The sequence below is a fragment of the Chionomys nivalis genome, chromosome 10, assembly GCF_950005125.1.
Source record: "Chionomys nivalis chromosome 10, mChiNiv1.1, whole genome shotgun sequence".
Taxonomy (NCBI): domain Eukaryota; kingdom Metazoa; phylum Chordata; class Mammalia; order Rodentia; family Cricetidae; genus Chionomys; species Chionomys nivalis.
Window position 1 is genome coordinate 22,606,858 of NC_080095.1, and position 142,846 is coordinate 22,749,703.

General features: G+C 49.3%; 2 protein-coding genes and 1 non-coding gene across 3 annotated transcripts; 2 read left to right on the plus strand and 1 right to left on the minus strand.

Annotated features, from left to right (window-relative positions):
• Positions 1 to 129: 129 nt before the first annotated feature.
• Glrx5 (glutaredoxin 5) lies at positions 130 to 8,545 on the minus strand. Its single transcript, XM_057782754.1, has 2 exons — positions 8,192 to 8,545; positions 130 to 718 (listed from the first exon to the last, which is right to left on the minus strand). The coding sequence occupies exons 1-2, from the start codon at positions 8,475 to 8,477 to the stop codon at positions 543 to 545; spliced, it is 462 nt and encodes a 153-aa protein (XP_057638737.1). The 5' UTR covers positions 8,478 to 8,545; the 3' UTR covers positions 130 to 542.
• A 1,320-nt stretch (positions 8,546 to 9,865) lies between these two features.
• Positions 9,866 to 10,141, plus strand: LOC130883224 (small Cajal body-specific RNA 13). Its single transcript, XR_009057921.1, has one exon. It is a non-coding gene; the product is annotated as a small Cajal body-specific RNA 13 (non-coding RNA).
• A 20,183-nt stretch (positions 10,142 to 30,324) lies between these two features.
• On the plus strand, positions 30,325 to 111,636 carry Syne3 (spectrin repeat containing nuclear envelope family member 3). Its single transcript, XM_057783276.1, has 18 exons — positions 30,325 to 30,388; positions 63,782 to 63,939; positions 69,653 to 69,825; positions 70,788 to 71,097; positions 76,033 to 76,194; positions 78,122 to 78,469; positions 80,766 to 80,899; positions 82,289 to 82,463; positions 86,391 to 86,573; positions 88,437 to 88,580; positions 89,677 to 89,811; positions 93,617 to 93,778; positions 93,907 to 94,079; positions 94,539 to 94,668; positions 96,683 to 96,841; positions 101,124 to 101,273; positions 102,370 to 102,408; positions 108,000 to 111,636. Exons 2-18 carry the CDS (start codon positions 63,796 to 63,798, stop codon positions 108,207 to 108,209), a joined length of 2,931 nt encoding a protein of 976 aa, XP_057639259.1. The 5' UTR covers positions 30,325 to 30,388; positions 63,782 to 63,795; the 3' UTR covers positions 108,210 to 111,636.
• The last annotated feature ends 31,210 nt before the right edge of the window (positions 111,637 to 142,846 follow it).

Sequence of the window (142,846 nt, forward strand, 5' to 3'; positions counted from 1 at the left end):
CTGGGCTGTAGAAAAAGAAAGACAGGGGGGAGGGAGTGAGAAGCAGAGGGCAGTAGAGAGAAAAGGAAAAAAAAAGGAAGAAAACACAAAGAATCGGCGGCTGCTGGGCTAATTATCACACACACATGGTCTGTGCTGGCAATTTATTTAGAAAACAACAACACTCCAGCCATCACTTTTTCTTCTCTGTTCATCATTTCCCTTACAGAAGAAGTTACAAAAACACCAGGGGGGTTGCCATCTTTACAACCCAACCCACTTAGAGCATCAGGAATGACTCCTGACCAGGCAGAAAATAAAACACAATAAAAGAACCAATTTGGGTTCCAGCAACACCGGATTACAATGCTGGTTTACAGAGCAGTGGTTATAAGGAAGTTCACCACACGGTATTCTGAGCCAAAGACCAATAAAACGGCCTGCCTGCCTGCCAGCCAGGAGGCCCAGCGCAAGCAGCCACAGCAAAAGGACCGACTCGGTAAGGCTTTTCTGGCAGCGAATGTGGTGGGGAGGGCGCTCTGCTCGGCGAGGACCCGGAGTCCTCACTTTGAGTCTTCATTCTTCTCATCTATCAGGGCAGAGCGAATCCCCAGCTTTTTCAGTTCCTCCACCAGGTCCCCATTCTGGTGCATCTGCAGAAGGATGTCACAGCCCCCCACAAACTCGCCATTGAGGTACACTTGCGGGATGGTAGGCCAGTTGGAATAGTCTTTAATACCTGTGGAGAGATGCAGATGCGTCACTAAACAATCAGGGGGTGACTCTTCCACCACAGGCGCCACCCCCCACTCCAACAGAAATCCAGACTCTCCCTGGGCCCCACCCCACTCCTGGACAGCAGTGAGTTTCAAAGGGACAGCACATCACGTGACAGGTCATGTGTTCCCTCAGCTTCTCTTTCAACCTTCAGCCCCTGAGGTTTCCGTGAGATTCAGGGAAGGCCCTTGGTAAAACACTGACGTACCAGCCAGGGAACGGAACTGCCGAGCCGAGGCAAAGCTGTAATCATCCACACAGGTCATGCTTTCGGAAACGTCACAGCTTCATGTCCAAATGTGCCGTGAAATGTGGATCCAGATGAGGGTACTGGCTGCCTGGGGGACCCCACTGCTGACCTACACTTAAGATGCTAAGTGGATGTTATTTTTGAAGAGGTACAGAAAACCTTGGGCCTAAGGCTGTAATTCCTAAGCCCCATGTTCTCAGCTCCTTGGATAGGCTCTACAGAAGGGTGACAGACATAGGTATACGGCCATGGTGATTGTGACTAGTATTAGATGTCGTTGTGTATGTGTGTGTGCACTTGCACACACATGCACATAAAACAAATTAACAGAAAGTTTTTGAAGGGCTGAGAATATAGCTCAGCAGCAGAGCATTTGGTTAGCATGAGTGAGAGCCCCTAAGTTCAATTCAGCAACAAATTAACAAAGACATAAATACTATTGCCAGTGTTTTTAAATGGCCAAAACGACCATACAAATACACAAAGTGAGTGAGCAGGTGCTTCCAAAAAAATATAATAGCACACACATCTAAAAACCAGTCACACAGTGGGGTTTTTATGCAGACAAACTTGTTCTTACTACCTTATCATTCAACAATGGCTTTCCAAACAAAATTACAAATTTGAGCCACGTGGTGGTGGCACACACCTTTAATCCCAGCACTTGGGAGGCAGAGACAGGTGGATATCTGTGAGCTCAAGGCCAGTCTGGTCTACAGAATGAGTTCCAGGATAGCCATGGGCGTTAAACAGAGAAACCCTGTCTTGAAAAAAAAATTACCAATTTGAGTTACAACCCAACAGTCTCAGGAGACAATATATTTTCCTTTTAAAACGTACTGTCTTTCTCTGAAAAGTACTGAGTTTGCTGAAATAGCAGAGCTGGAGGGAGCCCGAGTCACAGCTTTTATCTTGCTTCTCCAGACGGCGGGCGTGGTGGCCCACACTTGTAAAGCCAGCACTCAGCTAAAGCTGGCCTGGACTTCACAGAGAGGTCCTCTCAGGAAGAAGGGGAAGGGACTACAGTTGAGGTAAATCCTACCAGCCTTCACAGTATCAAGTACCTAGCACACTAAACTACCTGCTGAGTCCAAGGTGTTCGTCATACTGATATGGGGTGCCATGAACCCTAAACAGCTACTCAGTACATGGGTCGTGGATTTGTTTTTGCTTGCATTTTAAACTTGACCCTCAAGTACAAACAGCCTATTGGTCAGCTGTGAATCTTTTACCTTTACGACTGAGGGTGGGGTGTGGGAATGAAGAACGATTTAAATACAGGTTCCGTCTAAGCCTCCTGACTAGACCTTTCCTCCACAGGGAACACTGACTACCTTTGCAAGGGCTCACTGCTTTGGAACATATCAAAATGAAATACATTTGCTGCCTGAGGACCACCCCAAACTATACTGGACTCGAAACAGTGTCATTGTTTTTTGCTGTTGCTGGGCGGTGGTGGCGCATGCCTTTAATCCCAGCACTCGGGAGGCAGAGGCAGGTGGATCTCTGTGAGTTCAAGACCAGCCTGGTCTACAAGAGCTAGTTCCAGGACAGGCTCCAAAACCACAGAGAAACCCTGTCTCTAAAAACCAAAAAAAAAAAAAAAAAAAAAAAAAAAAAAAAACCTTTGCTGAGAAAGAATGGATTGTTTTCCCATAGCTGCTCTTTATTTATTTCCAAAGGAGGTGGGGCTTGTTTGGCTTACAGTGCCCTCCCATACAGTCCACGAGGGCAGGGACATCATGGTGGAAGAAGTGGGAGGCTGGTCGGCCATGTGGTAGTATAGCACCTCCCTTCACCCAGCTCTGGGCTAGACCCACGTGAGAAGCTCCGCGCTGAGGGCTGTGTTATGGGGTCCTCCACCAGAGAGCCCATCGCTTAGCTGCCAATAAGTGGCTCAGACCAGACACTGCCACAGTTCTACTCTGCCCACTGTCTTGCCTCGTGTCTGACATTTCAAGAACTTTGCCTCAAGGACAAATGACAGCATCTTGGCAGAACTCAGGGTGCCACACGCTGACAGGTCACTGGGATTACTTTTTGCTGATGTTGCTTGCTGGGAGGTTTTTTGTTTTCTTTTAGCCCAATCTGGCCTGGAACTCCATATGTGGCCCAAGCGAGCCTCACACTTGCAGTTACTCCTGCCTTAGCCTCCAGAGCGCTCTATCTGCAGGTGTGAGCCACAAGCCGGGCTTTCATGAGCTTCAATAGTTAGGAGATATCGGATTCTTCTTATGGAGTAAAGTGGGAAACTTCTAGTAACAAAAACCATGGCCTATACCTTAAACACTAAAATGAACAATAAAGGCTTTTTTACTTCCCACTTAGTTTCCAAAAACTGCAATATTTAGTGACAGTCAAGCAGGAGCTCCTGAAAACTAGAAAATCAGACCACAAACAGGTTGTAGTGTGAATCATGTTGTCAACAACAGTGATCAAACTCATACCAAGTGCTGAAGTCACCCTAAACAGAGACACTAGCATGGGGCTGAGAAGCTATGGACTCAGGCCACATACCACCACTCCAGCAAACCAAAGACCAGACAGACAAGCAATCAACACTCCCAGGCTGAGGAGATGGCTCGGTTCCCAAGGTGCCACCCTGCATCATGAGGATGTGAGTTTAAGCCCCCAGAACCCACGTAAAAGAGCTGGGCATCACAGCACATCTGTAATCTCCCAGCTCTGGGGGCAGAGCTAGCTAAGAGGGCCACTGGTGTGTTCAGTAAGAGACCCTGCCTCAGACACCAGACATAGACTTCTGGTGTCCACACCCTTCGGTACTGAACCCACACACATCAATCCAGAAAAAATACAATTGAGAAAAGATATGTAAAATCCCCCTGCCCTGTGCATTTTCAATGGTGCTTTCCACACTGAAGCACTTCAGCAATGGCACTGTGGTTTCCCTGGCTCCCGGATGAAGTTCACAGCAGAACTCCAGGTGTGGCCACAGACCAGGCTCTGGGACCTTGGGCTAGGTGTGTCAGTCACGTCCTAGGGTTACATTTCCTTCATGGAAACCCAGAGCCTCAGGAGAAGAGAGCAAATGCTGGGAGCAGAGCGGACAAGGCTCAGGCACACGGGTGGGCAGAGTGGCTCGCTGGCCTCTAGGTACAGACCCCCTGCCCAGTCCACTTCCTCAGCTGCAGAGCGGAGCTCCGCTGCTTCACAGATTTCCTGAGAAGACCAAAGAGCATGTATGGTGAAATGACTTGCTTCCTGGCACTGAGGCTATGGATTATGAATATGCGTGTACCACATCCATAAGCAGAACCACAAGGATGTTCTGCTCTGTGTGTCACAGAAGTGCTTTTCTGGGCAACACGGTAAACAGAAAGCATGGGTCAAAGAACACAGGAATGATACAAGCTGGGTAGTCCACACAGTAACAGGAAAGTAGCATCTGGTATCTTCCATAAATAATCCTATTTGACCACTACAGATGTATGATAAAATTATCCTTGTTTGGCAGATGACATTAGGCTTCAGGGAGTCTAAGTAACTCTCCCAAAGTCACAGAGTTAGCATGTGGTGGAGGATCCAGGGCAACATCTAGGTTTCTGAAGTCTAAAGCCAGTCTCTGAACCCATGGACCCTCCCCACAGTCTCTTGATCACTGCACACGCATGTACAGTACCTGGGACCGCTGGTATCAGTGTACACAGACAGTATTGACCAAACGTGTTTCTGGTATTTAGCCATGTCAAGTGCACCAGGATCTGGTTTGCTTTAAGCACAGTATAGTTTTACCCTCCAGCACTGAACTCCCATCCGCTCATCCAGTCTGCTAACAGACCAGGACTGCATTTGTGGGTTCATCCCCACAAGCCATGCTGTCATTAACATGTTACACATGTATCCTGTTCTACATGGCTCCTCTAGATCTGGGGGAGCAGGCCGGTATCAGGTTAAACCTCTTCCTGGATTTGCAAATATAGTTTTATTGAATCCAACTTGCTCACTGAGTATACAGCATCCAAGTCTACTTTCAGCCTCCAACAACAGAGCAACAAACAAAATGGGGACCCAGGAGCCCACCGACCTCCTGGCCCTTCACAGAGGAAGTCTGTCTCCACTCCAGACTACCTCTCTGGGAGGAGGGAAACAGCTCTGTTCACCTCCAATACACTGTTACAATGTTCCCCAGAGCAGTAAGTGCCTGACTACTGCCTTGAATGCTCAGACACTGCTTCATACACATTTACAGGCTGCGGGAAGAGGCCTGGGAGAAGGGTGAGGAAGAAAGGGAAGTTCCCAGGTGGGGCACAGTGAGATTCTGAGATTCTAATAAACATGACAGCCAGTGAGAAAACTATGGGAGACAACAGTCTGCAGAGAGACTCGAAATGTCCCAGCACCAAGACATCGCATGTCCAAAGTGACAGCTAGGCCAGCTACTCTGACGGTGTTATGGAATGTACACACGTATGGCGATGTCACATAGGCTTATGCGTCGAAAAGTTTACTAGTTATAAGGACAAACAAAAACAGGGTAAGAGTTACGCATTCATCGACATTCACTTCCTACTCTGGCAGGCAGTAAGGAACACATGGGGACGACACAGGACTGCCAACGTACTCAGAGGAGTCTGCTCTGGGACTGTAACAATAGCCACAGAAAGCCTGCTGGCTCGGGTGGCATTCCCAGCCACAGGCTATTGCCTAAGGGTGAAATGCTGTGTACAGACAGGCCAACAGCAACAAGCCCAAGGAACCACGCCACACTGTGCCCTGGGTTCCTCAAAAACCCTGTGGCAGTGGCCTGTGACCCCAGGTAATAAATGCGAGGATCAGGGCCTTCTGTAAAATTCTGGCACAAGGAAAAAGGAAGGGCTGATGCTGCAAAGGCCCCACGCTGCAGTATGACAGGTAGGAGGGCCCCTCCTTGCCTGGCAAAGCAAGGATGAGCCCTGCCTCCCTGCCCCTTGGCAAACTCAGGGTGTAGACAACACCTTGAAGAGTCTCCACAGGGTAAAGGCCTAACCTGGCTAAGAAAGGCCCCACTGGGGGAGCACACGCACATCGCTCTCACAGTCCAAAGGCAGCCCTTCTCTTAGCCACATGTTTAACACATGGTTAATTATTTTGATGACACACTTATTAACCAAATTAACAAGCCAATAAAATCAACAGTCAAGAAACGTAAGAGTTGTGGCTGGGCATGGCAGCTCACACCCGAAATTTAAGCACTTGAACGGCAGCAGGATCAATCCGTGTTCTGGGGAAGCCTCATCTATACAATGAGTTCTAGGCCAGCTTGGCTCACCTGTCTCGGTAAGAATAATAAGAAAAAGGAAGGGTTAAATTCTTCTCTCGTTTGATCACCTAATAAGACAGATCAGAGGCCAGACATGTGAGATGGAGGATAGCAAACCTCCTGCTTTTAGTGCTCATATTAGCTGTATTCTGTTTTTGTTTTTTTGGGTTTTTTTGGTGTTTTTTTTTTTTTTTTTTTTTTTTTGGTTTTTCGAGACAGGGTTTTTCTGTGGTTTTGGAGCCTGTCCTGGAACTAGCTCTTGTAGACCAGGCTGGTCTCGAACTCACAGAGATGCGCCTGCCTCTGCCTCCCGAGTGCTGGGATTAAAGGCGTGCGCCAACACCACTAGCTGTATTCTGTTACAGCTTGCCTGCAGTTATACTACAGAGAGGAACATAAATTCTAAACCAAAGACCCCGGACTTAATATTAAGCAAGATACCCACAATGCAACTGTCTGCTAGGAGTCATACTTGCAGGGCAACTGTGGTAGGTCCCAGTTCAGACTGCACAGTGGGAGCTTATCTTCCTCAGCAGGGAGCCACCTCTGACTCAAAACTACAGCTTGCCCTGGGCCAGATAACCGGGGCTTCACAAACAGCTCGTGTCAGCTGAGGAAAGCACTGGGTTCTGAGCAGAATGCGTGGCTTGCCATTACTCCTGGCAACGTTAACTTGTCTTCCTCCTTCGGCTTTATCCTAGAGTGCGGTCCATCAATACCATCACGGAGAGCAAATGTAGGGCCAGCTACTTTAGACAACATAGAGAAAAGTACTTTGGAAACCATCAAATTTGAAAACAAAGTAACTGCCACTAGTGAGTTTCTTCTGTGCCAGATAGGATGATAATAAGTACAGTGTATAAGGGGATGGGGAAGTTCCCATGATGCAAGGCAGTTCTGGCCTTGAACTGGTGATCCTCCTGCCTCAGGCTCCAGAGTGCTGGGGTTACAAGTGCTGAATTACGACACCGAGCTATATTTCTTATTTTTTCTCGTTTCCTTGTGGACTCTGCCAGTTTTGGTGCCATAATCTTCACTTTCCCGAGAAGGAAAAGCTGACGGACCACAGAAGATTCCAAGCCAAATCTGCTCTCCACAGCCCAGCCTGCCCCGTCAAGCAGGACGGACACATGAAGAATGACTATAGGCAGGAATTTCAAACCTTGAACACTCCGTGCTAACACAGAAATGTCTCATTTCAGTAGTGACCAAACAGAGCACTAGTTCAGGAAGATGGGGCGGAGGTGGGGGTTGGGGGAGTTGTTACTCCGGCCCTGGAACTAGGGAGCAGGCTTCCCCGATTCCAGCACGCAGGAGGACCCAGTTTCTCTGCCTCGGGGTCAGTGAGTGAAAAGTCACAGGTCTGGCTGTTCTGTACAAAGGAGTTTGTTAATCAGGTTGGGGTCTGAAGTCATTGTGGCTTCCTCTTCCCGCTGAGCCTTTCCCAAGCCCCAGTCTCACACAATGCTACGATATCTAAAAACCAAAGTTCGTGCCTTTCTCCCCAAATTGGATCCCAACGTGAGTCCAGCTGGACTATGGCGCAACCCTCTGTGCAGCAAGAAGACAGTCCCGGACACCCGGGGCCTTAAATATGAGAGGCCAGCCTTTGACCTCAAGCACACGAGGGCAAGCCTGAACCCTCTCCCCCCCCCCACCCGTCCCCCACAGTACCAGTGCCTCACCTATCAAGTAGGCCGCTGGTTTCCAAGACCCTCAAAGTACCCCTAGTGTGCCAAGTCGCGGGTACTCGCTGCGAGCCCCGCTCAGCAAGCTACTGCCGAGCTGACCCGCTGGGGGGTCATGCTACCGATCACCCTCCTCCGACGCAGCCCGAGACAGCTCTCCCCGAGGTGAGGGCGAGGCGAAGCCCCGCTCCTCTCGAGATCTACTCAACCCACGCCGCCGGATCCCACGGGCCTGACCTTGCCGCAGCTCCGGGTCGTCCAGCACGTTGTAGGCCGCGTAGTCGCGGACGCCGTGCAGTCGCAGGATCTGCACCACGGCGTTGCTGAAGCCGCACTGGGGCTGCTCGGGCGTCCCCTTGAGGAACACCACCACCTTGTCCTTCTTCACCAGCGCGTCCAGCTGCTCCGCCTGGCCGCCCGAGCTCGCCGCCCGCACGCCGATCCCTGGCAGGCGGCCGCCGCCGACCGCGCCGCGCCCCCAGCGCAGCAGAGCCGCCGCCGCCCGGCTCACGGACGCGCTCATGCCCGCTCGCTACCCACCGCCTCTGCGGCCAACCCGGGGCAGACGGTGGCCCAGGTGCCCGACCGGCCCCCCGGAGGCGCTCATTGGACAGATTCCGAGATAAGCCTCGTGATTGGACAATACTGGCTCGATTCCACCAATCATATCGCCTACATCGTGACGGTGGCCCCTCCCTGGAAGCCGCGTCCTACAGGCTAGCTAGTGAGCGTGGACGGCCGCTTTGCGTGTTGATTGGACGAACTGGACGTCCATCAGGGTCACACAGAAGGCCTGAAGGGCAACGAGCGCAGGAAGTCGACTTTCCTCACGAGGGCGGTCGAGGCCTGCCGGGATACCCTAGGACGGCCGGACCGGCGCTGGGCGTGGCTTCTGACGCCCGCGGCACGCCGGGAAGGAGTTACTTCCAGACGCAGGTTCCGGTTCCGTTGGCGGCGGCCGATTGTTAAGGTAACGCGGCCGGTAGTCCTGCGATGGCAAGGAGCAGAGCAGTTGAGGGCAGAGGTGAGCCTCGAACCTGGAGTGTCCGGCCCTGCTCGAGACTCCGGTCTCGAACTCCGCTTCATGTCCTGGCCAGCTTGGGGCTCCAGCCTCGGACCCGCGGTGCACGTGGACGGCCAAGCCGTGCCCTGCTTCGCGTGGGATTCCTTCTCTAGAAAGATTTTTTTAGCATGAAAATGTAATTACTATGTGTACGTATGATGTACGTGCATGCACCTGCCACAGCGTGTGCGAGTCAGGTCCCTACTTCGCCTTTTACGAGGGGTCCAGGGACGAGAACTCGGGCTTGCCGGGTAAGTGCCGTTACCTGCTGAGCCACCTCCCTGTGTTTGTAGAATGTGAAGTGCTGGGGCGGGGGAGGGGCGATCGGCGGCTTCGGGGCCTGCGCGACCCTTCTGTCCGCATACCCACTTCTACCAGGGTTAGGAAGGTTTATTGGCCCGAACTAGAAAATTGATGTGTTGTTCCTGTGGTCTTTGCCTGCAAAGTGCCGCCGCCCTGGAGGCTGAGACAGGAGGATCTGTTGAACTCAAGAGTTCCAAACCAGCCCGGGCCATATAGCAAGATCAGTAGTAGATCGCTTTCCTAGTGTAAGCGGCATCGTGAGTTCCATCCCCAGCACATGCCCACAAATAATAAAGAATGTTCTGCCGGTGATTTCCCGAGCAGGTGATGCCGGCCACTGGGTGGAGTTCTCGCACAAATGTAGCCGCACTTCTGCTAATGTTACCGAAGAAGCCTGGGAAGGCCCATTGCTTTCACTGCTCTCCTCCGTATATACTGCTTGACATGTACTTGCCCCCTAGGAGAGCTCAGCACATGGTCGGTGCTCTTAGTTGGTAGCACATGGGTCGGGATCCTGGCCAGCAGGACTCGGTGGCATGCTCCCTGATCTGTAGTCTTGGATCTGCGCTGGGTTGGTGGTACCCTAGGGCATACCAGACTTGCAGAAAAAGCATACTCCGGAGGACCCCGAGGCATGCCTGCTTGAGAACCAGCGGTTTCATGTGCAATTCTCCTCTGATAGGTCCTGAATACTGTTGCCACGGTGACAATGGCTGTGCTGTGCCATTGTCGATCCAACAACAGTAAGAGAAGCTTTGCAGACGGGATATAGTTTGACAGACTAAGTGGTTTCTGTTAGACACTTAAGTACTGCTACAAAACCTTGAGCCACTAAGAATGTTGCTGGAGGTAACCTGGTTGTGTCTGGGGAGTAAAATATAAAAGCAGGAAGTCCACACAAGTGAGCCATGAAGTCCACTAAATCATGACTCAGCAGGAAACATGAGCCATGTAAACTATGAAGACAGATGTGTACAGTGCCTATGTCTTCCTTATCAGTCATTGTTGTGGATGCTTGCTCTTTTTCTAATGGCAAACCCAAAATTAAAATCTCTTTATTTTGCAGACGCTGTGATCCCAGGCAGCACACAAGGACATAGACAAGAAATGCTGGAAGGCGCAGTTGCTCTGAAAGTCAGTCTGTGCCCTCAGCAGCAGAGTCTGTTAAATTGCCTCCAGAATTGGCAAGCTTTTATTCATGCTTGCATTGCCGTAAGTAGTTGTACTTTAAAACATAAAATAAATAAAGACTGGCAGATTTGCTCGTGGGAAGCTGTGTGTATTGCCTACTCTGTCGTAGACAGCCCCAGAAGTGTGTTTTCCTGGTGATTGTAAATGCAGTCAGGTTGACAGGAAAGATGGAACCCTCACACAGACCTAGTATACAGTAGCCTTAGGAAATGGTTTAAGCTGTCAGATAGCTAATACAGCTGTCACGTGACAAAGTAAGCAAGTGGGCCGAGTGCTGAGCCCATTTTCAGAAATGCAGCTCAGCTGGGTGTAGCGGCACGTGCCCTTGATCCAGCGCTTGAGAGGCGTAGGCACAGAGATCTCAGAATCAAGGCCAGTTCAGTCTACACAGTGAGTTCCAGTCCAGCCAAGGCAACAGAATAAGACTGTCTTTAAAAACAGAGAGAGAGTTAACACTTTGGTTTGCTGTTGTTTTAGGTAAAATGAAAGTGGAAAAAATACTTTTTTTTTTTTTCAAGACAAGGTTTCTCTGTGTAATTTTGGAGCCTGTCCTGGAACTTGCTCCAAACTCATAGAGATCCACCTGCCTCTGCCTCCCGAGTGCTAGGATTAAAGATGTGCACCACCACTACTCAGCAAAAGTGCACTGCTTGGGTCTGGACCCTTAATGGGGAAGGGGGGTGGAAGTTTTCTTTGAAGAGTCCTAGGATTTGGATAAAAAAACATAATTAGATCCCAGCACTCGGGAGGCAGAGGCAGGCGGATCTCTGTGAGTTCGAGACCAGCCTGGTCTACAAAGGGAGTTCCAGGACAGGCTCTAAAGATAACAGAGAAACGCTGTCTACAAAAAACAAAAACATAATTAGACCCCAAAGTACATCCTGGGAACACGTCTACTCAGACATCCTGACAGTCTCCTCCCTGCATACGGATGAGGCTTTGCTATATTTAGTAAAATCCTCCTTTCCACCCACCTCCCCAAAGCACCATGAAGCCAATGAAAACTGATCAGTCTCCCTGTATCTCAGCCCCAAATCAGCCACTTGGAGATTCCACAACTGAGTGTGCTGCGGGCACTGTCCCCTTTCCTTCTTTTTTTTTTTTTTTTTTTTAAATATTTATTTATTTATTATGTATACAATATTCTGTCAGCATGTATGTCTGCAGGCCAGAAGAGGGCACCAGACTTCATTACAGATGGTTGTGAGCCACCATGTGGTTGCCGGGAATTGAACTCAGGACCTTTGGAAGAGCAAGCAATGCTCTTAACCACTGAGCCATCTCTCCAGCCCTCCCCTTTCCTTCTTTTACACCTAGTGCCACCACCTTGTGTCCTTCACAGTAGCCATCTCTTACAGGAGAGATGGCCCTGAGGTTAGAACAGAACCCACATTGTGCCCCACAACTGTCTGTAACTGTGGCTCCCTCTTCTGGTGTCTTGGTACTGTGAGGATGTGGTACACAGACATGCATGCAGCATCCTCTTCTGGTGTCTTGGTACTGTGAGGATGTGGTACACAGACATGCATGCAGGCAAAACACTCAAACACATTAAACAAAAACTTAGAAGGGGTTGGGGGGTGGGGCGGTCCTGACCCTGTTGCCCTAAGAGAAAAGTGGCTGCTTGGGTTACAGGAGTGGAGCCACAAACATTTCTGCACTAAAGATCACTCTTGGAACTTAGAACCCCACAAATTGAGCTGAAACCTGACCCATCCCTGTGAGACACGGTCTCCCCAAATCTTCCATTAACCTGATGTCCTGACAAAGGCTAAAACAGTGTGTGGAAACGCAGGCAGAGCCAGCGCTCCCAGGACATTTTCCTTCATCCCCAAAGTAAAACTAGAAATGCCCTTTGGGTTTGACTTCCTTTATCTCCAGCAAGGTAGGTGGTCTTTAGTTTGGCTTAGTTTTTGTTACAGGTCTTGACACAGCCTAGCCATCAGAGCCTAGTCTGGCCTGAAATCTGAGATCCTCCTGCCTTAGAAGTGCTAGGGTTATGTGTGTTTACCATGCCCCTCAGGAGCTGCTTTAATAAATACTTCTCTGACCTTGGGGTTGGCCTATTCCCTACATCATAACAGGACTACCTGGTGCACAGGTTTTCCTTGCCTTGTCTGCACCCAGGTTACAGCATAGAGATAGATGGTGTGCTACTGTGTGTCAGGTCTGTCTCGGATAGGCCGTGGAGCTGTGCATTATGAAGAACCCGAGTGCTGTCCTGGGATTTGTAGTGTGGGGGTATGGTCCTGGGTTCTAGTCCTAAGCACACTTTAGTTTTCCCACGCTTCTGTTTTCTCTCCTTGTGTCTTTGGAGGCTGTTGCTGTGATGACCACTGAAGGTTGTGTATATTTCAAGCTTTGAGTATTGTACAGTTGTAAGGTGATCTGCTGTGTTCCCCAGCTGTGTTCCCCTGCTCCCAAACAGTTGCCTCAATGTGTTTCTGCCACATATGTATATATTGTAATTTTTGTGTACACAAGTCTGTTGGAACCTTACTCAGCCTAGGATGCAAGGTGTGGCCGTGTGTGCCTGTCATCCCAGCACTCAGGACTGAGGCCAGAGGATTCAAGCTGAAGCTGGCCCTTTGGAAACGGGGGTGCAGGCAATAAGATTTTGTTACTTTTATATTCCTGCTGAATTAGAGCAGTCCCAGAAAGTCCTGCAGAATCCTAAGTGATCTCTGCGGACCTGGAAACTCATGCATACTGCATTTATAGGTTTGATTTTAGTTTTTTAGGCAGTCTCTGTAGCCTGGGTTGGGTTTGAATTTGCAGTAACTTTACTGTTTCTGCCTTCAAGTGCCAGGATGGTTATAGGTGTGTGCCATCACACTAATGAAAAATCCAAACCATGGCTTTTCACCTCTATAAAAGGATGCTCCTGTCCCCTTTGTCCTCATGCTGCTTCTTATACCAAGGATGGAACGCCTCGGCTAGGTGCCTTTACTTTATGGACTTTTTTATTTTTTGAGACTGGGTTTCACACTGACCTTGAGCTCACAGTCTTCCTGTCCAGCCTCATAAGTGCAGGGTTACAGGTGTGAACCACACCCAGCCAGTATGTCTTTAAAGTTGCACTGCTGGACTTTGTTTTATTGAGAAATTTACTATATACCAAGTCTAAAAGAAAGCACAGGATAGGTTTCCTGTAAAGTTAAGAATTAAATAGTGGGCTGGCAAGATGGATCAATGGGTAAAAGGCCTGCAACAGAGCTTGGTGACCAGAGTTGAATCACCAGGTCCTCCACGTGGTAGGAGTGAACCTACTCCCCCCAATTGTCTTTTCCTCTGCTGCCTGTTTACTCTGCAGAGCTGTTTGGTTCAGTTTTTGACAGAAGGTAGTTTCTGTCATGCATGCTACCTCCCAGGGACTTGTGAGGGGCTACCTAGACCCCAACATAATAAGCAAGGAACCAGTCAGTGTCATGAGGCCCACAGCTCCTCTGATAATCACGACTGGCCACAAGAACACTAAGGTGCCTTGGGCTCCTGCTGCGTCAGAATCTCATCCTGCACTTCCCAAACCTTTGAGGCTTGATAATTTATTTCATGCCTTCAAAACATTACTAACATGAGAGTCCACTGCACACAAGATCCCCCTAGCTAAGAGAGAAGTCACCCCAGGGTCGAGCCAGGATGGTCACTGTTAGAAATGGGGAAAGAAAGCCGGGTGGTGGCGCACGCCTTTAATCCCAGCACTCGGGAGGCAGAGGCAGGCGGATCTCTGGGAATTCGAGGCCAGCCTGGTCTACAAGAGCTAGTTCCAGGACAGGCTCCAAAGCCACAGAGAAACCCTGTCTCAAAAAAAAACAAAAAAAAAAAAAAAAAGAGAGAAAGAAATGGGGAAAGATAACTTTTCATTCTTCTTTTCAGAAGAAAATTGGGAAAAGGGTTTTAAATTGTTTTTGAAGTATGGCCCAGTAAGATACCAAATTCTGGGTTAGAGAGATGGCTCGGCAGTTAAGACCACTCACTGCTCTTCCAAATGACCCGGGTTCATTTCCCAGCACCCACATGGCAGTTCACAACTCTCTAGGGGATCTGGCAGCCTCACACAAACATACATGCAGGCAAAACCCCAATGTGCATTAAAAAAAAAAAAAAACCAAAATCCCAGAGGGTTTTAGTGAAAAATTATTAATCTTTTTTTAATGTAAAATAGGAAGATTTTTTGTATAGGCCTCACTGGCAAAATTGGGTAATTTTATTGTCTTGAGGTGAAGAAGTTGACATTTGTGGGGGCCTTCCCTAGGTGAACTGAGACCTGGTCTTCTATAACCTTTTCCACGAAGCCTTGGTTTTTCGAGTTCCACCCTGACACTCCCATCCACCCATGCATCTGTCTTCACGTTATCATAGCTGCAGCCCCGTGATAATTAATGTGTGTGCTAGGCCATCTAGGGAAGCCAGTAAGACCCTGTTGCCATCCAGTGCTCCATCACACCCTGCCTTGGAACTGAGCTATAACTCATTGTGATCCTCCTGCCTCAGTACTGGTATTAAAGGTGTGCAGTATTACTCATGGCTCTTATAAGGTTCTCCTGAAGAAATTGTTGCCTGGGGCGGGGGAAGACTTCAGAATCTCTTTGTTTTGAGCTTTTTTGGGGGGGGGGGGCGGAGCAGGGCATTTTAGTGAGTCTGTCTTACCCTCCAAGGCCAGCAGGGGGCATAGTCCGTCACCCTTTCAGAAGCTGGAGCATCACCAAGGGAGTCTGGGAATCAGTGGAATGGCCCAGACCTGCGCTTCTCCCCTAGAGCCTATGCTAGATAGGGCATTAGGAGGAAACCCACACTCTCAAGCCCCAAACACCGCACGGTCTTGTAATGAGACATGCAAGAATGTCACTAAGAACTGACAGGAGCGGGGTTGAGGGGACATGACATAGAAAGCCCAGAGGGTAGTACTGAGGCTGCAACTCAAAAGGGCCTCCATGTGAGAGGGAGGAAAATTCCAGAAAGAGGAAACAACCAGGGTAGGGGTATAGACCTCAGAGTACTCTGGGGGAAGGCATGCACTTTTCTTAAGAGATGTAAAATGTACTGGTTGCTCTGTGTGTGTGTGTGTGTGTGTGTGTGTGTGTGTGTGTGTGTGTGTGTGTGTGTGTGTGATGGGAGCTTTACACAGAAGGAACGATCCCAGGAAGCCTCTGGCTACCCAGTTAGGAGAGCGCACAGTAGGAACTCGGAGCCTTGACTGGAGGCAACTGAACCCACAGAGCAATCAGTCAGGTGACTGTAGTAAGGTGGACCCATTCTGGTCTCAGGCGGTGTGGCGGTGCCCATGGGAGAAGAGCTAAAACCCTGGAGCATGGAAGGCCGCTGCTGGGTGATTGATTGGTCGGCTGTAGGAGGTTCTGCTTAGCCATTCGGGCTCCTTGCTGATTGGGGGAGCATGGGAGGAGAACAAGCCATCACAAGAGAGACCATAGATTACTTTAGGACTTTGGTTCTCAGGCACCTAAGAAATGTCTACACCATCAGGCTACAACTTAGATGAGATTGTTTCCATGATAGGCAATCTACAATAAAACTACTCTTATTGTAGTACCAGTAACAGGTAGGTGTGGGCCTGGAGAAAGGCCAGACGAGAGAAGAACCTTGAATCTGTGTGGTTGCAGAGGGACGGCCACGAAGAAGAGTGAAAAGGAGGAAGGAGAGAAGGACAGTGATGGAAAATGTCCAAGCCATAGAGAGGCCAGGTGAAGGCCCAGGCTTCCTGCTTTGGGCAGTGAGGGAAGTGTGGGGGGGAGTTGATTCCTGTCCACAGGTGCCAGTCGCTTTTTCTGGAGCTTTGGAAAAAGTTGAGGGAAATTTACCACCGGATTTCTACCTGTGAGTGGCCCCTGTGTGTGAGTCTGGGTTCTAGGCCATCTGCAGAGCTTGTGAAGTAAGCAGAGGGCCCAGCCGTTTCCCCCACATATGTCTATAACGAGCAAGCATTTGCATGAGATTAAAAAAATTGCTTCAGCTACAGAAGCTGGTAGCTGACCTTTTTGCATGGTGCTTGCAAGACCTTCTGTTTGTCTCCACTGGCTTTTTTTTTTTTTTTTTTTTTTTTTTGGTTTTTCGAGACAGGGTTTCTCTGTGGTTTTGGAGCCTGTCCTGGAACTAGCTCTGTAGACCAGGCTGGTCTCGAACTCAGAGATCCGCCTGCCTCTGCCTCCCAAGTGCTGGGATTAAAGGCGTGCGCCACCACCGCCCGGCTCCACTGGCTTTTTAAAAAGATTTATTATGTATACAATGTTCCTCCTGCATGTACTCCTCTATGCCAGAAGAGGGCACCAAACCCCATTACAGATGGTTATGAGCCATCGTGGGAAATGAACTCAGGACCTCTGGAAGAACAGCCAGTGTTCTTAACCTCTGAGCCATCTCTCTAGCCCTCTCCACTGACTTTCTACAGGGCTTGATTCTGCTTGCTGACCGTGGCTTTTCACGAAATCGGGAAGTGTATTGAGTAGTACTTGCTGTTTTTCTCTGTGTACACACTCTACCATCAAAGAGGAAATTTAGAATCGACGGTCTTGGGCATTTGCAGTTGTGAGGGCTTGTAGCAATTACTTGGAAAGCACGTTATCTGTCTGGGTCAGGTGCCAATCAACAGCAACAAGATTCTCAGGTTTCCTGGAATTAGGCTATTATGGCGAAACTTGGTCTCCACTATTTAGGAAGGGCCCCTTAACCTCAAGGATTGTGATCGAGAGGAGGTGGGAGAGATGACTGAGTGGGAAAATTGCTAGCTTGTGCTAGCCACAAGAGCATGAGGTCCTGAGTTCAATACTCAGCAGTCACGTAAAATGCTGGACACAGCCATGTGCGTATCTGATTCTGGTGCTGGGGACGCACAGACAGAAGGGTTCCTAGAGCTTGCTGCTCAGCAGACAAGCCAATCGATGAGCTCCAGATTCAATGAGAGACCCTGCCGCAAAAAGTAAGATGGAAAGTGATTGAGGGCCGGGCGGTGGTGGCGCACGCCTTTAATCCCAGCACTTGGGAGGCAGAGGCAGGCGGATCTCTGTGAGTTCGAGACCAGCCTGGTCTACAGAGCTAGTTCCAGGACAGGCTCCAAAACCACAGAGAAACCCTGTCTCGAAAAACCAAAAAAAAAAAAAAAAAAGTGATTGAGGAAGACATACAGTGTTGACCTTTGGCCTCCACATGCATGTGCTTGTAAACACATGTGAGTATACCACAAACACACACACAGACACAGCGAGAAGAGACAGACAAACTGCCATAAAAAATAAGTTTTCCCCTTTAAATTCTGTTTTAATTCTTTGACAGTTTTACACATAATGTATTTTGGTCATTGTTGAGTGAGTGCTTCACCCCACAGGGCACCAGTGAGGGCCAAAGCACAATTCCCCCAAAGGATGCTCTAGGGAACCAATGAGTTCCTGGGTTTACTTAACAAGCACGGCTAGCTAAGGGGTTCTTTATAGGACTGACCCCAAGCAACCACAGCATTGTAAAGTATCACCCCAGCATGGATGACAGCTTCCCCATATCTGCCTACGTGGAGTCTTCCCCACCCCTCCAACTAACCTTCCTTCCACACTGCATTTACGCTCGACTCCCAAGAATGGCACACAGCTGGCAGGGAGGTATAGCGAAGAGTGACTAGAATTCTTCCCGGTCCCGCCTCCTAGCCGGGAACATTGCTAGCCACCCACCCCTACACACACGCCTTTGAGGGACTCTCATAAGCAGTCACAGCTACTCTGATGAAGATGGCAAGGGCTCTTGTGTGTTGTGCTGGGAGAACAACATCCTACAAGTCCCTTTCAGCCCTCACATAGACCTATCTGACCCAGATCCCAAATGCAGGCCTCCCTAATGGCGGAGTACCTGTTTATCTCTGGACGCATAGAAGCGGCACAAATGCCCGCCTGAGCTCTGCTATCCTGGCTTGGATGCCAAGGCCACGCCTCTGGGAGTCAGCCAGGGCTGGGCTCCTGGGCCTCCCTCAGCTTCCTGGGCACCCCGCCTATCATACAGCTTCTAATATTATCACAGTCAGTAAACAGAGGGAACACTCCAACGACTTTGAAAACTGTGTCTCCCGGGAGCAGACACCAAAACCCTCCTCCTTTTCCCAACTACTAGAAACACTTGCTCGCTGGGAGCCTCTTCCTGAGATGGTGTCTGTGCCAAGGTTCTGAGCCGGCATTCTGTTTATTATTGCAGGTCACACTCGGGTAGATCTTATAATTCATGGCATGTTTCTGCCATCATATTCTGCATGATCCCCCTGACAACTGTCACTGGGAAGACAGCAAGAACTGGTGTCTCCTTTCATGGCTGTTTGGGGCCTGGAAGATAAGACATCAGGCCCTGCTTAGCTTGCTGGGGGTGTCAGGCCCAGAGAGGAACCTAGGCAGGAGGCTTTGATCCTGGGAGGCTTTTTTTTTTTTTTTTTTTTTTTTTTTTTGCTCTGCCAATCACCCCGGGGCTGGAAACATTGCTATTATGAAGGCTGCACGTGGATTTCAAAAGAAAAAAGGACAAGCCGACAGGCCAGGTTGGCAGTACGGTGCTGTTTAAATATGAATGACGAGGCTTGGAGGGTGGGCGACCTTCAGCGCTGTGAAAGTTTTGCGTGTTTAGCCACTAAGGAGAAAGCAGAGCAGGACGTGACTTTTCCCGGTATGCAGCAGTTCCGAGAAAACAAATCCACATTCATTACGTGCAGCGGGTTCCAAGGCCTTGCGTGCCCCGCGATATCAGCCCCAAAGCTGTTTTCTTGAGGCACAGGCAGATAATCCAACAGGACCGGAGGATCTGAGTTTGCACATGCGCAGATGAGTGGTGAGCCTGACTGGTGCTCTCGGGCAGCAGATCCATCAAATGATTTCTGTGTTACCAAAGATAGTACTGTTTCTTTACCGTGGATTTTATTTTATTGATAACCTTGACCAAGAACAAACGTGAACATTTTGGGCGCTGTGTGGAATATACCCTAAGAAACCGATTGGAATTTACTCATGATCCAGAAAATGGTTCTCTGCTCTGGCTACCACCAGAATTCGAATCACTAGGAGGTTGGTTAGATGGCACAATCGGCAAAGGTGCCTGCCACACAAGCCTGGCGACCTGAGTTCAGTCCCTAAACCACACATAAAGGTGGAAGGAGGTTATAGCTGACCCCATAATGTCTCTCTGGTTACTCCTACACCCCTACACCGCCCCTGCCCTATACACACAGTATGCCCAGAGACACTAACTAAAAACAAACAGAACATTAGGGCTGGAGAGATGCCTCTGCAGTTAACACTTGCTCTTGCAGAAGACCTGGGTTTGGTTCCCAGCATCCACATGGCAGCTTAGTACCCTCATAGTTCCCAGGGATTCAATATCCTCTTCTGACCTTTGTGAGCACCGGGCTTACAAGTGGTGCAGGCATGCATGCAGACAGAACACTTTCAATTAATTAAATTATTTTCTTTAGAGAATTAAAGTGATTAAGAGTATGGACTGCAGGGGCTGGGGCAATCGCTCTGTGGGTAAAGCACTTGCTGCACAAGCTTGAAAGCCTGAGTTCGGATGCCCAGCAACTGTGTCAAAAATGCCTGTCATCACATGTGCACCTGAAGCCCCATGCCAGGGAGTGGAGACGGCAGATGCTGGGCCATGCTAACCAGTTACTCTAGCAGAAACGGCAAGTTCCAGATTCTGGTGTATAGACCCTGTTGCAATGAAATAAAACAAAGTGAAAAAATGTCTGAGGAGGAACGATATCCCGACATTGACCTCCAGCTTACACACACACACACACACACACACACACACACACACGGGGAGGGGAGCACCTGCTATTGTTTATCTGATGAGGCACATGATAGCTGGGTGATGATGGGCAAGGGATCATTTCTCCCTCACTTGTAAAGTGAGATGGCAATCAAGGCTTCCAAGAAGAGCAATGATACAGGCAAAGGGTCAGAATGTTGCTTGCCTCGTGGTAAGCCCTTAATAAATGCAAAATATCTTTAGTAGTCAGTCTCCACCGTCCAAGATTACTCCACAGCCCTCAATCTCCACAGGGCCTTCCCTCAGACACTCAGGGCTTCTCCTGCTTCTTCTGTCTCTAGGTTCCTCCAGGACGTCATGATGAAGCATGGCCTGGCATTTGCTGCGTTTTTCAGTGCCCCGTGTGCCCCGGTGTTGCTACCCCCACACACTGCAGGAACATGTAATTTGCTTTTATTGGATTTTCACAACTCAGACCTTGGTCCAGAGCAGTTACTGGCACGCAAACATTCCCCTCCCCTGCCCCCGCCACCATGCAGGCACCCAGAGTCCGTACACAGGAGGAATAATTAGGAAGAACAGAGTGGGTGGGGTTGCCTCGGGGGATCGGGCAACTGAAGAGGTGAAGGCGCATGTGCAGAGCGTGTAGGGCAGCTTCACAAGAGAGCGCTGATCCAGGAGTAACCAGAGTTCTCCCATAAGGAGATGATTAAACCAGCAGCATACCATGGACCAGGACTCAGCAAGAGAAACATGTTAACTCTCCACTTAAATCAGAGTGGAACAAGCCAACCCTAAAAGGTTACATTCTGTATGCGTCTGAAACATGGTTTCATTATGTAGCCCAGGCTGGCCTTGAGTTCCAAACCCTCCTGCTTGATCCTCCAGAGTGCTGAGGTTGCAGGCTTAAACCGCTGTACCCAGAGGATCTGAGGTATGGATATCTAACGACAAACAAACACGCTACACAAATAAGAATGGGTTGATGCTTCCAGCATTTAAAAGTTGCAGATCGGACAGGCTGGCAGCTCGCTGAGACAGAATGTTTGTCTTTTGGTTTCTGAGTCAGTGTCCTCCCTGCGACACCTATCATTGTTCTGCAAGATGCTGGCAGCCGCGGAATGAGGAGAGGGGGGCCTCTATGAAACTTCTTGTAACTACTTGTAAATTCACAATTATCTCGAAGTAAAACACATAATTAACACATTTAACGGAAGCCCATGGAAGCAGAGAGCGCAGCTCTGGCTGCTCTCCAGGAGACACACAGGAAGCCTCTTCCAGAAGGCTTTCGGTTTTCAGAATCAAGTTTATCAACCATATGCTAGCATTTTTTTTTTTAACTTGGAACTTAGCAGTAGCGATGTCTAGTCATAGTGAGTTGTGCTTTGGTCTAACACAGTGGTTCTCAACCTTCCTAATGTTGCTACCCTTTAATAGAGTTCCTCATGTTGTGAAGACCCCCCCATAAAATTATTTTCATTGCTACTTTATATCTATGATCTTGCCACTCGTATGAATCATAATCTGGATATCTGAAATGTGACCCACATGTTTGAGAAGCACTGCTCTAACAAGATCAAGATCCTCACTTTTTAAATTTTGACTTTATGTACAGGTGTTCCCTATGTATATATGTCTGAACGCCACATGCATTCCTGGTGCCCAGGAAGGCCAAAAGTGAACATCAGATCGCCTGGAACTGGAGTTAGCTGTGGTCATGAGCCACCATCTGGGTGCTAGTAGAACCCAGGTACTCTGGAAGAGCAGCCAGTGCTCTTTGTGTAGCTTTGGCTGTCCTGGAACTTGCTCTGTAGACCAGGCTGGCCTAGAACTCAGAGACCTTCCTGCCTCTGCCTCCTGAGTGTTGGGATTAAAGGTGTGTGCCATCACTGTTGGGCTGCAGCTTTTAACCAGTGAGCCATCTCTCCAGCCCCAAGATTTTCATACTTTTTAATTGTTTTAAAAAAGAATTTATTTTTACTTTCTGTGCATTGCTTTTCCTGCATGTATATCTATCTGTATGAGGGTGTCAGAGACCCTGGAACTGGAGTTACAGGCAGTTGTCAGTTGCTCTGTGGGTACTGGGAATTGAACCCGGGTCCCCTAGGAGAACAGCCAGTGCTCTTAACGGATGAATCATCTCTCCAGCCCCCTCACAATTTTTTTGTTTTTTCTTTTTTTAATTTTTATTAATATTTATTGAGCTTTACATTTTTCTCTGCTCTCCTCCCTGCCTTTCCCCTCCTCCTTCAATCCTTCCCCAAGGTCCCCATTCTCCCAATTTACTCAGGAGTTCTTGTCTTTTTATACTTTCTACTTCCCATGTAGATTAGATCTATATAAGTCTCTCTTAGTGTCTGCATTGTTGTCTAAGTTCTCTGGGATTGTGGTTTGTAGGCTGGCTTTCTTTGATTTATGTTTAAAAACCACCTATGAGTGAGTACATGTGATAATTGTCTTTCTGTGTCTGGGTTACCTCACTCGAAATAATGTTTTCTAGCTCCATCCATTTTCCTGCAAAATTCAAGTTGTCATTATTTTCTCTGCTGTGTAGTACTCCATTGTGTAAATGTACCACATTTTTCTTATCCATTCTTCGATTGAGGGGCATTTAGGTTGTTTCCAGGTTCTGGCTATGATAAACAAAGCTGCTATGAACAGAGTTGAGCACATGTCCTTGTGGCACGATTGGGCGTGCTTTGGATATCTACCCAAAAGTGGTATTACTGGGTCTTGAGGAAGGTTGTTTCCTAATTTTCTGAGAAATCACCACACTGACATCCAAAGGGATTGTACCAGCTTGCATTCCCACCAGCAATGCAGAAGTGCTCCCTTTACCCCACATCATCTCCAGCATAAGTTGTCATCAGTGTTTTTGATGTTGGTCATTCTGACAGGTGTAAGATGGAATCTCAGAGTTGTTTTGATTTGCATTCCTCTGATGACTATGACTAAAGATGTTGAACATTTCCTTAAGTGTCTTTTAGCCATTTTAGATTCCTCTGTTGAGAGTTCTCTGTTTAGGTCTGTACTCCATTTTTTTTATTGGATTATGTGATCTTTTGGTGTCCAATTTCTTGAGTTCTTTGTATATTTTGGAGATCAAACCTCTGTCTGATGCCCTCTCACAATTTTTTAAGTTGTAGAAATAATCTGGAGATGGTCTTTTCCACTTTCCTTATGTCACAGACTGGAAAACTCAGAAGTGTTGGGATAATCTTTTTGTACATCGTGTGAAGATGTGTTTCTGTCCTTCCTCATTACTTAAGACACCTTCTGGTTGGTTTAATAAAGAACTAAATGGCCAATAGTTAGGCAAGAGAGAATAGGTAGGACTTCTGGGGAGAGAGAAGAACTCTGGGAAAAAATCGGAGGTATGGGAGATTCACCAGCTGAGGAAGTTGGTCATATGGTAATGAAGGAGAGGTAATGAGTCACATGACATAACGTAAATTTATAGAGATGGGTTAATTTAAGTTTTAAGAGCTAGTTGGGAACAAATCTAAGCTAAAACCAAGCTTTCATAATTAATAAAAAGTCTCTGTGTCATTATCTGAGAGCTAGTGATATAAAGAAAGACCAGGTATACAGAAGTGGAGAGCAAGAGGGTAGAGCCAGGAGTTGGGGTGGGGGGATGAATCAGAACAAAATGTAAATATATATAACGTGCTTATTATGTATAATATATATATAGAGAGAGAGAGAGAGAAAAGAAGGTGTTACAATGAAACCCATTCTTTATATTCTAACTAAACATATTATTTTATTTTGAGACAGGTGGGCCTCATACTCACTGTGTAGCAAAGGATGATCGTGAATTTCTTATTCTCCTGCTTCCAACTTCCAACACAGGCATGCTGGACACAGGCATGTTGCACACAGGCACGTGTCACTCTGCCTGTTTTCTCCAGCGCCGGGCATCTGACCCACGGCATCACAGATGCTAGGTGAGTGCTCTGCCAACTGAGCTACATACTAAAAAGTTAATAAACAAAACAACAAACAAAACTTGTTCTAGTTTGCTTCTGTTGCTGTGATAAACACCAGGACCAAACGTAACTTGGGGAGGAAAGGGTTTCTTTGGCTGACACTTCCAGGTAGGGCCTGTCCCTGAGAGAAGTCAGGCCAGGAACTCACAAAAGAGCAGAGGCAGGGACCACTGAGGAGCACTGCTTGCTTACTGCCTTGTTCACAGTGGCTCCTGCTCAGCCAGATTTCATGAGACAGCCCAGGACCACCTGCCTGGGAATGGCACCACCCACAGTGCCATCACCATCAAGAAGATGCCCACAGACCAATTTGATGAGGGCAATCTCTCAACTGAGATTCCCTGAGATTATTCTGGGATGTGTCAAGTTGATGGCTGAGGCTAACTAGGAGGGGGAAAATTATCTTTTTAAATTGCCAAGAATAGTGGTAATACCACCACTTGGGAGACTGAGGCAGGTGGATTGTCACAAATTCCAGACTAGCTTGGGCTGCATGGAAGGTACCAAGATAGCCCGGGTTACATAGTAGCAGACAACCAACTAACTGGCAACCAGACAGGCAAACACATGAATATTTTTTTAAAAAAGACCAAAAGTCTAAAGTGGCATAGCTAGAACCCAGTCCTGCGTAGCCCTGAGCTGTGTGCTCGCTATTTAAAATCAAGGCAAGGGCTAGGGGTGTGGCTCAGTTAGTGGGGTGCTTGGATAGCAAGCAGGAGGCCCTAGGTTTGATCCCCAGCACTGCAGAACAAACACAAAACCAGAGACTAAAACAAAACAAACAAAGCCAAAACCACAGTAAAACAAAAGCCAGGCAAGTCAGGGTGCCTAGAAAAACATTGCTATTCTAGTTCCACAGGGTTCTGGGCTGAGAGGTAGCTCTGAGAGACAGCTGCCCACAGAGGGGCAATTTACCCAAAGAATTGAACCTACCAGGGCAGTGGGTTCCAGCAGGACCCCAGTGGGCAGTACAAAGTAAGATCTGGAAAACTGGAAGACAGAAACAGAGCTATTAAAAGAATCGGTACTGGGTGGTGGTGAAGAACACCTTTAATCCCAGCACACGGGAGGGAGAGGCAGGCGGGTCTCTGAGAGTTCAAGGTCAACCGAGTCTTTAGAGCAAGTTCCAGGACAGTCAGGGCTTACAGAGAGAAACCCTGTCTCGAAAAACAAAACAAAACAAAACAAATCGCTGAGAGTATAGTAAAGATAAGAACCAGAGAAGGACTTCTCCACTGGTGTTCCCCAGAAATGGTGTAATCCCAGCACTCGGGAGGCAGAGGCAGGCGGATCTCTGTGAGTTTGAGACCAGCCTGGTCTACAAGAGCTAGTTCCAGGACAGGCTCCAAAACCACAGAGAAACCCTGTCTCGAAAAACCAAAAAAAAAAAAAAAAAAAAAAAAAAAAAAAAAAAAAAAGGAGAGAGAGAGACAGGAGATAGGACAACACTTACCCTCCTGGGACTTCCGGGCAGGGTACCTCTTTCCTCTCCTTGCCTCTGTTTACCCATTCATACAAAGGGGCTCTGTAAGCTAGGAAAGCCGTGTCTCCTTAGCCCTTCTTTCCGTGGAGGCTGAACACATAAACAAATACACCTACAGAATGGAGGAGTGGCTGAGGAGGCTTGGCTAAGCAGCTGCCGGTGTGGAGTGGGTTCTCTGAGTGGGTTCCGGCTTCCCCGTGAGTGCTGGTGGAGACAAGCCACAGAGAAAGGGGTGGGAACAGTGGGAACTTCACTTTTTGGGGAGACATTTTTTTTTTTTTTTTTTTTTTTTTGCCTTGCACAAACAGCTCAACATCGAGTGAGTCAGAATTTCCGAAAGGCATAATTTTAGTGCCCTTCTTGCGGTTGCCTCTGAAAGGGAGGCCTCGGGCGGGGTTTCCTGTGCTCAATTCCAGAGATGACAGAGGGGCTCTCCCACAGCCGTTTGCCAGAATTTTCTTTCCAGATACCTTTCTCTTTCTTTCTTTCTTTCTTTCTTTCTTTCTTTCTTTCTTTCTTTCTTTCTTTCTTTCTTTCTTTCTTTTTCTTCTTCTTCTTCTTCTTCTTCTTCTTCTTCTTCTTCTTCTTCTTCTTCTTCTTCTTCTTCTTCTTCTTCTTCTTCTTCTTCTTCTTCTAAACTTTGTAGCAGCAGTTAATGCCTTCCTAGTTGCGAATTCTCTCCACACTTGCACAGTGTCCTCAGGGTTTCTTGGAAGGGCTGCTTCGAAGTAGAAAGGGATCACTGAAGAAAACAAGGGCCTAGATTAGAGAGATGGCTCTGTGGGATAGGGATTTGCTGCAGACTGTGAGTTCGATTCCCGGGACCCACGTGGTAAAAAGAACAACCAATTTTCACAAGTTGTCCTCTGACTTCCACGTGCTCACTGTAGCATTGACCCCTCCTTCTCCTTCAGTTAAATAAAGGAATGCAATTTAAAAACTATTTGGAGATAGCTCAGTGGTTAGGAGCACTGACTGCTCTTACAAAGGACCTGGGTTCAATTCCCAGCACCCACATGGCAGCTCACAACTGTCTGTAAACCCCCCCCCCCAAGATCTGACACCCTTACACAGACATACATGCAGGCAAAACACCAAGGCACACAAAATAAAAATAAATAAATTATAATATAAAAAAAAACTATTTTTGCCGGGCGGTGGTGGCGCACGCCTTTAATCCCAGCACTTGGGAGGCAGAGGCAGGCGGATCTCTGTGAGTTCGAGACCAGCCTGGTCTACAAGAGCTAGTTCCAGGATAGGCTCCAAAACCACAGAGAAACCCTGTCTCGAAAAACCAAAAAAAAAAAAAAAAAACTATTTTTATTTTATTTTTACTGGAGCTGAGTATTAAGTTGGCAGCGTAGCACCCAGCCCTTTGCATCCATCCCAGACCCCTGGCCTGGGAGTTGCAATACTCTGGACTCCAAATCCCAGCATGCCAAATCCTGATACCCTTTGGAGGGGGGGTGTCAGGACCACTCCCACAGGGTATTTAAGTGAGCTCCCAGGGGAGAAACACATGGTTTTGGGTTTGCATGGGTTCCCTGCTGTCCTGTCTCCCTGCCATGCCCTTTGCCACCCAAGAGCATCATTCTTAATAAAACGATGGGCATTTTGATTTGGTTTGATTTGACCTAGTTGGATTTCTTGCACCAGTGGAGCTGCCCTTTTCTTATTACTTTTACTTATCACTGAGGATGGAACTCAGGGCCATATGCATGCTAGGCAATGCTTGACCACTGAGCTAAGTTCCCAACCCTAAAAATATTAAAAAAAAAAAAAAAAAAAAAAAAGCTGTAGTATGGGGGTAGCCCAGTGGGTTCCACCCAGAACCACATACCAATAAACACAAACACCAATGCATAGTGAAGTCCTGGTTTGGATGGATGTACACAGCAGCCTTGTGAAAAGCACCAAGTCCTGTAAAGATGATTGCACGAACAGCCAACCTATCAGTACATATGCAATGCTTTGCGTGTGTGTCTGTGGTGTGTGCCTGTATGTTTGCATAGAGGCCGTTGTCTACTAAGTATCCTCCTCTATTGTACTCTGTCTTTTTTTTTGAGGCAAGGTTTCTCGCTGCACCTGGACCTTGCTTCAGCTAGACTGGCTGGACCGAGAACTCCTACAGTGTCCCTGCTCCCACCTTAACAGGTGTGCCAACACACTGGGCTTTTTACGTGAGTGTTGGTGATGCACACTCAGGCTTCACGCTCGCGCAGCAAGTACTTACTCACTGAGCAATCTCCCCAGCACTCTAATATTTGATGGCATGCTGCAGTTTTTATTTTATCATTTTTAAGTGTTTTCTCCTGTGCGATGTCATTGCCACCCCCCTCTAGAATTCTAAAGAGTTACCTGGCTCACTCAGCTAAGAAACAACAGAAAGGCAAGGGTGGGAGCTTGAGTGTCTACCGCTCTGAAAGTCTTAGCCATGGTAGGGACCGCTGTGAACCCCTCTCCACATCCCCAGAGACTAGCATATGGTTGACCTCCGGAGATGTTTGATGAAAGACGCTAATAATCCTATGCCAGAGACCCTAGCCACCATAACAGACTCAGAACTATAATGCAACAGCTCCTGCCAAGGAGTCCTCAGGACACCAGGCATAAAACCATACAAATGTCTTAGATCTTTTTTAACAGAAGAGGAAACCAAGGCTGAGTCATCAGCTGAGGGTTGTGAATTGAGGTGATTTGGCACCACAGTCCCGTTCCCCTCCCCCCAAGATAGAGTTTCTCTGGGTAGCCCTGGCTGTCCTGGAACTCTCTATTTAGACCAAGCTGTCCTTGAACTCAGAGATCTGCCTGCCTCTGCTAGGATTAAAGTCAAGCAGCTCCTAGCTAACTGCCTTAGGCCAGCTTTCAAAGCAGGTCTGGCCAATGGCTCCAGGGTTCATAGCAGCGGCAGAGCCAGTAGCTTTACCCCATCACAAAGTACCCGACCCCTCTACACCTTGCTGTCCCTTTCAGATAAAGCTAATTACACTTCTCTCAACTACGGGGATGCTCTTTGTAAGGGTTTAACAAGGATGCTGGTTGAAAGCTTTCTGAAGGGCAGAAGCCTTAGCTAAAGGTGAGAATTAAAGTAACTTAGTCATAGCCTGCTTGGCTGCGGTAGCCCCCGGGGCACACAGCAACACCTCGATGGGCTCAGGACCAGAGGTGCTAGACCAGGGGAGGCCCTTTGTGTGGATCTTCTCAGAGTAATTGTGACTTAATGAATGGGCTGAGCCTCTGCACCCAGCTTCAAACTGGGTCCACAGCAGAGTTAATCCCCGAGCTTTACCTAACGCCTGTCTCTTCCCCATCCCGGAACAGAACACACACACACACCACACTCACTCTCTCTCACACACACTTTCACACACTCTCATACACATTCTCTCTCACACTCTCATTTGCTCACACACACACTCATACACAAACACACTCTCACACACGCACTTTCTCAAACAACACATTCTCATACACACTCTCTTTTACACACACACACACACACACACACACACTGGTCCTGTTTGACTTTAATCTCTTAGGACAGTGATTTTTACACTGACTTATTCTGCCAGCTCTGCTAAGACATCAAGGAGGGGAACACTGTGAATGTCCTTGGGCCTGTATTAGAGGCTCTGTTGACTCTATAAGTGGACTGGTCACGCCTGTACCGTGAAGACAGAGGCTCACGTGGTACTAGTTTTTCATGTTGTGATCTCCTTGGCAGCAGGCTCTCCTTTCAGAAGGGACTCAAGACTCAATCAGGAGGAGGATCTGTGACTGCCTGGAAGAGATAACTCCGGAGCCCCAGGGTGTTTTGTCTTTTTTTTTTTTTTTTAAATGAGGTCTGAGGGGAAGAGGGACCGGAAGGGGACCGACTAAGTGCAAACCCTAGGAGCCTGGCAGGTGGAGGAGCCTGGCTCCAGGCAATTGCAAGTGCAAAGGCCCAGGGGCAGAGAAGTCTAAGACTTTCTTTTCAGAAGCAAGGGGTGGAGTCTGAAACAGGGATTGACCAATGGTGTGGGAGGGTGCTGAGCAGGGGCTGGGTCAACAAAGAAAGGAGATGGATATTCTTGGGTCTTGGATTTAGTGGGAGGTTCACTGTTGGGTGGCTAGTGGGCTGGGGAGTGGGAAGAAATGGGTAGAGTACCTTCTATTAGGTTGACTGAGGGCTCTCGTTTTATTTTTGTATTTGGTGACCTTGTCTGTGTTCCCTGCTCTGCTTTGTGAGGGCAATACCTGCCATTCTCTGATGCCCTCCCCAAGTCTGGACAGGTAGAAGAATTACCTCCGCAGACCTGTCTCCTCCTGGGTGGTCCCCACAATTCTCTGGAATGGGCTGGAACAGGTGAAGAAAATCCCAGTACAGATTGGTAGACCCTCTAGGCATGGACACAGTATTCCCACCCTCTTGTGCTTTAGGTTTGTGACTTGTAGCGGTGAGGTTCGTCCTCAGCCTTGGTTCCCCTTCTGCTGTGTGGCGGGGCTCCGGGCGGGGCTCCGGGCGGGTCCCTAAGGGGGCGGGGCCGTCCTGGTGTCTCCCGCTCCGCCCCGGCCCGGCCCGGCCCCGCCCCACCCTGGAGCCACCCGGGACGCAGGGCGCAGGAGGGACTCGGCCCAGCAGCCCGTCGCGCCGCGCTCCGCACGCTCAGGGCACGGTGAGTGCCGTCAGGGAGGCGGGAGGCCGCGCCGGGTCGGGAAGGGTCGCGTCCGGGTCCCCAGTGCACCCCTGTCCTGACGCGTCCTGGGAGATTGGCGCCGCGGGAAGTCTGGGGACCCCAGGAGGAGCGCGGGGGCGGCGGCCAGCGTGACAGCTGCGGGCGGGCGGGGCTTCGGTTCAAATGCAACCGCTTCTCCCACTGCGAAATCCCGGCACCCTAGAGACTCGGCGGCAAAAGCCGCAGTGCCTGGGGTAGCGCGTCCTGGGGGCCAGGTGTCTTCCCTCTTTGCCTCTAGAGGCCGGAGAACTTGCTAATGCGCACTCACGTCCCCAGGGCCCCGGAAAGTCCCATTCTGGGGACCACGAGCTCTACCAGGAGAGCCTGAGAGCGCACAGAGAGGAAGGGACGTCCTACCCGGTGCGCTTCGTTTCCTTTCCTTCAGCTACCTACCTCGGCACAGTCTCGCTGATCCCCCTCCTACATCTCTAAAGGGGGGAACTAGATGTTGGCTTCATTTGAAATCGATATGGAGCGCGATCCGAGGCCGGGTGTCTCACACAGCCTGGCTGACCCCTGCTTCAAAGCTGTTCCAAGGGTGGTAACATTTAATCTCTGGCTCTGGGACACTTTCCCTGTGTCTTAGAGACCTGCTTCATCTCTGTAAGGATGGCTTCTTTCTATAATGAGTAGGCAAAGTGTGCTTGTGGGGTGGCTTTAGTGCCACGGAGGGCACACGTCGTACCTCATGGGTGGGAAAAAGCGACTTCTTGGCGGGGAACTGTGCGTCACATCGGCTCTGTAACCGAAATGGACAGCCCCTTTCATCTACCCAGAAAAGAAGAAACACGTTGAGAAAGGGGGCGTGACCTGCTCAAGGCGGCACAACCAGGATCCACGTTGCACGGGAACTTGGCTCTATCAAAGGGCTTAGCTTTGCCTCTTGCTGGGGGGAATGGGGGGAGAGGGAGGGAGAGCCGACAGCTCACAGAGGTCAGGAGCTAGGCTAGGAGGCAGGAAGGTGCATCTTTGCCAAAGGACTGTTTTGCTGGCTTTCCTATGAACTGTGCTTTCGACCGACACTCTAACACACGTGGGCTGGCATATTCCCTCTGGCCTGCTGACAGTTACAGCTGAGCCAAGCTGCTCCCCGGGTGCCAGAGAGGCCCCTCTGGGGGTGGCTGTGTAGGAATGTAGCAGGAGGCCTTATTTCTGGAGTCACTGAGGGAGGGATGAGAACCCAGGATCATTTATCCCCCTCAGTCCTGAAAAGATCTCAGGGTGTGGCAGAGTTGTTCTGTCTCCTTGGGAACAACTGTTTACCCTCCTTGGGGGCTTTGCATGCTTTGGAGTGACTATGGACCCAGCCCTGCCTGGACAGCCCCTTTGCCTAATGATACAGAGACCCGTGGTTGTTGCAGGATCCTGGTGTGGCCACTCTGGAAGGCATGACTGGGCAGGGGGACCATTGCCTCCAAAGGTCCCTGGAGTCTGTAAGCCCAGAGGCCTCTGGTCTCCTGTGTCATCTTGCTGTAAGGGATGGGGGTGACCAAATCAGATTGTCACTTTGGCCTCACCTAAGTATATGGCCTTAGGCTGGTTATTTCACTTGTCAGTTTCAGAAAAGGGGGCACCCCAGCTCCCCACAGTCCCTTTGTCATGAGGCATTATGAGCAGTAGGCGAGATATTCACAGTGTTTCCTGGGGTGTGGATGGATGTAGCAAAGGTGAGTGCTTCTGTGGTTCGGGGTGTGTGTGTGTGGGTGGCTGATCAGGGTACCTGAGGGCTCTGCTATGCCTCTTTCCTCTTTGTCTTAATTTCCCCAAATCTGTCTGAATCACTCCCCTGGGGTCCTCCCACTATTGGAAGCTTGTCCTTGATCCTGGGAGGAGGGAGATCAGAGAGAGTCTATAGGGCATTCAGGTGTGGCTGTGGAGTTTTAGGATTAATGTATCTTGTTGTTTACTTCCTGTATCCCTGGCGAGAGGCAAGGATGCCATTACCGGCAACTACAGATAGGGGACCGATAGTGCTATTCCCTGGCTGTGTCCCAGGGTTTGGACTCCAGACCTTTGCCTCGCCGGTCGTGTTTGAATTCTAGACCTTTGACTCGATGTTGTTCATTACTTTACACATCCTATATTGGACAGTCCAAGGACAATGTTGTATGCTAGCCACTGGAAAAACTGCAGATCAGGCAGGTCCCAGTCATCATCAAGACATTGATGGGAAGAAATGAAAAAATGGATTGTGACCACCCCCACCCCCTTGTAACACCAATATGTTTTAGTGCCAAGACAGGACCCAGGAGGAACAGATTTCTGTAAGGGATATGACACCTCCCAACCTCAGGATTCTTAACTTTGGGTTTCGTAACCATTCCTGAGACTGTGCAACTCGGAATCAGATGGGGACAGGTCTCCAAATCCGGAGCCCTGATTTCATCTCTAAGGTGATGCCACCCACTTCCGGTTGCTGAGAAGATAAGTCAGGGCGATGCTTGGGGGAACCTACCAGAGGCAGTAGTCCAGGTCCATACTCTTGCTTGTCTTTCTACTGCCTTTATGACTTAGTGTCGCTGGAACCACACTATGCCTGGTGTCCAAACTGCAGACTCCTAAGCATCTTCTTAACCGGAAATCACATACCACCATGGTGTGACAAGGAGCAGGACTAGCAGAATGTTGGCCCTTAGGAAAGAATTCATTTTTCAATCATTTGCTAAGCATTTGTATAGGTTCTAATTTGTATAGCATTTGTGTTCATCCTAATTTACACATGAAGCTTTTTTTTTTTTTAAAGAGAGAGGGTCTCTTATAAACTAGGGTGCCCTGGAGTAGATAGATAGCTAAGGAGGACCTTGAACTCCTGTCTCTACCTCCCCTTGCTAGAATTACAGGTGTGTGTTACTCCTGAATGCCATGCAAGTACCCCTGCCAATTGAGCTACATTCTTGGACCAAGTTTATTTTGAGACAGCGTCTTGATATGTAGATGGAGCAGACCTAGAACTCCCGATCCCCCTGCTGCAGCTCTACAGTGCTGGGGTGGTAGACATGCCTTGCCACATCAGTGTAAGGAGGTGTATAAAAGAAAAAAGGGCAAGCGGTGTTAATATAAACCATTGTGGCTGTGTGGGGGACAACGTGAGAGATGAGCCTGTTCCCTCCTCTGTTCTTTTTCTTTAACCCAGTGCAGGCCTTGTGTGTATATATATTAAAAAAGTATATAGAGCATTTATTACAGTGTCTGCTGTATGTAAATGCACATGCATGATGTGACCCACATATGAAAGAACAACTTTCAGGACGTGGTTCTTTCCTTCCACCATGTGGGGCTGGGATTTTCATATTCCATCATTACTAATAGGAGCTTTACTCTTCGTTCCATCAAATCTTACATAGTATAAAAAACTGAAAGATAATAAGCATGTTCCAAGTCTTTTAGAAAATCATTCACTGGACTCAAATGTTCATCTGGCTGAGTTTAAAAGAACAAACAATCCCTTGTGTGACACGAGTTCCCTTTATTGCGGGGACATAGTCTCCCTCTCCATTTGTCCTGCAACACCTGGCAGTGGCACAGCTGGGAATCTCAAAATAAAAACAGAATGTCTTAAAGTTCTGGCCTAATGATTTACGTTTCCAAATCACGAATCGTGACATTTTTGAGCTGGGAGGGACCTCAGGTCATCTGGTTCAGGTTGCTGGTTTAACAACCCAGAGAAGTGCCCTGGCCAAGGTCAACATAGGACACGAATGTACATAAGGAGGACAGTGCACGATGGCTAGCCACACCTGTGTGTGACTCTCATAGGGATACCACCTGTCACGCTAGCCTGTCGCCCTGGGACTGCAGCCGCCTCCTGAGGGCAGGCAGGGAGGCACAGGTGTCCGGTCTGAGATGACATTGATTTGACTGAAGATGTCGGGGGAGCCACAGCGTGCAAGGTGACTCCTGAGCAGAAACCTCACCGAAGGCGGTACATGAGCTTGGCTGAGAGACCTGTTTCTGAATCCACTAAGGCAGCTGCTCTTTCTCCTCCTATTTGATAATTCATTCCCAGACTGCACAGTGCTCTGGGAATGGTCAGTCCTGGTTTGTTGTTGCTGGGGAAACAGGTTCACAGAGGTGGGCGATTTCCTCCAAATCCCGCTGCAGGTGAGGGTAGGGCAAGAGAACCCGCAGCGAGATCTGGAAAGATGGCTGTTTTGTTTTCTCATGTGCTGGGCTGTGAACACATTGTTTTCGCTGCCAAGAAGCAGAAAGTCTAGCCAGCCCAGCCTGGCAGGCCACAGGGAAGTGGCCTTGTAGAAGACAGATGGGCGGGGTCCTTGTGGCTGTCATACTGCAGGACTCCCTGAGCTGACAGCTCCTGCCTGACCACACTGCGCCATGCACAGAACACGCTGTCTTCAGGACAGAGGCGGGGTGCACCCGAGGTCTGCTTGGTTTTGTCCCAGTGTATCTGGGGCACCCTCAGATTCCTAGCAACCTTCTCTGTTCCCACTGGAAGGCGTTCTTCCTGCCTGCCCGCTGGAGAGGTACCTGTGTGCTTATGTTTCCTCCGTACCTTATGCATAAGGTATTAATGCCCTTGTGTTTTGAACACAGGAGGTCAGGTCAGAGAGGGAGAGAGAGAGAGAGAGAGAGAGAGAGAGAGAATATGTCTGGAATGTAGGGGCCAGACATCAACCTGGGAAGTTGTTCCTTAGGAGCTGGCCACCTTGGTTTTTAGACAGGGTGTTTCACTGACCTGAAGTTGGCCTGGCTGGCCAAGAAGCCCGAGCATTCTTTCTGTCTCTGCCTCCTCCCAGGGTTCTTCCTGACTGCTGCACACCCAGCACTGGGGTTAACAAGTGTGTGCCACCAAACATCTCTTGGAAAATGTGGGTTTCAGGGATCAAATTCAGGTCATCATGCCAGCAAAGCAAGCAATTTACTAATGAAGTCAGCCTCCCAGCCTGACTGGCTCAAGTCTTCTGGTCCTTAGGGACAGCAATGGACCTCCTGACTCCCACCCCATGCGCGCCCTCTCACACACACCTTCCCTAGTACTCTGCGCCATTGCTGATGGTGGTGTGACGTCATGGCCACATGAAGATGGGCAGGTTGATTTACTGGGTTAGGCTCCAGCCACCAGCACCGAGCTGGGAGTGGTGGGGCTCCAATTAAGCCTCAGGTTTTATGTAAGCTCTGAAATGGCCGAACCCCTCCCAAGAAACATTTACTAGAATAATACCATAGGCTGACTCACTGAGTCTGCCTCTCTCCTCCTTGATGGGAGGAGCTAACATTTGACCTTCGCCATTCTCAGCTGCCTGCATTTAAGGTGGGAGGCTCTACTTAGCTCTCTGAGGAGTTTGCTCACTTGGAAGCCTAGCAATATGTGTTTGGGGACCTGAGATTTGCCTCTGCAGTGTGCCACCCACCCAGAAAGGAATAGATTTCTTAGGCATCTCTCCCTTTCCCTGAGTGTTGGCTCTGCCCTTCCTGCCCCCGGGGCTGCTTTTGGGTCCCACGTTCATTCTGACCACCTGTGGCAAGCAATTCTGCCAACTGCCCTTCTGCTATTCCTCCATCACGTGGTAGGCATTGCCTCCTAGAAGATTCCACCGGATTATGATTTCTGTTTTCTGTTCTTTTGTACATTGTTATTGATATTTAATCAATGGCTTCCAGAACTCAAGTCTGGCTTCCCACCTGCCTGTTGCGCATTCATCTTCCCAGCTCACTGTTAGCCCAGAGAGAGGCAGTTATTCTTATGACTTAGACCAAAGGCTTTCCAGTCTAAATCAGATCTGACAAATGCTAGGGAAACACATGCTCTGGGCTGGGGAATGAAGTGGGAGGGGCAGACCCTAGTGTTTCCAGGCTCCTCAGAACCTTAGTGAACCTTGGAGGGAAGATGTAAGATAAGCCGTGACACCTGTCTTCATCCCTCACGACCCTTGTCACTCGGGGTCTGTCTGCTGTCTGCGCTGGGAGCTTTGAAGGTCAGCACTGGAACTTTGACAGTGTCTTGATCTCACTGGTGGGGCACACCCAACTCCTCTCCTTTGCTGGGAGCCCCCACCCCTGCCTTTCCATTTGGGTCTCAGAGCCTGGTTCTGGTCCCGGAGAGAGCTCTCTGCCCACACAGTAGCCTTCCGGCACTCACCAGCAGGGTCTGTCTTATCACTGGGTCTCTGTCATCTCAGAACTGAGCACTGTTTGATGTTTGAAATGGGAGCTCTGGCCCTGCAGCTGTGTCTATTGTCCATCTCCCGTTACAGGAACTTGAGTGACACAGGGCAGGGACAGACACCAGCCAGCTTTGCTACTCTGTATATAGTTTCCCTCTGGCATCTCCAGAGGGTTGGTTCCAGGAACCCTGAGGATACTGGTTGAGTTGTTACAGTATCCCTGTGGGAACAACTTAAAGAAGGGAGGGTTTATCTTGGCTGGGGGTTGGAGGGTACAGTTTGTTATTGGCAGGGAAGGCGTGGCATGCTTGGCTTGCCTTCTCCCTTTTCCCTTTTAATTCAGCTCAGAACCCTAGTCCGTGAGTGCTGCTGCCCATCCTTAGGGGTCTTCCTCCTCAGGTAAACCTTTTTGGGAACACCTTTCTAGCCACACCCAGAGGTTCGTTGCCATAGTGATTCTATATCCAGTCATGTGGACAATGAGGAGTAACTATAACAAACACCAGACACAGTTGTGAGCTGCCATTTGGGTGCTGGGAATTGAACCTGTGTCCTTTGGAAGCAGCCAGTGCTCTTAACTGCTGAGCCATCTGTCCAGCCTGCCCCCCTCCTTTTCTTTTTAGTGTGCTTCTGTTTGCTCTTAGACAGGGTCTCTATCTAAAAGCCAAACTTGTCTAGAACTTGAAATTCTCCTGCCTCAGCCTTCAAGTGCTAGAATTACAGGCAAGCAGCACTTATTCCCAGTTCTTAATATAGAGCTCAGGCTGACCTGGAACTCACTGGAATCCTCCTGCCTCAGTTTCCCTAGGGCTGGGATTGTAGCATGAGCCATCATACCGGCTCTCATGCTCTTGAAACTTTCTCTGGGTTACTTACACTCCCAACCCAAGGGAGATGCCCTGTGACTCGTTCCTAGACTGTGTATTTAGGGAAGAATAAAAAGTAAATCCACTCTGGACAGATGCAAGTGTTTTCTGTCTGTCTGGTTGCATCCTTGACTGTAGACTGAATGACTGACTATGCCTGCGGATTGCAGTGATGGACGGGCTGGGTCACGTAGGAGATTTCCTGCCCTGTCTGCCATGACAGCCGGCCTCTCGCGGGCACTTGCTGCGGGCCAGCATTCCACACAGTGTTCTTTACCGCTTCTCCTCATCCCACGGCACTTCAGAGAGGTGTGCTGACACCATCCCTGCTGGACAGAGGGTTAAATAACCGCCCTTGTCATCGTCGGGTGCCAACAGAGTTAGGGGTTGAATAGAGGTGCCCAGATCCAGGCATCACAGTTTGTGAAAGTGGAGGGCAAACCTACCTAGACTTCAGCCTTCCAGCCGGGCAGCTCCTCTGGAGCTCCAGGGCCTCTTCGACACCAAGCCAGTCCTCAGAGGAAATCCTTTCCCCCAAGACCATGCATGGGCCCAGGAATGCCACAGGTCCCCCAGAGCAAGAGCCCCACCCTGGAGCACCCTCCCTGGCCCTTCCCCCCTTTCCCCAGAACTCCACTCGCAACTTGATTAGCTATTGAGACTTGCTGACCACAGACTGGAGGTTGTAGGTTGCACGTGAGCCCTTTGAACTTGCCAGGTTAAATGGCCGGTGGTTCACTTAGCACCAGGCAGCCAGCCTGATTGTGTAATTTGCTTGCTTGTCTCTATTTATGGACTTCAAACTCCAACTTTTCTTGGAAATGATTTTAAGGAATAAGGAATGGATTCCATTTTTTTTTTTTTCTGGTGGCTTCTCTTATTTCTGCTGCTTCTCTCTGGGTAAAACCGCCCAGATGCCCAGGCTGGTTACTGCTGAGCAAAGTTTTGGCTTCAGTAAAGAGGACCGAGGAAGGCCCTATGAGTTCCTGTGTCTGTCACCCACAGGAAGCAGCAAGGTTAGTCATGAAGCTCCTAGCAGGAGCTGGCTGTGGTCTGGAAGCCAGAGAGACACGTGTTTGTGGCTGGGATCTGGGCTCTTCCGCCCTGTAACCCACATACCCTGGACAACTGCATTCCATTGATGTACTTGACCTTGGCTGAGACGAAATGGGTAGCAAGATGCCAGGGACACGTCCCTGCTCCGTGGGAACAGTTTGATGGGTAAGAAGGGTGCTCTAAACATAGGCCACCCCAGCTGGTGAGAACCTGGAGGGAGGAAGCTCAGAGCTGGGCAGGCCAGAAAGCCTTTAAGCCACATACGTGTGCGAGCACATGCGCGTGCACACACACACACACACACACACACACGCTCATGCGTATATACCATAATGTACAGGGGACAGCTGAGGAAACCTTGGAGTTTCTACCGTATGGATCCTGAGAATGGAACTCAGGTGGTTAAGCTTGGTGGCAGGCCCCCTTCCTTACCTGCAGAAGTCATCTAGCTGATGAGCAAGGTCTTTTCATCTTACCCAAGAGCAGTCTCGCTGAGCCTTAACTCCCTCTTTTAGGGAGAGTGGGGGAGGGAGGGGCCCCTTTTATCATCTTAATGGGTCTGTGTGGTGAACCGTCCCACCCCAAGGAGTCAGGGTGTGTTTGGTCACCCCACAGAGCAAAGTATTTCTTACATAATTTCTCTAGGCAAAGGTCAGTTCCATTTTCTATTGGCTTCTTTCTATTCCTGGGCCTGAGGTATGGTGTGACAGACCTGCCAGCACCCTGATAGTCTCTCAGTTTCAGTATATCTTGGCCCTCTCATAACCTTCTTGTACAGGGCTAACTCACCTGTCCAAGGAGCTGGCCACGCCTTCCCTGATCTCTGAGCATCCATCCTCCTGGGGTACTCCTCCCCTTTTCCTGGGTGCTCCCAGGTGGGGAGGACAGGCTGCAGGAAACCGAGCAGTTTTGTCTCCTCCACCCAGGACACCTGTGCGGAGTTGAGCTGGCACAGTTGCTGGTGACTCTGCCCTCGGCTCGGGTGACAGGATGCAAGCTACAAACCCCAATTGCGGTTGCCGTTTTCTCTTGCGGAGTTAACCTGGGTGTGGGACCCAGCACGGTAGGACCTGCTGTCTGACTTCCATCCTTGATTCTCCTGGTTCTCAATGTAGATCTCAGAGTAGGAAAGAGCTCCCAACCAAGGACATTGCAGGACTGACCCAGAAACTGGGTGTCAGGAGCTCAGAGCACCTGTGTGTAGACAAGGAGGACCTTGACCTTCTGACCCCCTCCTCCAAAACCCCCCTCCCTGCTTCCACCTCCATAGTGGTGGGATCACAAGAATGTGCTACCACCACACCTGGTATAGGACGTGCTGGGAATTGAGCCCAGGACTGTGTATCTGCTAGTTGGGCCACCCCCCCTGGCCCTTTCTGCTCTTTCTAACAGTCCTGATTATAGGATATTTTCATGGTCACTTGGGTTGCTAATGGGCCAGCAGAATTAGCAATCTCTGGAAGTTGCTTTTGAACACTCCCAGGCAATTCTGATGAGTGGGCATAGTTGAGAGTCCTGGGTTAGCCTGGGACAGCCTGGGACACTTCAGGGTGGCACTAATTTGTCCTCTTTCTACCACTCCTCTCTGTCAAGAAGCAGGTGTCTGTGCAAACTAGAGGTAGCATCCAGAGAGGCATCCAAACGAGTTCCTATCCCCTGCCCACTGATTTCTCAGGATGTGTAATAGATATGCCATTGGTCCTCCTTCCCTATTTGAGGCAAAGATAGAAAGTTTCCTTTCAGAATAAACTTAAGTCAGGAGGGACTGAAGGCACAATCTACTTTTGTGGTCAGCTCCATTCATCCCTTTGAGACACACTTGCAGGGCAGCCCTGCACTGTGCTGGGTCGCCAAGTGTGTGCTTGTCCATGCGTGTCCTGTGTACAAGTGGCCGAAGGGTGGGGCCAATGCTCTGGAGCAGCCCTCATCTCAGGTGATGATAACCCAGGACTCTGCAGAGAGCTGGGACACAATGGTGAGTGGCTGGGGGTTAAGAAAGGGTTTTCCTATGCTGGCTTTAGTCAGCCCTCGGTACTGCTGTGGAGATTTCTCTCAGTACTATGTGTTTGCTTGTTTTCCAGAGCATTCTGAGATGTTTCTATCTGATCCTCAGAATCTTTTCCTGGAATCACCATTGCCCTGTAAACTTGGGGAATATATTACAGGACTTCGGTGTCCACGGGTGCCCAGGACCTCCCTGGAACGTGGGCAAACTGGTCATTTAGGAGCCCTGAGGCAGGAGGTGGCTCTGCTGCTTGCCAGGATTGGATGTGGGTCACACCTGTAATCCCTGTGTTTAGGAAGACGGAGACAAGAACATTGCCATGAATTTGAGTCCAGCCACAATAGTCTGAAGTAGGTTTTAGTGCTGTCTGCTGACTGTCTAGGGGGCCTGAGGTGAGGTAACTCACTTATTCATTTACTCAGCAAATACCCAGCTCTTTCGGAACAATGCCCTTGCAGGGCCCTGCAGGAGATTACATCCAATTGATCTAGGAGCTTGCTGATGGGATTAATTTAATCAGCTTCTTTACCCTGGGGTGGGAGCTCTCATAACTCTGTCCTGCTGGGGCCTCACATTCTTGGAGGACCAGTGTTGTGGAGAAGCCTCCCTAGCTGCCACAGCAGGGGACGGCTCCAGACTGCGGGAACTGCTCCGCAGAGAGTTCCAGTCTACAGACAAACATTTGGGAAGGATTATGTTTTTCTGAGTTTCTTCTGAGTTTTTTCTGGACAAGTGAAGAAGGTTCTAGAAGGGACAGGATTCTGGAGTGGTCATTTGGGAGAATGGTGTCCCCCAAGTGTTGTGAAACACAGTGGAGATGAGCCTCTTACTAGCTTTAACCCTGGTGTTTTTATTGTAAAATTCAGCATCAATTTTATTTTTATTTTTTTATTTATTTTTTGGTTTTTCGAGACAGGGTTTCTCTGTGGTTTTGGTTCCTGTCCTGGAACTAGCTATTGTAGACCAGGCTGGTCTCGAACTCACAGAGATCCGCCTGCCTCTGCCTCCCAAGTGCTGGGATTAAAGGCGTGCGCCACCACCGCCCGGCTAATTTTATTTTTAATTTTTTTGTAGTCGTTGTATTTATTTTTAAGTCTTGCTATGGCTGTGTAGTCCTGGCCTGGTAGTTGCTTTACAGTCCAGGCTGCCTCCTTAGTGCTGGATTTCAGGCGTGTACACCAGGCACTGCTAGCTCTGGTTTTCCTCTGTGTGTGTGTGTGTGTGTGTGTGTGTCTGTCGGGGTGGGGGTGGATGTGTCTCCCTCTTGCTCTTGCTCAGTTCACTGTGTCTGTGTTTGCTGAATGTCAAAGCTGGGCTGGGAGGAGGCCTCAGGAGATGACACTCCAGCCCAGGAGGCAATGACTGACCAGAAGCTGCTGTCTTTAGAAGCAGGATGACCTGAGCCAGGGTCTTCTATGTCCATTGTAGAGACGGGGACACCTAGACATTGGTCCCTGGTGAGAGCCTCCCTTGACCCCAGGAGAAGCTGCTTGTTTCCTGGCTGCCTCTGAGAGCGCACACACACACACACACACACACAGGCTGCAGGACACTGTGAGTGGCTGCGGGGAGGGGAGGAGGACCTTGGGAAGGGATATGAAAGTGAAAGTGAACAGCTGTCCTCAATTTGCCCCAGAAAGAATATTTACCTGAGCTCAGTATCAAAAATGTGCCCACCAAACCAGCACCAATGGATCATTCAAGGTCATTGCTGCCACCCTGATGGTGAAGGACACTTCAGGTCATCCCTACTGTTCTGACTGGGGATGGATATGTGGGGGTATTGCCTCCCCTTGGGCCTCCATGTTCTAGAAGTCTCGAAGGTCTCATCCTTCAGTCTGCTGAGAAGGAGGAAACTTCATTGTCCTGGGGCCAACACTGCCTGTCCAGAACTGCACATTTAATAATTGTTATCTCTGTGAATGTGTGGATGCGTGGGCTAGAGGGGCATCCTTAGTTCCTCCTTGCTGGGGATAAGTGACTTTGAAGCAAATCCGTGCCTTGCACATCATAGCTCCCTCTCTGAAGGAGCCTTTTCCCTAGCCACCCCCACTGTCCTTCCAGAGGTGCAGCCACCTTGTCCCTTGCCTCCCCTCCCCTGAGCAGAATCCTCTCCCCACAGAGTCTCCTCTGCACTGAACCAGGCTCAGCCTCTCTCTGGGGCTACTTTGAGCATAGGAGGTCGGCAGCATGGTGCAGGGCAGCAGGGAAGCCCTTCGAGGCTGTCTTTCCCAGTGGAGGTTCTCTGCCTACGGATGTCCTGCGCGCTAGGCACTGTCATGGGTAGGGGGACTGAGTGATGAGCAAGACTGAAAAGTTGTAGTTGCCCTAGAATTACTATTCTAGAAGGAACTAGAGTTCAGAGATGCCCTCTTTTTTTGTCTGTGTATATGTCTGTCTGTCTGCGTAGGTTATGTCAATCCTGAGTGTCATTCCATCTTGGTTTTTGAGGCAGGGTCTCTAATTGGCCTGGAGCTTGCCTAATAGGCTGTGTGACCAGGAGACCATCCTGTCTCTACCTCCCAATCGCTGGGATTATGGTTATGTTGCCATACCCAGCTTTTTACATGGATTTAGGGAATGGTGCTTGTCTTAGTTAGGGTTTCTATTGCGGTGAAGAGACACCATGACCAACCTTTATAAGGGAAAACATTTAATTGGGGCTGGTTTACAGTTCAGAGGTTTAGTCCATCATTGTCATGGCTGGAAGCATGGCAGTGTGCAGGCAGCCATAGTGCTGGAGAGGTAACAGAGTTCTACACCTAGATCAGCAGGAAAAGACGCACGTTGGAGTTGGCTTGAGCATTAGAAACATGAACCGCCCCCCCCCATGACTTCCTCCGTCAAGGGCACACCTCCTCTGACAAGGCCACTTGTCGTAATCCTTTCAAATAATGCCACTCCCTATGAACCTGTGGGGACCATTTTCCTTCAAACCACCACAGAACACAAATCGTCATTCTCCTGTGGTAAGTAAGTACTCTAAAGACTTAGCTATCTCCCCAGCCCTCGGTGTGTGTCCAGCCTTGCAACATTACACTATGATGTTGTCGTTTACAAATGTTTTAGGCCATATTTGCAGCTCCTGGGATGCCTGTGGCCTGGTAGTTCAGTAGGTAAGTCAGTAAACAAATTTACCAGCAGATGGTAAGTGCTGCCAGGCCCAGATGCTAAGAGGGCTCAGCAGGGGAAGGTGTTTGCTTTAAAGGCTGCACCACCCCTGAGCTCTCAGGAGCCCAGGAAGAGTAGAGAGAGCTGACTCCAGGAAACTGTCCTCTGACCTCCTCACAGGCGCTGCGGCACACACACCCCTCCCCCATCACACACCCATGTGTGCCTATATGTGCCTGCATGTGTGTGCGCACACACACACAAGTGATCAGGCCTGGAACCCATGCCAACAGCTTAACAGCTATAGGGGAAGCAGCAAGAAGCATAGGCCCGGGCCCTCCTTTGTGATCAAAAGAATGCATCCTCCCACAAACTGGTGGCAATTTTCTCTTTGTGGGTTCACTTGGGGACCATGGCATTTGCCTTTTATGCAAAGCCTGTCAGTTTCTTCCAGGAACTCAAATCAAAGCCAGCATTGTCTAAGAGGAGAGAGAAGATAGTTTAGAAAGCCAGATGGGTTTGTGTGCACAGTGTGTGTGTATGTGTGGTGTGTGTGTGTGTGTGTGTGTTGTTGCATGCTCCACCCCCAGAGGGCTCATATGATGACCATCCTTTCCCACCATCTAGGTGGGTGCCCTCAGCTGCTCCAGGGAGAGGCAGAGCCCTCCAGCTCTCCTGGCTGAAGAGAGCGAGGGTGCTGGGTAAACTCTCAGCTCCGCACACAGCAGGCAGCGCCCGTCTGTCTCTTCCGTGGGTCTAACTGGAAGTTCACCCACCAGAAGCCTTCACAGAGGGAGGGGGAAGGAAGGGGAAAAAGGAGGGACTGAGGCTGAGGCCAGTGCAGTAAGGCTTGGGAAACAAACCACTCCCTGGGATCCTGGGGGAGGTTCACACTTCTACTGCCAAGGGGTTTGAAATAGTCCCCATTCTGCTGAGGTTGCAAGATGACACCTTGGCCATGTGAGAAGTACGTGGGAATTTCTGTCACCCAACTTGTAGCAAGACCTGCAGAGCACTGGCTCCTGGGAGCCTTCATTTCCCGTTGGGCCATGTCATGGCTGGCAGGCAGTGGGGATTATAAATAGAATGTACCTGCTCTTGCCAGGGCTTGGGGACATCAGACTGGCCACCTGTCTATATGAAGCCCAGGGCATGTGCCTGGGGATGGACTCGCTCCTCCCACCTCTTTGTTGCTGGGTGGAGAAGACTCAGGCCTGCCCCTCCCCCAAGGGACTGTGGGAAGGACAAGGCAGCCCTGTGACTTGCTGTGTGACCTTGCTCAGGTTACTTCACCACTCTGTCTGTGGATTTCTTGTCTATTTAAAGAGTTGGAGGAGGATTCAAGGAGCTTAGGTGCCCAACGCTGCTGGACACAGGTAGACGTTCCCAGAAGCAGTGATGTTAGCTTACAGAAACTAGGGAGACAGGGAAAAAGGAGGGGCCCACAGGCGCAGAGGCAAGTTGGGTTGAACCTGGGAGCTATTTGGGGCTCCTGCTACCAACAGCCAAGTTGGAAGGCAGGCAATAGGAAGTGGGTGACAAGGGCAGAGAAGGAGAGAGAGGCTTTGCTGAGCAGCCTGGGCTTCCTGCTGTGGGGCTGTTGGAAGAACTCCACAGTTAGATTCTCAGAAGACTCTGCCACTCCCCCCGCCCCCATACACACTTTGGAAGATTCTCTGAGAAACTAGCAGGTATCTGGTGTGCCTCTCGTCCATCCCTACCAGAAGCCTTCCAGGTCCTCCCCTCCTCCTCTCCCAGACTGGCCCTTTTATTGACTCAAGTGAAACCAAGTGCTCCTGGCTAGTTTATAGGACCTGAGAACAGCCAGAGTTTCCTCAGACTGAAAGTGAAGCCACTCACGGTCCACCTAAGGAAATGAAGGACCAGAAAGGTCAATACCCTGAGGTCATACAGCCAGTAGGTGAGGAAGCCGGATTTAGTTGCCAGACCTAGGACTTGGAAGCTGTCTGGTTTCTAGACAGCAGGCAGAGAATGTTGTGCTTGACTCTGTAACTTGTGCTGGACATCTAGGGAGCCTGAACTCACTTGCTCTGTTAACTTAAAAGCTTTCCTTTTCTTTCTTCCTTTCTTTGATTTATTTATTGTTATTATTATTATTTTTCTGAGACAGGGTTTCTCTGTGTGCCTCTGGCTGTCCTGGAATTTGCTCTGTAGACCAGGCTGGCCTTGACCTCACAGAGATCTGCCTGCCGCTGCCACTTTGGTGGGTACTGCTGGGATTAATAGCGACCGCTGCCACCACTGCCCACCAAAGACTTTTCAAATAAACAAATGGGGGCTGGGAGATGGCTTAGTCTATTGCTCTCAGAGAGCGCCTGGGTGCTCATATCTAGCACCCGTGTCTGGAGGCTCATAGTCACCTATAATTCTAGCTTCAGGGGATCTGATCTTTTCTGGACTCCTTAGGTACCTGGACTCACATACACATACCTGGGGACATGTATGCTCTTGCGTGTGTGTGTGTGCACGCGTGCGCGCACACACACACCTGCTTCACACATACACACACCTGCTTCACACACACACACCTGCTTCACACACACACACACACACCTGCTTATAATCTAAGATCGATTAAAATACCTCCTTGTTCCTATCACTTTAAGGACATTTGTTTGTTATTATTATTATAATTACTATTATTATTATTTGAGAAGAGGTCTCATATAGCCCAAGCTGGCCTTGGTCTCCTTTGGTAGCTGAGGATGACCCTAGAGCAGGGCATGCAGGCTGCCTCCACCAGCAGCCAGATTGCATTCTGAATGCGCGCTGAGGATTCCTCTGCTCTGTGTTGTCCACGTTTGTTTCCATCTCCATCAGTTTCTCACACAAGTAGGATGTGCCCAGTAGGGTTGACCGCCCTCTCTAGCCAATCAGCTGTTGTTGGAACACAGCCAGCTCCTTCAGGGGTCATCTGCAGCTGCTCTCACACCGCGAGGCATGTTCGGTGACAGAGACCACATGACCACAGGGCGTATTTACTGTCTGGTCCTTTCCAGGAAAGCTGGCTGGCTGGGCTGGTGCAGGAGCCCACGGTTCGGCAGCCTGCCTCGTCTCTCAGCCCCGGCTGGCCCAAATATTAGTCATCACATTTCTTGTGGCAGATGGCCCCGAATATTCCATGGGATGGATGCCACATATTTTCCTATTTTCCTTTTTTTTTTTTTTCTGGACTAATCTATTGCACCTCTGCTTCCCCCTCTCAGCGGCGCAGGCGTTTGGTGAATGTATGCACTTAGGCAGCACCCACTGTGTGCCAGCAGGGCGCAGATTTAAGCATTTTACCAGTATCAGTCTTCGGGGCAGCAGCCAGCAGGTTGTAGGTGGAGGCATGGCACCCATTGACTGAGAAAGTATTAAAGTCAGGCTTGAATCCAGGCCGCCTGGCCCTGCTGTCTGACTCTGATCAGTTGTGAGGAGGGGTCCCGGGGAATCGGCCTTTGAGAACCCCTGTGAGGATAAATCCTGTGTACCGTTCAGGCTGTAACTCAGGTGTTCCCTACTCCACTCAGCAGCCCACACCACCCAGACTTAGCTTTGCTCTAGTCTTTGTTAGCCAGGCTGCTCAGCCCAAGTGACCACAAATGGTGTTTTGTTGATTAAAATGCCCTGTGCCATACAGAAAGCAAAAATCAGCAGTGGCTCCTGATCGGGAAGGTACCTAGGGGTCTGCAGTGGCTTAGACCCGAAGGGGTGTGCTTCCAAACCTGAGGGTCCTGGGGTTCACCAGAGGTTAAGCAAATGATAAATTCACACATGATCCAGTTGGACTGAGAAATCCGAATATAGAGAGCATGACCAGACTGGAGAGATGGCTCAGCCATTAAAGGCTAGGCTCACAACCAATAAGGAAAGGTTAAGGAGAGCTCAGGGTATCTCCTCTATGGAACATTCTGGGCCATTTACAGTAATAACTAATAACAAGGATCACTGTAGCAAGCATGTTAGTTTTCCATAGGTCAGAAGCCCTAGGAGGTTCATGAACATTTCAGACATTCTCCCCGGAAGAGAAACATGCCAAAACGCTACTTAGAGTGACAGCTGTACCTGGCACCTGGTGACCCCCCTCCAGAAGCCCAACAATGATCCATTTTGGAAAGGGATGTTAGTGAGCACTGCTAAAGAACATTTATATTCTCGTGGTGGGTCCCTGAAGGTTGTGTCTCAGACTGGAGATGTGGGGCACAGGTCTGGGGAGTCCTCAGAACAGGTGCTGTTTTTCCTGTAGAGGGAAGAAGCTGAGTGGTCAGGTCAGGGTCAGCTGAGAGCAGGCTCTGTTGTTGGGGTGACAGGATCCTGTTCACCTCTGTGATCTCTTGCCCCCCAGACTTGAGTGGGCGTTGAAGTGTGATTTGTCATCAGATGAATTTGGCGTCTCCCAAGCTTAGGAGAAAAGAGATGCAGACCATGGTACCCGTGGGAAGATGAGAGGCTCCGCACCCAGGTGACTACTCAGGGATACAGTGTCTTCACCGGTCCTTGGATGTGGGATGAAAGGGCCACGCTGAGTGTTGCTTAGCTGTCCGTCCTAGGCCAGACCAATGCCCCTGTAGACTCATGGGCAGCCATGTACTTTGAGAATACTTGAGGAAGGCTACCAGGCCCCACAGCTCTAAGTCCAAGCCATGTATGCTGTCATGCTTGTCCCCACATCAGGGACAGATACTCACAGGGAGGGGGCAGCCCGATGGGGCTAAGCTGCCACCTTGTCTATCTCTGCAGCCTTCTGGGTGTGAGGGGAAGTCCTGCTCTGACTCTAAAAGGAAGCCCCCCTGCATTGCCTGTGACTCACTTCCGCATGTGGGTTACCGATTCACTGTTTGGCACCGCTGCTGCCAACAGACACACACGGACCCGTTTCCGAGTCAGGATCTCCGTGACTAACTGATCTGGGAAGGAGAGCTGACCTCTCTCAGCCTCTTTTCTCCGTCTGGAAGGTTGAGGGTTATTCAAGCCCTGGTAGTCAGTGAGCTTGTCAGTGGGCACACAGGTGACTGTTGCTAGGCTGGCCCGGTGTGCGAGAGCTTGCTATTGTGACTGGAACTTGTAACATTTTATCCAAACTATAGGTTCCTCCTCTGACGTACATAGATGACCTTGACAGGACAATTGTAGGTCACTGATGATCATGAGAGCATGGAGAGTGTGGCTGGGCAGTCTTTTTTTTATGCATTTATCTATTTATTTACTCTGTGTGTATTTGTGTGTGTGTGTGTGTGTGTGGTATGCTCACACTCATGCATTCCATAGCATGTACGTAGAGATCACAGGACAGCTGTGAAAATTAGCTCTCTTTTTTTCCCTCTGTGGGCTCTGGGGATCAAACTTAGAGTTAGATTTGGTGGCAAGTGCGTTTGGAGCCATCTTTTTGTTTGTTTTGTTTTTTGAGACTGGGTCTCCCTGTGTAGACCTGGCTGTCCTGGAACTCACTGTGTAGACCAGGTTGGCTTCGAAGTCACAGAGATCCTCCGGCTTCTGCCTCCAGGGTGCTGGGATTAAAGGCGTGCGCCACCATGCCCAGCCCTGCTAAGTCATCTTGAGGACCCACAGTTTTTAACCTCACATAGTCCAGGCTGGCTCGTTGCGTAGCTGAGGGTGACCATGAACACCTGGTCCTCCTGCCCCTAAGCACCGTGGCTGTGCTTGCTTTACTACATCTTGTTTCCAGCTCTTAATTTAATCCTTTGGTCAGTTTGAGTTGGGGTTTGTCTATGGTGTGAAGAAGGGCTACGGCTTTGTGCTGTGATCTGTAACGTCCTGCATGCTTCCTTGAAAACGTATTTTCCCCAGTGAATGCTCTTGGCACCTTCGATGGAAACTAAGAATCTGTCTGTGTCAGAGTCATTGTTTCTTGATCTGCAGGTCTTTGTGAAGACTAGAACACTGCCCCCCAGAGAGGCCCAGGCTTCTTTTATGCCACAATTGAATCCTAGCTGTAGCTCTACCACCACACTGTCCTGTGGGCCTGGCAACTTAGATGTGGGTGGCACACCAGTACTCCCAGCACTCTGGGAGATGGAAGCAGATCTATCTCCAGTCTGAAGCTAACCCTGGCTACATAGAGGTCGTCTCAAAATAAGATCCCAGGGTGACTCTCTTGACTAGACTCCAGCCCAGCTAGAGAGGATTTCCATGTGACGTGAATGAGGGATTGCCCAGAAGTTTCCTCTTCTTGGCTTGTTCGGGGCTTTAATGTGCCATGAAGACCTACCCTGCAGCCTGAGACCTGGAACCACAGTCAGATCTGGGGTGGTCGCAGCCTGGCTGTGGGAGGCCATGTCAGTGTTAGTGAGTGCTCACTGGGTAAGCAGCAGCAGGCCGGCTCCTCTGTGTCAACGCACACGCATGGGGGCTTTGTGCACTGAGCAGGAGACACATGCTAATTGACTAGCAGTCCAGGGACTAGTAGGGGCATGCTGGCTGGCCCTGTGTACTGAGGGCTGCAGATTCAGAGGGAGGATGGCAACACGAGGTGTTACTAACGAGGTCACTCCGCAAACCTTGACCCAAAGCTAAAGGGTGGGCAAATGGAAGCAAGGAACAAGACAGACCACCATGAAGTGGACTTCTGGGAAACACTCTCCCACCTACTTCCCAGAGCAGCTGTTATTTTACTTGCCCATCAGATGGTCAACTTGACCACTACTGACCAACTGGATGTTGAACAAGCGGCTCAGGGAAACTTCTAGAGCCAAACTACTCCATCCTCCATCCTGGCTCTTCAGTTATGTGAGCAGGTTATTTAACATCCCATTTCTGTATTCATAACATAGACCTAATTATAGCATCTGCCTCATGAGGATGCTCTTAGAACAAGGAGAGAGCTGTGGACAATGGCAGGAGTTGTAGCGCAGAACAATGTAGCATTTAATGCAGCATTTTAAGGCCACTCTGCTGATGGGTTTCCAGCCCAGGGCTAGGACGCCTTGTAACTTGGTAACAATTAACCTTTAGAAGGGCTGAACAGAAGATGCTAATGATAGTGCTTCAGGCTTGGGGCTGCAAGCATTTCCAGTTTTTCCAGTGCTATCTGTTAGAAATATGTCCTGAGGGGATCAAAGAGCCCCTTCCCCTATCAGCAACCTTCCCACCTTCAGCTCACCCATCTGGAAGGGCTTGGAAGCCAGGTGGCAACCACTGCTCCTATTTTAGCTGTGAAGAGACTGGACTTCGGAGCTCATTGGTGGAGGGGCCTTCCCTGGGACCTGTCTACCCCATCTGTGACCTCAGGAAGCTCTTACTTGGGGATAAACAGAGCATTAGCTGAAGTCCATCTGGTTCTGGCCTTTTTCAGGCTTCCTGAACTGGTCAAAATTGTTTACCAAGGAATGAAATAAGCAGAGAGCCCATTTTGAAGTCCCACTAAGCTTCAAGAGGGGAAAGGCTCCTCTCTGCATTTCCAGACTCACCGTCTCTCCATTCACACATTTCTGTGAGTACTTGCTGTTCCAGGTGTTGGAATCAGAGCAGGCCAGGGCAAGACCTCCTGTGTTTATAGTCTTACAGGCGCCTGGGCATACAAGCTCGGAGCTCAGAGGCTTGTGGAGAAGGTTGTTGATCTTCCTTCCGTCCTGATGCTGTTTGTGACAGCCTCAAAAACTACATGGTGGTCCAGGGCCTCTGGAGAGAGCTGCTGCGGGCCGGCAGAAGGGTGGGCCCGAGCCCAGAGAGGTGCCTTTTGGAGCTCAGATTGCCCGATGCACATTGAGTGAGTGTTTGTTTTTCTGGCTTCACACCCTTTTGGCTGTTGCTTCAGAGTGCCTGATTTTGGCCTCAGAGAGCCAATGAGCTGGCAAGCAGCATCCCTGGACCTGGAGCAGGTTTCTCTTGGCTACCTGCTCCTCATCACACAGCTCCTCATCGTCCTGGCCTTCAGCCAGTGCCTGGCACTAGCACACTAAGGAGTGTGGCGGGCGAGAGGTTTGGGCAATGTGTGGTGGAGTCTCTGCGCTCAGAAGCCCAGGAAGTAGGTATACTGGATTACAAGTGTAAAAACATTGGTAAGATGAGGCTGGCACGGTGACATATGTCTGTAGTGCCAGATACTCAAGAGGTTGAGCCCTGGAGTTTGAACCATGGGCAACATAGCAAGACCCTGTCTTGGGAAATAAGGAGTGATGGGTTTGGGGGAGCAAAAGTGAGCTGTTATGTCTGGAGTCTCAATGGGAGGTATGCAGTGAGGGGTCCGTGGTCACTGTGGTACACAGACAGTCCTTTGAGGAGGCACAGGTCTTATGGGAGAGGCTCAGGAAGTGGCTAGCTGGCCAGGCAGGTCTAGTGGGTTCTGAGACTTTACCCTTATGTAGGTAAAAATCCTGCCTGGGGAGACAGAGTTAGTTACTGAGGGTTGGGCCAGAGCTAGCTTGGCATGTGCCTCCACTCCCAGGACCAAATAATACCAGTGAGCACAGGGATGTTGGGGCTGGACCCCTGTGGGGACAGGATGTGACTTCCTGGATGACTCCTTGCTGAGTCAGGACTTCACAGGGGAGCACAGATCAGGACTGGGGAACTGTCCTCCCAGCCCAGGTAGGCCCTTGGATATTCCTTCTGCATACTTGGGCATGTGAGCGCTGTGTTTCTTGCTGAGGGGTGGACAGGACAGATCTGCTTTCCCAGAATTCCCTTCTCTCCACATTGTAAGAATGGCTCTATCTAACTTTGTCTGCTCCCCTGACCATACTTCCCAAATGGGACTCTGCTGGTGCCTTTTTCTCAGAGCTCCTTGGAAATGGGGAAGACAATTTGCTGGAGGCAAAAGCAACAAAAACTGGAGTTTAAGAGTTCTGGAAGGTCAAGGTCTGGGAGACTTGGTTGCCATAGGGAGGTGACATCAGGGAGCCTTGCCATCTTGGACAGCAGCCAGCTCCTCAGGTGACCTTCAGTGCCTCTGGGGAGACAGAGAGCAGCACTCAAGACCACTGATTACTCCACAGAATCTACTAGAAGCTTCCTGTAGTGACAGCCATTAGAGTCTGGAGATGGTGCTTGGAGCCTGGTGCTGTTTTCCTCCCAAGGAGGAAGTCTGCTTTGTGTTCTGGAAGAGAAATGGCTGAGGCTATGTAGGCCAGAGTGTGGGAGCAAAGGCAGACAGTGACTGAGTTCCTGTCTCTATCCTTAGCTCACGCTTACTCAAGCCAGGCAAAGCCTGGTAGCCCCTCACATCGTATATATAATGGGGACAGCTGCACACACAGCTGGAAAAAGCCCTGTCCTTCCAGAGCCTTGGTCATCCTGAAATGCACATTAGTAGTCAGAAATGCATACCTAGGGAAGAGGCAATGGCTCAGGGAAGCCAGGCTAATGCTTGTAATCCTGGTAGTGGGGAGGTGGGGGCAGGTGGATACCAGGTCTCACTGGCTAGCCTGTCCGTCCGGCCTACCTGGAGAATTCCAGGCCAGTGAGAGACCCTGCCTACAAAAAGAAAGGTGGATGATTTCAAAGGGGGCAGTATCAAGGTTTTCTCTGGTCTCCATGCATACCAACACATTCTCTCTCTCTCTCTCTCTCTCTCTCTCTCTCTCTCTCTCTCTCTCTCTCTCTCTCCTCTCTCCCTCTCTCCCCTTCCACTCCCCCTCTCTTACGCCCCTCTTCCAACACATACAAAGGGAAAAAACTCATCCAAGTTCCCAGGCAGTGAAAGACCCTGCTCTCCAAAACCAAGAGGATGGCTCTTGAGGAGGGCGCTAAGCTTGTCATGGGTCTCTAATGTATGTGCACACATACCCATGACCTCTCACACTTGTGCAGCTTCATATTTATTCTCCCCCCCCCCTCTCCTATTTCTGTCCCGCTCCTTTGTTTAAGTGTCTGAATATTCTACCATTCAGTGCCTACAGAGGCCAGAAGAGGGATTCCCCAGAGCTGCGTACATAGAAGGTTGTGAACCTCCATGTGGGTGCTGGGAATCTGACTTAGGTCCTCTGGAAGAGCAGACAGTGCTCTTGACTGCTGAGTCTCCAGCCCCCATCCCACTAATTTAGACTCTGATGAATAAGTTCTGGCAGTTTGATCCTAAGGGGTTTGATTCTAAGGGGTTTGAGGGTAGGTGCCACTGTCCTAGCCCGTTGGTCTTCAGAGGGTGTGTGTGTGTGTGTGCATATGTATGTATATGTGTGTACACATCGCTACCTTCAGTGTAAAATATAGGCATTTAATGTGCCCTCTTGTGAAGCCCAGCTGTGTTCATTGGCTGGCATCAGCCTAGGATGGGGCATTCCACATCCCAGTCAGGTTTCACCAGTTCCAGCACCCACCTTAGCATGATCTGGTCTACAGCAGATGGCCGGCCCATGCCCGCTGAGCTCTGTTCACTCTCTGTCAGCAGCTGGCCCCGTTGCCAGGGAACCCCTAAGGACTCTTGAGACTTTCACAGCTTCTGGTGGGCTGTCCTCCTGGAGCCTGTACTAATTGCACCTAAACTCGGGGAACCATAGTAAAGCCCTTGAAGCCTCATCCTGTACCAGAGGTGCCCCATCTTGCACCAGGGCTGCCCACAGTGGCCCTCCTGCCCTCTCTCCCTTCTCAGCTTCTTATATTTTGGCTTCAAGTTGCCAATGTCAGAGTTTCCCAGGAGGAATCTTGGCATCCCCTAACCCATGCCTATTGATAGAGAACTTGGGGCAGCTCCTTGAGGATGCTATTTTATAGTCAGCCAATCCAGGGAAAGGGGTGGCTCCAGCAGCAGCCAGTCTTCACAGCCAAGGACTGGTTATCTGTGGTGGGAGGGCTGATCTCAAGTGGCTTTCAGAGCACACTATTGGAAGCAATTGCTGGCCTGTGTTCTCAGTGGCTTTAACGGAAGGGAGCCTTATCACTCTCTTTCAAAGCAGGGCTTCTTAGATAGCCGTGGACGGTCATCTCTCAATATCCTTGGGGTATTAGTTCCAGGACCCTACCCCCTCCCCAGTGGATATCAAAATCTATCCATGCTCAAGTCCCTTATATAAAATGGCATAGTATTTCCATAGAACCTGTGGGTACATCCTCCTGCATTCATGAACCACAAAGTCAACCAGTGTGCTCTTGGTAGTTGATACACTGTATGTGTCAGGAAATGACTAGAAAATGCCTATAATGTTAAAGGCATATGCTTTTATTTATTTATTTATTTAATTTTAATTTTTTTGAGACAGGGTGTTGTTATGCAGTGCAGACTGGCCTGAAAGTCACTGCAGAGCCCAGGGTAGCCCCAAACATGTAGCAATCCTCCTGCATTAACCTCCTTTGTGCTGGGATTGCAGGAATGAGCTAACTGATGAACGCGAGAGTTTTTACTGTTGTTGTCGCTGGTAGTGGTGGAGGGGTGCTGAGACAGGGAGAGAGAGGCTCATCTAGCCCAGACCGACTTCAAACTTAGTTTGTTGCTGAGGCTGACACTGAACTCCTGATCCTGGTGTCTCCACCCCCCACGTTTTGGGATTGCAGGTGTGCACTACTGTGCCCAGCTCAAATGCAACTTAGAACAGCAACAGCAAGACCGAGGCCAGGGATGGTAGCATACACCTTTAATTCCAGCTCTCTGGAAGCAGAGGCAGGGGGATCTCTATGAATTTAAGGCCAGCCTAGTCTACAGAATGAGTTCTAAGCCAACCAGCTTCACATAGTGAGATCATGCCTCAAAAAAAAAAAAAAAAAGAAAAGAAAAAAGAAATGACCATTGCGATTGGCTGCATCTATTGATGTGGAAGTTATGAACACTGGGCTGACCGCGTACCTAGTGGACTGAGATGGTAGTGGCACCTTACTTTTCCATAGCTTACATTCATTTCACTCAGTCACTTAGCCCGTCTGCTCTTGTTTTGTTACCTTCAAGATGGGCTAAAACATTGGGGTTATTCCTAACTCTCGATTCTGCTGTCCTGGAGGGGTGTAAGGTTAATGTAGGTGCCTGGTTCAGTAGCTAGTTCACACTCCCTGGGCGTGCCCCGGCCCTCCTTTTTACACTCTGTTCTTAGAATCACCTTCTGTTAACACCATAAAGAAGACTCCCAAGGATTGTCCCTTGGCACTCTGGATGGCGGCCTCTCTGCAGCACCACCCTCTTGACGCAGAGGAAGGGAGCCTTCCGACAGCACACTTGGAGAAGCTTTAGGATTAAAACCAGCTGCAGCTCTGATCATGAAATTCTATCTTTGTAGAAGAGGCCAGAGGGAAGCAGAATGGAAGGGTGGGAGCCATGTGTGGCGGGGAAGGACTGAGTCACTGCTGGGTCTGGTGAGTCACAGCCCATGGAGCATGCCCCTTAGGACTCGGGGTCAGTGTGTGTGGGGCCCAGCTAGGGTGACCAGGCAGGAGCATCAGGATGTAACTTCCAGTGGGCCACTGCAGGACCTTGGTTTCCTTGGTCATGATCTCTCCATACCTTCAGGATCCTGAACAGAGTGTCAAGAGGCCCGATGGGTGGGTACACGGCAGAAGAGGCCAATGTGGGAAGCCTGAGGGGCTGGGCTTCCCCATAGAGCCTGTCCAAAACCCAGGTCTCTGAAGACGGCCCACGGAGGGCTGGCTGCCCCAGCTCCCCACATCACTTGGCGGCTCTCAGTGGTGGCCTGGCACAGGGCTAAGAACAATGGCTTAGACTCGAGTTGTCCTGGATTCAAGTCCTGTCCGTGCCACTTACAGGGTTTTTAGTATCCATGGACTCCAAATTTCTTTTCTCCACAGTAAGGAGAATAGTCAGTGCCTGCATGGCCTTTGTAGGGTGAATAAGTGGATAGATACAAACCCTCCCTATGGAGCAGTGGTTCTCCACCTTCTTAATGCTGTGGCCTCTTATTACAGTTCCTCATGTTGTGGTGACCCTCCAATCATAAAATTATTTCATTGCTATTTCATAATGATAATTTTCTGCTATTATGAATTGTACTGTATATATCTGTGTTTTCTGATGGTTCCAAAGGAGTCGCGACCCACAGGTTGAGAACCACTGCTCTAGACCCAGGCATGTGAAGGATGCCTGGGAAACGTTGGCTGCAGCTGTTCCCACTGTGAATCGAGAATCACCGCTCTGGCCAGGGTCTGTGCTTCTCTGACTTTGTTTCCCTCACTGCAGAAGAGGACCGATAATGCCAGACATGCGTTGTTATGTTGGGAGCCCGACTTTGTCCCTTCCTTTACTTGAGGGTGTATGGTGTAGTGTTTTAGGGGTGCCCTCAACAAGATGTGCTTCAGTTCTGAATAGGGTTCCATGAACTCTGCATCACTGGAAGGCAAGCAATACTGCAGGGCATGCCAGTGAGTGCCCAGCAAATTGTAGGAAGGGCCATTTGGGTAGTATGTGTGTGTGTGTGTGTGTGTGTGTCTGTCTGTCTGTCTGTCTGTCTGTCTGTCTCTCTGCTTTCCTATACCATCTCAAGACCGCCTGCCAGGGCGGTCTAACCCACAGTGGGCTAGACCCTCCTACATCAATCATTAATCATGAAAATGTCCCACAGATGTGCCTACAGGTCAGTCTGATGGAGCCATGTTCTCAAATGAGGTTTCCTCTTTCTGGATGACCCCAACTCATGCCAAGTTGACAAAGACACTAACCAGCGTGAGGGGATTGGGGCCAGGGGTTCAGCCCTTATCAGCAGCACTACATAGCCAAGTAGGGCCTGCAACTTCAGTTTGGAAGAAGGAAAGGAGAAGGAGGAGGTCTAACTGACCCCAGCAGACAGGATGTGGAGCTCCAGCTGGCAGGAGGCCACGTTGGGCAATCTTGTCAATGCCAAGAACCCTGCCCTTCCTGCAAGACTGGTCCCTTGACACCAAATTGCAGCTCAGTCATTTGCTCTGGGGGCCAGAATCAGGATAAAGGGAGCCTTTAAATGGACAATGTGCTTTGCTCTGGCCCAGTCCCTCCTAGCTGCCCCTCCCCATCCCTACTGTGCCTATACTCATTGTCTTAGTCAGGGATTTTGTTGCTGCTATGAAACACCATGACCTTAAAAGCAAGTTGGGGAGGAAAGGGTTTATCTGGCTTCCATATCTCTGTTCATCATTGAAGGAAGCACCAAGACAGGAACTCACACAGGGCAAGAACCTGGAGGCAGGAGCTGATGCAGAGGCCATAGGGGGTGGGGTGCAGCCTAATGGCTGATCTCTGGGTCCCTTTTGTCCTCTGGCAGCTTCTTGGTTCCTTTGTTCCATTCCACCCATGTGGACATCATGAACAGACCCCCAGGAAACTGTTCAGATGGCACAGAAATCACAAACATGGGTGGAGAGAACAGTTGGAAACTAAGAGGAAAAGATGTTTATTAATTTTAAAAAATAGACCACATATAATGGATTTACTTGAAATATATTTGGAATCTACTAGATTCTTCAAGGCATTTTGAAAAAGATTTTATTTTTATTATCTGTATATGTGGGTATGTACATGTGAGCACGGTGTCCATTGAGGTCAGAGGTAAAGGATTCTTCTAGAACTGGAGGTACAGGTGGTTGTGAGCTGCCCAGTGTGGGTGTTGGGAACTGAATTCAGGTCCTCTGCGAAAGCAGTATGTGCTTTTACCTCTGAGTGATCTCTCCCACCCCGGGGAAGCATTCTTTTAAACTGTCATTTAATTTTATGTTTTCTTTTGATTGACACATATAGTACCCTTATTTATGTATACAGTATTCAAATTCAGTGCATGTATACAAGGTGTGCTGTGCCCAGCGTCACTCTCCTGTGCCCAGTGTCCCTCTTCTGTGTCCAGCGTCCTTCTCCTGTGCCAAGGTCCCTATGTTGTGCCCAGCATCCCTCTCCTGTGCCCAGTGTCCCTCTCCTGTGCCCAGCATCCCTCTCCTGTGCCCAGTGTCCTTCTCTTGTCCCAGCATCCCTCTCCTATGCCCAGCGTCCCTCCCCTGTCCCAGCGTCCCTCTCTTGTGTCCAGCGTCCCTCTCCTGTCCCAGCGTCCCTCTCCTGTGCCCAGCGTCCCTCTCCTGTGCCCAGCATCCCTCTCCTGTGCCCAGCGTCCCTCTCCTGTCCCAGAGTCCCTCTCCTGTGCCCAGCATCATCTGTTGTTCTCAGTGGCCTTCTGCTTGCTGTATTCATGTTTGAGACCTTCAAGCTTCTTCTAGTTTTTCATAAAGTGTCCAACAGGTTTTAGTGAGCACAGTTTCTTTTAAAAGTACTATTCCACTTGGGAGGTTAAGGCATATATATTAATATATATTTAATATGCATATAATCCCATACATATATATTTACACACACACACACACACACACACACGGGATTTATTAAGAGTGACTTACAGGCTGTGATCTGGCCAGTTCAACAACTGTTGGCTACCAACAGTAAGTACAAGAATCCAGTAGTTATTCAGTCCATGAGGCTGGACTCTCAGCTGATCTTCAGTATGTACTAAAATCCCAAAGAAGTTAGGCCCTAATGCAGTGAAGGAATGGACTTGCCAGTGAGAGTGAGGGCAAGCAGGCAAAGAAGAGAGAGCTTCCTTCTTCTGTGTCCTTTGTTTCAGCAGATGTGGCCCAGATTAAAGGTGGGTTTTCCCACCTCAAAAGATCTAGATTAAAAGTGGGTCTTCCCAGCTTCAGAACACAGGTTTACCCTGTCTTGGTTAATTCCAGATGTTGTCAAGTTGACCACCAGGAGAGTGTACAAGTGACTGCCTGTCCTGCATGTATGTGCATTTGTGTGTGCACTGTTTGTGTTTGGTGCCCATATAGACCACATGAAGCATCGGATCCCCTGGAACTAGTTACAGATAGTTATGAACTGCTAAGTTCCTAGCTGCTCTGTTGGTGCTGGGAACCAAACCTGGGTTCTTTACAAGAGCAGTAAGTGCTCTTAACCCCTCAGCTATCTCTCCAGCCTTTTTCAGCTTTCTTCTTCTTCTTCTTCTTCTTCTTCTTCTTCTTCTTCTTCTTCTTCTTCTTCTTCTTCTTCTTCTTCTTCTTCTTCTTCTTCTTTCTCCTCCTCCTCCTCCTCCTCCTCCTCCTCCTCCTCCTCCTCCTCCCCCTTCTTCTTCTCTTTTTTTTTTTTGGGGGGGGGTTCAAGATAGGGTTTCTCTGTAGCATTGTAGCCTCTTCTGGAACTAGCTCTTGTAGACCAGGCTGGCCTTGAACTCACAGAGATCCACCTGTCTCTGCCTCCCTTGTGCTGGGATTAAAGGCATGCGCCACCACCACCTGGCTTAAGCTGCCAACTTCTTACACTTGCTTGCAGAGATAGTCTCCTCCCATTAGCTAAACTTCAGGCTGTCCCATAAGGGTCTTTGTACTGATAAGACCCCTGGGTAGAACTCAGAAACTTGTATTCTTAGGTGGGGCGCTGACTCCACCCTTACCTCAACTTGACCCTGAGCAGCTGGCTTTCCTCCGTGCACACAGGCAGCAGTGAAGGCCCCTGCTATTCACAGGGCCTGGCATTCTCTCACGTGTATTTTTAGTTAATGGTGCAGCTGTCACACATGTCTCCAAGTGTTGTTTATGTCCAATATTATTTCAGTTGCAGGAGGTATCAGATCCATGGTCAGGTCATGTGATATACTGTGTTAATGTAGTAGTAATAGGTGTGGAGTGTGTGTGTGTATGTGTGTGTGTGTACGTGTGTGTGTGTGTGTACGTGTGTGTGTGTGTGTGTCCCTGTCCCTCCCAAATATGATTTTCCATGTTTGGTAACTGAGTCGTACTATGGCTGGTTTCCTTCAATTCTTTGCACGTGGGAAGGAGCTTACCCTCCCGCAGCCACGTATGCTCTGTGGGCAGCTGTCTGTCCTGACCGCTGTCAGGACTGTGTCTATTTCTTTTCTTTTCTTTTTTTTTTTTTTTTTTTTGGTTTTTCGAGACAGGGTTTCTCTGTAGCTTTGGTGCCTGTCCTGGAACTAGCTCTTGTAGACCAGGCTGGCCTCGAACTCCCAGAGATCCGCCTGCCTCTGCCTCCCGAGTGCTGGGATTAAAGGCATGCACCACCACCGCCCAGCTGACTGTATCTATTTCTTTACTGCTTGGGGCTACCACCCAGGTGGGCTGGGTGCTGTGTTAATTAAATTCCTGGGTGGGGCAGCTTTGTCCAAGAGGTTCCCATCTCCCGAACTCCACGGGCAGCCTCACCAGCCACTGTGAGTGCCCCCTGAGGCTGGGTTGAGCCCTGCCGGCTGAGAGGTACATTACCGGGTCGCCAGGCTGGCATGCTTTGCTCTGGCCACACAGCCCTTGGAAGGGCTCCGCTAGAGCCACTGCTCTGGTGATCATAGGACTCCTGTCCTCTGAGGAACTGGGGATGATTTTCTATCCCTGCATTCCTGGCTTCGTAAAAATAAAAGCAGAATTCTTGGAAGTTAGACAAGAGCAGCTACTAGACAGCCATTCAGAGCCGCAAAGAACCAATGTCTAGGCTAGCACACGTGAAGACGCCTTCAAAAGAAGCCCTGAGAGACAGGGAGTGGCTGCAGGTGTGTATTAAGTTTCTAGAAAAAATATCAAAACAGCGCTAAAAGAAAAGCAACACATTGGGGCTGAGCCCTGAATGGGCAGCAGCCACTCCTAGCATGCGGCCTGTTCTGCACCACCCACCCGTGCCCATGTCCTTTGGCCCCACACTGCTAGCCTGGCCTTTGTCTGTGTCTCTTTGTCTGCCACAAATTCCTCCACCCAGTGCCATGGGGATTGAGGCCAGCCAGATTCCCAGCCAAGGCTTTCTGAGTGATTCAGTCATGTTCGGAAAAGGTTTCGCTTAGTTTTTTAATCATAAAATGATGGTTGTTTTTTCCTGAAAATGTTCACAAAATTTTGTGAGGTTGAAAATAAGGAAAGGATGGGCCAGAGAGATGTGTCAGCAGTTAGAAGCACTGCTCTTCCAGAGGACTTGAGATCGATTCCCAGCACCCATGGCAGGAGCCTCACAACTCCCAGCTCCATAGGATCTGACACCTCTGGCCTCTGCAGGCACCCATGTTCACACGCACATACATACATGCATACATATGCATAATTTAAAAAGATAAATAAAAGGGTTGAGCGGTGGTAGCGCACGCCTTTAATTCCACCACTCAAGAGGCAGAGGCAGGTGGATCTCTGTGAGTTCTAGGCCAGCCTAGTCTACAGGAGCTAGTTCCAGGACAGGCACCAACGCTATACAGAGAAACCCTGTCTTGAAAAATAAACAAACAAAAACAAATAAAAGAGAAGTGGGGAAATCTTTCAGTGGTGATCTTGGCATGGATAGTTAGTTGCCCTTTGCCAAGTAACTTCTGAGGTCATGGTGGCTCTCTGCATGAGAGAAATGTCAAGACTTTGAGGGGCTGGGCCACTTCTACACACCCTCAGCCTTAACTTAGCCACGTGGGCTCAGTAATGGAGAGTCCCTAGCCTTTTTATATGAGTGATGTTTATTTTTTCTTTTTAGTGTTGATTTTTAAAAAAAAAAATTTCTGCTTATGTATGTATATGCATGTAGTACCTGTGTAGGCCAGAAGAGGGCGCCACCCCTGGAGCTGGAGTAATGGGCGGTTGTGAGCCACCATGTGGGTGCTGGGAACTGAACTCAGGTCCTCTTGCCAGAGCAGCCAATGCTCTAAACAGCTGAGCCATCGCTCTGGTCCGCTGTGTTTCAGTCTTGTTAGGTGTAGGGTTGTAGCTGCTAAATACAAATAGAGATAAATCTTGCCTCAGTTCTTGGTACTGCATCCTCAGTGTTTGCTTCCACAAGTTCCCTCTGTGCTTGGATTCTGTGGATGTCTGTAGAGTGTCAAGTGCACGTATACCATAAAACATGCCACCAAGTCCCCGTGACTGGGCGTGGAGGTGGCTTCTAGCTTCCTTTCAATTAGCTGCCTTATTTTTATTAAGTTTTTTAGTTAGCATATAGAATAATAGATTTCATGATCCACGGTTCATATGCCCTTTCATTCACATTTATCATTGTTCTTTGCTCCCCTCCCCCTCCCCTCCCCATCCTCTTTATCCCCCTCCTCCCTTGGATCCTTCATCATCCCAAATAGTCTCCCTTCTCTTTCCATCACATGTGTGTATGTGTGTGATATATTTACAGATTTTACATATGGGATACTTTATCTTCTTCCTGCCTTTCACCCTCTCTTGTTCCCCTCTCTTTAGAGCTCTATCTTACTTCCTGCCCTATGGGCACCTTATACTCTCAATGTCCTGTGAATTTTGCCACTTTAAATAGCAGCATGGCTGGGATACAGCTCCATGGGACGGAGTTTCTTTAGCAGGGGCACAGTCCTGTGTTCCATCCCCAGCATTTGCAATAAAACAAAACAACAAGAACATGGTGTGGGGAGGTGTTGAGTGTTATCGGGTGCCCATTCTGGTGGCTTCTTCCAGGAACCTTGGGCTTTCTGTGCAAGGCATCATGGGAGACTGGTAGATAAATCAGAACCAATCCCTTGCCATGGAATGTGGAGGTAAATAACCTTCATCCAAAGCAAGGTATAGTCACTGTCAGCTGACACCTAGATCCAGAATGCAAAAAAGCGTTTTGTCCTCGCTTAATGGGATTTTACAAACACTGGATGAGAAATTCTGAGACTTTGTGTTCACGGTGCAGGATGAGGTTAGCAGCCACCTAGCTGAGGGGATTGGTGTGGGTGGACGGTTTGCCCCAGCTGGCAGGTGTTGCTAAGGAACAGGCAGGCTTTATCAGATGGGCTGGGTCAGCTGCTTGTCTGTGTCTGTGAGGACCACCCCCCACCCCACCACCACAGAGGGACACAAACAAGAATTGCTGGAGTCCCAAGCTGGTGTGAAGGAGGGACAATCTAAGCTCACATAGTCATCTCCTTGCCATGTTGATTTCAGGAGTGTTTTGGGTTTCTGTGGGTTCGGCTGATGCCAGAGGCAATGTGCTTTCAGTTGAAGCCTTGGATTCATTCAAATCAGTCTCGTTTTGGGTTTCACCTTCTCTGCCTGTGAACTTTGAGAGTCTTTTGTGGAGGGCCTGAGAGTGAAGGTAGGAGCCACCTTGCTCCCAAGCTAAAGAACGGGACAGGGAAACTTTGTGACAAGGGAATGTCTCTACCAGCCGACTGCTCACCCAGCAGAGGCTATACCTGCTTTCTCCCTGCCCATTTCAAGCTCTGGACACTTTAAGATTGACAGCTGTGTCAAGTGGGGGGAATAATAGGGGTACTGATATGCTGTGCCTGCTGCCTGGGGTCTCTCCATAGCTCTGACCTCGTGTGCTCTTTCCCAGTCTTCTCAGGTGCCATGACGCAGCGGCCCCAAGAGGACTTTGACAGAAGTGTGGAGGATGCCCAGGCCTGGATGAAGGTGGTGCAGGAACAGCTCCAGCTCAATGACAACACACAGGGACCCCGAGCCGCCCTAGAAGCACGATTGCGTGAGACGGAGGTAGGCAGTGATCTGGCTTCGCTGGCGCTGTGGGATTGGCCGCCTCCCTTCTGCTCTAGCTGAGGGACTATCGAGTTGTTCACACCCTGACCTGGATTTAGATGTCCTGGTCATTTTGCTTAAATATGCATTCTGAGAAGGTAGTTTGGGACTGAGACCGAGGTTCTGATCTTCCAGAAAGTTCTACAAGATGACCTGGTTGCTTGTCCATACGACTGTCACAAGACACCCTTCTTTCCAGAACAGGGTGGGCATCACCACATCCAGGAGGGTCACCTACCCCTGTTGGCTCAGGCTTGCCTCTGCCCATCACCCACCCCTCAAATCCAAGGCTACTGTTGGTCCTACATTGGCTCACTTCTGCCCTCAGTGGGGAGCAATTACAAACCGCTGGTTGGAGGCTGGAGAGATGCCTCGGCTCTAAGTACGTCATCCTGCTTTTGCAGAGGATTAGAGTTCAGTTCCCAGCATTCCTGTTGGGTAGCCCACAGCCACCTGTACTCTAGCTGTAGGGGATCTGTTGTCTCTGTAGGCACCTGCACTCACACGGACCCTCACACAGACACATGTACACATAACTAAAGACAAAATAAATTATTAAAAAAGTGAGAGGAGTCTGGGGAGATGGCTCAGCAGTTAAGGGTACTTGCCGTTCTTTCCGAGGACCTGAGTTCAATTCCCAGCACCCATGTTGGGCAGCTTATAACAGCCTGTAACCCCAGCTCCAGGGGATCAGAAACTCTTTCGGCCTCTGTGGATACACATAGCATCCATTCACAGGCACACATGTGTTGGTTTGGTCAGAGCCCTCACAGACACCCTCAGAGGTGTGCTTTGCCAGTCTCCCAGGCGGCTCTCAAAGCAGCCACGATGACAGTTGAGGCTGATCATCAAGAGTCTTTTGTTGGTTTCCTCTGAAACTCTCTGCGGCTCCCATTGTCCACCAAAGGAAAACTAAGCCTCACCCAGTGTTAGAAATCCTCCCTAAGACCCTCCCTTGTTACCCCAGAAATCCTTCATGTCTAAGACCCCCCTGTGTTGTTACCCCAGAAATCCTCCCTAAGACCTCCCATGTTGTTACCCCAGAAATTCTCCCTGTCTAAGACCCTCCCTTGTTACCCCAGAAATCCTCCCTGTCTAAGACCCCCCCTGTTACCCCAGAAATCCTCCCTGTCTAAGACCCCCCTGTGTTGTTACCCCTCCTCTATTTCCCGTCACTGAGCCTTTGCCCACGAACTGCGTCTCCTCAGAATACCCGTCAGTTGGCATGAGTGAGCATGTGAAATGAATGCTGGCTTCCTGGTGCCCTCCTGCCCATGCTGCCCATCAGCACCTCTGTCCTCCCCTGCCCTTCCTCAGCTGCCTGTCACATGAAACCCTGCACCTGCTGGCAGGCTAGCAGGTTGCAATTGAGGGCCAAGAGGGACATAGGAGGAACTGTTTTCTAGACTGGTGTGTGTGTGTGTGTGTGTGTGTGTGTGTGTATGTGTGTTTGTGTCTATGTTCATATGCTTGTGTGTAAGGTCAGTTGTGTGAGCTTGTAAGTGTGTTTGTGTGTGTGTGTGTGTCTGCGTGTCTGTGTGTAAGGGCCCAGCCCTGGTAGTGGGAGGACCATCTGTTTGCTATGGGCTAGGACAATGGGACACAGGCCATGCTTGTGGTCACAGGGCTCCCAGATTCTTTTTCAAATGTCAAATGTCTGTGTCTCGTTCTCTTCACTCTCTGGTTTCCAGCCTTCTGGGGCCCGCCCTTGAATCCCATCCTCAGATCTCTCACCGGCTTCCAGGCCTCTTCTCTATCAGGAGCGCCTCAGCCTTCGCTGTGGTCTGACCTCCAGAAGTTGGGTGTGTGCATCCCGAGTTATGTCTTGCTTCTCCACTTTCGCCTCTCCGCCTTTCCAATTGTGGGCACCATTTCCACACGCAGCATCAATGCTGCCTCCTCCAAGAAGCCCTTTTGGATTTTTCCCAGTTCTTCTTTGAGCTCCCAGGTGGTCACCAATGTCTGGGATTCTCTTGTCAGCAGCTTTCCCTCTGTCCTGCCCGGAAATCCCAGAATGGGCCACACTGTCCAGCGCCATGCCTAGCCCGTGGTCAGCTGGTGTTGGCTGGGTTGAGGGAAGCCTTTGGCTAGGATTGTCCTAGCTTTTGCTGCCTCCTCCTTCTCTCCATCTAATTGGCTCCCATCCTTGTCACCAACTGCCCCAACCCAGCAACGTGACACTGCTGCTTCTGTCTTGCTAGACTTCCCTGAGATCCCCGCTTGCTGGTGAGGGTCCTTAGGCTGAGCAAAAGCTACAGAAGGGAGCCCCATGCCACGCGGCAGGGTGCGTGTGGCAGAAGCAGGGACTGATTCTTCATTTCTGTCCTCCCCCCCTTCTCTGCTGTGGCTCTCAGCCTCTCCTGGCCTCGGGCACAGCAAATATCTCTTAGGGTTCTGTCTCCTCTGGGACCTGTCAGCTCTTTTGCCCTTTCAAAGACACATCAAGATTCCATGCTTGGGAAGAACGGAGGGTCTCGGGTGTTTCCATGTCTCTCCAAGTCCAGCCTGTGTCCCTCCCATGGGAGATCAGGTGGACAAAGGCAAGCTCACCCAGTAGGGCGCTTAGCTTTGGGGGAAGGAGGTAGTCCTGCTGGTCACCTCACAAGCAGAGTGGGTTCCTTAGGGGTGTGGCCTCAACTCTGAATTTTATTTCTTCCCCCAAGTTAAAGGGTCTCTTGGTTTGCAGAGGCCAGCAGAGCCCGGTGAGACCCAGGGACCGAGGAGCCTCCCTGGCTGTTGTAGTCTCTACCCAAAGCCCCTGGCATCTGTGGGTCCTCAACATTCTTAGCTGTAAAACTGGAGAGAGCAACACATCCATCCTGCAGGTGTGAGGACTGTGGCGTCTCCTTCATACATCTGGGTATGAGAGATACTGTCTCCTAGTTATTATTCATAGTCAGATCAGATCTCTGGCCAGCAAAAGATTCATCCCCAGCCATACTGCAGGACCCCGTTCCTGGTGGTGGGCGGCATCCCGCATGCTGGATGCTCAGTCTAGAACATTCTGCAAGTGGCTCTTGCGTCTTCAGTCTACCGTGGTCACGGAGGTATTGCTGGCTTTCTCACCGCTGGTTGTTACTTGGTGGGACACAGGTCCTTGTGTGGAGGACCAGAGAGGGTGGCTCACCACATCTTGCCACCCCACAGAACAAAGGAAACAACTTCTCTCTTATAAGGATGCTCCCCGTGCTCCTCCTGACCTGGTCCCTCAGAGCGACAGGGGAAACGGGAGGGAACTCTTTGATAGCGTGTGGGAGTGGGAAGTCTCCGCATTACACATTGCTGACATCCTGGCTAACTTTTATCATACGACGCAGAAAAGAGGGGTGGGAACTGTCCACATGTGTTGGAGGAGGGTCTAATTATGTAGCAGTTTTGTCAATATGCTTAGCAACAGTGTGAAGGTTGGATGTACCTGGAGGTTCCTCTCCTGCCTGCCAGTTCCCGAATAACCACTCTAAGGCTCAATATTAATTACAAACATTTTGGCTGATGGCTCATTCCTCTTACTGACTAGCTCTACATACAAATTACCACCCTGTGCCCTGTGGCTTACAAGTAATGTTCTGGCATCTTTTTCAGCAGCTGCTGGCATCTCCCCAACTCCGCCTTCTTTCTCCTTGTATCTCTGTTTGAATTTCCCCGCCTAGCTATATTCTGCCCTGCCTTAGGCCAAGGCAGCTTGTTTATTAAGCAATGGTAATAACACATGTTCACAGCATACAGAGGGGCATCCCACATCAGTTGGACATAGCAGGGGTTTCTGTATTGAAGTGAAAGGGATGTATAGTCATGTGATCTGCCTGACTGTCATATACTGTCAGAGAGAGCCGCATTTGAGTGTCGGGAGCCCTTCCTTCTCCATCCACTTAGAAGGGGGCGGAGACAACCACGCAGCCCAGGACATGAGTCGGAGAAAGATTGCGACTAAACTTGAGGTTAGACCAAGTAGGTAGGTGGCAATCAAAGAGAAAAAAGAAAGAGATTCTGTTATCTGCAAAAAATGTAATAATAGCAGATAGTTATTGATGGCCAGCACTGTGAAGGCCAGGCAGCACGCTAGCGTGCAACTTACTGCAGCCCTGGTGTTGACATTGCTACCTTCTTGCATGTCATAGGTCTGATGTGCAGAAGCCACATGGCAAAGGTCACTCTAGAGTCCATCAATGGCCCTGGGAAGGTCCTGCTACCTGATCAGGAGGTCAGACTTATGTCTGTGAGATGGAATAATAACAATAGCGACAGTAGCTGAGGCTCGCTGCCTGCTGTGCTTCACGCGCACCCTCAGACAGCTGAAAGCAGAATGAGATTCAAGATGCGGGGCATCACCGGGCGGTGGAAGTGCACACCCTTAATCCCAGCACTCAGGAGGCAGAGGCAGGTAGATCTCTGTGGGTTGGAGGTCAGCCTGGTCTACACATGAGTTCCAGGAGGACAGCCAGGGCAACACAGAGAAACCCTGTCTCAGGGGATAAAAGGGATGCAGGACATCTATGAGGAGGTGTACCCCTGAAAGATGATGATGGGGTACAGAACTGGCAAGGTTTATCGGAAGAGTCGAGGGGCTTACTGTGTTTTCCAGTTTCATTTTGCGGCTGTGATAAACATGGTAACCAAAAGTGGAGTAGAAAGGGATTATTTGACTTACACTTCCAGGTCATAATCCATCACTGAAGGAAATTGAGGCTGGGCATCAAGCTTGAAGGAAAAAACACAGAGGAACATTTTGCTCTGTCTCTCTTTTGCCTCTCTCTCTCTCTCTTTCTTACAGCCCTGGCCCACCTGCTTAGGGATGGTGCCACCCACAATGGGTAAGAATAATCAGGACAATGCCTTCACAGGCATCACTGCAGGCCAGTCTGATCCAGAAGATGACTTAATTGAGACCTCCTCAGATGAGTCTAGGTTTCGCTAAGTTGACATACATCTGGCTACATGAATCTGACTGAGTCCCAGAGCCCAAAATAGGAGAGAACAGAACCTCCCAAATATCCTCTGACCTTTACATATGTACCATGACATATATGCACCCACATTCATACACACACACAGACACACACACATACACACACATTAAATAAAGTTAAAGAGACAGAGATGAGGGCACAGACTGGGAGAGACAGACCAGATTGGCCGGACATGGGCAAGGCTCTGTGGTGTTGTTGAGTGAGTCACCCGTCAGGAATGGACTGTAGAATTCCTGTCACCCGTGGGAGCAGGACCTTATAGTGAAGAGCAAAACAGTATGACTGACTCCTCTTGAGCTTGGCTGAGTAGGGACCACAACAGAGTCTCACAGCAGACTTGAGGGTGTCACCTCGTGGCCACGCACATGGTGATGCACGCGCCTAGCCTTGTTTTCTTCTGAGTTAAAGTCCAAGAGGTTGATCTACTCATACCATGGTCCAGGATGTGGAAAGTATCCCAGGAGTGAACTTTCTCTGAGTTGGAAGCTGGATGCAGGCAGTAGGAAAGGGCAGGGCTAACTTCCAGAGCTCCCTCTCCCTTCCCCAAGCCCTTAGCAGTTTGCTCGGGGACACATCAGAGGAGCGTATGGCCTTTAGCCGAGCTGCAGCGAGTCTAGCCTTAAAATCCCAGCTCTTGGTGCAGGGCCGTTGCCTGTGCCGGTGGTGTTGGGTCTAAAGCTGGGAAACTGCTGTCATACCCACAGAAAATCTGCCAGCTGGAGCCCGAGGGATGCATGAAGGTGGAACTGGTCCTGCGGGCAGCTGAGGCCCTCCTGGCTACGTGCCAGGAGGGCCAGAAGCCAGAGATCCTGGCCCAGCTGAAGGATATCAAGTCTCAGTGGGAGGAGACGGTCACCTATATGACTCACTGCCACAGGTAGGGATGGTCAGGGGACCTCACTGCTACATGCTCAGGTGCTGGTGACCCTCCTTGTCCAGTAATGTATTGTCGTGGAACCCCTGTTAGAGAGACACTTCTTCAGGCTTAGGGTCCTGGGAACAGCATGTGCTCTTCGGATTCAGGCCAGGGCCTCTTTCTAATACCACGCAAGCATAATGGTGATGATGGGTGGACATGAGAAACTTGAATATTTGTGCCAGCAGACCTAATGGGTTTGTGTATGTGTCCTCTGCGTTATGACAGACATATGAAGGCCTGTCCCTGCCTAGGGAGATGGCTCAGTGGCTAAAGTGCTTATTTTGCAAGTAAGAGGACCCGAGTTCAGATCCCCAGAGCTTGTGTAAATCTGACCCAACAGCTGTCTGCCTTCCAAGGCTTTCTCTCTGACATCACAAACAAATGTCTTGATGTTGACTGTAGAGATAGGGCCATCTCCACATTAGAGAGGCAGGCACTGGGGCAGATGAAGGGGCGGGGTCAGTCCTCTATCCCTAGTTGGTGGCCAGTAACTGGCTCGTAGATAGTTGTATTCTGCCTAATGTCAGGTACAATCCTGGGGCAATCTTCTAATTGCTTCCAGGTAGCATATGCTAAGAGCCTGGGACCACTGTGGGCAGAGCGAAGGATTTGTGTACTGGCAGTGGGAGTTCAGAGACAGAATTTGGGGTACTGGTGGCTCAGGGCCACCTGAACTTCATCTCCCCAGTGGGTGGCTGAGGGTACGAATAGAATCTGGGCTTGGCCTCACGTGGGAGATTACTTACAGACTACAAGGTCTCATGGGAAAGGAGAGTCTAGAATCTGGAGTGTGACTCAGTGCAGAGAAGGCACCTTCATGTCCCTCTAACACAGTCCCTAGTATCTGGGAGGGGGCCGTGGCAGGGTCTCTCACCCAGGGGCCAGGGGCAGGCCTCTCAGCCTGGCTATCTCTTCCACAGTCGCATCGAGTGGGTGTGGCTGCATTGGAGTGAGTATCTCCTGGCCCAGGATGAGTTCTACCGCTGGTTCCAGAAGATGGTGGTCGCTCTGGAGCCCCCTGTGGAGCTGCAGCTGGGCCTGAAGGAGAAGCAGTGGCAGCTGAGCCACGCCCAGGTGTTGCTGCACAATGTGGACAATCAGGCCGTGCTGCTGGACAGGCTGCTGGAGGAGGCAGGCTCCTTGTTCAACAGGATCGGGGACCCCAGCGTAGATGAAGATGCCCAGAAGAAGATGAAGGCTGAGTACGATGCTGTGAAGGCCAGAGCCCAGGTAAGTCACGGATGGCTCCATCTCCCACCCATCACTCTTCTGTACGCTCACAGCCAATCCATCTTCCCGTTCCATCAGTCTATCTCCCCACCTTCCATCAGTCTATCTCCCCACCCACTCCCCACTCAGCATCCTGGCCTCTCTGCTCCCTTCCTCACTGTGTCTGCAAGCCTCCCTTTCACTCCCTACTACCCGCCCTGTCCATCAGTCTCCACTCTCCTATCTCTCCTACCCATCTGGTCCCTCACTCACCAGTCTACCGCTCCCTAACTAACTCGTCTCTTTGTCTCTTCAACCACTTAGCCATCCACCCCACCCATCTGTCCCCCATCAAGACATTCTCTCATGTAGTAATCGTGTCCATCTATTTTCCTGCCCACCACCTACTCACTGTCTGTATCCGTCCACTTGCTCACCCATCCAGCACCCGGTTACCCATTGGCCAGTCTTGCACCTACCCATCCACCTATCCTTCCTCCCATTGTCCCCATGCCCAGACTTGCTTAGGGCTTCATACACGTGTGGATGCTTAGTAAATATGCTACAAAGTGAAGGATTGTGCTTCCCTTCATCCTCCATCCTTCCTACCCTCCCTACTCCCCCCCCCACTTCCCTTCCTCCCCTTCATCTTTAAGCCCATCTACTACTGTTCTTGCTCTTACCCCAATCCTGCCCATCCTCTTGCTTCATCCTGGCCACGTTTTGGCAATGGTTCACTGAATTACTACGTTAAATGTTTACCTTTTAGAAATTCTGTTTTTCTTAATTGGTTGTTAGTATGCCTACCTGTTCCTTTCCTTTATAAAAATGTCCCTTTCCTGCAGTGAGGTTATGTTACTGCTGCTATTAAGCATAAATGTCTTATGTAGAAGCTGCAGGGGTGGACACTCGGTGTCACTGTATCTCCTATGGGCGGATGGGCTTCCCCGTGCCTCTGTGATTTCCTACTGAGCCTGTTCCATCAGGGCGTGGCACCCATCCCTATGACTGAACCTACCCTAGCAGATCTCTGTGTTTGCTCCAGCCAGGCACCCTGGGAATCAACCTTCATAGTCCCTCTTTCTCTGTCACCATGCTTGCTTGGTGGTTCCTGAAGTGAGTGTGCTTATTTATTTGTTTTGGAGACAGGGTATCACTGTGTAGCTCTGACTGTCCTGGGACTCACTCTGTAGACCAGGCTGGCCTCCAGCCCTACTGCCTTCTAAGCACTGGGATGAAGGGTGCACCATCATGCCCAGCTGTGAGTGTTTTTAAAAACCGAATGCTGAGCCCAGTTGATGCCTTAGGCTCTTTGTTCCATGTTCTACAAGATGGCTGGCTTTGCTTGTTGCCTATTTATTTACTTACTTTAGGCAACTGCTTCCTTCTCGCTTTGCATTTGTAGAAGTGTGTGCGTGGTCCCACCGTGGCAGGGAGTGAGGGCAGCTCTCTAGGGCTCTGTCTCTCTGCAGGGTCTCTGCTCCTTTGGGCTTGAAAGTCATTATTCCTCTTATAGCCTGAGGGAAGAGCCCCAGACCCAGCAACCAAGACCTGGGTGCACTATGTGCTTCAGGCTGGTGGTCACAGTGTTCTGCTTCTGCAGAGAAGTGTCCCTTTCTGTGTCTGCAATTCCAAAGGATGTGTCTCTCTTTCCCACATTCCTCCTGGTGCTGTGGGAGGGTATACTCTTGTCCTCAGTGCTGGGGTCTCTTGGGGTTCTCATGCCCACAATTTATGGGGAAGAGTTTCTATGATAAGCCAGTATGCTGGTTCCCATGTCCAAAGGCCAGGTACCACTGACCCAATAGAAAGAGCCAGAAGTTCTTGATTCCTAAGGTAGACATACATCCCGGGGCAGTCGCCACACCAAAGTCCATCGGTAGGGTTGAGGGGGATAGGTTGGGGTGTGGTTGCTTCTGAGCATTAGCACAGAGAGGATTTGATATTCCTGGAGGAGCTGGGCGTAGGAGCATGAGACCTCCATGATGGGACCAGCAAGGTTGGTGGGAAGCAGGGAGTAGGTTGACACCAACATAGAAATGAGGTGTTAGGGCAGGAGGGGAGTGGATTCTGCAGAAGTAAATTATTTCACCTTTTGACTGCTGGATGAAGCCTGTGAACCCTTGATTCTCTCTTCTTGAACCCCAGAGGAGCTAGAGGACTGTTTAAGTAACCATCTGGCTTGGGAAAACACAGAGGCCCATGTGACATCACACTCAGATGTGTGTGTGTGTATGTGTGTGTTCTCGTAAGGCGAAAGAGGGTGTTGGATCTTATGAAGTCGAAATTACAGGCACTCGTGAGCTGCCTAACTTGGGTGTGTAAGAACTTGGATCCTGTGTAAGAGCAGCAAGCACACTGAACTGCTGAGCTGCCTCTCCAGCCTTCTCTCTTTCTGCCCTGTGTATCCTGGCTGTGCATCTTGCTGACCCGCCTCGACAGCCCCAGTCTGTTTTTATAGATGTCCCACATGTGAGACGGTGAGCCTCCTATATGGGTGAGGATAGGACCACCCCCTTTGGCTTTAGGGACCATCCCTGCAAAGCTTCTAGGCCCAGCTCCTGTCTTCCCCAGGCATCAAAAGGGAAGTGCAGGCAGGCCAGCTGGTGCCAGGAGTGTCTTCCTTATTTGATTTGAAACCATTGCTTCCGAGTGGCAAACAGCAACATCCTCCCTCTTCCGCCTCTGAGACGCGATGCCTGGCATCAGGCCATGGGTCCTAGACTTTCTGCAGTCCTTTGTTGGGGACATAAATCCAAGCCACCCTGTTAATTGCTTGGGTTTTGACATGGCTGATAACTCTGCTTGCTGCAGATGGTTTAATTGTTTGGTTTAATGAGAAGGCGGGGCCCTCAGCCGCTCCTTACCCTGTCACCCTCCCCCTGGCTGAGCTGGCTTTGAAATGGCTGTGCCTGGCACTCAGCTAGTCTGGATTCCTGCCTGCTGCCACTCCTTGCCAGCGCCTGCTCCTCATCACACGGACTTTTATTTACTCTGGACTTTTCTGGGTGCCAGCACCTCATCATTCACACGGGCAGTGCTATACACGATTCATTTATGGGGGGGGGGACCTTCCAACCCTCATCCATCACCTTCAGCATTAGCCTCTGAGGTCCCTGGTAACCCGCTATGACTTATCCATGAGGCTTTCCTGGGATTGGAGGAGCCACATGTGCAAACCACAGGAATTGGGGACCATCAAGGGAACTAAAGAGGCTCCAGCCACTTCCTGAAGGTTGACCGATCCACTTCCTGAAGGTTGACCGATCTGTGAAGGCAGTGGTCCCTGCCAAGGTTCTACTTTGGGATGCAGGTGGCCCTCATCTTGAGATTCTCAGCCTCTCTTCTAAGTAACCTGATCTCAAGCCTTGGCTACCCCATCTCTAAAATGGGGAGATTTTCTTCTGCTTACTGTAGTTGTTGCTGAGGTTTAATGAGTTATTAAGTAGTGTTGGTGAACAGTGTCTCCAAGGAGGGGAACTGTGCACAGACTGCTGGGGAAGGTTTTCTTTTTTTTTTTTTTGGTTTTTCGAGACAGGGTTTCTCTGTGGCTGTGGAGCCTGTCCTGGAACTAGCTCTGTAGACCAGGCTGGTCTCGAACTCACAGAGATCCGCCTGCCTCTGCCTCCCAAGTGCTGGGATTAAAGGCATGCGCCACCACCGCCCGGCTGGGGAAGGTTTTCAAAGCCACCTGCTTGCCCTCCTTAGTGGAGGACTTGAGACTCAGCTTTCCATGGGCTCTGGGCCTTCCTTAGACATGGCCTTTTCCACAGCAAGGAGCTGGGATCACCAAACTTCAGCTGCTGCACTGTCTGGTTTCTCGTAGGACTACTTGGCACTGGGCTAAGAGCAGCTCTTAGGTATTTAAATGGACAGGGAACATTTCAAAGCCACTTCATGACATACAGAAATGACCTAAAGTTCAAGTTCTAGGCTTCATAACAGAAGGTTTCATAGGAACAGGGCTTATTTTCCCCGCTGTCTGGCTGCTTATGTGCAAGTAGCTCTTGAGTGAGTAATGGCAGTAGAAGTCACATGACAGGCAAAGCCACAAGCCTTTGGCTTGATAGAAACAGCCTGGGGTTCCCCAGGTTGAGGGTCCCCCCTCCATCACTATGTGGGGATGGAGAGTGTAGTTAGTGCCATGGTTGCTGTCTGGATCTCAGCTTGGGCCCTGTGAGAGTCCTAGACCTCCTGACTCCGGGGTGCACCTCTTCGGGAGGGTGACCCATTTAATACCCATAGTTCTATGGTCAATGGGTGTTATGGTTTATAGGTGCCCAGCCACACAAGGTGGCATGGTGAATAGTCTCCCTCCTTTCCTAAACTTTCTCTGCAAGCCCCTTCTGTCGTCCTTTTCTCCTCTATTGCTGTGACACAAATTCTGACCAAAAGCTTTCTAATGAAGGAGAACGTCCATTTGGCTTACTCTTCCAGGTCAGTGTCCATCATCCAGGGAAGTCAGGGCAGGAGCTGAAGTGGAAACCATGGGAGGATGCTGACTGCTACTGATGTTCGTTATGGCTTCCTCTCTAGGTTTTAAACCTTCCTTGCACAGCCGGGACCCTCCATATCTCTGACTGTCCTAGCTGGGTGGCCTTGGGCATATCACTCTCTGGTCCTCAATGTCTTTGTCTGTCAATTGGGATACAATTGAGAGCCCCTTACAGATGGGCAGGGGAGTTTCCAGAGTTGGCATGGGACTTTCTTAGCAATGCCCACAACGAGCAAGGGTGAAGGCGAAGGTGAGGACAAGGGCTCAGAAGGGCAGTGTTCTGTGGTCCGTACTGTTGTTAATGTTACTCCCGTGCCCTAGTCAAGTGGCATTCCCTGGGCATGGCAGGATGGAATGCCAGCTGTAGGGTTGCCAGGCCAGGTGCTGGCATGTATGGGACTCCAGGGCAATGGGCTCCTAGCCAGGCCTAGGACCCTCATGGCAGGCAATTCTTCCTGCAGCACAGGGTGGACCTCCTGACCCGGGTGGCCCAGGAGCATGAGCAGTACCGGGAGGATGTGAACGAGTTCCAGCTGTGGCTGAAGGCGGTGGTGGAGAAAGTACACAGCTGCCTGGGGCGAAACTGCCAGCTGACTACGGAGCTTCGTCTCTCTGCGCTGCAGGTACGTTACTGTGACCCAACCAGGACAATGTCCCCACTAGGGCATCTCGAGCCCTGGCTGACGGACACCCTACAAGTTGCAAATGGGGATACTATTAGTTTTCACACCAGACACAGATGCCCACAGCCCACAGCACAGACTCCTTGGAAGAGTGCTGGGGGACCCAGTACAAAACATTTGGGGTAGTGGCTGACAGATGGGACACTTGAACCCACAGGATTCCAGTAGCCGGGTCTAGACTCATGGGTCTCAGTTCAGGGTGCGTGGCAAGTCAGGAGCCATTTTTATTCAGTACCAGTCTGAGTGGGTGCTGCCCCTGGCTCCCAGAACATGGAGACCTGGGCTGCAACTATACACTTTATAGTAGACAGAGCAGCACCACGGTGGAGAATCATCCCACTCAAATGCCAATCATGCCACGATGAAGAGCTGTGGGCAGGGTCAGGAGAAGTGGGTCCATGTCACCTTTCACACTGCATGGCCGTCAGGAAGCCTCTAGATCCTGCATCTAGTGAATGTATGCAAGGGTTTTGCCCTAGACATATGCAAAAGATGTACAGTGAAGAAACTCTTGACTTCTCTGTGTTATGATTGTTGAGAGTGAGAACAGCCAGAGGCATCTGGCAGTGTCCATGACAGAGAGAGAAACAAGTGGACTGGACATGGCTAGCAGACTGGACATGGCCATGGCTGTCTGCAAGAGAGGGGAGACCAGCAGGGGATGGAGAATAGAGAGCGCATAGTGAGATAGCAGGAGCTGAGGATGGTGAGGATGCCAGGCTGTAAGGGGCTATGGTCCAGGCTGAGCTCATTTCGTGATGTTTGCACTGCCTGTTGGAGTCTGGGGAACTGCAGTTCCCTTTGGACCAGACAGCAAGTTATCTTCAGCAATTCAAGAGCTGCTTCTCAGCTTTCCCTGCACTATGTGCTTGGTGTGTTAATTTATATTAAAGTCAACTGGCCTTTGAAGAAATTGGTGAACATTTAGAAAAAAAACCTAAGAGTCAGGTGGAGGTGCACAGCCATCAGCCTGATGCTTGGGGGCTTAAGGTGGGAGCATGGAAGCTTGGGAGCCAGCCTGGAAAGATAAGTATAAAGATGTGCGCATGTCTATAATCAGAGCCTGTTTACTAAAAAAGGAGAGAAAAGAAAACTTGAATCACTGTTGTAAAGGGGAAAGCCAGTACCATTCATAATTAATATAGAAACAAAAGCCAGGCATGGAGCTGGGTAGCGGTGGTGAATGCCTTTAATCCCAGCACTCAGGAAGCAGAGGCAGGTGGATCTCTGTGAACTCAATGCCACTCTGGTCTACATAGTGAGTTCTGGAACAGCCAGGGCTACAAGGAGAAGCCCTGTCTCGAAAAACTATAACCAAAACCAAAGCCAAAAACCAACCAACCGACCAACTAAGAAACAAACAAGAAACAGGCATGGCTATACATAGCTGTAATGCCAGCACCTGGGAACTCTGAGTATCATAAGTTTAAAGTTATTTTTAGGTCTATATTGAGGCCAACCTGGGCTACTTCAGCCACATACACATTTTCCATGTATCTATAAGAATCAGCAATACAGATAGGCATGCAACTGAAATCCAAATAGGTATTGGCACACACACGTACAGTGAGGCTCGGTGTCCCTTGATTCCTTGTGGCCCCACTGCATATCTTGCTGATGGCTTCAAGTTGATTTGTTTTAAAGAAATGTTTGCAAATGCCAGACAGTGCTGAAGACAGGCACACCCGACAGAGACATCCTCCTGTAAGTACTCAGTGGCTTAGTGGAGACGGGAAACAGTTCACACCCCACAAGCCCACGTTACCTGGAGCAGTCACAGACAGTCACCCTTGGCGTGATCCCCAGGCCTGCTCTGAGAGCACAGTTAACCTTTGCTTTCCTGCTGTCTCCCCATCACCCTGGACAGGACATTGCCAAGGATTTCCCTAAGGGCGAGGAGTCTCTGGACAGGTTGGAGGAGCAGGCTGAGGGTGTCATTCGGAACACCTCTCCTTTGGGTGCAGAGAAGATCTCAGGCGAGCTGGAGGAGATGCGAGGGGTCCTGGAGAAGCTGAGAGTCCTCTGGAAGGAGGAGGAAGGGAGGCTGCAAGGCCTGCTCCAGTCCAAGGGGGCCTGTGGGCAGCAGATCCTGCAGCTGGAGGCGGAGCTGGGAGAGTTCAAGAAAAGTCTTCAGAGGTTGGCCCATGAGGACTTGGAGCCCACAGTGAAGACAGCCACAGAGGATGAGCTGGTGGCCCACTGGAGGCTGTTCTCAGTAAGTTCAGGGGTGCATTGGACCTCAGGTTGCCACTTGGAGTTACTCTGTGATGGAGAATTGTAATCGGCTTTATGCATGCTCTCTGGTGTGTGTTATCCTTTGGCACCTGAGTGCCCTGAAAGGGTCATTTAGAAGGCAAGTGTTTATTTCCATTTTCCAGACAAAGAATTGGATGCTTGAAATATTTTCCCCCTTGCAATCCCTAAAGGAGCACAGTAAACTGGTGACTAATTAAGACCCAAGGAACACAGGACACCCAGACTTGGGCTTTGAAGTCCTTTCCTTAGCACTGGGATGAGGGATGGGTGTTCTGGCCAGGGAGCAGTGAGGTTAGCAGTGGAGGGGAGCTCACAATGGAGAGCTGACGAGAGGAAAACACAGGGCAGGGTCTGGGAAGATCAGACAAGGACACCCATTTCGGGAAGGCAGTGTGGGTTCCTACCCACTCAGGAAGTCTTAGTCACCTCCATGTTACTGTAACAAAACAGCAGAGGCAACCGACTTTTGAGGAACAAAGGTTTGTCGTGGCACATGTTCTGGAGGTGCCATTTGAGATCCATTGGTTGCCTTTCTTTGGACCTCTGGTGGGGACAGCGAGTCATGGTGAGAGTCTATGGCAGAGTAAACCATTCACCTCTTAAGCCAGAAAGCAGGGCCAGCCAGCTGATAAGCAGGCCCTATGGATCCCTTCAGTGGCACACCTCCAAAAAAACTCACAGCACTGCTGCCAGCACCATTGGAACCACAGGAAGTGTGACCTGCAGACAGGCTTTAGATAAAGATCCCCAAGCCTTACTCTATTGTTCATATCATGATGCATTTGAAGGACCTGTCCGAAGCCAGTGCTGAGGCTCAGCTAGCTTGATTGAGACTCCAGGTTCCTTCCCTAGCCCCTCAAATGGGTGGGCGTAAAAAGATAAAAGTCACTCTGATCTCTCTCCTGCCCCACCACAACGCTAAGGTGCTAAGGTGTCCTCATCCACCTTTATGTATTTGGTAGCTTTTTCATCCAGCCTCCCTGCAAGACAGATCACACTGCATCTTTCTACACAGGGGACCACGCATCCTCAAGGGCCACTCGCTTCATTCTGAGTTGCAGCGTGCTATAGTGGTTGGGAGTGGGGATTGTGGGACCAGACTGCCCTGGTTCAGACGGGTTCCTCTCCTTTCTCCAGTGGTCTACATTCTCTAAATCCCTCTTGTTGGAGCGTTGTTCTTCATCGTCATCCTTTTTGTTCATCCAAGATTGAACTGCAGTTTAAGATATTCCAGAACCAGTGTGGTCAGATTTACATTGAGGTCTTTAATCCATTTAGACTTGAGTTTTGTGCATGGGGATAGATATGGATCTATTTGCATTCTTCTACATGTTAACATCCAGTTATGCCAGAACCATTTTGTTGAAGATGTTTTTTTTCCACGGTGTAATTTTAGCTTCTTTGTCAAAAATCAGATGTTCATAGGTATGTGGATTAATATCCGGGTCTTCGATTCAATTCATTGGTCAATCTGCCTGTTTTTATGCCAATACCAAGCTGTTTTCATTACTGTAGCTCTGTAATAGAGCTTGATGTCAGGGATGTGATGCCTTCAGAAGTTCCTTTATTGTACAGGATTGTTATGGCTATCCTTGGGTTTTGTTTTTCTATATGAAATTGAGTATTGTTCTTTCAAGGTCTGTGAAGAATTGTGTTGGGATTTTGATGAGGATTGCATTGAATCTATTGATTGCTTTTGGTAGGATTGCCATTTTTATTATGTTTATTCTACCTATCTAAGAGCATGGGAGATCTTTCCATTTTCTGGTATCTTCTTCAATTTCTTTCTTCAAAGACATAAAGTTCTTGGAACCCATTCTCTTTGGATGGATATCTTGCTCACCCTGGATATAGTGGGGAGAGCCTTGTTCCTTCCTAGGAACAATGTGCCTTGGTCTCTCTGGGGAGTTGATGGGGCTGGGGGAGGGAAGAAGAAGAGGGAGTGGGGAAAAAAATTTAAAATTAAAAAAAAAAATCCCAGAACCAATGGAAAAGCCTGTATCCAATGGGAACAGCTAGAGTAGAATGAAGCTGGCATTTGTCACAGTGTCACTGTGAGGAAGATGACATTATGTGTAACCAGGCTGCTACAGGGAAGTGAGCAGGGGCTGAGCCTAAGGGTGAGATCCCCCCAGTCCATACCCTTGGTGACCAGCTCCTCCAGCCTGGCCAGTCCCCGACCTCTACTCAGCCTCTGCACACACACTGTCATTCCCCAAGGGGCCTCACCAGTGCCTGGTTGTCATGTCTTGCAGGGGACCCGGGCTTCACTGGCTTCAGAGGAACTCCGTGTAGACCGACTACAAACTCAACTGAAGGAGCTTGTCGCCTTCCCCGACCTACAGTCACTCTCTGACAGTGTGGTGGCTGCCATTCAGGAATATCAAAGGTACCCAGGGAGGCAGAGGGCAGGCAGGACTGAGGGTGGGCAGGGCTAAGGGTGCTGGATACTTGGCACCATGTGGTGTGTGTGTGTGTGTGTGTGTGTGTGTGTGTATGTATGTGTGTGTGTGTGTAAGATGGGCTGTCTGGGGATGGCCAGTCTCCACTCTGCAGAGAATCTGCTCTCTCCTCATTCTCACATTTGACTCCCAGCAAGAGGCATGAGATTTGCTATTCATGGCTGGGGGCGAGGGGGTTCAAAGGCCCGCCTCTGCTGGTCTTGAGTGGCTGACTGTTGGGAGGGTTTTGCCATGCAGGGTCATAGGGAGAGCTGCTATGTAAGTGAACACCACTCCTCTGCCTCTGACCATGCTGAGACTTAAGTATCAGAATGTATCTTCAACACTGCCTCTACTTACCTCTCTGCCCGTGGGAACAATTGGGCTCAGCAAAGAGCAGAGTGATGGCCTCCCACTGCAGAAGTGAGCATTGCACATTGGGGCGCTCACCTATTTTTGTTCAGAAGGCATCCTAAAAATAGCTCAACCATCCCAATAGCACCCCATAGTACATCTTATATCCCTGCCTGGTTATGGGGGATTCCTTCAGGTGGACAGAGGAACTTCGTCTGCTGTGTCTCTCTCCCACAGCTGTTCCTAGGTCTCACATCTGTAAAATTGGGATAGTGCTGGATGCTGAAGCAGGGGTAGGTCGGGAATCATGAATGTTCCTGGGAGCAGTGTGAAGGGTGTTGGGATCATGAATGTTCCCGGGAGCAGCATGAAGGGTGTTGGGATCATGAATGTTCCGGGGAGCAGTGTAAAGGGCGTTGGGATCTTGAATGTTCCTAGGAGCAGTGTCAAGGGTGTTAGGATCATGAATGTTCCTGGGAGCAATGTGAAGGATGTTGGGATCATGAATGTTCCCGGGAGCAGTGTGAAGGGTGTTAAAATCATGAATGTTCCTGGGAGCAGTGTGAAGGGTGTTAAAATCATGAATGTTCCCGGAGCAGTGTAAAGAGCACTGTGTTGCTAATTCTTCAGAGGGAATTGACAGCTAAGGCACACAAGCCACAGCTGCTGGGCCTTACTCTAGACTCCCAGATTTTCAGATACTGCAGAACCAGAGGATACTCGTATATCCCATTTCCTTAAGCACTTACAGGCCTGAGGGAGCCAAGCGCCTGTGCTCAGGAAGACTCCAGGTCTGTGGTCACTGCCGTTCTGTCTCAGTGGTTACCAGTTCTCCCCTACGGCCTATGTGTGTGTCCATACACACTCGGTGCAGTCCGTGTGTAAGGAGGGCATTCCCTGCCCTGGCAGCCTGGGCAGAGGCCTTACCCTGAGCTTATCTCACTCTCTTCTCTCTGGATCTGTGCCCTGTGCTGCCCTGGCAGTATGAAGGGAAAGAACGCTAGGCTCCACCATGCGACCAGGGCAGAGCTGTGGCAGCGGTTCCAGCGGCCCCTCAATGACCTGCAGCTGTGGAAGGCCCTGGCCCAGAGGCTCCTGGACATCACCACCAGCCTGCCGGACCTACCCTCCATCCACACCTTTCTACCCCAGATTGAGGTAACCAGTGTGGGGCTGGGGAGGCAGCTGGCCTAAGGGGTGGCATCTCAGCTACTTTCCTGGGGGCAAGTGCACACCGGGGTCCTCAAGACACCTGAGTCCCGTTCACTGCTCTGTGTCAGCCAAGTGCCAAGTGTACAGGAAGGGCCATCACTTGTTCTCAGGGACCGAAGTCATCCTTAGTCCTCAGGTAGAGCCAAAGCCTGGTGTGACTTTTCATGGATCTTCTCGAGACCACAATTTTGTCTCCCTTGGGGACTCCACCATAAGCAGAGTATTAATGGCTCTGCCAGCGTCATTGCCTTCACTGTGTCTTCAGTGACAGCCTGACCAGTGGAAACTTCAAATACAGAGGTGATAGGCCAATTTAATGGCTCAGCGGTGTCATCCGGAACACAGGCTCTGCTAGCTCCAAGGCATGTCTCTTTCTGGCCCCCACTTAGCTGCCAAGGAGCAAGCGGTATTTGTTACTGGCGGGAACTGTCACAGGAGCCCAAGGACTCCCTCCATCCATCACCACTTTCACTGCCAACAAGGAAGTAAAGCCTTCCTGGGAATCTTTCATTTCATTGGTTGGGCAGGTCACATGACCGTCCTTTATACCCCTCCCCCCCAGTGTCTGGTTGAAGATGGTGAAATTGTCATGACTGGTTGTACCAGTAACACTAATAATTCTGTGCCTTCAGTTGGGCACAAAACAAACGTTGGCTATTTGGAGAAAGAGAAGTGGTTACAGAGAGAGCGTCTGGCAGCATCCACCAGGGTCCCTCAACACTGGGGCTTTGATTGGCTCATAAACCCTGCTTTGTGAGACCACTGAGCTCAATCCGTGAGATGCTCCTGTGTCCAGGGATTCTCAGACACACAGAGCAGACAGAGGCATGAAAAGGTGCCAGGTGCCAGCTGCATTTTATATGTTTTTATTCTGCTTATAAAAACATACCTACATTCCCGAGAAAAATGTGAAGATTGCTGGGAAAAGTACCCACCATCCCACAAGACACAGGACCATCACCAACACATCAGAACAGTTCCCCCTCACCATTCTAGCCTCCCGGGTGTTGCTGGGAGAATCTTTACTCAGGGTTGACCCTGCTTCACCTGGAGAACACTGCTCAGCGTGCAGTTTGGGGCGTGCACATGTGTGACCCTGGAGAACACTGCTCAGCCTGCAGTTTGGGGCGTGCACATGTGTGACCCTGGAGAACACTGCTCAGCCTGCAGTTTGGGGCATGCACATGTATGAGCCTGGAGAACACTGCTCAGCCTGCAGTTTGGGGTGTGCACATGTGTGAGCCTGAGGTTTGTGTTGGGAATCACTCGATTGATCTTTCACCTTATTCGCTGAACCCAGAGCTCACTGGTGTGGTTAGTCTTGCTAGCCAGCTTGCTTTAGGAATCCGCTACCACCTCTGCCGTCATAAGCTGAAATTACAGCTGGGCCACCACTCCCATCCAGCATTTGTTTGGGTTTTTCAGGATTCAAACTCAGGTCCTCAGGCTTGTTTAGTAAGTGCCTCAATGTTGAGCCATCTCCCCAACTTCAATCTCTCCCTAATTATTTATTTTATTTAGTTTTTGAGACTGGGTCTCCCTTTGTATGCCTGTCTAGCCTAGAGCTTACTGTGTAGATCAGGCTGGCCATTAACTCAGAGATCTACTTGCTCTGCCCTCCAAATGCTAAGATTAAAGAAGTGTGCCACCAAGCCCAGCTCCATGGTTACTGACAGCAGGACATGATCCTACCTCCCATGTGTAGACACTGAAGGATGCTGGTCATCTTTTTTTTTTTTTTTTTAAAGTTGAAAAACAGATTTGATTATATGTATGACTTGTGTGGGCATGTGCTGTGAGCACAGGTTCCCTAGGAGGCCAGGGCAACAGGTCCACCTGAAGCTGGAGTTAAGGTGGGTGCTGGGAATTGAACCCAGGTCCTCTGCAATTGTTGTATGCTTTCTCAATCACTGTGCTATCTCTGAGGCTCTGGTGCTCATCTTTCTAAATTTTTTATTTTATTTATGTGTGTGTGTGTGTGTGTGTGTGTGTATGTTTTGTCTGTGTGTGTGCCTATGCACCACTGTGTCCCTGGTACCCACAGAGGCCAGAAGAGGGCATCAGATCTCCCTGAAGGAGACTTACAGACACTTGTCAGACATTATGTAGGTGCTGGGAATCAAACCCAGGTCCTCTGGAAGGGTGGCTGAGCCCTGTCTCCAGCCTCTGATGGTCACCTTTTTTGAGTGTGACTACAAACCTCAGTTTAAGGTCAGAACGTCCCAAACCTGTCCTTTTATTTGATAAAAACCATTCATACCATTCCATGTGATAGACAGAAATTCTAATTAATTTATAATTTTTGTGTGTTCAGAGTCATGTCATATAGCTGTGGACTCTGATACTATGGTTCATGTTTGTAATCCCAGCCCTTTAGAGACAAAGGCAGGAGGATCGCTGTGAGTTCAAGACCAGCCTAAGCTATGTAGTAATCTGCAGGCCAGCCTGGGCTACAGAGTAAAACCTTGTCTTAAAAAAAAAGTCTAGGGCTGGAGAGATGGCTCAGAGGTTAAGAGCACTGATTGCTCTTCCAGAGGTCCTGAGTTCAATTCCCAGTAACCACATGGTGGCTCACAACTATCTGTAATGAAATCTGGTACCCTCTACTGGCCTGAAATATACATGCAAGCAGAACACTGTATATGTAATAAATAAATAAATAAATAAATAAATCTTTTTTTAATTTTTTTATTTTATTTTATTTTTAATTTTCGAGACAGGGTTTCTCCATAGCTTTTTTGGTCCCTGTCCTGGAACTAGCTCTTGTAGATCAGGCTGGCCTCGAACTCACAGAGATCTGCCTGCCTCTGCCTCCCTAGTGCTGGGATTAAAGGCGTGCACCACCACCTCCTGGCTAATCTTTTTTTTTTTTTTTTTTTTTTAAAAAAAAAAAAGTCTATTGTCTCTTAGTTCTCAAGGCCAGGAGTCCAAAAGCAAGGTGTTTTCAGAATGTCAGAGGGTCTGTTGGTGATGGAGGGTCACTGTGGAATAGTGTTTCTCAACCTGTGGGTCACAACAGCATCACATATCAGATATCCTGCTCATCAGATATTTACATTATAATTCCGAGCAGTAGCAAAACTCCAGTTATGAAGTAGCAACAAAATTTTTTTTTTTTTTTTTGGTTTTTTGAGACAGGGTTTCTCTGTGGTTTTGGAGCCTGTCCTGGAACTAGCTCTTGTAGACCAGGCTGGTCTCGAACTCACAGAGATCCGCCTGTCTCTGCCTCCCAAGTGCTGGGATTAAAGGTGTGCGCCACCACCGCCCGGCTGCAACAAAATATTTTTATGGTTGGGAGTCACTACAGCATGAGGAACTGTATTAGAGGGTCACAGCATTAGGAAGGTTGAGAGGGACTGGTGTAGAGGCCCGGGGGAACAAGCTGGTGAGGTATGGAGAGTCAGCTCTGGGGTACCAGCTTAGAAACAGCAGGCAGGCAGGAGCCATGGTCCAGGTGAGAGAGACTGAGCATGTGCCATAGCTGGTGGTGATGGTGATGGGGGGGACAGGGTTCCATAGCTGGTGGTGGTGGTGATGGGGGGGACAGGGTTCCATAGCTGGTGGTGGTGATGATGGGGGGGACAGGGTGCCATAGCTGGTGGTGGTGATGATGGGGGGGACAGGGTTCCCAGACAGGAAAGGTGATGAGTTGCTACTTGGCCTTTGGTAATGAGATGGGTGAGGCTTGGTAGAAGACAACCAACATGGATCCTGAAATTCAGGGCCTCCCGATGTATTTCTATCAGTCTGTTTCTACTGTGCTGCTTCTTCCAACGCCCGCAGAGTCACGGCTCCATTGCAGGAACAGTAGGAAACGGTGTGAGCTTGGGCCTACCTGGCTGTCTGACGGGCATGGTCCCTTGTCTCCCACAGGCGGCCCTAGCAGAAAGCTCCCGCCTGAAAGAGCAGCTGGCGATGCTGCAGCTGAAGATGGACTTGCTCGGTAGCATCTTTGGCCAGGACAGAGCAGCCGCTCTCCTGGAGCAGGTGGCGAGTTCTGTGAGGGACCGAGACTTACTGCATAACAGCCTTCTGCAGAGGAAGAGCAAACTGCAGGTGAGCATCAGAGCTCCACCCTGGAGTGTGGCCACGGGGTGGGTACAGCCCTTCTTGGTACCCTGATTTCAGTCTTATCCCCCTTCCCCGTGGCTCTGGATAAATGCCTTTGTTTCCCACAGGTTTGGGTTCTGTGTCCATAGACAGGGCAAGACTTTCACATGGCCCCTCTAACTGGCTCCCTAGTCACCTGTCTGCTGCTGGTCACTCATAACCCTACATTTCAATCAAGCCACCCCATCTTCTGCAGAGCGGATGGGCAAGCAAAGATGGGGTGGGTGAGTTGGCTCAACTAGTGGAGGTGTTTGCTGCTCAGCCTCCACTCGATTTCAATCCCCAGGGTCCAGATGGTAGGAGAAGAAAACTAACTCCTACAGCTGTCATCTGACCTCCACATGTTTATATGTGTGCAACACGGGTGCACGCACGCACATACATAAACTAAATGTAGTAGAAAATGCAGATACAAGTGCCTACTAACTTTAACCCCCCATGATCCTAGGAGTGAATGTAGGTGGAGTTTTTCATCAGGACTGCTGGTCAGATCCCAAATAACCACCCAGACTTAGTATTAATTATAAATGCTCAGCCGATAGCTTAGGCTTATTACTAACTAGCTCTTACAACTTGAATTAACCCATATGTCGTATCTAAGCTCTACCACATAGTGGTACCTTTTATCAGCATGGCATGTCCATCTTGCTTCTCTCCTTGTCTCCTGGCAGTTCCTCCCTCTTCTCCCCAGGCTCTTTTTGACCACATGTCCCGTCGAACCTTTTTCTTCCTAGCTATTGGCCAGTGAGCTTTTTTATTAACCAATGAGGGTAACACATATTCACAGTGTACTAAAAGATTATTCCACAGCTAGTGAATTCTATTAATGGCATGCTTCTGACTGCAATAAGTCAAAGCAATGGGTTGGCACTCTGCAGACAGCCAGTTCTAGCTGCCAAATATTTGCCAAGTGACCAGTAATGATGATAATAATAGCTATGGTCTACAGGTGTTGGCTCTGGGCCAGGCACCTGCTACTCTTTGTCCAGCTGACACTGTGGGGGAGGTGCTGCCAGCTTCCCTGTTTTACAGGTGAGGAGAGTGTCAGGTATCTTATGATGGCAAGGTCAGGGTTCAGGCTGCATCGCCTGACACCAAGCCAACAATTCTCACTTCAGCAGGATGAGACAGGGTTGCAGGAGCTGGGGAAACCAGAAAGGAAGTGAGGTCTGCACTCTCACCATTGCGGCTGCTGGTAGTTAGTTACAGGAGGCGGCTGCAGAGTGGTCTCAGCAAAGTTCTAGATCAGTGGCTCTCAACCTTCCCAGTGCTACGACCCTTTAATGAGGTTCCTCATGTTGTGGTGACCCCCAACCAAAAAAATTTTTTTTTGTTGCTACTTCATAACTGTAATTTTACTATTACTATGCATTATAATATAAATATTTGAGTTTTCCAGTCATCTTAGGTGAACCCTGTGGAAGGTTCATTTGACCCCAAAGGGGTCTCGATCCAAAGGTTGAGAACCTCTGGTCTACAGGCTGCTGCTGCAAGCACCCAGGCAGTGAAGATGCCAGTGTTTGTCAGGCAGTTGGCCCAGCTCCGCCTCCATATCAGAGAACCAAAAGGAAATGAGTAGGCTGGACCGCAGTCTAATAAAACCTTATTTACAAACAAGCTTCCGGTGAGACTTGGAATATGGGGGAGGGCTGTTCTCGAGGACCATGGCTAAAGTGTGGTAAGAGAACACTAGAGTGTTCCATCAGGGAGTGCTTCCTGGAGAAGGTGGATCAGGAGCCAGTACAGAGAGAGCAGCATTGTCGGCTCTTCCCAGGCGCTGTGAGGAAAATGCTTCATTTGTATTTGCAGAGCCTGCTCGTCCAGCACAAGGACTTCGGGGTGGCTTTTGACCCCCTACACAGGAAGCTTCTAGACCTCCAAGCCAGGATCCAAGCAGAGAAAGGGCTTCAGCGGGACCTTCCTGGAAAGCAGGTCCAGCTGCTAAGGTTGCAGGTGAGTGGCTGTCACCTGGCGCACTGTTAACTGCGCGGGAGCTCCCCCTGCTGGCAGCAAGCTGCAAAGCAGTGCCCAGCCTGACCCCAGACCTGACTCGCGGGTCTCAGTAGAATCTGCTTATTCAGCTGGTAAGTTCCTGGGCTCAGCGGGGCTGTTAGCACCGCAATGCCGCTAGGTCTGGAGCCTAATGGGGCGACGAGCAATTTTTTCTTTGTTTGTGCGTGGGTTCCGAAGTTTGAACAAGGTACTCAGTCCTGTTCTCCTTTTACTCCGTTTGGAACTCCAGCCTATGGGGTGGCGCCGTCCACATTCAGTATGGGTTTTCCCTCATGGGTTAATCCCCATAGACACACCTAGAGGTGTCCTAGGTGATCCAAATCCAGTCAAGGTGACAATGAGAACTAACTGTCGTATGAACTATTTTTGGTGAGCCCCAAGACTTTCAGTTGAATAAACCAATTTTGCGATTAGGAAGAGATGTTTTATATCATGTGTGGACTGCATGCAGGCGGGTCATTGGTAATCACTGGCTGGCTGGAGAGCTTTACTGGTTTTTATCATGCACATGACACAATGTTTATTGTTTCAAACCCAAACACGGTTCCTGTATAAGCTGACAGCGTTCTCTGGAAAACATTAAGCGTGGCACATTTGAGGCTTTAACACTGAAGTGGTTATAATTCTTCCTAACAGCCAGTGATCACCAAGTGAGAGTCCAGACGTGAGTTTCTTTCCCAAGATGCTGTCTGGTCTTCCTGTAGTTTATTTTAATAGTGCCCTGGAATATTTGTGTCTGAATTTTAAAGATTCATTTGTTCTGAAAAGGAATCTATTGGACCACCCAAGTGCTGCAGCCACTGATAGAGGGAGCTTGCTATTCTGGGAACCCCAGCTAGGGACTCCTCTACTCAGAGCCCCCACCCCACTGGGTCTCCAGGATAGAGGGTCTTCTGGGTGGAGGGTCTTCTGGATGGGGTCTTCTGTGTGGAGGGTCTTCTGTGTGGAGAGTCTTCTGGATGGAGGGTCTTCTGGGATGGGGGTCTTCTGGGTGGAGGGTCAGGTGGCCAACCTCACTTGCTTTTCTCCATCACAGGGGCTGCAGGAAGAAAGCCTTGATCTGGGGACACAGATAGAGGCTGTGAGGCCTCTTGCCCAGGGGAACTCTAACCACCAGCACAAAGTGGACCAGATTTCCTCTGACCAGCAAGCCCTGAAGAGGTCCTTGGAGGTAAGGGACCAGGGAAGGGCCTGAGCAGTGAGGGCCAGGTCTTAGAATCCTACATTCCTGGGTTCTTTCTCCTTCCATCTTCCATTCCTTTCCATCTTTCTTTCTCCTCGTCTTCATTTGTGTAATTTCTGATTGTTGAGCAATTTCTGTATGCCGGCTGCTGTTCTGGGCTCTAGTGGGGGAGACAGTGCTTACCGACAGACAGGGCCTTGCTTTCCTGAGGATTGGGAGGAAGGACAGTGAATCAGCAAGTGGGTGACGCCAGGGTTTCAGGTTGTGATGAGGGCCACAGGAGAGAACTCGCAGGCTGGCTTGTCCCATCTGCCTGTGTGGGTACAAAGTTGTTTGTGTCCCCCTAGACCCGGTGGCCTCAGAGCCTTGTTTGCAGCGCCCTCTAGTGGCCCCCAGAGCACTTTCTGGTGCCCAGGATTGGTTCTACTTCCTCCAGTGGGATGTTTAGAATCCCAGCCGTCTACACAAATGATGGAGACAAGCAGAGATGCAGGCTCCAGACTCCCGACACACCCTGATTCAGACAGACTTGACTCTGCTTTTTAATTAATCATCATGGAGTTCACGCTGATCCCTGGCCACACCTCAAGAAAACCCAGTGCTAGGCTAACTTCTTCCGGCCCACCTGGCCCTGTATGCCCTGTTTCCATAGCAAACACCTTCTCTGCCATCCTGATGATAACAAGTGGACACAGTACTCTCACAGACTGTTTAGAAATGTCTAAAATGGAAAGAAACTCTTAAAGAGACATTGTAATCAAGTCGCGTGTAAGTGGCTACCGATAGCTAAGCTCTGGCCATAAGGAGAGGTCAGGAAATATTTCTTCCGTGCCACAACCACTAACACCACGCCAGGCAGCATGCCCAGCATTGCCTCTAAGGAGTGAGATTAAAATCTTAACCAAACCAAAGTGCAGTTTTGTGTATTATAAGATTGGTGTGTGCCCAGACAAGCCAGTGGCCTCTTTAGAACTTCAAAGACTCCCTTGCACCTGTGTGTGGCTTTAGAACCTGTCTTGGTTCGGGTTCTTACTGCTGTGAGGAGACATGTGACCACAGCAACTCTTTTTTTGTTGTTTTTATTGAGCTATATATTTTCCCATTCCTTTTCCTTCCTCCCTTCTCTGCTTCCACCCTTCCCCTGCCCCCCACACTCCCAATTCTCTGGAGCTGACCACAGCAACTCTTAGAAAGGAAAACATGTAATTGGGCTTGGCTGTAGTTCAAAGATTTAGTCCATTATCATGGTGGGACGTGGCAGCGTGCAGGCAGACATGATGCTGGAAAAGGAGCTGAGTGTTCTTCAGGCCGCAGGAAATGAACTAGATCTACACTGAGTGTAGCTTGAGCATCGGAGACTTCAAAGCCTGTCTCCACAGTGACACGCTTCCCTCAACAAGGCTATGCCCACTCTAACAAAGCCACACCTCCTAATACTACCACTCCCTATGAGCTTACTGGGGCCAACAACATCCAGACTACCATAGAGCCCTATCCCGGGCCATGGCAAATAGGCTTTTATCCCTGTGGAGATGGACGGGCATGAGAGAATTTTGTGAGACATGGGGCAGGGATGTCTCCCTCCCTCCACAGAGTGGGAGCCCCTTACATGGAAACGTGATGATTACCGTACACTGAGGACTGAAGGAGCCCTGTTAGCCTAAGCGACCTTAGGTCTGGATGAATTCACTAATTCTGCTCAGTAAACTTGCTTCGGTCGTCTCAGGGGTAAGGGAAGGGCATAGAGAGACAGATAGGACACTGTTCCCACCTTCTAGAAGTCCCTAGAAACTGCAAATATCAACTCCAAAAGCCATATCCAAATAATGAGCAGGCCAATCATTAGAGGACACATTTGCTGGTGTCATTCGAGGTCACAAGAGGGTGACATCCCATTGTGCTTCTGTAAAGAGGAACTGTCCCCCTTCTCCAGACATTCAGTGCTTGTTAAGTCTAGGGAGTTTAAGCTCATCTTTACCTCACAGTCAGGCGACCTTCATGTCCTGCCATCCCTGTGACAAAATCATCCGACAAAGATGACATTAACAAGGTTTGTTTCGGCTCACAGTTCCAGGGTGGAGTCCATCACGGTTCAGGGATCCGTGGTGGTGGGAGCTTGACGCAGTCACTCTCACTGTGTCTTCAGTCAGGAAGCGGAGAACGATAGACCCTGGAGCCCTGTGTAGACCAAGCTGGCCTTGAACTCACAGAGATCCAACTATTCCTTTTTTTCCCATGTAGTCCTGGGCCCTGGCCCGTGGAGTGGTGCAGCTCATCTTTATGGAATGTCTCACCTCAGTTCATCGTTCCTAGACAATCCTTCAAAGACTGTTTCCATGCTGATTCTAGTTCGGGTCAAGCTGGCAAGCAGGATTTACAATCACATCCACAGGGAGCATGCTCCTGTGTCAGAGGCCACAGGCCCCTATGGCAGGATGCTATTGGGATGGTTAGCTAGTATTGGTACCCAGGTCCTGGGATGCAGAGGAATAGGGCCTAGGAAATGTTTGAGGCTATCTTTGCTGGGTTGTTGAAGGCAGGTTCAATGTGTGGAATTCTGAGCCCCCACACTGGACTTAGAATCCCTTGGCAGGGGCCTGGCATTCATATCTTTGCCAGTGATTTTTTTTTTTTTTTGAGAAACAGGGAGATAGGGGTCTTTAGAAGCCCAGCGCAGAGGCATGAGGTCATTCAGTGAGAGCAGTGGCAGAAGGCTGGAGTCTGAATGGCTCATGGTGGGCTGAAAAGGGGGTTCACAGAGTCCCAGGCAAGGGGACCAGAAGAATGGAGAATGACTATCCTTTTGAGGACAGTGCCCAGCTTTCTTGGAGACAAGGAAGAGAAAGGCTCATGATTCAGGGTTCTGAGAAACTGACAGGCCCCAGGAAACAGGATCCAGGAATGGAGCCAAAAAAAGAAAAAGAAAAAAAAGAAAAAAAAAGAAAGAAAAAGAAAAGAGAAAAGAAAGCAAGGTAGCCTTGAAAGCCTTTATATAGAATCATAATCATATACAGAAAAGAAAGTATGTTGGCATGGCTCAACGAATCTTAAGCACCCCCAGAGAAAACCTAGGGTGACGCCAGCCAGCCTGCCTTATGCTCCACCCCTTTGTTCTGTCTATCACTTACCCTGGAAGACAGCCCTAACCTCAGAGCTCTTTGCTCCAGCCCTCCACACAAGATTTACAGATTCCCCCACAATGCTGCAAGGAGTCACAGCCTGCCCATTCTTTTTAAAGACCATTTTAAGTTATTCTCTGGCAATCTCCTACATGCAGACGATGAATCTTCATCATATCCCCACCACTCCCCCTTACTCCTCCCGAACCACCCCAGCATGTCCCCACCCCACCTTGCCCTTTCCCTATTTAAAAGTTGTTATCCACTGAGTAGTTAGTGCTGCCCACATGGGGCTAGGTGTGGGGCCAACCACTGCCTACAAGAAGCCGCACCCCAAAGAAGAAATGACTCCTCATTTCCCGGCAACCTTCAACTGCCAACAGCTAGGGGTGCGGCCTCACGAGCCCCTTTCTACCCAAGCTATAATGCTAACTGGCTCGGTTTTGTAGCTACAGCTACTGTGAGCTCATGTGTTTACCTGCTGTCCTACGTCAAAGCAGCCTTCCCATCTCTGGCCCTTACATCCTGTCTACTCCATCTTCTGGAATGGTCCTTGACCTAGATCCTTGGGGGGGGGTGTAGGCAGGTCTCGGTACCTAGGAGAATTGGGGGTGTCGTTTACAGTCTGCCTCAAGCAGCATTCAGACTTCCTGGCCCTCCTGACTGTACCACAGGACCTCGTGGACAGCTGTCAGCAGAGCGTCCGGGAACACTGCACCTTCAACCACCGGCTGTCGGAGCTACAGCAGTGGGTCACCATGGTCACACAGACACTGGAGTCACACCAAGGGGACGTGCGTCCATGGGATGCTGAGTCCCAAGAGGCTGGTCTTGAGGTAAGGTGCTGGTTCATCCTTTCGCCTGCATTCCCCTAAAGCCTTCTGCATGTCCTTCATTCTGGGGTGCACAGATTCCCCCAAACTAGTACCTCACATGCATGTGTGCCCATCCATGTGTCCCACAGAGGCTGCTGGCTGAAATTCCAGAGAGAGAGGTCCAGCTGTCCCTGCTCCAAGCACTGGGCCAGCTTGTGATGAAAAAGTCCTCCCCAGAGGGGGCGGCCATGGTCCAGGATGATCTGAGGAAGCTGATGGAGTCCTGGCAGGCCCTGCGGCTATTGGAGGAAAATCTGCTGAGGTAAGGACCTTCCTTGCTCCCCACTTTGTCTCAGACAATGCCTCCTCACTACCTAGGGTCTCAAGAGCATATGACTAGGGGATGTGTACCAGGCATGGTGCCAGGAACCTGGGGATATCCACACCTTTTGTCCAGTTAGTGGTTCTGGTAGGGTTCTGAGGACTGGAGAGCATCCCTCACTAGGGAGTTAGCCTCCAGCCTGTTCTTGCCTGAGCTTACTTCTTTATCTGCATCCATAGGTATGTGTACCTCGCTCATATGGTAAGATGAATTTAATGTAAGAAATAGCATGAACATGTCTGGGAATCTTCTGACTGTCCCCAAAGGTGACTGCTAAGTTCTTAAGAGTAGTAGTGAATCACCAAAGTTTCCGTGGTGCCCCGGGTACTATTGCTTCTCCTGGGACCTGATAGATTCTCATCACACAGCTGCCTTGAGTAAGTGTGTTTGCCTTTCCAGTCTCATCAGAAACGAGCAGCTGCAGAGAACAGAGGTGGACACGGGGAAGAAACCGATCTTCACCAACAATATTCCAAAGGCTGGCTTTCTCATCAACCCCCAGGACCCCATTCCCAGGCAGCGGCGTCAGGTGAGTCTGCCTCACAGGCTTTGGGAGATGTCAGTTGAGGAGGTGGGGGCCTCCAGCACAGCTCAGCTCACAGGATGTATCTACTTTCTTGTTACTTGCCCCTGATGTGACCTCAGAAGCAACCAATTGCTAGAGAACTGAGGGTCTTGGGGGGTCTAAGATTTCAGAGGTCCTACAGGATCACTCCAGAAGGTCAGGAACACACCTGGACAAGACTGACCCTCGCTTATCTGACCCCCTGCAGTAGCCAGTGTTGGGAGAGGACTGGGGTTAAAAACCTCCTGCTGACCCCAGATAGCAAACAGATCTGAGATTTAGGTCTTGATCCAGTAGCCTGATTCTGCATGGCTAACAAGTTCCAGTGTATGGTCTGTGCTGTTGAGATATGGACCACAACTTGAGAAACAAAGGAGTGGGGTTCAGGCACTTAAGCAGACTTTAAAAAGGTATAGCATATGCTGGCATCTAGACTAGGTGCTATACCCAGTTCTGGGGTGAAGAAGCCCTTCTAGGAATGTTGAAATATCAGCTGAACTCTCAAGACTGAGCGGGAGAGGGAGGGAGAGGCATTGTCTTAAATACTTTTCTATTGCTATGACAAAACACTATGATCAAGGTAACTTAAAAAAGGCAAACCGCTTACAGTTTCAGAGGGTTAGAGTTCAGGATCATTATGGCAGGGAGCATGGCCACAGCAAGCAGGAATGATGCTGGAGCAATAGCTGAGAGCTCACATCTTCATCCATAGGACAAGGTAGAAAGAGCTCACAGGGGATGGCCTGGTTCTTTTGAAACCTCAAAGCCCCACCCCCTGCCCCTCCAGTGGTACACTTTCTCCAACAAGGGCATGCTACCAATTCTTCCCAAACAGTCTACCAACTGGGAGCCAAGCATTCAAATATATGAGGCTCTAGGGACCATTACCATTCAAACCACAGCAGGCATGTTCTCAGGAGAGGGGGTAATATATACAGAGACCCAGAGGGAGGGTGAGTTCAAAGTGCTGAGATGCAGCTGCAGTCTGCACCAGGAGGGGAGAAGGAGGGAGGCAGCTCAACCTTCAGGAGCCTATAGAACTGGAGCCCAGGGCCCTCCGGCCACATCAGGGAAGAGTGAGGCACCACCGAGGGACAGGGAAAGGACTTGGCTGGACTGGCTTTCATTTCGCTCTGTCCACGTGTCCACAAGAATGGAGGAAAGATGACCACTTTCAGTATGGGTAGGCATCCTGGTCAAGGGTGATGACCACTGGGTAGGTGTCCTGGCCAAGGATGATGACCACTGGGGTAGGCGTCAAGGTTGATGACCACTGGGTAGGAGTCAAGGGTGATGACCACTGGGTAGGCATCTTGGTCAAGGGTGATGACCACTGGGTAGGTGTCCTGGCCAAGGATGATGACCACTGGGTAGGAGTCAAGGGTGATGACCACTGGGTAGGAGTCAAGGATGATGACCACTGGGTAGGTGTCCTGGCCAAGGACGATGACCACTGGGTAGGTGTCCTGGCCAAGGACGATGACCACTGGGTAGGTGTCCTGGTCAAGGACGATGACCACTGGGTAGGTGTCCTGGTCAAGGACAGTGACCACTGGGTAGGTGTCCTGGCCAAGGACGGTGACCACTGGGTAGGTGTCCTGGCCAAGGACGATGACCACTGGGTAGGTGTCCTGGTCAAGGACGATGACCACTGAGTAGGTGTCCTGGTCAAGGACGATGACCACTGGGTAGGTGTCCTGGCCAAGGACGATGACCACTGAGTAGGTGTCCTGGTCAAGGATGACGACCACTGGGTAGGTGTCCTGGTCAAGGATGACGATAGCTTCTGGAGCTCCAAAGAGGTGATGGTGAAAGATGTTCTTGCCTTCTAAATATGGATTAATAGAGATCCCTTCAGCATCCCTCTGAGCCTCTACCATACCATCCAGGTCCCCTGTCCTCATCTTCATCCTTCTGCTTTCCCCAGGAACCATGGCCAGCAGGCCTTTCTCACATCTAATCACATGCTTGCCTGCAGGCAAACCTACCGGAAGAACATGACCTCCATGAAGATTATTCCCAGCTCCTGAGGGACTTTGAACAGTGGCTGCAGGTTGAAAACTCCAAACTAGCTGGAATCGTCACTATGAGAACAGCCACAGCCAAGGACTTGAGGACCAGAGAGATGAAGCTGCAGGTCTGTTCCAAGGAATGATCCTAATGGGCTCCATGTCACCAGAAGTTCCTCAAATGAAGGAGGTCATATTTAATAGCTATTTGTAAGCCAACCTGAGTCTAAGTAATCATTTTATTTTATTTTTTTGATTCAAATAGTTTAGAACTAATTTTTTATTGCATCTGTCCATCCATGCATCCATTTATCCATCCATGCATCCATGCATTCATACATCCTTGCACGCATGCATCCGTCCATCAATCATCCATTTATGCATGTACCCATCCATCCCACTTTATATTTCTTTTTTTTTCTTCTTTCTTTTGAAAAAGTTATTTTTTTATTAATTAATTTATTTAATTATTAAAGATTTCTGCCTCTTCCCCGCCACCACCTCCCATTACTCCCCCTCCCCCAATCAAGTCTTCCTCCCTCCTCAGCCCAAAGAGCAAGCAGGTTTCCCTGCCCTGTGGGAGGTCCAAGGACCACCCACCTCCATCCAGGTCTATTAAGGTGAGCATCCAAACTACCTAGGCTCCCACAAAGCCATTACGTGCAATAGGAACAAGAACCCATTGCCATTGTTCTTCAGTTCTCAATAGTCCTCATTGTCCATTATGTTCAGCGAGACTGGTTTTGTCCCATGCTTTTTCAGACCCCGGCCAGTTGGCCTTGGTGAGTTCCTGATAGAACATCCCCATTGCCTCAGTGTGTGGGTGCACCCCTCGCGGTCCTGAGTTCCTTGCTCGTGCTCTCTCTCCTTCTGCTCCTCCTTTGGATCGTGAGACTTCAGTCCAGTGCTCCAATGTTGGTCTCTGTCTCTGTCTTCTTTTATCGCCTGATGAAGGTTAATATTCAGGAGGATGCTTATCTGTTTTTCTTTGGGTTCACCTTCTTATTTAGCTTCCACTTTATATTTCTTTATTCGAAAAATATCACCACAGATTGCTTGACTCTGGTATTGGTTAGCTGTCACTGTATCATAAAACACCATGACAGCCAGTTGCTTAAAACAACAGCTCTTGTTTAACTCATGATTTTGATTTTTGGTGATTTGAGCTCAGCTTGGTTTCTGCCAGTTCTCGGGCCCAAGACACATCTGTTGGACAACTTTATCTTTTGTTGGATGTGGAACATCTAGGTGACCCTGGCGGGGGTCTGGAAGTTGGTGGAGACAAACAGGACATGGACCATGCATGTCTCATTCTCGTATGGGACAGCCCAGACTGCTCCATGTAGCTGCAGTGGGAACAGGAAAGGCCCTTGGATGCCTAGATTAGGAGCTTGCTTACCAGGGTCACACGGATTCTTCTGTGTTGTGCTGTATAAAGAAAGTCAACAGGCCATCTCAGGATCAAGGGAAGAGAAAAGAGACTCCACCCCTTGATGTAAAGTCAAAGTATGGTGGACAGGGGAAGGGAATCCCACGTTTGTATTCAGTCTGCTACTGCGCTCCCCTTCCTGCCATCCTGTTAGACATTTTGTTGCCATCCTCCTAGTCTTGGCCTGTGTCTACTGCTCTAATGAAATACTCCAGCCTGAGTAATTTATAACAAATGAGAATTTCACCACTCCAAAGACTAGAAAGTCCAAGTACCAGAACCCAACAAGGTCTCCTTGTTGAGTCAGCATATGGCCAAAAGATGGAGGAGGCACAAAGAGGCAAAGGGTGTAAAAAAGGCCTTTTCATGGCAGCAGTAGTCCCTCCCCTAAGGGTCGTTAACCCCACCCTCAGGCCAGGTCATCTCTCAAAGATCGCATCTCCCAATACTGGCAGCTTGGGTTTGGGAAGGGATGACCATTCAACCCATGGCAGTCACCAGACCCTTCTCGAATCCCCTTCCCGGATGCTTCTGTCCCCCCTGCACTTACTGATCATCCGTTTATGGTAGCAGCTTCCTCCCTGCTCTCTTTTCTGGTGGACTGTCATCAGGTCATGGATCCTTCTGCGGGCAGTCATGATCCAACAGAACTACTAATCTGACTTTAAACCCCCCAAAAATAATTTTAGTATGGAGTTCAAACCTAAGCCATTGTCCAAGACTCCCTAATCAAGCCCACTCTGCGTCTCCTCTCCTTTATTTATGTGAAATCTCAGTGATATTTTAGGGTCCAAATTTCTTCCTATGTATCCTGCCTCATTAGCAATCATTTGAACTACATTTGTGGTGTGGACTCTTTAAGAAAAATATCTGACAAGATCTCTTAAAATATCACTTTTGCCTTGATGACTTTTTCCCATATGTCAATGGAATCTACTTTTTTTCCCCACTGTATGTATGTATATGTATATATAGTCTCTTTTGTGTATTTTTCACCCTTGACTCAGAGTGTTGAATTCTGAATATATTTTTCTGACTCAGCTTCCACTTGACTAATTGTCTTTCTGGCTGTGTCTCATTTGCTGTTATATATGTCTATGAAGGTCTTAACGTTGGTTGTCATAGCGATCAGTTTTGGAGCATGTACTTGGGTCCCTTTGATCTGGTTGGTTACATTCTCTGGCTTTCATCACATCCTTGATGAAATGTTTAAGCTGGTCTTTTAATTCTTTGAACTGTAACTCACCATAATTACACTGTCTGATAGTTCTGATATCTCCAGCTGTTTAGGAATATTTCTGTCACATATTTCTGCTTCTCATTCTTGGTGCCATGTATTATTGTGTGGTTACTTTTTGTCCTGAACAAAATATACATAAAAACTAATTTGGGACTTAGGATAATCTCTTCCTCCATAGGGAATTTTGTTTGATATATCCCAGAAGCAGGGGGCTTTAAGATTCTGGGGCTACTGAGTCCAAGTTCAAGTCTTGTAGTTCCCTGGTCCACTGAGATGATCTGGAGCGAGACTGTACGTGTCCTCAAGGTTCAGATTCACTTATGGTCCCTTTACTCTGAGCGTAAGCCTGCAGGCATCCCGTCCACAAAGGGAATCACTTACTAGCCCCTTCCTTTGCAGAGCCCAGGCTTTCGCTTTCACCACCTTACCCTTGGGAGGCTGTGGAAACATAGATTGTTTTCAAAGCTGGTATTATTCCCTCTAGGTTGGTAAAAATCCTAAGAGCAAAAGGAGATCTGAACAGAGGCCTCGCTTCTCTGGGTTCTCATCCATCCCCAGAGCTTCTGTGATTTTGTTTACAGTGCTGGGGATCAAACCCAGGGCCTCAGACATACGAGTCACGTGTTCTGCCCTGAGCTGCACTTCCACGCGCTTGGTGTGTTTTGTCCTGACTGGCCTCTCCTATTTGTTATCCCATTGATGTCTTTAAATGCTGCAATGTGTTCTCAGTGCGTAGCTCATCCCGCTGATGGGGCTGCGTATCACAGCAAGTCTTGCCACCCACCTCCCCGCTCAGATCTGTTGCCCGCCCTTCACTCCAATCATATCAAACATGACCTCTCACCCAGCCTACAGCATGGTAAATTCTGAGCAGCTTAGCCAGGGTCCAGGCTGGGGCTGAAGCCTAGGCTCCAGCCTGTAGACCTCTCCTAAGAGCCGCAGTCTGCTTAGATAGAGAACATCTACCCAACTCAACATCAGTGCTGCCGGTCTCAGCAATGCCAGCAGATGGCATGTCCACGGTGATCACTTTGTGATGGTGACCACTGTGACAAACCTCTTGTGGTCCTGGAATGTCAGTGTTAAAGGTCAACACTGTGGGATGTTCTCTAACATTCCGGATGCATAGATGAAGGCTGGGAAGGTGGCTCAGAGGTTAAGAGAACTTGCTGCTCTCACAGACGACAGGGTTCAGTTCCCAGCATCCACACGGTGACTCACAACCGCCCATGACTCCAGTTCCAGGGGCTCTGACGCCCTCTTCAGACCTCTTCAGGCACCAGGCACACTCTTGATACATACATACGTGCAGGGAAAACATGCATACACATAAAATAAACACTCCTAAGACCAATTTTTAAAAAGGATATTTTATGTGTGTGAGTGTTTGCTTGCATGCATGTCTGTGTATCCCATGTGTGTCTGGTACCCTCGGATGAAAGAAGAGGACATCAGATCCCTCGGGAGTAAAGTTAAAAGTAGTTATGAGTCAACATTTGGGTGCTAAGAATTGGACCCAGGTCCTCTTCAGAAGCAGCTGTTACTCTTGACCACTGAGCCACCTCTCCCACCCTAAAAGCATTTTTTAAAAACTTGCATGGATGAAAGTCTCATTTTTTTTGGTCCTGTCCACATCTCCCAGTATGCCTTGGGTAGCACTTGATTGGCATCTCCTTCTCAGCCAGGTGGGGCTCTTGGGCCACTGGGCAGCCCTATGGCATGACGTTACCTTTTCTCTCAGGAGCTAGAGGCGCGAATCCCAGAAGGCCAGCATCTGTTTGAGAACCTGCTCCATCGCAGGCCGGCAAGGGACCCCTCCAATGAGCTGGAGGATCTGCGCTATCGATGGATGCTGTACAAATCCAAGCTCAAGGACTCTGGCCACCTGCTGGTAGGTGCTGCGGGTTGGGGGTCCAGGAAGCTTGGGAGAGACAGAGCTGGATCTATTTAGTGTATCCTGGTGCGTCCATACATCAGGCCAGTGTGACTGCTCAGAGGAAGCGAGGGGCACACCCGCGTCTCAGGCACTCCACTTAGGTCATTCTTTGTCCATCTTACCTCCCTGTGACACTGGAGCTCTGTGAACAGTGTCCGGATCTCTTGCTTCCACCATGTTAGAGTTTTATGTACATTTCCCATTTGGTCCTAGAACTACCTTCAGCTGGAACCTCTGCACCCCATTCTCCAGAGGGGATAACTGAGTCCTACCCCTGACCCCAATGCTAGAAACTCGTGTCACAGATCTTCCCTGGCAGAGGCAACGTTCTGTTAAATCTCTGGGATGTGGTGCTGCTGTAGGGATGAGTGGGTTGGATGCTGGGGATGCATGGGGTGGATGCTGGGATGCGTGGGTGGATGCTGGGATGCGTGGGTGGATGCTGGGATGCGTGGGTTGGATGCCAGCAGTCCTAAGAATTAGTCCTCTCTTCCTCTGACCTTGGCCTAGCATTTTTTTTTCTCCTGGACTTCCTGTCTCCTACACAAACCATGGGTAATAATAGCCTTTGTTAAATACTATGGTCTCCTGACACGCCCATACAGGAGAAGGGGTGTCCTTCACCCTGGACTGATGATGTCTGCAAGACAAAGAAGTTAAGCTTCCTAGGCCCAGGAAGGAATAGGCAAAATGCCCACCTTAAGCCTCCCTTTCCGGCCTCAGAGCCTAGAAGTCATAGCCTCGGGCACGCCAGGCTTTTCCAGCCCCACAACTGCCAGTTTGGCCACTAGGTGTCAGCCCAGCCCAAGCCAGCTAGGCCACATCCCCAGCCCTGACCAAGGCCATCCAGACAGTGCCACCTGGACCTGAAGTGTGTTAAAAAGCTCATTAAACGGAATCCCCTGCTGGCACAGGTTGTCCAGATGACCAGAAATTTTAATGAAATACTCCCCTGACAAAATGGATATTCTCCTACGGGTTCTGCTGGGGTTGAAGTTTTACGCGCCTTGCTGATTTTTTACCCATTTTTTTCCATTCCCTAAAATAACAGACGCAGAGTTCTCCAGAGGAGCTGATTGCATTCCAAAAGGTATGTGTCTGCCGTCTGCTCCACGCAGCTAAAAGACCTGTGATTCTGAGGCAGGGTGTCTGCATTTTCTAGAATGTTTCATGACATCTGAAGGGCACAGATATAAAGAACCAAGTTTGGGTTGTAATGGGTTGGGCCCTGAGGTATGTGTTCTCAGGAAGCCCCAGCTTCAGGAAAGGATTGAAAAGACTGTGTAGATTAGCCTTCACACACATACACACACACACACACACACACACACACACACACACACACACACACACACACACACACACAATGGAGGAAGGACCTTAGATTTGTCATCCAGACCCAGAACACACTGGATACTGGATTATCGGCTAGACACTGCTTTGATTACTGTACCAGCAGGTGTAAACCAGGACTGACCCAAGAGCCTGGAATATTCTGGGGAAATTGGATTGTGTGGCGTCTTTGGTCCTAGGGGACACATTAGAAAGGAGTGGCGGAGTCCTTTGCTCTACCAGGCCCGTGATTTAGTCACAGCTAAAGTGAGAACAGTACCAGTTCCTGCCTCTAGGTGGCGCACCCACTGCCCGAACTCTGTGTGCCAGGACTTGTTTCTAGGGAGTCTCAGTTCCATTTCTTATGCTTTGACCAAATATCTAACAGAAAAAAAAAAAAAAAAAAAACTTGAGAAGGGATTTGCTTTGGCTCAGGGTTTCAGAGCGTGCAGCCACAGTCGTTAGGACTCTGTGCCTGGGCAGTATGTCTTTGTATTGGGAGCTTGTGGCAGAGGATGGCTCTCCACTTCCTGACCAACCAGGGAGGGAGAGAAAAAGTAAGAGGTTGAGGGAGGGGGCAGTGAAGATGGGGAGGGGGAGAGAGGGATAGGGAGAGGAGAAGAGGGAGAAAATGAGGACCCAGACCTAGTAAGATCCTCAACCAGCTAGGCCCCAACTTCCACATATCCCACAACCTCCCCTTGTTAGGAACCACCAACTAGGGACTAAACAGTTAAAACTGTGAACCTGTGGGGATATTTCTGATTCCAGTCAGGACACTTGTGGCTAGCGCATCTCATTTTACCCTGACATTGACACCAAGTAGCATGCTCTAAGCCTGGGGGGAAATGGCATGAGCTGCTGTATCCACCAGACATGTGACAGCCGATAGCATCAGCCCTCAGGTCTCGACAGCTATGTTTAACTTTTCACAGGGTACCTTGGGACCCTCTTCCCCATTCCTGTTCCTTGCTGTCCCTAATGCTGCCCTTGATTTCTTGTCTAACATCGACTGTAGTGACATGAACCCCCAGCATACTCTGGCTCACGGAACCTGGAGTCACTTCAGGTCTCATTCCCCAGAGTCTGAATCCCAGATGTGGGCTCCCTGGATCCATTTCTGGCCTCTGGCAACTTCAGGAGAATGGGTGACTCATAGATCAAGTAGGGCTTATTATGAACCAAGGCTACACCCGGGGCCCTTTGCCAACCAGCTTTATGGCCTTGGACAAATCACCTTGCCTTAGGGTTCCCTTTCCCATATGTGAAGTGGAAATGTCAATATTGTCTTAATTTACTCTGTGAATTAATTTTGAAGACTGTGTGAACCAGAATACACCAAGGCAGACATGTCTCGCCCAGGATCCTCCCTAGTTCAGAAGGGTATGAACCTCAGGGACTAGGAAAGGAGGTTTGGAAAGGACAGGTGGCCCGGACTGCCTGGCCTGGTGGCCACTGGTGGAAGATGGAAGTCCCAGTATTCAATCTGTCTGTTGTTACTTCACTTTAAGTCCCTCCATGGTTGGGAGTCTCCATCCACGCAGCCTAAACTAGAGTTGGTCAGAGGTGTCCGACCTTTCGACACTGAGACATAACATCTCCTACAAACACGTGACATGTGGGCCATGGATTGCACACCTCTGTCAGATTCTAAGTGGTGGCTGCATCCAGATCCCTGGCACGGTCATGGTCTCCTCTGACTTCTTGTTGTTCATTTGTTTTGTCAGTGCCAAGTCAGTGATGACTCTGTGTCTGTTTAATGTGCTCAAAACCCATCAGCCAGCCAAAGAGTGACAGTGTGCCATCCTGGAGCGTGTGCACCTGATTGGGTGGAGAGCGGCAGGAACATCTATGCAGAGCTGGGGCTTGGCCGTCTCTGCACCAGAGGGTTCTAGAGCAACCACGAGAGCTCACAACCCCAGTCGTCACCAAATAGCCCTGTTTAACTACAGCTAGGAGATGCCAGCCGTTGTACTGTTGGAAATACTAACTAGGAGGTTTTATGTGTTTATCCGTGCTATGTTTCACAGGTAGGCATATAAAATGCTGACTTCAGTTCTGGCTTCCTTTTAAGCCAGTAAACCTCAGCTTCCTAGAAAGAAGGAAGCCATGCGTGGCGGCTTGATATTCAGAGACAATTAGGATGGCCCGTGAACCCAGATGGCTGTGCCTAGCTCTGAGCTTCTGATCCACTGGTCCAGATAGTTTGTGAATCTGTATTTCTGACTCAGTCCCAGGTGTTGTTCACACTTCTAGTTCAGAGACCACACTTTGAGAACCAGTGTTTTATGCTCTGGATTCAAATCCAGACTCAGTCACTGGTATGTGTGTGTGACATTGCTCAACGTGATCTTGCAATGGCGGAAATGAGTCCTCTAAACTCAAGGCAGGAAGTTTCCTTCCTAGCGACTGGCACATAGCAGGCTCTAATCATCGTGTATGTGAGGGCCTGAGCCTCAGAGGCCTGTGGACACTGTTTCTTCTTCTTCCTCCTCCTCCTTCTTCTGGAAAGAGCAGCAACACAGAGATCTCGTGTTAGTCAGTTTTCGGTTGCTATTACAAAATGCTTGAGAAAATCCACTTATAAAGAGGGAAAGGTTATTTGGTCCACAGGTTTTATAGAGTTTCCCATCCATGGTCAGTTGTCTTTGGGCCTTTAGTGAGGCAATACATTGTGGTGGGAACATGAGGTGGAACAAAACTACCCACCTCATGGCCAGGAAGCCAAAGAAGAGGAAGAGAAGACCCCGGTCTGTTCCATGATCCTTTTCAAGGACACACCCCCAATAGGTCCCACCTCCTTCATCATTATTACTTATTTCATGTGTTTGAGTGTTTCACCTGCATGTATGTGTACCACATGCATGCAGTACCTTCAGAGGCCAGAAGAGGGCATTGGATCCCCTAGAACTGGAGTTACAGTTGTAAACTGCCCTGTGGGTGCTAGGAATCGAACCTAGGTCCCTTGCAAGAGCAGTGTTCTTAACAGCTGAGTCATCCGTCGCCCCACCTCTTAAGGATTCCATTCCTCCAAATACTCTAGCATGGAGAACCGTTCTGTAACTCATAAGTCTCTATGGGACACTCAAAACCCAAATTCACCGTCCTCATGTGTTTTTAGCTTAGGTTAGGTATGTGCACATATGATAGGACTCCACACATGTGTGCACACACATGCATAAACTCACATGAGCATGCACATATACACATATGCACACGTGTACTTGTGCGCACACACGCAGAGGCCAGCCAGGTAGAACAGAAGTGCCTTCTGCAGAAGTTGAAATCGCACCAACTTCAAACCCTTCTGTGTGTTATTTTCAGCCCACAGGGAAGAAAGACACCCACTGTGGAGCTGATGATGTATGTGCGGTTGATTCTCCACACTTCCTTTACTCCCCCCAGGCCTCAAGTCATCTGAGGCTCCAGCTACGTCAGCAGCTTCAGCCTGTTTGTTTGCATAAACAGAATAATTAAGATTTATTAAACTTGTTCTGCCAGCTTGGTGCCAGTGGATGCTTGCCTGCAGCACTCAGACACACAAATCGTAGCTGCCGCTCGAATGGCAGCCGGGCCATGAGTCACCTCAAGCCCCACTGGGGCCTAGGACGTGTGTTACCCTCCCTGAAGACAGTCTTTGCACTGTAGCCCTGAGCTGGCTGGAGCTGCTGCTCTCTAGTTTGCAGGGCCAGGCACAGTGTGCCAAGGTGCTCTTGGTGCCACCCAGGAGTGGTACTATCTGATCATATTCCCATGGTTTTAAGATTCATAATTTATTTTACATTTTCCCTTTGCTGGAACTTAGATTTTTGTTCAATTCTTCTTCACCTCCTCTCTCTCCCTTCCTCCCTTCCCAGAGTCTCCCATAGCTCAGGCTAGCCTCAAATTCGCTGTGAGGATGAACCTGGATTTCTAATTCTGCCTCTACCTTCTGAGTGCCAGCATCACAGTGGACACTATCATACTCACTTACCCAGTGTCACGTGGACGCTATCATACCCGCTTACCCAGAGTCACGTGGACGCTATCATACCCGCTTACCCAGAGTCACGTGGACGCTATCATACCCGCTTACCCAGAGTCACGGTGGATGCTATCATACCCGCTTACCCAGAGTCACGTGGACGCTATCATACCCGCTTACCCAGAGTCACGTGGACGCTATCATACCCGCTTACCCAGAGTCACGTGGACGCTATCCTACCCGCTTACCCAGAGTCACGGTGGATGCTATCATACCCGCTTACCCAGAGTCACGTGGACGCTATCATACCCGCTCACCCAGAGTCACGTGGACGCTGTCATACCTGTTTACCCAGTGCTAGGGATCCAGCCAGGATCATACATGCTAGACTCACACTCTACCTACGGAGCCACAACATCGCAGCTCCTTTGTGGAGGCTGTTCAGGCGAGTGCGTTCTGGCCTTGGTGGTGGTTGCTTTGTCTTTTGGTAGTAAGATAATGGCTGCCTTCCAGCAGGTGCCCGGGGTGGGTGGAATACAGTGATACCAACCTCGGAAGGCATCGGTCGGCTTCCCGTGGTAGAGGATAGCTGTCGCAGCTGAGGGTTAAAAGTTCAAAACCGGAAGTATGGTTTCCTCTGAGTATGTTTTGCTTTCTAAGTCAAGTCTTTGTGAGTTTGGGACTGTGGGTCCACCAGCCAGGGGCTTGTGTCATCCCTGGCCGAATCTATGGCTCTGTTGTGCCTTTTCCTTTCGAATCCTGGAATGGTTTAAGGAAACTGCAGAGATCCTCGTGGCTGGCAAAACCAACATCAGCTGCGTGCCATAATTTTCTCACTGTTGTGAGAAATTACAGAAGCCACTTAAGGAGGGGTTTGAGGGTACAGTGGGGAACAGTGGGGACTTGCCTTGTACGGAGTCATGGTCATACTGTGTCCACAGTCTGGGAGCAGAGAGAGGTAGATGTTGAATGTTTTCTTCTTTTTCTCTTTCTTTCTTTCTTTCTTTCTTTCTTTCTTTCTTTCTTTCTTTCTTTCTTTCTCTTCCTTCCTTCCTTCCTCCCTCCCTCCCTCCCTCCCTCCCTCCCTCCCTTCAAGACAGGGTTTATCCTTTTTATTCAGTCCAGATCTCAGCCCATGAGATGGTTCCACCCACAGTTAAGGCGGGTCTTCCCACCTCAGCCTGATCTAGAGCTCCCTCATAGACATACTCAGAGGCTTTTTTCCATAGTGACTCTTGATTGACAGCCAAGACTAACCATCGCCAGTCTCTTCCCAGTGGGCAGACTGTGCCGCTGTGGTCACACAGTTTACCCAGCATGTCCCCCTGCCCCACTTCCCCTTGAACCTCCTAGTTGCTCACCGTGTATCTTGCCTTGGTTCACAGAGTCGACAGCAGAGGCGGTGGCGGAATCCCTGCTCTCTCCTACAGAAAGCTTGCCGGGTGGCGCTGCCACTCCAGCTCCTGCTCCTGCTCCTTCTGCTGCTGCTCTTCCTGCTGCCAGCCGGGGAGGAAGAGCGCAGCTGCGCCCTGGCCAACAACTTCGCCCGCTCCTTCGCACTCATGCTTCGGTACAACGGCCCCCCGCCCACCTAGTCCTCTGGGATCTACAGGTGACGTTCTGCAGTCCCTCTGAGGCTGGCTTTAGAGGGAAGCTGGACAGTCCAGACACCCAGAACAGTCTCAGTCTAAATGCTGCATCCGTTCCCAGAACAAACTTGCTTTTTTCTACGATGTCATTTCTGTCTATTTATACTGAATGTGTACTATGTGTGGTTAGGGAATAATGTACAGAATTTTTATATGTGTGTATGTATATGCTCAGTGAGGATAACTTCAGACTCGATGTTTCTTTGTGCCTAAGGAAGTCCCCAGCAGTGTGTTTCTCTAGTGGAATTTGTGACACTCGTGCCTTAGCCTCCTGTCATCCTGGCAGACAGGAGAAATCACACATTACTTTTATGATGACCTGTCACCCAGGAATCCAGGCGTCAGTGCAGAAGTCTCCGAGCTGTGAGCGTAGCTGAGCAGAACCGGAGCCCTAGGGCTTTTGTACATGTGGCTAGGTTAAAGCCGCAGACACAGGCACAGTCAGAGCAGTGAGACCGGACAAGGGACAGAGGGACGGGGGACACCGAGAGAGGAGCAGAAGACCTGTAAAGGAAGGACAATGTGCCACAGAGTGATGGTGCTTAGCGCCCCACCCCCACGCGGCAGCCACTGACAGCACAGACCGCGAGGAATGCCCGTGACCATGACCGTGACCCCGTGTCTTCAGGAAGTGGCTGGGGTTTTGTTTGTGTGTTTTCTCCAGGAGAAAGAAAAAGGAAGACGAATCTGGCATTTTATTCTGATGTACAAGGGTGAAGTACATTGCCAGTGGCCTGTGCCAGTCCCAGGAGGCCTGTGCCATTTTGTTGTTGGGCTTTCTACCAGCTAGGATATGAACTGAGGGCAGAGTGGGAACACAGGCCTACACGAGGCAGAGAAGACTCAGGCCGTCTGAAGGGGTCTCTCTTCCCTTCCGAGAAGGAACTGTGCGGACTGGTGGGCCTACAGGGCTGGGCAAGTCCTACTTTCTTCCCCCGTGGGCCTAGGGCTCACCACCTACACCCAGGCAGGAGCAGGCAAAGTGGGCTCCAGGCACGCGTGGGAGGCATCTGTTGTGACTCCAGGCTATGCCCGAGGCTGGAAACATAACCAGGGAATGCTGGAATGATTCCTAAGAGGGTTAAAACTGGATCAGGTTTGACCTAAACTGACACTTTTTTTCTTAGAATTTTTAGAAAAGTCTTAATGCCCCCTTTTTAACAGATGGAATTTGTCTGTAAGGTGTGGATACCCTCAGGCTTAGCCATCAGAGGCACAACCAGTGTTAAAGACCCAGAGAGGCACTTTAAACACGACAAATACTGAGGCCCTAAGAGGGACCTGACTCAAAGGTCACCACCCTTACACACACACACACACACACACACACACACACACACACACGTCCTTCCCAAGCTGGCATCAGGCTACACCATGTACGGCTTCCATCTTAGCACAGAACCTAGGAAAGGCTGGGCATTGGCTAGAAGGAATGCAACACCTTGGGGCTTGTTGCTTGGTCTGTGACCTCAGCCACAAGGCCTCCCCTGCACCTAGCCACTTTGCTGGGAAAACAGGGATTGGTGAACCCTGACCTCAGACCCAGGTAGCCGAATCCTGATGCTCACTAAGGCCGTTGGTCCACCACTTAGTCAGAACTGTGGCAGAGGACATCAGTGCTTCCTTTTCTACTTCCCCATTTCACAGGTGAGAAACCTGAGGCCCAGAGAAAGGAAGTCACTTGCCCATAACCACACAGCAAGAACCTATAAAGCCATAAGTGGGTTGGTCACCACAGTCTTCAAGTGATAGCACAACCTCCCCCATATCTTCCTTCCCAAGAAAAAGAGGACTAGGGTGTGGCTCAGAGATGGAACACTTGGCCAACAGGTGTAGGTCCTGGGTTCCATCCACAGAACTTACGAGAAATAGAGAGAAAACAGAAAAGAGAGCTGTTTACTATGAATGTAGCCCTGTCTCGTGGCAAATGCTGGGGAGGGTGAAGCTGCGATATGTGGGTGCTGGGGTGGTTGAGAACATTGCATTTTTAACTATTGACAGTGATACTGTGGGTTGCTCGTTTGCATAACTTTTTTAACAGAGGGGATTGATATCTTTATTACTTTCATATGAATATAGCTGGAATATGACATGCTAGCCATTTCTGGGTGCTTTTCAGACACAACTTCTTTTGCTTAAAATGGATATAGACACCTGCTATTGTGACGTGGTCTCCTAGCCAGTTACCATAGCAAGTTGGAAGGTGTCCCTGGAGAGAAGTGTTGGAGCTTAAAAAGCTGACAAGGTCTTTGTTAGGAGTGTTGTGTGTGTGTGTGTGTGTTGTACATGTGTGTGTATGTATGTGTGTGTGGATGTATGTGTATGTGGGTGTGTGTATGTGTGTATGTATGTGTGTGTGGATGTATGTGTATGTGGGTGTGTGTATGTGTGTATGTATGTGGGCATGTGTGTGTGTATGTATGTGGGTGTGGGTTTTATTGTTCTTTTGTCCTGCGTACAGTGTTCCTATGTAACCATCCTAGGTCAGCCCGGGAACATGTGTGTGCAAGGATCCAAGCAGGAAATATCAATGCCATTGGTCCCCTACCCTGCGCTCCTCTTTCTGCCCTTTTCTGCACCATTTGTTCTCTGAGTGCAGAATGCAAGGGCAGAGTACATGTTTATAATGCAGGTAGAGTAAATGGAGTTAGTGGTCAGGACAGCAAGTGAGCTAGGAAGCCCTGGAGGTGCTGGTGGGAAGGGCGCAGGGGCCACTCTCCAGACACAGGCTGTGATGGTTTGAGAGAAAATGGCCCCCACAGGGAGTGTCACTGCTACGTGTGTGGCCTTGTTGGAAGAAGTGTGTCACTGTGGGCGTGGGCTTTGAGATCTCTTGCTCAAGCTTCCCTCAGTGTGACAGTCAGTCAACATCCTGCTGTCTGCCTGCATGCTGCCATGCTCCCTGTCATGATGATAATAGACTGAATCTCTGAAACTGTAAGCGAGCTACTCCAATTAAATGTTTTCTTTGTGGCCATGGTGTCTCTTGACAGCAATTAAAAACAAAACAAAAAAAAAAAAAACAAACAAACCCTAACTAAGACACCGGTGATGTCTTTCCATGAGAAACCAGCAGCAAAGAGCTGGCATCTCATTGATTCCCACAGCGCCCAGCCTAGTTCAAACTGAGAGACTAAGGGGGACCTTTCTTTCTCCCTTTAGTGTGGAGCCGCAGAGGGTTTGAGAAGCAAAGCCAAGCTGACCTGGCCCGGGTAATCAGATGGGAAACAGGAAAGGAGGAGAGCACAGTTAGGGACCACAGAGGCTGCACACTAAGTTGCCATGGAACCAAAGTTTATGTTGTGTGTGTTTACCACTGTTGAAGAAGGGAGACAGCAAGGAAGGGAGATAGGAAGTGGGGAATAGAAGAGAGAGAAGGAGGTGGGGAGGGAGGGGGAGAGAGAGAGAGGGAGAGGGAGAGGGAGAGGAGAGAAAAGAGGAGGGGGAAGATGGGTGGGTGGATAGATGGATGGATAAACAGACAGACAGACAGATAGGGGAAGTGCCCTGTCCCCTCTTCATCCTAACCCATTTATTAAGTCCTTGGAGTTCCTTCTTGGGACCACACATGTTGGTGCATTAAGATAAACAAAATCTAGGCCCTACTCTGTGGACATCCTGGACCAGGAAGTGTCTGCTCTGTATAAGATGTTGAACCCAGACTAGGGTCTTGCCCTTGACTTTGCTCATCTGCATCCCACATGTGCTGCTCAGCCCAGCAGGAGCTAGAGGGCCTGGAGGAAACATAGGGGGACCGGGAATAAGTAGGAGTGTGTCTCGTGGCCTCTGCAGATTAAAAGTGGCTGTGACTTTGAGGGCAGAGGAGATGGACTAGGGGGCCCAGCTGAGGGGCACACATCTAAGTTTTTAGACACAACTCAGGAGGGGTTATACCCCACTTCCCTCCATTGGAGGTCAGCCTCTAGTGAAGGCTTCTCTGTTCCCCTCACCCTAGTCTTGTACTCTGTCCAGGTCAGTTTGGAAGAGAGAAGTGGGCCATTTCCCCCTTAACATACCTGTGACAGACATGAGCCTTTCTCTCTCTCCAGCCTGAATGGACTTCCTGATCTTCAGACCACTTTAAGTGTTTCTGCTAATTTGTCCTGTGGGAAAAGTACCTGCTTGTCATCCTCATCCCTGATCCTAGCCCCCTCAGAAGACCAAATTCTTGTCTGCTTCTTTCCCGCAACCCCCACATTAACTTAGAACATTCCAGTAATAAGTCAGTTTTCCTTAGCAAGGAAGAAAGGTAGAATGGATCAGGCTGGTGCCTAGGTGTATCGGCCACTATTGGAACCAAAATTCCAGGTTCATTCTGAGCGCTCGCTGCATCTGGGTCTCATGCTCTGTTAGTAGAACTTGGAGGTGTGGCCTCTGTGCTGTCCGCCAGCCCCTGCTGGTTGTTGAGAGTCCCTGAGCAGACCTGTCATGGAGCACCCATCCTGGGAAACCTGAGATGCACTTCAGAGGCAGCTCTCCTGTCCTGCAGAGCCCGGGCTGCACTCCCCACCCTGCCCTGTGTTCACATCTTCCAGGAAGCACACAGTGGCTTTCAGTCTCTCTTGGCTACACTGAGCTCCTAAGAGCAAATCCTGAAAAGGAAAAAAGGGCCACAGCTCTTCCAGACTAGTGCTAACCTCCTAACTGAGACCCACCATCACCCAGCAGACAGACCCCAACCTCTCTAGCACAGGGTTGCAACTGGAGGACTTACGATCAGCCAACATTTCCCCCTCAGCCCCAAGGCACAAGAGGAGGACTTTCTATTAATCAACATATGAACGAGGAGAGGTGGGGTTATTTTAAAAAATATAACCAAAGAACAAAAGCCTAGGGTCTCTCAGCACAAACCTTATAGGCAGCCCACAGGACTTAGCATCCTCCAGGCACCTGCCTGCCTGTGGTTCCCATGGTAACATCATAGGTGCTCACAGCATGGTACCCAGCCATCCCTGAACACAGGAGATAGCAGTGGCAGAGGAGTTCGGCTTCCCAAGAGATCCTGGGCTTCCTCTCAAGCCCAGAGCTGACCGAAGGCCTCAGCGCCTCTCAGCTCTGTGGCCATGTGATTCCTCGGGTCCCCACTCAGTATTGTTGTGCTAGCTCAACAGTCAGGCCACCTGGACTCCTAGTGACACTGTGCAGATGAGGGACAGAGCCAGTAACCCCTCTTCTAGTTCTAAGGGAAGACAGAAAAAGAAACTCACAAGGTAGGGCCTTCAATACAGCCCAACTCCTAAGAGCCTGTGGAGTCATGAGCTTATGTACTGAGCCCAGAGCACAGACATGGCTAGCAACCTATCTAAAAGCAGCCACCCAGTGGGTGAGTGAGACGTTTAGGATTGGAACCCAGGGGTGACTGGTCACAAGTTGGGTATTTTTCTGCCACTGTGTGGAGCTTGCCTTCGTCTTGCATTGGTTTTCTTTCCCTTATGGACCACAGGCCACTGCTACTTCCATATCTATCAGGTTAGCCTGTTGGAAGGTGCCATTTCTGTGCAGGTTGCAGAGTTCCTCTCCTGTATCTATTCTGCCAGCCCGCTCTTTGACTCCCATTGCCAGTGGGAACTGGGAGCACCAGGATAGAGTACCAGGGGCAGGGCTGGAAATAGACTCAGGCCACCGCTATCAGGGGCAATTGCAGGATAGAAACTGCTTTGAGAGATCACTATTCATGGAGCCAAATTCTTCTAGAAGAGCAAAGATGCAGGGTTCGAGCAAGTTCTTGGAGTGCCTGGGATAAAGAGGTGGACAGGGTAGGTGTGTGCATGTCTGTGTGCGTGCGTGCATATGTGTCTGTGTGTGTGCATGCATGTTCGTGTGTATGTGTGTTGCATAAGTGTATTTTGGTGTCCAGAGCAATCAAATTGTTTCCTTGTGTAAACAGTACAGAGGGACCATCTCCTCATGTCACAGGTCTGTGATTATAAAACATGAATTTTTGATAAGTTCAGCTTTCTGGGAAGGGAGGCAGAATTAGAGCCAAATGATTGTCTTGGAACATGTGTGTGTTATCTCGGTTCATATCAAGTCCAGAGCTGACTGAGGGCCTCCGTGCTTCTCCACTCTGTCGGAAGAGCTATGTGAGTCCTCCGGTCCCTGCTCACTGCTGTTATAAAACCGCGTGAGGGTCCCTGCCTCTTGCTCACTTTGGTGGCAGCAGTGTTCTGAAAGATGAGTTCATGTTTTCATTGTTGCTTTATGTTTTTCTTTTAATGTATCTGCTCTATGTTTGGAAATAAAAAGCTCTATTTTGGTCTATGAGATGCTGTGTGGTTGCCAGTCCTTCTTCTGAAGTCGGGGGTTATCTGGGGGAAGGCATGAGGTGGAAGATGCAGCAGGATTATTGTAATTGGAGGTTTCTCTCCCACCCGCCAGTTCCTGAATAACTGCGCTGAGACTTAATATTAATTACAAACCATTTGGCCTATCAGCTCAGGCTCATTGTTAACTAGCTCTTACAACTTAAATTAACCCATTTCTATTATTCTATATTGTTGGGGGCCACAGACCCCTGGCCCCTCCTTGACTTTCTTTGCCTGTCTCAGACCAATTTCCACTTTCGGACCAGAGCCCTTCAGCTCTTTCAGTTCTTGGGTTTGAAGATCAGCCTTCTCTACCCACAGTGCTTTGCAAACTTCAGGCAAGAAACAGGATGGATGAGGTGGTGTGGCTCTTGCAGTAGGAACTACATGGGGACATGGCGTGTGTGTGTGTGTGTGTGTGTGTGTGTGAGAGAGAGAGAGAGAGAGAGAGAGAGAGAGAGAGAGAGAGAGAGAGAGAGAGAACTTGTATGTGCTTATACATGCATATGTATGTGTGTGGTATGCTGTCTGGCAAATGCTCTAAATCATTCTGACATGCAGTCCATCTCACATGGCCTGTGTGTTTCCTAGACAAGGAATGCCACTCTGCTCATAGTGAGGTTACTAGCCACTGACCTGGGGCTCACCACTGGTTAACTCCTGAGGACTTCCTAGCTGGACAAGGAGATCACAACTGTGACAAGGAATTTACTCCTGAAGGAAGGGAGGTCTGCCCAGCCCACGGGGTTTAAAGTCTTAAAAAACACAAATACCCTCCGAGGGATTCTGGTGGGTATTATGGTCTCCAGAGGCCTCTCCCCTCCTAACGGTCATCATCAACAACAATGATAATGGAGCATGCGTAAGAACTTTGCCCCATGGGGTCCTCCACCCTGGGTTTGTATGTGGGGTTGCCTATGGTGTTCTGTTAAGTAACCTCCCTGTAGAAGCATCCATCTATCCGGGAGTTAAGAACCTCGGTGTGTGCCGGGCGGTGGTGGCGCACGCCTTTAATCCCAGCACTTGGGAGGCAGAGGCAGGTGGATCTCTGGTCTACAAGAGCTAGTTCCAGGACAGGCTCCAAAACCACAGAGAAACCCTGTCTTGAAAAACCAAAAAAAAAAAAAAAAAAAAAAGAACCTCGGTGTGAAAACGCAATTTCGGTAAGAAATCTGGACCCAGTCCCTCCCCTTTCCGTCTAGCACCTTTCAGGGACTCCGCTCACTGTAAATGTACCGTTAATCACACACATGCTTTCCCAATCTGCCTGGAGTGCTCGTGTGCCTGGCTGGGTGATTCATTCATTTTTATGACTGTGACTTTTTTTTCTAAGTAGGTGTGAAACAGTTCCCTCTGGTTTCATCCACAGCTTCCATCGCAGCAGTGACAGGTTGCAGGGGGGAGGCTCATCCTCTTCTTGTGGACCCCTGGGTAAGAACATTATCCTTCAGCAGGGTCTCTCTGTCATCGGTCCCTGCCTCCATGACCTTCTTTACACTGCTTCCCTCGGCTACGCGTCCCGAGCAGAGATCCGATTTGCTGGGAACTACCGTGGTTGAAAGCCATTGCAATTGGTGTCTGGCTCTGCTTTGGCCTGTCCTGTGGCCTTCAGCTGCCAGTTTCCTTGAGAGGGCTCGTCCACCGAAGAGTGTAAAGGGAAATTGCTCGAATCGTTTTTGAGCCACAGCCCAGCTCACGTTGCTTGTGCATGTGTTTCTCGGCCTTGAGCATGTGCAAGTAATTGAAGCCCCTTTTCTCTTGGAAGGAGGTGACAAGAAAGAATAAGTTTTAAAAAAAAAAGTCTAAGTGCAGTGTGTGTTCTGGATTGCATCCTGGAACAGCGAGGTCCATTAGAAGGAAGCCAATGAAATGCTGTCTGGAGTTCCCTTAACACGGCTATGCCGGCGTTAATGTCCTTTTGATTTTGACAAATGCCCGTGGAATGTAAGGGGTCAGTGGAGGCTGGGAGAAGGTGGTGGGAACGCTTTTGCAGGCTTTCTCGAATCACCCCAAAATTAAGATTTCATGTTTTAAAAATAGTCTTTACAGGCTCTCTTTTGCTCTTCATTTTCTTTCTTCAGAGGGGTGAATCCAACAGGGTTGGAGCGGCCTGGTGAGCATGTGGTTTGAATAACTCCATCTACAAGGCAATTGGCCCTGGGCAAGTTCTCAGCCTCGCTGGCTATTCCCTTGGAGAAACACAGTTTTGAGGACTGGGTGAGATTGGACTTGAATATACAGGTACATGGTAAATAAGAACAGGGACCATTTGTCCAGGACCGGCCCCATCGTCTTCTCCATCCTCCTTGGTGGATTTGAAGCAGGGTATCCTGTTCATCATCTGCACTTGCCCTTCTCCATCATGTTTAGGTTGATGCTAAAACCCTGTGGCAATAACAGGACTCCCAGGTGTCCTGGGGAGACTAGTTGAGGGAAGATTCTAGAATCAGTTCAATTGCAGACAAGAGTTCAGTCTAACTAGTTTGGGGAGAAATGAGTTTGTCATGGGTAGGGAAGTGGCTCACACAACTATTGCAGGAGTAGGAATAGATGCTAACATTCCACAAAGAACCCTCCTACCCCCTACCCTCCCCCATCCATGCTGGCCCCTCCTGATGGCACCAACAGGAGGGCTTGCTGAGCCACGGGAGCTGCCAATGGAAAGGTCTCCTGGTCTCCACTGCCACTCTTAATAATTCATTGATGGCCCTCAGCAGGCTGTCACCTCCAACCCTCCTCTTCCTTGTAGAGAATCTGAGTTGGAAAAGCCCCATAGCATCCAGAACTTTTAGACAAAGGACAAAGCACATGGTAGTCCCACTTAGCCCTTCGTGTACCACAGAGGAGCACTTTGCGGAGAGTTCAAGGGCAATGATCCAGCAAGTCCTCCCTGGGCCACACCTCCGGGTGATCAATATCCATGTACCCTCTATTTCCACATGCCCTCTTTAAAACAAAACCAGCAACAAGGCCAATGCTCCCTAATGCACCTTTTTCCTACAGAAGTGGCAACTCACTAACCGGTCTCCTTGGCAATGCATGCATGTCCTTGCTTTGCAGTTTCCTTCCGAGTTTCCTGTCCTGAAGCCTATGTACTAAATAATGACATTGACCGCCACCGCCCTTCCTGCCATGCCTCTTTGTTCATGAGCGAGTATGGGGGAGACTGGAGGTAGAGGAAGACTGGTGTGCTCAGGGTGAATGCTTTTGTTCACCTATCAAGAGCCCTTCCTAGAGGGCTCACAGGCTTGCAGTGGTAGGATGGAAAGGTGGCTCTGCTGGAATGCTTGCCTAACTATGGTAGAGATCCTAGATTCAATCCCCAGCACTACCAAAATTAATAAGAGATTATGAGCTTCTATCGTATGTCAGTAATGAAGAAGATGAAGAAGAAGAAGAGGAGGAAGAGGAGGAGGAGGAGGAAGAAGAAGAAGAGGAGGAAGAGGAGGAAGAGGAGGAAGAGGAGGAGGAGGAGGAGGAGGAGGAGGAGGAGGAGGAGACAAGACTGTGGGTCACAAGATGGCAGTAAGGTAGCAGGTTGTATCAGAGAGCCCTGCAACTAAACCCAAAGCCAAACTTCATGTAAGGGTAGAAAGAAGGAACCACAGCACAAGTGCACATGTACAATACACATAACGTCTTCATACCATACATTTCATACTCTACACAGATACTACTAAATTACCTCCAGTTACAGATTGGAACTCAGCACACGTAACCTACAGGCATGAGGAGTTGTGTACACATAACCCAGTCAACCACTGTACTTGGGAGCCTCACGGGGCTCTGGGCACATATCCCTGGGAGAGCCTGCTTCAGTGCTGAGTCTAATTAAACCAGTGCTTCAGAAGCCAGAGAGTGAAGTTGGTGTCCTTGTTCTGTTCCAGGCAATGTGATAATTCAATGATCTCTCTGAGTTGTGGGAGAGGAGCTAGGAGGCATTCGGCATTCAGCAGGAGTCAGAAGGTATCGGGGCTCCGTGCAGTTAGAGGCAGCCCTGAACACCCACAGGCAGAGCTTTGGACTACAGCGATATGCTGGGCTATGAACAAAGAGAAGGCATTTCACAAACCAACTGCCTCCTTGTCATCAAAGTTTTGCTGAAAGGCATGTTCTACCCCAATGAAACCCCACAAACTGAACAGAAAACACCTCTCATTTTGACACATACTAAAATCTGGATGTGTCGGAGGAATAGAGCCCTGCACTCCATGGTAATCTGTGCCGGCCTTCATTAAATGATAAAGCAGCATCAGCAGCTGCCAGATGCGTCCACCCACACAGCTGCATGGTGCTGGACCTGATTCTCGCCATGACTGTCAGAGAGGGAGACCTGATGGCTCAGTCTCATGACCCCAGCTCTTGCCACGAGGATTGCCATGAATGCTAGGCTAGCCTGGGCTACAAAGGGAGACACTGTCTCAACAAAGCAACAAATAAATGTCTGAAAGGAATAGAAATGTTACCTCAAGGGCATGATCTAAGGGTGGTTTAACAGACCTTCAACTCTACCTTCTAGTGACCTGTAAGATCAAGAACCTGCAAGAGGGAGCACAGTAGAGTTCCCACTATTCTTCTCTCAACCATCACAACCCCTAGACCACCATGCAGGGCACAGCAAGACCTTAAGGATGGGAAGCAGCACCAGGCGATCTTGAAAGACTCTTCTACTGCTGAGGCCCAATAGGTCTTCTCGTGTGCCTACAGCACAGGGTTAGGAAGGACTCTGAGTGCCGTGCACCCCGCACCCGTGTCTGCGCTCTGTGTGCTATTACCCAGTTCGCGAGCTTCGGGCCAGGGGGCTGGAGGTTAAAATACACAGACACACACAGACAGAGAGACAGTGACACGGGTCATCCTTGAATTCCCCAAGAATGCCCCCTTTATTGTGTTCAGGGGCAGATTATATAGAGAAACCCACGCCCCAGCCAAACCCACCAGAAACCACTCTCCTGCCATCAGGAACTCCTGAAGGTCTCGTGCTCAGAGCAGCTGTAGGCACTCAGATCAGGGGAAAACAAGTTGTTTACAAGAAATTCAGGATCTGGGGTCTCACTGCTCCCAACATCTGAGGATGTGTTAGGGGAAGGAGTTGGGTGCTATCGTGAAAACAGTGGAGGGGCATGCCTGCTCTTCTTCTGGCCTTGATTTCTTTCTAGTGATGGCTTTGTTCTAAGTCTGGGTCTGTAAACTCATGGACTTATAGACTCTTGGCAGAAAACAGCAATGAGCTGGCCAGAGTCAGCCGAAGACACCACCACAGAGGGGGTGGGGCCTGTCCAAGTGCCCGCTATGTGCATGCGTGGAGTGTCTGGGGTGTGAGTGTGATGGCTTCCCAGTCATTCAAGATTTCAGAGTTCAATGTAAGCACTATTTATTTTTTTATAGTTACTAATTATTTGTTTGTTTATTGTGTGAGTGTGGGTGTGCTACAATGTACATGTGGAGTCAGGTCAACTTTGAGGAATCGATTCTCTCCTTTCACCTTGTTTCTGAGGCAGGCCCCCCTTGTCCTCTCTCTCTCTCTCTCTCTCTCTCTCTCTCTCTGTCTCTTTTCAGTTTTTCTTGTTCTTTCCAGTTTTTAAAATTCTTCCCTCATACTTTATATCCTGACCGAAGTTTCCCTTTCCTCTGCTTCTCCAGGCACCGCCACCTCCCCTGTCCCCCAGATCTACTCCTCCATGTCCCTTCAGAAAAGAGTAGGTTTCCCAGGGATGCCAACTGAACTCGGTATAACAAGTTACAATAAGACTGGGCACAAGCCCTCCTATCAAAGCTCTAAGAGACAACCCAGTAGGAGGAAAGGGTCTCAAGAGCAGGAGAAAGAGTCAGAGACACTCCCACTCCCATTGTTAGGATTCCTGTAAGAACACTGAGCTACACAACCATAACATATATGCAGGGGGCCTAGCTCACACCATACAGGGTCTGTGTTTGCCCCTTCTCTCTCTGTGAACCCCTACGAGCCCTGCATAGTTGATTCTGTGGGTCATGTTCTCGTGGTGTCCTCAGACCCTCTGGTTCCTACAGTCCTTCCTCCCCTTCTTATGTGGGGTTCCCCTGGCTTTGCCTAATGTTTGGCTGTGGGTCTCTCCAACTGCTCCCATCAGTTGCTGGATGAAGCCTCACTGATGACAACTGGGCCAGCCTCTGATCCATGAGTTAGAGCAGAACATCATTAGAGATCATTTCCTTGACTTCTTTTCTGCCAGAGTCATGTTTGATTCTATTCTAGGTGTCTGGGCTGTCCAGCTTCTGGTTCCTGGCCATCAGTATCAGGTATGGGCTCCCTCTTGTGGCATGGGCCTCGAGTTGAACCAGCCTTTGGTTGGTCACTCCCAAAAGTTCTGTGCCACCATTTCTCCCAATACTCCTTGCAGACAGGACAAACTATAGGCCAAAGGTTTTGTAGCTGTGTTGGTGTCCAAGTGCCTCCACTGGGAACCTCGCCTGGTTGCAGAAGATGACTTGAATACATTGACACAGGAGACAACTTCCTGAACAGAACACTAACTCAGGCACTAAGAGCAGCAAGTAGTAAATGGAACTTCATTAAACTGTAAAGCTCCTGCAAGGCAAAGGACACCCATCATTAGGACAAAGCGGCCACCTACAGAATAGGAATAGATTTTCATCAACTCCACATCTGACAAAGGGCTAATATCCAAAATATATACAGAACTTAAGAAACTAGATGTCAACAAACAATCCAGTTAGAAATGAGGTATATAGATCTAAACAGAAGATTCTCAACAGAGGAATCTCAAATGGCTGAGAAACACTCAACATCCTTAGCCATCAGGGAAATGCAAATCAAAACTATTTTGAGATTCCATCTTACACCTGTCAGAATGGCTAAGATCAAAAACACAAGTGACAGCTCATGCTGGCAAGGATGTAGAGCAAAGGGAACATTCCTCCACTGCTGGTGGGAGTGCAAACTTGTACAATCACTATGGAAATTAATATGGTGAGTCCATAGAAAATTGAGAATCAATCTACCTCAAGACCCAGCAATACCACTCTTGGGCATATACCCAAAGGATGCTCCATACTACCACAAGGACATGTGCTCAACTATGTTCATAGCAGCTTTATTCATAATAGTCAGAATCTTGAAACAACCTCAACTAAAGAATGGATAAATAAAATGTGGTATATTTACACAGTGGAGTATTATTTAGCAGTTAAAAATGCCATGAAAATTTCAGGCAAATGGATGGAACTAGAAAAAAATCATCCTGAGTGAGATAACCCAGACGCAGAAAGACAAACAGTACATACTCACTCATAGGTGGATATTAGCTGTAAAGTAAAGGAGAACCAGGAGGCTAAGTAACAAGGGTTCCAGCAGGGAGATGGGTACGTGGATCTCCCTGGGAAGGGGAAATAGGATAGATTTTGCAGGTAGTCTGGGGGCATGTGGGGATGGAAACAGGAGGTATCAGGCTGCAGGCAGGGGGCGGGGATCAGGGGAGAGTACTGGGGAGATGATTGGAACTGGGGGAGGTGTGGAACCCTAGTGCAGTGGAAACTCCCCGGGGTCATGAGGGTGACCCTAGCGAAGGCTCTACTAATGGGGGATGCAGAGCCTGCGCTGGCCCTTGTCATTCCCTCACTGAGTCCTCCAGGCTGGCTCTCCACGGGCTTCCTGCTGATTCTTCAGGCTCTGACTCCCATCCCTGTAGCACAAAATTGAGGCAGAAATTGAGGTTCAACCTGAAAACCAGAAAAGCAAAGCAGCCAAGCTGCTAGAGAAGTCTTACCTTTACCAAGGCTGGGTGACCACAGACTGAGCAGACTAAGTCTCTCTCTCCTCCCATTTTATATTCCCTGTAGTGCTGGGATTAAAGGCATGACTCCCTGGGACTTGGATTAAAGGTGTTAGGCACCACTACCTGGATTTGTTTCTGCATCCATCTTGTGTAGCCCAGGGTGGCCTTGAACTCACAGAGATTCATCTGCCAATGTCTCCCAAATCCTGGGATTAAAGGTGTGTGTCACCATTACCTGACGTCTAGTGGCTTTAGCATTGCCTCTGGTCTTCAGGCAGGATTTATTTATTAAAATACAAGTAACATACCACTACCCATCTCCCTGCGGGAGTTCTGGGATTACAGACGCCCGCCACTACATCCAGTTCTATCCATGGGTTCCATGGGTGGAACTCAGATCATTAGGCATGTGCAGCAAGCGCTCTTACATGCTGGGCCATCTCCCCAGCCCAGTGATAACAAATACAAATACTTAAAAAGTAATTATGTATACTGTATGCATGCATGTCTGCAGACTGGTATGATCCATAGTGAGTCGCTCTGCAAGCTTTTTTTGTTGTTGTTGTTGAATAATCCAAAAGATTCCCCTCAGAAATTCCATATGAGACCCACAGGCCATGTGCCTGTTAAGTCTCTCAGTCAGCTTTTGGTCCCTTCCCCACATAGCCAGGAGGGGGTCATAAGCAAGTGTTCATTCGGATCTTGTAGGCTTGATCTTGCTCAAGCCTTACGAGTCTTCCTCTTGGCTCTTCTTTTCTGCACCTGAAAATTTAGGCCCAGAGACCTTGCTCATGATTGTGCAACACAAACCCAAATCAAGCTTAATCCTTTGTGGTTTTCAAAGCTTGGGGGTTTTATGGGTAGAAATTCTATGACATAATCAGCAGCATTCAGTGGAAACCCCAAAGGCATGTGCCTAAAGCGTGGGAGGACCCCAGTTTCATATCTAGATCCACGGTGACATCCCCATTGTTCCAGAGGTTTGCACCTTGATCCACTGTAGTGAGGAGCCCAACAGACATTCTCGAGCTGGACCTGAACCTACAGCCCTGTAAGCGCAGGCCTCTGGCTACAGTCTGTCCCGGCAACTGTCCAGAAGGACCTTTGATCTGGGGGAGAGACAGAGAAGCTCTGAAAGCTGGTGTCTCTCCCATCTGGTCCCCATTAGGGTGCTGTTAAATTTTTCATGCTTTTCATTGTAGCAACAAATAAAAGCAGAACGAATCTCTTTGTTAAAGGGTCCCTGACTGACTTCACTGGTGATTAAGTGGCAGGATTATTTTCTCACGACTAGAGCTGACCAGTTCTGTGGGTGGTTTGGAAAGAGAACAGGTTCCCACCATGAGGCTGAGTGGAAAGCATTTTGAGATTGATAAAGGTGGGAGAAAATGACAGCTCTAGGGACTGGGGTAGGAAAGAAGAGACACTCCTCAATGGTCTCAGCCCTGGAGATGACAGAAGGCCATCCATCTGTCCGTCCATACATCCATACATCCATACATCTATTCATTCACTCAGTAACCAATCCATTAATCCATTCATACACGTATCAACAATCAATCCATCCATCAATCTATACATACATACATACATACACACACACCAGCAAACCCATCCATCCACACATCCACACCTCCATCCACCCATCCACTCGTCCATCCACAACTCATTCTTCTAGCTGACAGTGTACCCTAACCATTCACCCATCTACCCATCCACCTATTTTTCATCTTCCTATCAACTCATCCATTTATATATTCATCCATCTCTCTACCCACTTATTCGTCCACCCACCAGCTCTTCCACTCATCTCTTCATCTATCTACAAATCCATCCACTCATCCCTAAATCCACCCACCCACCCACCCACCCACCCACGTGTCCATCCACTGCTTGTCTTCCCATTTATCCACTGACTTGTCCATCCATACATTCATGTATACATGTACCGCTCTTGGTTTTTGTTGTTGTTTTGTTGTTTGCTTTTAAAGGTTTTCTCTGTGTAACAGCCCTGGCTGTCCTAGAACTCAGGAAGCAGAGGCAGGCAGATCTCTGGGAGTTAGATGTCAGCCTGATCTACATACTAAGTTCTAGGCCAGTCAAAGCTACATGGTGATATTGTGAGACATTCTCTCTCTCCTCTCTCCATACACACATACACATCTACATACATATACACACATATATAAAAATACACACATATTCATACATTTATTTACACACACGTACATATATACCCATATATAAACACGCACACAATTCCAACATACATTTTCACAGACACACACACACATCATATGACCCAACTAAACATTCCCAGAGACACCCAAAGAGCTCTGGTTTTTATCACAGAGACCCTTGCACATCCATGTTCATCCCTGCTCTGCTCACAACGGTGAGGGAAGGGGCCCTACTTTCAGGCATCTCTGCATGCTTGCTTCCCAATGTGCCAGGATGAGAACCACTTTGGAGTTCGTAGGAATGGAACGTCTCCTAGCACCAAGCTAGTTTCTCTTAGCCTATGGAGGGATTTGAACCCACACAGTTTAAATCCCTTCCCCCAATCGTTGTTGTCACGTATCTGGCACCCCACCTAATTCAGCTTCACTGCCCTGAATGAGCAGCCCCTTTCTGCCCATTTTACACATGGAGAAAGTGAGGCTTAGCAAGTTAAGCTTGCTAACTTAAGAAGGAAACCAAAGGCTGCAACTGACAGTGGTCAAACTCTCCTGCCTCTGTCAGTGAACATTTTTGGGCCTGCTGTGGGTGAGTTCCAGCCCACACAACTGCTTCTCTGCCTGGCATTCTAGGGACATCCCTTTGTGACCAGAGAAGGCATGGCTGAGGGTACACAGCCCATCAGGCAGGGAAGGCTTGGCAGAGGGTACACAGTCTCTCATGGCAGGGAAGGCATGGCGGCAGAAGTATGAAGTGTCTAGTCACATGGCATCTAAAGTCAGGAAACAGAAAGTGATGGATGTTGTACTCATTTCTCTTTCTTGTTTCTATGCAGACCAAGACCTCAGCCCATGAAATGGTACCATCTACACTCAGCACAGATCTTCCTCCTCAGCCAATCTATTCTAGAAACTTCCATGCCCAGAGACTAACCTAATCTAGAGATTTCTTCACAGGCATGCTCAGGAGTTTGCCTGCTCAACATTCTAGATCTTGTCAAGTTGACAGTATTAACCACTGAGGTCCCCGAGTGTCTGGTTTTGAGGGAGCTGTCACCCTTCCTTTCCATTATAGATGTGCTTCTGCTGAGATTTATTCCTCCTTGGAGCCCAAAGCAAGACATGTACAGTCATGATGCTTCACACGCAAGACCATGTCCTGTCCTCTTGGGTGCTTCCTCCTGCTCTGGTCCAGCCTAGACCCTTCCCTGCAATCTGTTGTATTGCTCATCAAACAATCAATAATAGCAAAACACTTGGGAAAGTCCCTTGGCCATAGCATGTCACGGCCTCCCTTAAGAAACACCTGTGGGACCTGTGACTTCCATGGCACACTCATTCTCTCCCAAACACTTTCAAGACAGCACTGCCAGAATCTTGAGAAAAACACCAAGAAGTTTCCTCAGCAGAATGGAAATCTGCACTGGCTTAGTGTATAAGGTGCCCGTAGCTTCCTGTGATAGTGAGAGCTCAGGAGACCAAGGGAAGGTGTCAGCACTTGGGGGTGGAAGGAGCCATGTTCAGATCATGATGGAAGACAAGAGAACCAACTATGGCAGCAGCAGCCGTGCTGGCTGATGCTTCTTACACCAGGCACAGAAATGCTGTCAACCCTGCAGGGCCTCTGTGAAGAAGCAGTTGTTCTTACCCCATATGCTGGCTTGAAGGAAAATGGTCCCCAAAGGGACTGGCAGTATTAGAAGGTGTGGCTTTGTTGAAATAAGTATGACCTTGGTGGAGGAAGTGTGTCACTGTGGAGGCGGGCTTTGAGGTCCCATATATGCTCAAGCAATGCCCAGTGAGTCAGTTCACTTCCTGGTGCCTTTGGATCAAGATGTAGAATTCTCAGCTCCTTCTCCAGCAAGGTGTCTTCCTGCACGCCACTGTACTCCCAGCAGCCCTGCTCCCTGCCATGATGATAATGGACTGAACCTCTGAAACTGTAAGCCGCCACCTCAATTAAATAGTCTCCTTTATAAGAGTTGTCATGGTAATGGTGTCTCTTCACAGCAACAGAAATCGTAAGACACCCCCATCACACAAATGGGGAAACCGAGGATGCCTTGGTTCCTGCCATTTCTAACCCAGATCTTCCCAGCATCCTCCAGCCTCTCCTTTTGCCTGCCACAGCTTCCTGGGTGCTCCCTGTGGGAGCAGAACACTGAGGTGCCCTGTGCTTGCCCCAGGGCCCTACTACAGCACCAAGGGCAAGCTGAGGGTTGGCCTGTGCTTTGTTCCATGGCTTGGTCCATTATTCATCTCCAGCACTGTAGTTGGCCCTTCTCTCCCCAAACCATTCAGCGCACAGGTCCTCCTAACACTCCCTGGGGGACAGTTTTATGTCCCTGTTCTGAAAACATCTATTAATGTCTGGGAACATTATTAATTGTCACAGCTAGGGAAGGCTGTTGTCGGCATCTTCTGGATAGAGGTTAGGAATGCTGTTAAATGCCCAACAGTGGAGAAGTCGGCAACCCAGAACAAAGACCCAGCCAGCCCTGCAGGCTGTGTGTCAGGGTGGAGGAGCCCTGCTTGCTGCCTGGGGCCCAGCTTTGTCCACTGCTGGCCCTAATATGGACATTCTATTTTTGAATCCCCCCCGTGGCCAGAACCCTCAGAGCTCATCCCTCACTCCACTTCATGCCAGCTGCTCACCTGTGGCATTTCATGGCTTTTCCTGATCCTGGTAGCTTGGCTGGATGAGGTCACCTGTTTTCTGCCCCCATACCAATTTGTATGGCCCTCCTGCGGGACCACAAGGGCAGAACTTGGACCTATGTGGGGTAGCACTAGCTACAGTGGCTATCCTCTGCCGAGACACCAAAGAGACCCCCATCTCCTGGGTAGCGGTCTTCTCACCCTATGACACAGTGTCTGGCCTGGCAGACACCACCCACCAACTTTTACTGAAGCCATTAATTTTACGTACCCAGAGGTCCTGTCCCTTAGAGTCCCAGCGTAGGGGTGGACCTGGCAGTGGAAAAAAAGATGCTGTGACCTGTGCCTAAAAATACAAGTATTATCCAATTGTCAAATGTCATTCAGCTGTGACAGCTGGCTGCCTGATGCAGACAACAGGCCCCCAGCAGTGGGAATGGCTCCCTGGGAGTCTTCCCCTCTGGACATTAGGATGGATCTAGGCCGGCCTTTGGCAGACAGCTTTGCCCTCAGTGCTCTGGGTTCTGGGCTGGGATGCAGGCTGGCTCTGGATCCGTGGGAAGGAGAAAGGCACTGGGCCTCCTCAGCTGGTTCCTTTCTTCCGGCTTCCACCCCCTGCTGAGATGTCCCCACTCGTGATTGGAATGAAACTTTCAAAGTACATTTCTACTGGAGTGGGGCCTGGAGGTTAAGTCCACACAGATTCCCTCAGCATGCGTTCTCAGTGAAAGCAGCCCCCTTTCTGTCTCATCTAGAGACAAGAGCACTGGGATCAGCCAGATGGGCTAGCACCCACTCCCAGTCCTCACTACCCACCCTCACCTCCCACCTCCACCCCCACTTCCCTTGTCCCCACCCCCCACTCCCTGTCTCTGCCCTAGGAAATCTAACCCTGTCTGTTAGGCTTTAAGAAGTCCTTTCTTCCATTAAGGATTATCCAAGTTTTTCTTCTCTACCAGGGCTTGCACCAACCACAGTGGCCTGTCTGAAGGTTTCCCAGCATGCTTCAGCAAATATATATGCACATTATACTCCTATTCTCAGCAAGGCGGTTCTTGAGGAAATTTTGCGAGGTGTCGAGAACACCAGCTCAAATCCCAACTCTACTCCTACGATACCCTGTGGTCTTGAGTCTGACCGTCTCCCTGCCTCAAGCTCACGTTTAAAAAGTACTCGGTCCCGGCATGGTGGCACAGACCTGCAGGCTGAAGCAGGATTTTAAATTTGAGGACAGCTTGGGCTACATAAAGAGGCCCTGATTAAGCCAGTGGAGAGGGATGGTCTCAATGCCTGGTTTGTGGGGTACTGGTGATTTGTAAATACCAAGCACATCAGCACCATAGCCATCCGAAATTCTGGCTGCACCGCCTCCAGCTTCAGGTACACGGAGTGAGGCTCTGCTATCTGAGGTCTGACTCCACAGTTAGTGGGTCCGAGGGCTTGCGTACTCCCCCTGAAAGAAGCACTGACATCCTAACCCAGTTCTTCCGAAGGTGACCATATTTGGAGAGCAGGCTGGGCTCTGAATCTAATATTCCTGGTATCTATAAGAAGATGGCCACATACCAACAGAGGCACATGTTGAATCCTGCATACGAATGGGGACCCTTAACCACTAACAGAGGCTTGGAGAGAATCAGAGAAGAGGGGCTCCCTCCACAAGTCCCTCAGAAATTCCTCTTTCTTAGCAGCACCCTGGAGAACTTACAGATGACATCATGGAAGAGTCAGCTGGTTTCTCTAGGACAGACAGGACAGAAAGAGGAGGCAGGGAACAGACACAGCCAATGGGTACCGCCAACCCGTGCCCCAGCAGGAAGGTGCCACAGCCACTGCCATGTTTCTCTAACCTACCCTCTTTTTCTATTTTTATTTTAATTTTTTGTCTAACCCATCTTAAAATGCTGGTCTCCTTGGGATCAGAGCTCCCCTCCTTGCGTTGCTGTGTCCTCCATGCTGTGGAATGAGCAACCTCAACTACAAGCCAGCCCCCATGCAGAAAGGTCACATGACCCAGGTCAAGGAGATTGGCACCGCCCAGACCTTCATATCTGTAGTGACAAGGGAAGCCCAAGAAATGCCATGTGTTTCTGGCTGGGGTTCTAGCTGAGGTGAAAGGAAGCCATCTCCCTCCCTAAGGTGGCTACAACAGGATGTCACACACCTACAGGTCTTTGTAGCTTCTATGTCAGCTGAGCTGCCTCAAGCCATGTCTAGTGTGAAGCTTTTGTCTGTGGTGACCAGAAGCGGGAAGCTCTCTGGTTTCTCTAACACTGGTCATGTCTGAGGCTATCTCTGGTTTCGGGTCAGATTGCAATCTCTAGGGGGGTGAAGTTCTAGGCTGCAGCATCTGAAACTGTGGCCCTAAGAGTCAGGTAACTCACTGTGGCGGTTGCGAAACAACCGGTTCTCTCTCAGGCTTTTGCTACAGGGTAAGGCGTGCCGAGCACTAAACAACACTTCTCTGTGTCCTTACCGCCATCCCACACAAGCCGGAGAGCCAGGCTGCCAGAAGCAGATGATGGCCCACGCTCACCCAGTGTCAGATCCAGGATGTGTTACTGATTCCTATGTGCCCTGGCTCCCTGGGGCGTTCAGCTTCGTGATGGAAACAGAATCCACCGAGCTCACAGTGCACCCACTCACACTCCACCCACCCGTGACCTTCCAGAAGCCACTTTTGTTTGGGTGGTTACACTTGCAGAAAATAAATGATAGCCCTAGAGATTAGTTAAGCTTCCTAACTGTGGGTGAGTTCACATTGTCACTGGCCCCCTGGCTCTGAGCATGGAAGGTCCCCAGACCAGCATCTCCTAGGAGCCCTCAGGGCCTTGTCTTCATAGATGATGCTCTGTTATTTGGCCCATCAGGCTCTCCCTATCCTTTCTCTTGTAAAATGACTGACCATGACATTACCCACCTTCAATCAGTGCTTCATTTGACCTTTTACCCCTAGTTCCATGGGTGCTAAGACCAGAAAATACAACACCAGAACTCTACAAGCCCCATGCTGAATGTCAGTGTGGTGGGTGGGAGATCAGCCAGGCTTCCCAGAGGATGAACCCACTGGATGAGTGACGTGTTGGCCAGAGAACAATTTTTATGTGTCAGTTTGCTACTGTTGCTCTTAGGTTATGTATGGAAGATTAGAAGAAGTCATGATTGCTGGGACCTCATTGAGTTCAATCAGTCCGAGTCCCAGAGGCTGGTTAGCCTACAGGAAGATATTAAAATGCATTGATTACATCAAGAATTATATGAGGGTCTACACACACACACACACACACACACACACACACACATATATATATATATAAAACACAAAATGATGTAGACAGAAGTTTCTGTCCCACCTGGTCCCACAGCCATTCAGTTCCAAATAAACACAGAGGCTTATATTAATTATAAACTGTTTGGCCTATTGCTCAGGCTTGTTACTAACTACCTCTCACAACTTAAATTATCCTGTAATTCTTAATGATGTTTAGCCATGTGGCTTGGTACCTTTTCTCAGTAAGACATTCTCATCTTGCTTCCTCTGCATCTGGCTGACTACTGCCTTTCCTCTTCCCAGAATTCTCCTAGTCTGATTTCCCTGCCTGTACTTCCTGCCTGGCTACTGGCCAGTCAGCTTTTTTTTTTTTTTTTTTTTTTTTTTTTTTTTTTTTTTGGTTTTTCGAGACAGGGTTTCTCTGTAGCTTTGGTGCCTGTCCTGGAACTAGCTCTTGTAGACCAGGCTGGCCTCGAACTCACAGAGATCCGCCTGCCTCTGCCTCCCGAGTGCTGGGATTAAAGGCGTGCGCCACCACCGCCCGGCTGCCAGTCAGCTTTTTATTAAACCAATATAAGTAACAAATCTTTACAGTGTACAAGAGCATTCTCCTACAGCATTATATATCATATTTATGTAATGTGATACATATTACCTATCATATATGAAAGATAAATAGATCAGAGTTATATGGGGGTAGGTAAGTATGTAGATGGATAGATTAGATAGATACATAGATAGATTACATACACACACACACACACACACACACACACACACTGTGTGTGTATAGACCAGAGGTTGATCTTGGGGTTGCTAAGGATACCCCTGATGCCCTGTATGAGAACCCTGTGCCAGCCTAGAGAGAGTGAGAGATAAACTCGGACTTCCTCTGCCGATGGCCTGCTTTCAGAGCTGGGCTGAGTTAACTCCGAAGAACGAGGCAAGGCACCTGGCACCCAGATGGAGCTGAAAAGACACCTTGAGGATTGATCTGACCCCTGGGGAGGCCAAGCACCCAAAGGACCCAAGTGGGGAACTAATCCTATTTTGAACCCTTCTGTTTTCCTAATTGCAGGCAAAGCAGGCTGCGGACCTCTCCTAACCTTTCTCCTCCTGGGAGGCTGTAAATCCTGCCAACCAGTGATCAGATAAAAAACGTTTTCTTGTGAAGTTATAGCGTTCTCTTGGAGAAAAAAGGCAAACCTCTTGCCCCTTCATCTCGTTTCATGATAAAGTCAGGCCTCAGTGCAGGGGCAGATTGGAGATCATAGGAACAGCTGCTCGAAGGCGGAAGATAACGGGCATCACACAAAGGGTTGGACTCAGTACAAAACCCCAGCTCCATCTCGGGCCCCGGTTAGCTTCCTTAGCATCACAAATCTGATTTGGGCACCAAAGGAGAAAATCAAAACCAGACACCGACATGAAAAGCCGTGTTCTGTTTGGTCTGTGTTTTTGTGTGTGTTCCCAAGAGGAAATCTACTTTCAACAAGGTGAAACTGCTCAGGGAGCCATTGTCCCCAGCAGCAAATGTTGTCATTTTACAGCACTGGGAATATTTTGCCTAGGGGGCATTAAGTTTCCCTTCTACAAACAGAAGAGGCCTGGGATGGACCCTCCCTCCTTCCTCTTCCCTCCTTCCTTCCATTTTTCTCTCCTCCTCCCCCTTTCTTCCTCTTCTGGGGCTTTACGTATTCTCCAACTCACTACTTAGTAAAGGATAACCTTGATTTTTTTGATCCTCCTACCTCCACCTTCCCAATGCAAGTGTGTGCCACCCCTGGTTTATACAGTGCTGGCGATTGAACCCAGGGCTTCATGCATGCCAGGCAAGCACGATATCAGCTACTGACCTACATCTCCAGTCCTGAGGCCTGGGATTATAGAGCAAGGACAACCTTGTTCCTCCTCTCTACCCCAGTCACTAGTACAAATACAACACAGAGTGGATGCTCACCCAATATTTGTCTGATAAATGAATTAACCCGTATCCTCAAACATCCCTGTGGTGGTTTGCATAAGAATGGTCCCCATAGGCTCATATATTTGAGTGTTAAATCACCAGGGAGTGGCACTACTTAGAAGGATTAGGAGGTGTGGCCTCATTGGAGGAAGTATGTCACTGGGGGTGGACTTTGCGGTTTCAGAAGCCCAAGCCAGGCCCAGAGGCTCTCTCTTTCTTCCTGCTGCCTGCAGATCCGGATGTAGAACTCTCAACTTCTCCATCTCTATGTTTGCCTGCCTGCCGCCATGCTTCCCACCATGACGTTAATGGACTAAACCTCTGAAACTGTAAGTAAGCCCCAATTAAATATTTTCCTTCGTAAGAGTTGCTGTGGTCATGGCATCTCTTCACAACAATAGGACACTGACTAAGACAATACCTGTAAGTATCATCATCAGTGGGACAGACATTTTAGAGTCACAATAGGCTACTACAACGAAACACCATATGCTAAGTGGTTTGTAAACATGGAAGTTTATGTCTCATAGTTATGGAGGCTGGAAGTCCAAGATCCCTACTGGATGGGTTTCTGGTGAGATCCTATTTACTTGTTCTAAACTCACATGGAGAAAAGAGTGAAGAGCCTCTCCCTGTCCACCCCTTTGAGACTACAACTCCATTCATGAGGACCCCACCACCCAAGACTTAAACACTTCCCTATTTGTGACAGTTTGTGTCTGGAGTGTCCCCTGAGGACCCATTGCTGTTTTAAAAGTTGAATCCACGGGTTGGTGCTATTGGAAAGATTGAGGGAATTTTTAGCAGTGGGGCCCAGTAGGGGGTCTTCTGCTCATTGGGGACATGTGATAAGGGAATGTGGGACATTGGTCTTTCCTCTTCCTCTATTTCACAGCCTTGAGCTGACCAAACTTTCTCCATCACGGGCTCCCACCATGATGGGCATCATGAGCTCAAGGCAACGGGGCCAACTCATCATGAACTGGGGCATGACCAGAAGCCAGCACACACCCTCTCTCTTTATAAGAGCCCTTGTCACAGTAGCAGAAAACTGATTTATGCGACCCTCTAGTTCCATGACCTTAGGAGTTAAGATTTCAGTGTTGCAAATCTCGAGGAGAAACATTAAAAGTTCAGGTCATAATGCAACTCCGTACCAATGGAAAACCACGAACTGCTTTGTGTCTGTTGGGCGCTTGCATGCATGCATGTGTATGTCTGTCTGTCTGTCTCTCTGTGTGTGTATCTGTGTGTCTGTCTGCCTGTGTGTGTGTGTGTCTGTCTGTCTGTGTATGTGTGTGTGTGTGTATGTCTGTGTTGGTGCAGATGCACCATGGCACATGTGTGGAGCTCAGAAGACAACCTTCATGAGTCAGTCCTCTCCTCCACCATGTGAGTCGCAGGGATGGTTCCTTTACCTGCTGAGCCATTTCTGTGGCCTGAGATTTTTTAAATGAAAAGAAGAAGAAAGGTAAAGATTTGAGAGCAGTAAAAATAGTCCAAGAAAACGTGGTGTGTGGGTAAGAGATAAAACAACAGCAAGAAAGTGAAGAATAAGTCATACAAGGACACTTTTAAAAATAAAAAGAGCAAACATCACTGAAAGAGCACCCTTCACACCTGCAGTTACCGGCTAAAATCCACTAACACCCAAACAGTCTTTCCAAATCATCGCCTTTAAGAAAAGTAGTGGCACATGGCTTTAACCCCAGCACTCGGGAGGCAGGGACAAAAAAATCTCTATGAGTTCGAGGTGAGTTTGGTCTACAGAACGAGTTCCAGGACAGTCAGGGCTACACAAAGAAACCCTGTTTTGAAAAAAACAAAACAAAACCAAAAACTAGAAAGGAAAAAGGAAGAAGGAAGAAGTTCCTGTGGGCACTTAGGAACAAAGAGCACGTGATTTATGAGGTAAAGAAAGTGGTGGTGTGGTGTTCTGTCAGATTTTTTTCTCACTAGTATCATTTTACGGCAGAAAAAGCAATGCCTTGGTTCATATGCACAAGAGGATGCAAGAAGAGGGATTTATGTCCAAGAAAATGAGTTTACAGAAGGAGAGGTATGTAAAGATACAACAAAGTCACCAAGTTGTGGGAGTCAGAAGCCATTGCTGCAGAGTCCCCCCACTCCCCCCGAAGAATCTGACAGAGAGGAGAGTACAGAACACCAGGGTAACCAGGGACTCAACACAGGGACTGTGTGGTCACCTAACAGCCTACAAAAAGAAGTGCTAGCCACATGCTCCAGCCAGGAGACATGGCATGGCAACAGGAAAGACAGAGAAAACTGATGAAGAGGGAGACAGATAGGAAAAGCATCTGCAAACTAGGAGTGGCTTCCATGCCTGTAAGACCAGCACTCAGAAGGCTGATGCAGGGGGATCTTGAGTTCAATGGCAGACTGGGCTACACAACAATACCTTGTTCCATGAAGAAAAAAAAATAGCAGTTTTCAGTGATCAAAATTGGTATCACATTAACCACCATCACCATCATTACTTTTTGAGAGATATGATCTGATGTATTCCATGAGAGCCTTGAATGTAACAGGTCTTTCTTTGGACTGCCAGCTCCCAAATAATGACATGGATACTTCTTATTAATAATCCTTATTATGATAGCTTGGCCTTTGCTTGGGCTTGCTCCCAACTAGCTCTTATACCTTAAATTAACCAAATTAACCTGTTTATATTAATCTACGCTCTGCCACGCAGCTCGTTACCTCACCTTGTTACTGTACATGTCCATCTTCTGCTGCTTCTGGCTAGCAAATCTTCCCAGAGTTCCTATCTCTCCCTGAAGTCCCGCCTATCCTCTCCTGCCTAGCTATTGGCTGTTCAGATCTTTATTAAACCAATCAGAAGATACCTAAGGCAGGTGAGGTTAAACAGACACATCTTCATACAATGTGCAAAAAAATTATCTCAATACTTGAAACAAATATATAGCTAAAGATGACCTTGAACTTATGATTCTCCCACCTTCAGATCCCAAGTGCTGGGATTATGGGTGTGAGTCACCATACTCAGTTATATGTGATTGCTAGAGGGTCAAACCCAGGGATTCATGCATACTAGCAAGCAAAATAATCTCTAATGACTGAGCTACAGCTGGGGGCATGCAACTCAGTGGTAGAGCATTTGGGTGTGTTATAAGGTCCTAAATTCAACCATTGAGTTGAAGGCACATTGACAACTAGTGAAGATATTAATAATAATAATAATAATAATAATTAATAATTTTTCAAGATAGGGTTTTTCTTTGTAGCCTTGGCTGTCCTGGAACTTGCTCTACAGATAAGGCTGACTTCAAACTCACAGAGATCTGCCTGCCTCTGCCTCCTGAGTGTTGGGATTCAAGGCGTGCACCACTATACCCTGCTTGGTGAAGATATTATCAATGTCACAAGATTGTAATGTGTCAAATAATAAAATGGGTATTAATAGGCGATGTAAAATGTTAGGGATTAAATCTCCTTCTTAAGCCTTCTTCTTAAGCTCCTTTTTAAGCCCTTGACCATCAGGACGCCTGACCTGGAGGAAGTAAATAAGATAGAAATGGTTTAAATAAAATTGAAATGGGTTAAGAATAAGAAGAAATGTAGTAGTATTCTAAATTAAGACCATCAGTTGGAACTTTTGCTTTGCATATTATATATGTTCTGACTGTGTCTGCTGAAAAACTTACCTAGAACAAACACATGACGGCAAACAGATGTCAACTTAAAGGGCTGTGTGAACACAAGGGCTCACATTGGAAAACTTGAGGAAGAAAATGAAAGAAGAGAAATGTCTTCACAAGCTTGAGATAGAAAAGAAAATGTTTAGAATGAAAAGACTATTAACCAGTGAAGAAGAATGGAACTTCATTCAGCTAAAACCACTTGCAGCATTAAAAATTAAAACGATCACGAATGCTCACTTAAAATAAGTGGATTTTATGGATTATAAATTATACCTCAATAAAGCCGTTATAAATTTTAAATTAAGAATAAAGCAGTACTCGTGAAAAAATAGCTTTCTTATTGCTTAAACAAAGTGGGAAGTAGACGAGGACTTGTGAATTCCAAACACAGTGTGGGAAAAATGCTCTCAAGCTGTGCATTCCTCCATGCAATAGGTCAGAAAGATTTGAATGAATGAAGATATGCGACCGGCCAGTAGAGAGTAGATAGCACTGCAAACCCCACAGAAACAGCTGCTGTCCTGAAAGCACTGCATGCAGACAGTGTTCGGGGAGGCAGGTCTGCGTGTGCATTGTTGGCGGAGTGCAGAAAGGCAAAATCACTTTGGAAAGTTCTTAGAAACTTACCCACGATGTGGCTCTCCACAATTCTACTCTCAGGCTCCTCCCAAAGAGAAATGGAAACATAAAACCTTAGGAGACACACAACGGTATGTGACTGTGTCTGTCTGCTTGTCATTACCATAACAGATGCCTGGGATAAATCAACCAGTAAAAATAAAAGGCTTATTTAGGCTTAAGGATTATAACTCATTGATGGTTGGTTCCACTGCTGTGGAGACTATGGCAAGTGGTACAGCGTGGCGGGGACCTTGTGGTGGCATAAAACTTCTCACTTCATGGATGGACCAGGAAGTGAGAAAGAGAGAACCGGAATCTCATAATCTTCTTCATGGACATGCCTCCAAAGACCAAAATTTCCCAGTACGCCCATCTCTTAAATTCCGCATCTCCTGGCAGTGTCACAAGGAAGGAGAGAGGGAACCGAGGCAAGGGAAAGCTTTACTGTGTTGACAAGGTGGGTCTTGGGACCACTCCGCAGCCATAAGGGAGACACCAGGGTTCCAGGGGAATGAGATGAGGGTGGTTCACAATTTGGAAGATTCCAGTCTGAGAGCACTGGTGGAGTGTTGGAGGAAGGATTTGCTGACAGATCCAGGATTAAGTGTGTGTGGTATAATGACACAGGAATATATATCTGATGTCTACACACCACTCCAAGTGTCCCAGAGAGCTCTGATGTAATGACAGCCTCGTGTATGCTAATGAGATGACTGGGGATAGGGCTGTCCCAGAAGGGATGCGGTTCAGGTTTAAAAGGATTTGTTTGGTTGAATACCTAGAGGTTCCTGGAGAGTGGCCCATCCAGAAAAGGCAGGGAACTTGGTCCCTTCCCTGTCCCTGGCCTTGTGTGTCTCTTTCACCTGCCCATTTACTTTTGTATCCAGGGTTACACCCTCTACCACCTATGGCTAAACCGTTTTCCTGAGGTCTGTGGACTCCTTCAGCAAAGTAATCAAGTCAGATCAAATCAAATCTCTTTATAGCCGGTCAGTCAAGAGTCACAGGTAAAACCACCAGGGGCTTGTGATTGATGTCAAAGAAGGGGGTGACCTCAGGGGACCAAACGCTCTGCCTGTGGTAATCTGACACTACCTGAGTAGCGTGTCAGAGTTGGGTTACAGGATGCCCAGCTGGTGGAGAAACCACACACAAACACATAGCTGATGCCAAAGGTATTGTGAGGGATGATGAAAGAGCCGCCGTTTGTTCTGCCCCTGATAGTGCGGGCAAGCTAAGCACAAAGATTCTTTCAAGAGAAGAGAGGTAGGTGTTCAGGGGAGACAGAATCCAGGAAGCAGGCCCATCCTGAGCTCTGGCCAGTGTGAGTTACTGTGCAGCCCTATGGCTAGCCAGATCCTAGGAGACACATAGTTGTAGTGAGGAGGAGGGGCCATTAACACCTGACATGCCTTCATCAGGGTATTCCTGCTTCTTTAGGTCACCTCCCATGTCCCTATCCTTCTGACCACCTGGTCACCTTCTCCAGCAGTTAGAGTAACACTGGGGCCAATATCATCCATGAAGGAGGGGCAAGGTGGCTAAGAGGGTGGTGCTCCATTGTCCTGCCCTATTGTGGAACAATTATGAAAGATACTCCAAAGAATCACGAAGAGCTGCGGCTCTCAACCTGTGGGTCAAGACCCCTCGGGGTCACATATCAGATAATCTACATCAGATAGTTATCCGTATGATAATCCACATATCAGATATTTACATTACGATTCATAACAGAGAAGAAAATGCAGTTATGAAGTAGCGACAAAATAATTTTATGGCTGGGGATCACCACAACATGAGGAGCTGTAGTAATGGATCACAGCATTGCGAAGGTTGAGAACCACTGCCTAAGAGGGTCTCAGGGAACTGGGCCCCCCTCACCACTCTTCACTCTCTCTTGAGTGAATGAGAAACATCAGTTCTGGGAGGACCCGGCCACCACGGGATGGCTGATGAGATCCGGCTGCTGATGAGGGCAGCCGGGGTGACTGTGCTGATGTGCTCAGGGTAGAGGAGACAGTCTCGGCTCTGTGCTCCAGAGGTCTCACTCCCATGCTGTGTGAGCCCATGTCCCTAAATCCACAGAGTAAGAAACAGAACTAGAGTTCTACCTGGAAACTTCTGCCATCATTAGTTTTTAGTATTGGCTGAACACAATCAATAGTCATTTAGACAGAGCTGGAGAAGTGGCTCAGCAGTTAAAAGCACTGAATGCTCTTTCAGAGAACCTGGGTTTGATTTCCAGCACCCACATAGTGCCTCACAACCACCTGCAACTCCACTGTAGGGTGTTCACTTCTGGTCTCTGTGGGCACTGCACACATGTGGTACACAGACATACATGCATATATATATATATATCACATACAATACAATCATATATAATAATATATATATACACTAAAATTATACATATAATATATATAATAAAAATTTTAAGGAGTCATCCAGGATGAAGGAGTCTCATTTGAAGGAGTGCCCAAATCAGACTGACCTGTAACTATCATCTCTGTGGAGAGTTGTCTTGATTATTGATTGATGTGGGAGAGCGCAGCTCACTTTGGACAGCACCATTCCAGGCCAGGGGTCCAGGACTATATCAGGAAACTGACTAAGCACAAACCAGAGAGGAGTGAGGCAGCAAAGCAGCCTTAGTCCATGGCTTCTGCTTCAGTTCCTGCCCAACTTCCCTCAGTGATGGACGGTGGCCTGGGAGGTGCAGCTACAATAAACGCTTTTGTCCTCAAGCTGTTCCCAGTTAGTGCTTACCACAGCAACAGAGAGGCGAACTAGGCTGACTCCCTTCTTGCTGCCGACCCTCTGAGCTCCCTAGCACTGTCCAGCCAAATGCCAAAGACTATGGCACTCTTTCCTCCCAGCTCTGGAGATCAGGGGTGGATAGAACTGGTTTCTGATGAAGCTTCTCACTTGGCTTCTCCGTGCTGTCTTCTCCCTCTGTCTCACATGATCCTCGGTGTGTGTCCCTGTCCGAATGTTTTCTTATGAAGACACAGCTGTAGGTTGAGGAGATGACCCTTGCTGTGCTATCTCTAAATTTAACCCTCGCAGAACAGTACCTGCTGTGCTAGTATGAGGACCGGAGTTTGAATCCCCAGCACCCATATAACAAACAGGGCTGGAGGGCAGAGACGAGGGGATTCAGGGTGGGAGAGCTCACTGGACAGCTAGTCTAGCTGAAAGGATGAGATCCAGGATGAGGGAGAGACCCTGTCTCAAAAAAATCAGGTGGGGAAGTGATTGAGAAAGACATCTCCATGTCATCTCTGGCTTCCACAGACATCCTCATGCAAACACACGTGCACACACGCATGTGTGCACACACACACCAGAAAAAGACACAATTGTGGTGAATGAGGTTTATCCTTACACCCTCATTTAAACAATTATCTCACTGGAGACCCTGTCTTCGATTAGTCACAATCTGAGGGGCAGATTTTGAAGTATGAATTGAGGTAGGAGCCCCAGTCAGATACCATGGCTCTTTTATTTAGAGTAGACTACTATTCATTTGACCTGGGGATCAAGCAAATGCACAAAGGGTTACCTTAGCCACCTCACGGATGGCACAGGGCTCTCCCAGCCAAACACTATCTTCCTAAGCGTATCCTCCCAGTTTCAAATGCCAGGGACACGCTGCTCCCGTCTGTTGCTCACCTGGCTGTGAACTTTACCCCCTGAGAGGCTTTAAAATTTAAATCCCCTTGCAGAATACTAATTCTGCTTGCCCCTTTCCTATCCCAGACCCCCAAGGAGTTGGTGGTAATTGAGACCCAGCCACACGGTCCTCTCACAGGCAGCCTTGGGTTCCCAAGGTGTAGGTCCTGTGGAGTGTTTTTATTTGCATTTTAACGGCTTCAGACTCCAGAGCTGTCCCCCTGAGCCCTGGAGGGGCCTGAACTCTTTCCATTCCACCTGCCGCCAGCTGACACAGAGCTCTGTTTGTGTCCCTGTGGCTGTGGAGGAAATGGCTAACCCCGCACCACCGCATCCACCAACAGGCCACAAAAAGCCCAAACATGAGGTGCAGCTCAAAACAGGCCAGGCTGCAGCTCTGCCAAGCCAAACAGAAAGGAAACAAGCCCAAGCCTGCAGAGAAACCAGATTCCCCTGAAAGGGCTGCTCCCTGCTGCGTCTGGAAGGCCCGTGCCAATAAAGCAGCTCCGAATGGCCCCAAGGACCCCCATGGTCCTCATCTTGATGGAGGTGCCAATAAAATTCTCAGAACATCTAGGCTGCTGGCCCTGTAGGCACTGCCCAGACGTAAACCAGCTATGAGCAGCTGGGGAGTGGGAGGGGGAAGGCCTGCTCCTGACAAGGCCCACCGGCCAGCAGCTCACAGGCCAGAAAGTAACAGAGAAGCCATTAGGGAGAGGGAGGGCAAGGTGACTGAATGGGAGGGGGGTCTGCCACCTTTCCAGGCCTCTGGTCCCAAACCAGGCCCAAGCCGTTAACTCCATTGGAGCTTCAGGAAGGAGCAATGGCTGCCAGCAAACACAGGTTCCTAGAGGAATCTAGGGGGGAAACAGCCCTAGGAAACAACTGCAGGCCTAAGGGCTATAAACTCAACTTTGAAGGTGCCTTGGAGATGCAGTGTGCTGGTCCACAGAGAGGGGAGGTGTGTGTGTGTGTGTGTGTGTGTATACATGTGTATGCGTTTGCCTGCATATGTGTGAATCAGAATCCTGCCACCTAGATATACCAGGAATGTGTGTGCACGTCAGTTTTCATGTGTAGAGCAGGCTCTCCTTATTTGTGGAAACATGGAATTGTCTGTGGATTCAGCCAATTGCTGTCATAGATATTTGAAAAACATAGTTAGACCTATAATATTTGCATCTGTACATTCTCATGGTTTCCCGACCAAGACAGCATATTTCTTTATGTAGGATTAAAGTGCCTGAGAGGGTGTGTCCAGGTGACATTCAAAAGCCTCATCATCTTACATAAGGGACTTGAGTATCAGTAGGTTTGGGTGTCTGAGGGGGATTTTAGGACCAATGTTCCATAGACAGCAAGGGGGCTGTGTACAGTGGACATAGTGTGGAGAGGACACATGCACACATGTGTGTGTTTATGTGTCTGTAGGTTCGCAAGTTTAACAAATCAAATATAAGATGTGTAGTTAAATTTGGATTTAGACATCCCCCCCAAAAATTCCCAAAATAGGTTTTAATAGAATTATCCTCCAACATGTCATGATACAAACACTAAAATGTATCTTTGTCAACTTATAGGCAAAAATCAATTTGAATCTCTCAATTTTGTTTTTTATAGTTAGTCTGAGAAAAATGAACACTCCTCCCCCCACTACACACAGTTTTTCTTATAGAGATTCGAGGGAAATTCCCAGCTAGCCCAGCTCAAGGCTGTGACAGGGATTCCTGGAGGCCATCAGCAGGCTGGGATAGAATCCAGTCTGTCATCTTGGAAGAGAGCCAGGAGGCTCTCTTGGTGAATGCTAGCCAAGAGGGCAAACCATTTGCCACCTGGACAGTCTGTGCCTTGGCCCTCTACAGTGCCCGTGACTCGTCTGTAGCTTTGTGAGTAGCCTTCATTTATGCATGGTCAAGGCAGTCAGTGGATGAGCCTAGCAAGAGCAATCCTAGGGCCCCAGGGGTGAGATGCTACAGACCTAGTAGGAGATGAGTGAAGCCACCTGAACTCCGTCCTTGCCCCCTTTCTCTCAACTTGGCAAACCTGTGCTTCATGGATGTTGGAGGCCAGCTCCTGACACTTGGAAAAATAAAGACACTGAGGTCATCCCTCTCACCAGAAAACCCAATTTAAGCACTTTGGGACCTGCCTGGATAACAAAGTTTAGCTCCCAGTGCAAGGACATTTTTCCTGTCCCACAAAAGGAGGAGTCAAGGTGACTTTCTATCTGACCATCTCACGTCCACATGCAGGTTGAAAACCCCTGCCCTCTGCAGAAACCGACTAGGAAGTCCGTGGACATTCCTACCTGGGGACCACAGTAGAGCCCCCCTCCAGGGAGAGTCAATGTCCAGCGTGCGTGCCCACAACTGCCCATGGCAACCTCAGTAAGTACTTGGGGGAGAGAAAGTGCCGGCTACATGGAGGAGGGTGCCTTCTCCCCTCAGTACTG

What these genes read in the sequence shown, in the direction of transcription:
- Glrx5 (XM_057782754.1), bottom strand. Translation starts at nt 8,477, where the DNA reads ATGAGCGCGTCCGTGAGCCGGGCGGCGGCGGCTCTGCTGCGCTGGGGG. An exon ending in CGACCCGGAGCTGCGGCAAG is followed by an intron (nt 719 to 8,191) that starts GTCAGGCCCGTG and finishes ATCTCTCCACAG; the next exon opens with GTATTAAAGACTATTCCAAC.
- Syne3 (XM_057783276.1), top strand. Translation starts at nt 63,796, where the DNA reads ATGACGCAGCGGCCCCAAGAGGACTTTGACAGAAGTGTGGAGGATGCC. An exon ending in CCCACTGGAGGCTGTTCTCA is followed by an intron (nt 78,470 to 80,765) that starts GTAAGTTCAGGG and finishes CATGTCTTGCAG; the next exon opens with GGGACCCGGGCTTCACTGGC. An exon ending in AGGACTCTGGCCACCTGCTG is followed by an intron (nt 101,274 to 102,369) that starts GTAGGTGCTGCG and finishes CTAAAATAACAG; the next exon opens with ACGCAGAGTTCTCCAGAGGA.